The sequence below is a fragment of the Crinia signifera genome, chromosome 6 (genome assembly GCF_055691185.1).
Source record: "Crinia signifera chromosome 6, ASM5569118v1, whole genome shotgun sequence".
NCBI lineage: Eukaryota > Metazoa > Chordata > Amphibia > Anura > Myobatrachidae > Crinia > Crinia signifera.
Window position 1 is genome coordinate 66,063,215 of NC_139222.1, and position 144,179 is coordinate 66,207,393.

The following is a 144,179-nucleotide window of genomic DNA, read 5'->3' on the forward strand; positions in this document are numbered from 1 at the left end:
CGGCCAAGCTGATTTAATGGCAGCAAAATCATCTAAGATCAGGTGCCGCAGCTCTAATTGGGACATTTTCCCGAGGTCATTGCCACCCAGATGTATAGCCAAAACTTCAGGCAACCCGTAGCAGCGGACATTCACCATCAGGAATGCCCGCAGGTCCTTCCAAGACATACCCCGGACACCTAACCACCTAACCACCCGGGAGCAGGCACAGGCTGGACCTTCACCTGCAGAGACTGACCTAGCTGCCCAGTATACAAAGGAATGGCCGACTACCCAGACCCTTTGCCTATTGGTTCCCAGACCTGAGGAAGATATAAAAAAGAGGGGATTAGATTGAATTCTCGGTGAGGCCTTATTACATATTAGGAGGATCTGCCAAAAGAAAAAGAAAATTTTGTATATATATATATATATACATAATTGAGGCACAATAATTAAGGTGCCGTAAGACATGCTCCAATCACAATTGGAGCCATACTGGGATACAATGGGAAAGAGACAAACAAGGGAGGTAGGGGTATTGGAAGGTAAAGGAATGACGGGTGTACTCGGCCGGAGGAAAACGACTGGACCTGCTGAGGGACTATAATTAACTATAACCAAATTAGAGGGCCAGATTCAGTCCGTCAGGTCAGGCAAAAAGCGAAAAAACTCCGGACGCTGGCCTAATGGCAGAGCATAGATAGCCCCCGAGTAGGAAGGACACAGGGCAGGGGAACAGAATGAGCATTCAGGCACAGGCAGGCATAACATACAAGCATAGGCATGACATACAAGCACAAGCACCTTTCAGGGCAGGAGGTGAGGCCTAATATACTTCCTATAGCTCGCAGAGCGCCATCTGCTTAACGCCTTGATGTCATTAACTGGCCAGCCAGCAGCTGCGGCCGAGGTAGCAGCCCCAATCCGAAAGGAATGGGTACCAAACTCCCTCGGTGAAAGGCCCAATCGTTCGAGGCAGCGCCTCAGCATCCATCGAAACTGGTAAACCGTCAATGGAGACCCATTATAATGCAATAGCCAGGAGCCATCCAGGGCAGGCCTGACCTCCGCATACAGGGATGCTAAAGCCACCGGGCAAATGGAAACCGGGACAACCGGCGTCACTGAAGACCACCTGCCTCTAGCTGACTAGTCAGTTTTAGACCGCCTAATTCTGAACCACAACGCCCCCGCATCTAAACGAATATCTGATACTAAAAGCACTGCCTCGCGGGATTTACCTGGGGAAACTAACTCAGAAATCCTAAAAGCCCCATGGAAAAGGCTAACCTAAACAAAAGAGACTCAAAAGCGGAGTCCGCGCAATGACCTACTGCATTCAATAAAGACGGGAGCAGTGACGCATCGATGGGCCTACGACAATCAGGGCTAACCGGAGACAAGCGTGCCCAGCCCATCATAGCTTTAACCACCAGGAAACACTTCGTACAGTCGGGCAAACCTTTGAGCTTAGCAAAAAAGGCTATCCAAGCCAAATAGCGCGCAGCCACTGCCCTGGATCTACCCGTGCAATACAATGACCACAAAAAGGACAGCAAAAGACGCTGCCCATGCCTACCTGACTGAGCTGCCCCTCCCGCGAACGCTTCCCATTCTGTCCAGGCCGCCCGATAGTTCCTAAGGGTGGCAGGGGCCAATGAAGATTCTGCTAACCCCTCCAGTCCGACCCGATCACCTGCCAAACATAAGAGGGGCAGGGCACCCTGACATCATCAGCCTGAGGAACAAGCTCCCGAAAACGTTGCCATTGGAAACGGGAGAGGGAATCGGCGACTTCATTCTCAACACCAGGGACGTGGCGAGCCCTAAACAGGATATTATGCCGCAAGCACTGCAGTGAAAGCTGCGCCAACAGCCGTAAGACTAATAGGGACCTGGCCTTCTGATGGTTAATCGCATGCACAGCACTAAAATTGTCACACCAGAACACTAAACTCCTATTTGCCAAGCGTGAGCCCCAGATTTCCATTGAAACCATAATAGGAAAAAGCTCGAGCAACAACAGGTCCTTAGTGAGACCCCTTTCAAACCAGTCACCCGGCCACTTCTCAGCGCACCAGTGACCGGCCAGAAAGCAGCCAAAACCCACCAAACCTGAAGCATCCGTGAACAGCTGCAGCTCACTGTTGGCCACTGCGGGAGCCAGCCAGATGCGCACCCCATTGAACTCCTCTAAAAAGGAAGCCCACACGGCCAGGTCACGCCTAGTCTCGGCGGACAGGCGAATGAGGTGGTGAGGCTTGCTAACCCCGGCAGTGACCCTCTCAAACTTCCTGCAAAACAACCTCCCCATGGGGATAACCTTGCAAGCGAAGTTCAGCTGTCCCAAAACCGATTGGGTAATCTTATTCCTGGACCTACACAGCTCGACTGCCTCACGCAACTTAGCAACTTTGTCGGCCGGCAAGCTGCAAAGACCCTCTACCATATCAATCTGGATCCCCAGAAAAGACAAGCAGGTAACCGGGCCCTCAGTCTTGTCATCGGCAATAGGCACCCCGAATTGGTGGAAAAGGGACTGCAAGGAGGACAGCAGGCGGACACAACGGTCAGAGTTGGCCGGGCCGACACATAATAAGTCATCGAGGTAGTGAGCGAGCCCGCTCTCCCCCGAGGACTGCTCCACGCACCAATGCAAAAAGGTACTGAACTTCTCAAAAAATGCAAAGGATACTGAACACCCCATCGGCAAGCACTTGTCGATGAAATATTCATCACCTATGCGGAAGCCCATGTACCTAAAAGCATCGGGATGCAGCGGGAGCAAGCGGAAAGCCGACTCCACATCCACCTTAGCCATGAGAGCCCCCCGTCCAAACGACCGGACCATCGCCCAAGCATCATCAAACGACTGATAGGTCACTGAGCAATGCTCGGCAGGAATGGCGTCATTAACAGAGAGCCCCGTGGGGTAAGAGAGATGTTGGATGAGTCGGAATTTCCCAGGGACCTTCTTCGGCACCACCCCCACCGGCGATATGACCACGTTTGCCAAAGGGGGCGTGGCAAAGGGACCAACCATGCGTCCAAGCTGTACCTTCTTCATCACCTTCTCCCACAACATGGAGGACAGCGCTCTAGCAGATTGCAAATTTCTGAAAGCGCCCCCTTGCACCTCCCCCACTACAGGAAGGCGAAAACCTACGTTAAAACCATCCCGCAGGAAAGCAGCCGCTTCCCTGTCCGGGTACGAGCGGAGCCATTCGGCCATGGCCTCCGCCCGCACCGGCGTAGCCGCCCTATCGAGCGCCCCCACCTCCGGCAGGCTTGGGGGCAGTGCCAGCGCCCGCCCCTCTGGAGGGGCGGGACCCTCGAAAGCAGGTGGCAGCAGGGTGGTTCCCGAGCAATTGATGCACAGGTGTTTGTACTTGCACCGGGAACCCAGCTGACAGGTGGAATTATTGTAGGCAAAGCACTTGCCCTTAGCGGCCCCCAGGGGCGCCGGGTTGCCCGCTCCAGGGAAGCGACGTGGAGGGAGGAGCGGCCGCCGCAGCCTCTATGGGGTCTAGATGTATGCGAGCCACCTCCATCCAAACCTCAACGTCCTTACAGCCCAGGTCTAGGATATGCAGGCAATCCTGCTTACGCCTGAACTGCTCGTCGTACGTGCACCAAGCATAACCCCCGTACTTCAGCTGCATTTCATGTATCATGTGAATGTAGCGTATTACATTAATGTGTTCATCCGGCTGATCTTCCAGATAGCAGGCCGCGAAAACACAGAAACCTGCCAGCCAGTTGTTGTACGACCTATAGGAATTAGAGCCTATGCCGCCCTTATCCTTGGCTGCCTTAAAGGCCTTCTTGGTGTCCTCGGTCAGGCTGAACACATCCACGTAATCCCCTTTCTCGATCTTACGCCTACAACTCTCCCTCAGCCCCCTCAAAACTGCGGTATAGTCGCAGTGTACCACCCCGGGCTGATTCCGCCTCTTCCTTTCCCTCCGGGACAGGGAGGCCACCTTCCTGCGCTTAACGTGGCGAGCGCGCCTTCCAGCCTCCCTCTTAGCATATTTGGCCGCCCACTTGCGAGCCTTCGCCGCGCTACCTACATCAGACCCCCCAGCGGATGAGGAGGAGGAAGTGGAAGAGTGGCTATCTCGGGAGCCCCCCGAAGAGGAACTCCCCCTATCGGACCCTGAACCGTACTCCGAAGAGTCCTCACCTGCCGACTCCGGCTGAGCAGCCCAAGTGTCATCGTCCTCTTCCAGGACATCTGGATCATCCGAACCTGAGCCGGAACTGTACTGCTCCCCCGCGGGCAACCCGCCATCGTCATACTCTGGCGGTGGAGAAGCCGCAGCCCTGCGCCTCCCGCTATGAGGCCGTCTTCGCCCCGCGGCGGGATTCAGGGGTGTAGCAGACCTGCCAACAGCAGGCCCCCTATCCCTCCTTGCTCGCCGCCGCGGAGAGCAGCCAGGCCTGGGGTCCGTGAGGGCTCCGGAGGACCTGCGCCGTGCAGAACCGTGACCCCCAGTACGCGCCGGCTGGCCACCCGCCAGGGGTGCCAGGGCACCCGCCATTGAGGACAAGGCTGCCGAGAGTGCGGATAGATCAAAGGCCGGAGCAGGAGACCTTACCCTGGAACCCGCCCCGGACCCCGAAGAGGATCCGGTGCGGCCCCCATGGCGCCGGGCCCCATGCCTCCCACCATCGTCCCTAGCCGCCCCCAGGTAACCCCAGCCCCCGATGGACTCCGGCGCCCGGGCATAAGTGGGCACATAACCAGACCTGCGTCTGGGAGAAACTCCATCACTGCGCTGCCGTCCCCTATACACCTCCCGCGGTGACCCTGACCTATTGGCTGACTCTCCTGTATCCCCCCGCGCGTCGTCCGCATGCGCCCGACTACAGCCTGACTCTCTGTCAGAGCCGGAACTGACATGCTGGTGTGATGGGGACTGCGCTGCAGCCTGAGGCTGAGCGCCACCCCGCGCAGCTCTCCTGACACCCGCCGCCACCGTCCTGGACCCCCTCACACCTCTCCCAGACCTGCCGCCCCGAGCTGCGCCCGACGCGGCGCCCCTGGATGACGCACCCCTGCCACGCGTCACACCCGCGCCTCTCCCAGCAGCCGGCTGCGCGGCGGATCGATCTTACGCCTACAACTCTCCCTCAGCCCCCTCAAAACTGCGGTATAGTCGCAGTGTACCACCCTGGGCTGATTGCGCCTCTTCCTTTCCCTCCGGGACAGGGAGGCCACCTTCCTGCGCTTAACGTGGCGAGCGCGCCTTCCAGCCTCCCTCTTAGCATATTTGGCTGCCCTCTTGCGAGCCTTCGCCGCGCTACCTACATCAAACCCCCCAGCGGATGAGGAGGAGGAAGTGGAAGAGTGGCTATCTCGGGAGCCCCCCGAAGAGGAACTCCCCCTATCGGACCCTGAACCGTACTCCGAAGAGTCCTCACCTGCCGACTCCGACTGAGCAGCCCAAGTGTCATCGTCCTCTTCCAGGACATCTGGATCATCCGAACCTGAGCCGGAACCGTACTGCTCCCCCGCGGGCAACCAGCCATCGTCATACTCTGGCGGTGGAGAAGCCGCAGCCCTGCGCCTCCCGCTATGAGGCCGTCTTCGCCCCGCGGCGGGATTCAGGGGTGTAGCAGACCGGCCAACAGCAGGCCCCCTATCCCTCCTTGCTCGCCGCCGCGGAGAGCAGCCAGGCCTGGGGTCCATGAGGGCTCCGGAGGACCTGCGCCGTGCAGAACCATGACCCCCAGTACGCGCCGGCTGGCCACCCGCCAGGGGTGCCAGGGCACCCGCCATTGAGGACAAGGCTGCCGAGAGTGCGGATAGATCAAAGGCCGGAGCAGGAGACCTTACCCTGGAACCCGCCCCGGACCCCGAAGAGGATCCGGTGTGGCCCCCGTGGCGCCGGGCCCCATGCCTCCCACCATCGTCCCTAGCCGCCCCCAGGTAACCCCAGCCCCCGATGGACTCCGGCGCCCGGGCATAAGTGGGCACATAACCAGACCTGCGTCTGGGAGAAACTCCATCACTGCGCTGCCGTCCCCTATACACCTCCCGCAGTGACCCTGACCTATTGGCTGACTCTCCTCTATCCCCCCGCGCGTCGTCCGCATGCGCCCGACTACGGCCTGACTCTCTGTCAGAGCCGGAACTGACATGCTGGTGTGATGGGAACTGCGCTGCAGCCTGAGGCTGAGCGCCACCCCGCGCAGCTCTCCTGACACCCGCCGCCACCGTCCTGGACCCCCTCGCACCTCTCCCAGACCTGCCGCCCCGAGCTGCGCCCGACGCGGCGCCCCTGGATGACGCACCCCTGCCACGCGTCACACCCGCGCCTCTCCCAGCAGCCGGCTGCGCGGCGGATCGACCCGCCGACGCAGGCGGAGAACCTGCGCCAGCTCTAGAGGACCCCCGGGCACGTCGGCGTGGAGCAGCGGGTGAGTGCGTGCGGGCAGGGGGAGACATACCAGGGAGCGCGTCAGACGCATCCAGGCCACCGTCCTCCGCGAAGCGCGCGGGTGGACGGGCAGACCGTCTGGGCCGCGATGAGGGGGCACTAGCTGACATACCTGGCACAGTAGCGGGGTACAGGGCGCGCTGGGTGCAAAATTACTTCACAAAGCAAGAGCTCCAAACTGCGACTTTCTCCACTGAATTCTGCAGGAAGAAGAGGAAGTCTCCTCCCCTTCCTGCTATTATCAATCAGTCACCACTGCCAGACCCATGTCCTTATTGGCTCTCCGAGTCACATGCCTCTCAGTGTGACACGCAGATGTGGATGTTTAATTCACTCCATGTCAAGTGTTGGCATTTCGTTACTCTAATAGGCGGCCTGTGGTTATGACAGGAAGAAGAGATAGCTATTCTTGATATTTGTGAGCAATATGTGACATATGTTTATTTCTAATGCTGACAGTAATTTTCTGACTGAAACTCCACATAACACACTTCCATGTAGGGACAATATAATCCTGGTAATGAGATCTAATCCCCAATACACAGGAAACCACTTTAACATTACTTACTCAGAAATGTGCATCTGTTCTTAGGTGACAGAGATTTTAAGCAAATGTAATTGTCCTTAACAGAGCAAGGGACTCTTCTATATCTGATCAGCAATAATTGGAGTAAACTGATTGCTGATTGGTTATTTCCTAGTGGTCGTAGATCTTTCCTGCTACCATAAACATTTACAGCAAAGGTTGAAGCCAGTCCATGTTTTCAGTAATCTGTAAAGTCAACAAATATATATTCCTATGTTTTGGGCAATTTTCTGTCTTGGTTTTAATGATCTTGACTTAAGAAGGTTTAGTGAGTATCAGATAACAAGATGTAACCGAGAAGGACAAAACATGGGGGATCCATCTGCACTTTACATTATCTCTCTGCTGTGTTTATGCTGTCCTATGTGCTGACAGCATATAAACTGAATTAACCCAATCTGACCTCAGCATGAATAAGTGACTTTAGTAGTTTTGTTGTTTGTTTGTTTTTGAATCCACAACCTTGGGGTTAGTTTTTCCAGAGGTGTTTGCATACAATTCCTTTCCTCTTAAATCCTGCTTAGTTGTGGTACATACTATAAGCACAATAACATCCTCTTTGTGTAACTTGAGAACTAATGCAATTGCAAATATAATTGGGTACATTGCTTACGTGTGCAGTGTCACAAGTCTATGACGAAAGGGTCTCATTTATACGCAAATGCAGTTGCAATTGCGATTTCAGAGACAATGGAAGTGCTAATGTGAGCGAGTGAAGCTGCCACCCAGAAATGAAAAGAGATGCCCACTGATGGCATCCCAAACTATTCGGCAATTGTGTGCACATTTTCAGCCTATACGTAAAAGTGAGGAACATTGAGGTTAAGGGCCGGCCTATAGCTATGCATACCTCCCAACATTGAGGAGGTATGGGGAGGGACGCTGTCGCGCGCCAAAGGCGCGTTTGAAAAATGTGGGGGCGTGGCCTAGCAGGAAGTGGGCGTCCCCTTTTTCGCCGCTGTGGGGGCATGAATAGACGCTGTGCACATGCGCACAGTGTCTATTCATGGGTGACAGGGGGGGGACTCCCAACTGACCCCGCCGCTGGACACTGCCGGCATGGGCGGGACATCCCCAAAAACCAGGACATTCCCGCGGAAAGTGCGACAGTTGGGAAGTATCCAAAAAGGATGTGTTCTGTGTCATAGGTAGCGTGGTCACGCCCCCATTTTCCATCACTACGGGGGCATGGCCAGCACGGTGTAAGCTGCTTCTCTGAATAGATTCTGTGCGCATGGGCGTCTATTCCCCACACCTTAGCGCCGAGCAGGGGGGACTCCCAACTGCCCCCCCCCCCCCCACTCCGCTGGTCACTACCGGCCCTGGGCAGGACACGGGACCATCCCAAGAACCCAGTCAGTCCCACAACAGTATGCAAATGGACATGACAGTAGTGAACAAGCACCATGGTTTTGCAAGTATTTATTTGCTTGCGCTTGTCGACCTAGTTGCTGTAGACCTAATGACCGTATCCCATTTCAGATGGTAGACCAATTAATGAATACTATATTATTATATTGTTTATTATATTATTTTATTATTATTATTATCGTGTAAAGCCGTGTACACATGGCAGCGATATGGGCTGATATTGCTGGCAATATGGTCGCTGGCAACCATATTGCTGGTGATGGGAGTGTGCCCCGGCGATAAATCGCCGGATGCGCGCTCCTGTTTTCAGCCCCGTTATAATCGCTGGTCGCAGGAGCTTGCTCCTGTGACCAGCTGATTACCACTGCGGCTCCACTGGCAGAGGTTTCTTTTCATCAGCGACCATCTCTGGTCGCGAAGAAAAGGAGACATTGAGCGATATATCGCTTGGCGATATATCAATCAGCGATATATCGCTGAGCGATATATCGCCCTGTGTGTACGCACCTTAAAGTACAATGTTTTGTTTGTGCGTTAAACAGTTTTACTTTTCTGCACCTGAGTATCCGCACTCCTTGCAAGATGTCATTCTCCAAACATCACAATGAATAAAATGAGATTAACCTTTTTTCCTTTAAACAATTAACAATACAAACTACGCCAAATTGGGAGTAGGCTGCAAAGAGGACATCAATTATGTCCGCAACACTCTGCAGTAATTAAGAGCCCCTGGAGTGACCATGAAGGGGACATTACACAGGCTGTGCTCTGTTCACACTGATTGAATCAGCATGGCACAATATGGCCTCACGCAGGACAACTGAGATCAAAGCACTTGTGAGGCGAGTGTCAATTACAGATCTGTACTGGAGGGAGAGCCGGGAAGTCATCAGAAAAGTCCCTATCTTTGTCCCATCATTGGCCCTGTGTAGCCTCCAGGCTGTGGTTGGAGGAAATAAGGTAGAGAAGGTAAAAAACAGTTTCCCACATCCATCTGACACATGCTGAGCATGTGATATGCACCCTAGGCCTGTAGAGACTCATTGCACTCAAGCTAAGAAACAGAGCACTGGTATAGTGTATTTGCCGTAATACTTAGAATCAGATTATTCAATCAGGTCCGAAGAGACATATTCAACGTCACACTGCTAATGTGTTCTTTCAAGAAGATATAGCTGCACAAGGCCAGAGACAAGATGCTCTGTTCATTTGCAGCTGGCCTCCAGTCTCACAGAGACTAATGTAGTTAGTGTTTTTTTATATGAATTGTCTTCCTAATAAGACTTGGAGTCTGCTGAATAAGCAGCCCCCCTCCTCTCTCTCTTCCTCCAGGCTAGTGAGTCATGATAGCTTTCCTGAGCTCTAGATCTGCTCATATGTAGTACTTCTCTGTATGCATTTAGGGGGTTATTCTGGTTCACTCCTTCTGGCAAATTCCTTCTGATACCCCGTTCTCACTGCCGCAAAAACCCGTGTATTTGCCAGGGCGAGCAGTAATTTCCCATGTCCTGTTTCAGTGTGAAAGGGTCTTTGTGAAATTCCCGGGTGTTATGCCCTGGGAATTACACACAGGTTTTTTGCAGGGTTTTTCCTGGGTAATACACGGGTGTATGGCAGTGTGAACAGACTAGACCTGGGTTTTTCCTCACAAAATGAAAAAAAAAAAACAAGTTCATTGCATTGCTCAAAGCTGGTTTTTAAACAGCCAATCAAAGATACTTTTTAAACATCCAATCAAAGCTGCTCTTAGATGCCTCACATGGCAGGCAGGCATACTAGGGAAGCAGTGTGACCGGGGCAGACACAGGAATTTCCCGGGTCTAAGGTGCAGTATGAATGCGGTGTGTAGAGCTGAGATGCTCTTTGCTCCACCAAATACACAGGAACAAAAACCCGGGATTTTGCAGGGGAGGCAATGAGAACTCAGCATTAGATGGACAAAACCATGTGCACTGCAGGTGGGGCATATGTAAACTGTACAGAGTTAATTCGATTTGGGTGACTTATTTTGTTTCTCTGCAGGGAAAATATGAACTGCACAGGTTACATCTGCCCCACCTACAGTGCACATGGTTTTGGCCATCTAAGAATGGAATTTACCAGTAGGAGTGAACCAGAATAACCCCCTTAATTATTAACTAAATCCTATGCTATCATCATATGGGACCAGTTGAATTTAAAAAAATGTGAGAGGTTAAATTGATCAAAATATTTTGGTTTCTAATAATGCAAAGCATTGGGTAGTGTGCACCATCCTTTTGCATGATCAATGTGCTTGACATGACCTTGTCACTCAGTGAAGTCTCTGCTCTAATTCATCTGGCTTGGTTGCAACAAACACACTGTGGGCCTCAAGGGGTTATTCAGCCCTGATCAGATCGCTGTTGTGCATTTTTGCAAACTGATCGATTATCTAATGATGGCGCATGCAACTGGGATGCCAAACAGCGGCAATGATCAGCTATTTTTTATTCGCACCTATCTGTAGTTTGATTGACAGGAAGTAGCCATTTTTGGGTGATAACAGGATGTTTTTGGGGAGTGGTCAGAAAAAAACACAGGCGTTTTCAGGGGAGGTGTTTGTGGATTAGCCACATTAGAAAAAAGTGGATCTTTAGTTTCTGGTCAGAAACAAATATGAAAACGACGGTTACAATACAGGCAGCACATATATAGGGATCTTTAAAAAATATTTTCAACAGTTGTCTGTCCCCAAATTCTGAAACACACCATATTGAGTCATCCTGGTTATAGGACCACCCTGTGTATAGGAAAGGAGTTCAGACACTCTATTTCTGCTTTTACAATTCTAAACAATGGAGGTGATAACCACAAGCAGGAACACAGCACCTATTGTGTAGAATACATCCAGCAGTGCAGGAAGCCATTATCACAAGAGATAACTGGTGATTGTCACAATTATCTTCCATTACAAAACCTAACCCCATTGAATCAACCTATGTTAACTCGCTGTCTGACACTTTTTAGCGATGCCATTGTATCAGTGTGGAACATATACTTGTATATTGTAACATGATTTAGTGTAGTCGTCATTTCATCGTTTCAATTAACACTCCCTGCAGGCGAGAATAAATCATTTTTAATATCAGTTTTCAGTAAATGGGTGTATGTGCCCTATATAAAAAACAACAACTGTGTCAAACGTGATAAAATGGAGAGTGATAAACAGCCAGCCAATCAGCTCCTACCTGCCATGTCACAGACTGTGTTTGAAAAATGTCAGGTAGGAGCTGATTGGTTGGTTGTTTATCACTCTCCATTTTATCACTTTTGAAGCTTAGTGCATCTGGCCCAATGTTAAATAAGATGGGCTGATTCAGAGTTGGGAGAAAAGCGAAATAAAAGAAAGAAACATGTTGCACTGCAGGTGATGAAACGTTGCTGAGAGATATATGGGTATATTTAATAAAGTGCGGGATTTCAGCCTGCTGCAAATGGGGGGGGGGGGGGACACAAGTTGGGGGGGGAGGGGCGTAAAACATTCCCTTGCTCCAGGCATCGTGACACGTAGCTACACTGCTGCCCTCAACTACTACTTTGCTCACCTACATCTCCGCTGTATTATGTAGTGAGAATTGTGCTGCTAATAGTTATATGACGTAGCACCGCATCTCCTGGCATGACTCGCTGTACTCACCTTGCTTCCTGCACAGTGCATCGCTGGATGGTAGGGCATGAACTACTAGCTGTCGGCATGTCGGCTTTTAAAAAAAGGGAAAAATCCCATGTTGACCTAATGCTTGTGTCGACCTAATGATCCTATAGACCTAACCCCATGTCGACATTCAGGCATGTCGACCTTCATGCATGTCAACCTTCAGTGGTTGACCTGGTTGACTAAGTGACAGTATTCCATTTGTATTACCCTTTCCACACCACATCTCGGACACGGGTAATTGGCGGGTTGCTGATGTGTCAACCCGGGTCGAAATGCAGTGTGAAAGCACCAAAGCTTAAAACCCGGGTCAGTATACCCAGCAATTCGACCTGGGTTATAAGAAGGGTTATACCTCTGTATAAGAAACGTTATACCTCCGTATAAGAAACGTTATACCTCCGTATAAGAAGGGTTATATCTCTGAATAAGAAGGGTTATATCTCCGTATAAGAAGGGTTATACCTCCGTATAAGAAACGTTATACCTCCGTATAAGAAACATTATACCTCCGTATAAGAAGGGTTATGCCTCCGTATAAGAAGGGTTATACCTCCTTATAAGAAACGTTATACCTCCGTATAAGAAGGGTTATATCTCTGTATAAGAAGGGTTATACCTCTGTATAAGAAATGTTATATCTCTGTATAAGAAGGGTTATATCTCTGTATAAGAAGGGTTAAACCTCTGCAGGTCGTCCTCTGTATAATGGGTACAAAGTACCAAATTATGCTGGGTACATACTGGACAATTCCAGTGGAAGGTCCTGCAGGAGAACAATATTGTGCATTCACACTGTCTGATATCATTCATGATATCGATCAGAGGCATCACCACCCCACCCCACGCACCCGCACGTCACGTATATGCAGTCGCTGACGATATTGGCAGAATAAGCTGCATACGCAGATGTCAAAGGGCTCGTTAACGACCTGTGGCCACGGGCATCGTTACTTTCAGATACTTTCTGTGCATCTCACAATGGGGCAGATGTACCCTTTTACACCAAAAACCCTGGTCCGACCCTGGTCTTTGAACGCTGGAGTTTCCAGGGTCTGACCCTGCTTTATACTGCATTTACACAGCACTTCGACCTGGGTCGGACCTGGGTCTGCACCATTTACACTGAACCTGGGTCAGCCCTGCCTTTCCTTGTTGATATATATATATATATATATATATCTATAGATATATATCTATAGATATCTATAGATATCTATAGATATATATCTATTTATATATATATATATATATATATAGATAGATAGATAGATATATATATCTATATAAATATATATATATATATATATATATATATATAGATCTAGATATATATAGATATATATATATCTATATAGATCTATATAGATCTATATAGATCTATCTATATAGCTTGGAGGGGGTAGAGGGGGGAAGCTGTCCCCGGGTGCTGTGAGGGTACAGGGGGGAAGCTGTCCCCGGGTGCTGTGGGGGTAGAGGGTGGAAGCTGTCCCCGAGTGCTGTGAGGGTAGAGGGGGGAAGCTATCCCCGGGTGCTGTGAGGGTAGAAGCTGTCCCCGGGTGCTGTGAGGAGGAGGGGGGTCCCTGCGGCTGCTGAGGGGAGAAGGGGTACCTGTCAGCCTGACACTATGATTGCCGCCGCTGCCGCTGCTGTATCTCCCCCCGGCGGCCGGTCCTTGCGGCGGATGGACAGTCAGTGTCGGCGGTCCCTCTGGCGCAGGGGAAATAGTACTATTTCCCCTGCGCCAGAGGGACTGCCGACACTGACTGTCCATCCGCCGCAAGGACCGGCGGCCGGGGGGAGATACAGCAGTGGCAGCGCCGTGTCAGGCTGGCCGCTGACAGGTACCCCATCTCCCCTCAGTAGCCGCAGGGACCCCCCTCCTCCCGCAGCACCTGGGGACAGCTTCCCCAGCGCTGCACACTGTGGACCCGCTGTGGGTGCCTGGACCCGCAGCGGGACCATTTACACCACCATTTACACGGGTCCCATCCGGGTTCTACCCAGGTCAGGACCTGGGTAGTGGACCCGTGTAAATGGACACGGATACCCCCCATTTAAACCGCCGAGGATCCGGGTCTGACCCGCCGATGACCCGGATTTTTCGGCGGTGTAAAAGGGTAGTAGTAAGCCTTAACAAGAGATAAATGGAAGGGTGCTAAGGAGAGATAAACGTCTAGCCAATCAGCTCCTTACTGACTTTTTTCAAACACAGCCTGTAACATGGCAGTTAGTAGGTGATTGGCTGGACGTTTATCTCTCCTTATCACCCTTAGATTTATCTCTTGTTAAGGCTTAATACATTTGCCCCAATATTTGCTCTCACCACTCACTAATAATGTAACATATAGTATCAATACCAGCAATGCCTAGCCAATAGGGTATGCAGTGTCTTGGTTGACAGACTAAAGGTCGACCACTATTGGTCGACAGTCAGAAGGTTTACATGTTAAAAAGTCCAACATGAATTAAGTTGACATGGTCAAAAACCGACTTGTTCATACTTTACCATCTCAGTGGGCATAGAGGGAGTGTGTGTGCTGAGCGCAGCAAGGCACCATGTCCAAAGTATGGTGAGTTCTGCGAGCCATGCGAGGTGACGCGGTACACTAATCTGTGTCTATGTCGACATAGACAGCCAAAAAATTAAAAACTCATGTTGACCCTTTTCCATATTGATCATTTGCTTGTGTAGACCTATGGACTATGTCGACGTGTATGTTAAGCTTTTTCATATGTCAACCTGTCAACCAATAGTGGTCAACTTTTTTCCTGGCAACTTAGACACTGTGTTGACCTAATGATCCACACCCTGTACCAGACCGTAATGCCCCTGCCTGTACCAGTAATGTATGACTAGCAGAGAGTGGACCCAGCTAACGTGCAAGGATGAATCTCTGTCCCAGTCCCTGATTTCCTCATCATTTCCTCCAAAAGATGATTAAAGAGCCTGATGACTCAGAGGGGAGGGGCTGAGATGAGTGGCTATCCAATAGCAGCAAGCTGTGATTAACATATGCATTTTTGCAAATAAGCCTATGATATACTGTAGTCCGTGGTCCATGTGCTGGGCGTGCGTGGGAACCATCAGAGGATACAGAGCAGGGCAGAGCAGCGGCTCACAGCATGGATTACATCCTCTCCGCACTGCTGCTGGCTCAATGGGCTGCGCTGCCGGGTAAGTCATGCCTGGGACACAGTATTGCCGGAAACGGGCGGATCGCGGTCTGGGGAGAACAGAATAACTTTTTATTTTGTACAAAAAGAAAAGCTGAAATAATCAGGGTGGATTTCTGATCCCCTGAGACCGCTCTTGTATAGGAACAGCGTAACCCCTGTATTATGCAAATCCATTTACTGAGTGTCTCATTTTACTCTCTGATACGGGATATAATGCATGTGATATGGATCACAGCAATTGGTGCCTGGAGACAACAGATTTCTTTCTGTATACTTTCCTAAAGTTGTGTTTGCCTCCTCTACATGTATGTTATGATTGCTTGTAAGCATAGCGCACACAGTAGTAGTCAGTAGGTACAGGGAGTTCTGATGGGCTCTGTAGGATCTGCTTATACAGAATGTCTCTTTCTCTCTCTATTGGTGCCTCTCTCCAAAACAGTTGCTACAACCCCTGATCCACAGTCATTTTTATTCTTTGGAGCTCTATATTTTCCACAGACCTTTCGTTGTCTCATTGCACTGTATGACAGTATGTGTGCATATTTAATAGGGAGGGAGAGACAGCGAAAGAGTCTTGATTGGTTTCCCACTCTCATTGTGATAATGTATAGGAAATACATAATAATATCCCTGTGTTAAGATGCGTCCTTTGGGATTCCATGTTTTTATGATTAGGTTTTGGTAAGACTGGAGCCATTGCAGATACAGTACACCTTTGAAAGGGATAGTACATTATAAAGTACCATATGGCAATAGACATTTTTGAAATATTGGATAGAAAAAGTATTGTGAAATATTATAATTAGACTAAAATGAATATGAATTGACATTTGTTTAGATAGTGCCATATTCCGTTGCACTCTATAGTTGTTCATGTATTATATGTGTGTGATTAAGTAAAACATAGAGAGGGAAGGTTTTCTGTCAATATATCTGTCCTCGGACCTTCTGATAGATAGATAGATAGATAGATATGTTTTTATTTTGTTGCTGATGAATGTTTAGATCATAATTTATTTATACGTACAATATGGTCACTTCCTGTTAGTTGATATGTGTGGATTACATGAAATATAAAATAGTGTAGATTATACTAATCTGCCCTATGGGCATTTCCCGGTGTGGAACGGTATCCAGAGAAAAGTTGGTCTCCCACAGAGGATGCCTAGGAGCAGTAGCTGCAGGACTTAATTATGGGAATTTCTCAGCACAGTGTTGATATATACATTTGTTTATTGTTCTTTGCAAAGTACCATTAACCAATCATCACTACCGCTGTGCTATCTCTAGATCCTCTCCACTCATCATATACCTTCTGTTCTTTTACAGGCTACACAGAGAAAATACAACTCCCACATGTTCAGACCTATGAAAGTGTCTTCCCCACAAAGTTGCATCAAGTCTTTTCCAAGAGGGACTTACATGAGACACACGTAAGTGCTCGGTGGTTTCCTGTTTTTATTTTGTGTCTCAGTTGTACGCTCTATTATATCTATTTTCAGTCAACACTCGTCATTTCATAAAAAATGTATTCATGTGCACTTGGCAGTGGAAAGGTTAATCTAATATATCATGTCTGGGAGCATTCTGTCTAGGCAATAGCAGGACAAATGAAATGGGCGACCCTGTAACAAAACCCATAAACCATTCTGAGAAGGCAAAGTTCAACCTATGATCTGTGGCAGCCCTCCATGCTCTTCTTACTCCCTTTATGAAGCTATTTTTCATGTCAGCAAGAAAACTTGTGTTCCCTGGGATTTTCACTCAGATCATGTAAACAGTCTGGGCACATACCCACTTATTCACTCCCAAGTATGACATTTCTTATGGGTGCAGTTCAGTGATGAGCATCGGGGTGCTATAACGGTGACATATCGTATGTCACGGTCAGAGAGAATGACTAGGCTGGCAAACACTTCCTGCTGGATTTACAGTGGGTCACAAGCAAACAGAGAAAATGTATAAGCACAGTCCTAAAGGCTTTGTGAACCAATACATTGTTTCTTGTGCATCATTTTAAAGCGCTTGTGCCTGTTTTATTGGAGATGCATAAGGATTAAACCAAAATAAGTTAATACATTTTGAGTACATTTTTGGGCACAAATGACAAGATAGCCATATGGTGTTGGCGGTTATTGGACCCATGCCATTACTTTCTGTGGGAAACCTTTTTCCTCCAAAATAGATGTTTTTTTTCACGATATGAAACATGTTAGATTTCTTTCTTGGCAGTAAATTATGCCTAGCATAGAGATTATTTGTGTTCCCTGAGGTATGTATGTACAGTATGTATGTATGTATGTATGTGTGTCTTCGCATGAAGGATTAATATAACTGTACATGTCGGTCACTTTGTAATTTTTTACTTACTATGAGACATTAGAGTTTATTGTTGCATCTCAAAGTATTTGTCATATGAATGAGTTATGTAGTCAGCTGTGCACTTCTTACCACTCCCGTGGTCCAACAATGTCTGACCTGTATTCTTATACCACTGATGGATGTCAGGCCTCGACTAGGCCCAAATGTGGAATACAGTGATCACTTCTTTCCTCAGCTATGCTTACCTTTATGCTATTATTTATTATTATTATCCTTTATTTATATGGCACCACAAGGGTTCCACAGCGCCTAACAAAGTACATAAACAAATGTGCAAAACAAGAAAATAGTGACTTACCGTACAAGACAATTTAGGACATGGTATAGAAATGGTATCCGGACTGTGGATCAACGGTCTGTAAGCTTGCAGCAGGGCTCTCCTACCTCCAAGTCTGTCTGTTGTTACCCAGTTTGTTTTATCACTGTCTACTATTGTAAAGCGCAACGGAATCTGCTGCGCTATATAAGAAACTGTAAATAGATAAATAACGGTCTAGTGGTCGACTACATCATGATCGACCACTAGAGCCTATACTTGGTCGTCTGCATTTCGATAGACAGGGACAGGAGATCGATGGAAGGTAAGCATCGACGGGAACCTGGTCTACACAGGTTTTTCGTCTTTTTTTGGTGGAGGTCCACTTGATTCCTACTCTACTATGTGAGAGGACATAGAGTAGGAATAAACTTGCTGCACTCACCATGCTTCGGGCACACTGTGCGTATACACAGTGTCCACAGGCATTTCACTGACAGGTTCAACCAGGTTCCTGTCTATGCTTATTTTCAATTGATCTCCCAATCCCTGTCTATCTAAATGCGGACGATAAAGTATAGGCTTGTATTGTCATCCACTAGACCGTCGATCCCATAACCATTACCATAGAAACATGGCTGCATAAACGGACATGACACTGAAACAATTATTAGGGCTGCAGAAGCCAAGGGTTAGCTGCCATTGTGGAGTAGCATTGTGTCTAGCTTAAGGGAAGGATGTAATGGATCCAATGGATTTTGGACATACTTTTTAAAGGAGCAAAAATGTACAATGGAGAATCATGCCTTGTAAATGTTCGCCTCTTCAAAAAAAAAACACCGGACATCATCTGGGATCCATCATGTAATCTTGGCACCGTGCCCAGAATCCCTTAAGCATTTATGGGTGAAGCAGTTAGCCTTCTGTAAAATATTTAGTTTGTTAGTAAATTTTGATTTAATGTCAGTTGCCATTACTCAAATATCAATATCAACTTGGTTGACTAAGCAACAACAAAACCAACAAGTAAAAAAATGTAAAGAGGAAAACTGAATATAAAGTTGTGGTTTTTTTTTTTAAAGTTTTTTTTTATACAAATTATAAATGCACATATTTCTGTTAAAGAATCAAAGTGAAGACACATTTGTGATGTATTATTCGATATAAAATTACAACTAACTGATGCTTGCATCATTCCTTGCATTGCAAAAGAGCATGCAGCTTTTAACAGTCACCATACACTCATGCACATATGGGTACTACAACCAGCCTCTATGGATATAACATCCTGCACGCGGGCAGGGCTGCCAAGAAAAATCCTGGGCCCCGGTACAACAGCGTCACGGGGCCCCCCTGGAGTGGCGAGCAACAGAAAAGAGGTGTGTCCATTAAAGGATATAGGGGTGTGTACCACACCATATACCCTTTATGCAACACAATAGTAGACCCCTTATACTTGCCCCTTACACATTATGCTACACAAAATTCAAATCGATTACTTGCCGCCCCGTTCGTATGCAGCAGTGTGGAAAGAAGCGTGGGGTGGTGGATATGGGTTGCGCCCATGGGAGTAAGGGGTCGTGGCCACGGATGGGCAGATAGCGGCAGGGTCCCTGTGGAGGATGGGAACTAGGTAATAGCTCCCATCCTCTGCAAGGACCCCACTGCTGTCTGCCCATCTGTCACAGGGACCCTCTGCCCCCCTGCGCTGCCCAGACCCCTATGCCATACAGCAGGGGTGGCCAGCCCACGGCTCCTCTCTCCAAGATCTGTGGCTGGCACGATCATCCCCATTTGAAGCGCCGCCTCTGGAGTATAAGGATCCCAAGCTCACACACGCAGCAGGGAAAGCGGCAACAGTTCTTTCAACCTGCTGGCAAGAAGCAGCAGATGCCACTACTTGCCGTATCGCCGAGCTGAGCTGCCGGTATCTGCTGTGTCCCCCAAAGCTACAGATCCGGCGCCAAGAGCAGATGCATTGTGATGGCCAGCGGTATGTGCGGCTGGAGGGAGAGGGGGGATTGTGTCCATTAAACCTCTTTAATCTCATGTGATCCTGGGCACTATGGTCCTACCCAGATCGCATTCCATATATGATCCGTCATAAATGGGCCCCATGTAGCCTGTTCCCTTCACACACATTGGAGGTCATTCTGATTGACCACAAAGCTGCAAAATTTGCAGCTTTGCGGGTCATCTAAATACCTCAGATTTCACACATGCGAACGGATGTTTTACATCATCATCGATTTGCAGCTTGTGTGCAGGGCAGTGCGGTCTCCGACCATCAAATGATTTCTCAAGCGCTCGCAGATCTAAGTCAGTCTCTGCTGTCTTAGATCTGTGGCGCTACTGTACGAGAAGAGGGTGGGCAGCTGACATCCGGTGACATCAGCTGCCCTCCCCGGCACCCACGTCATGGGAGTTCCCATGGGCGCAACCCATATCCACCACCCCACGCTTCCGTCCACACTGCTGCATGCGATCGGGGCGGCAAATAATCAGTTTACTCACACAAAGTGGCTGCACATGCACAACATCGCTCCCCTGTGTGAACGTGCGGGGGAGCGAACCAACCTGAATGAGGGCCATAGCCTGTTACACACACACATAGCCTGTTCCTTCACACATACAGTACATAGCCTGTCACACACACACACACACATATACATACATAGCCTGTTACACACACACATATACATACATAGCCTGTTACACACATACACACATATATACATACATACAAAGCCTGTTACACACACACACATAGCCTGTTACACACACACACACACATATACAAAGCCTGTTACACACCCACATATACATACATAGCCTGTTACACAAACACATATACATACATAGCCTGTTACACACACACACACACACACACACACACACAAACACACACATAGCCTGTTACACACACACACACACACACACACACACACATAGCCTGTCACACACACACACACATATATACATACACAGCCTGTTCCTTCACACATACAGAACATAGCCTGTAACACACACACACATAGCCTGTTACACACACACATATATACAAAGCCTGTTACACACACACACACACACACACACACACACATAGCCTGTTACACACACACACATATAGACATGCATACATAGCCTGTTACACACACACACACACACACACACACACACACACACACACATAGCCTGTTACACACACACACATATAGACATGCATACATAGCCTGTTACACACACACACACACACACACACACACACACACATAGCCTGTTACACACACATATATATACACACATACACAGCCTGTTACACACACACACACACACACACACACACACACACATATACATACATACAAAGCCTGTTACACACACACACACACACATAGCCTTTTACACACACACACACACATATATACATACATACAAAGCCTGTTACACACACACACACACACACATAGCCTGTTACACACACACATATAGACATACATACATAGCCTGTTACACACACACACACACACACACACACACACACACAGCCTGTCACACACACATATATACATACATACACAGCCTGTTACACACACACACACACACACACACACACATATACAAAGCCTGTTACACACACACACACACATACCCTGTTACACACACACACACACACATATATATACATATATACAACGCCTGTTACACACACACACACACAGCCTGTTACTTACACACACACACACACACACAGCCTGTTACACACACATATATCCATACATACACAGCCTGTTACACACACACACACACACACGCTTTTTGTCTGTTCCCCCTGTCCATAGCCATGCATTGCGGGCGGCATTACCTTTTGAACCAGGAACTTGGAGCAGGAGCAGGACAGCCATCGCTGACCGGGCTTAGGCAAATTTGGGGGCGTGGCCTAATCGCGGACCCGTGGCCACGCCCCCTTTTTCAATTTTTTTAATTTATTTTTTTTGTGTGTGTCGGGACCCGGGCCCCCCTGGCAGGCCCGAGCCCAGGTAAAATGTACCCGCCCCCCCTGCCTCTCGGCGGCCCTGCACGCGGGGCCTGAGTACCCTAGTTTTTCCCTCCCCCTAGTTACGGTCCTGCCCTGACATTTACAGGTCGTAGAGGTGTCTCCCATGGGTGAAGAATAAGTGTGGGATTTGTAGTACACTTACATTATATGAGATTACAAATACAATTGTGGCTGATATTTTTTTGTTTACAGGACCTGTACCCAGACCGTGCTGACTACGAACTGACTATGGGAGGCAAAAATGTCATACTGAAGCTGCTAAAGAACAGGTATTGGGAGTAACGTGGTGGGCGGGTACTGTTTCCTTGTACAAAAACACACACACACAAACAAATATAGGACTGCTTCATTTGCCTCAGTTGTGTGGCCTAAAAAAAAAAAATCACAAATGCAATTGCATTAGCATGCAACTGTGAATTAGGCCTAGTGTATTAACCCCTTCCCGACATTTGACGTATATATACGTCATGGCCGGGATGTACTTCCCGACACATGACGTATATATACGTCATGGCTTTAAACTGTCCCCGCGTCTATAGACGCGCTGACAGTTTGGAAATGTCTGCTGTCCCTGACAGCAGACATCCCCCCTCGCTGCCCAGGGGGGGCAGGGATGCCCCCCCCCGGTCGGCGATCGCTGTGATTGGCTGTTCAAATGTGAACAGTCAATCACAGCGTTTCCTGTGTTACCGGCGGCTAAGCCGCTCGGTAACACAGTGATCGGTGGTGATCGGTGCTGTTAAGTACAGCACCGATCACCACCGATCGCCAGCCCCCCCTCCCACCCACCCGGCAGCTCACCCGGCAGCTCACCCGGCAGTCCCTGCAGTCCCTCCTTCCGGCAGCCGCAGCGCACGCAGCGCTCCCCCCCTCCCACCCCCCCGCCAGCCGCAGCACAAATAAAATAAATAAAATAACATGTAATGTACTGAATTATATATATATATATATATATGTGTGTGTATATATATATGTGTGTATATATATATATACACATATATATATGTGTGTATATATATATATATATATATATATATACACACACACACATATATATATACATATATACACATATATATATATATATGTGTATATATATATATACACATATATATATATATATATATATATATATATATATATACATATATATATATATATATAGACAGATAGATAGAAAGATATTCCCGACATATGGCTTATATATACGTCATGGTCGGGAGGTACTTCCCGACCGAAGACGTATATATACGTCATGGTTTTAAACTTTCACCGCGTCTATAGACGCGGTGACAGTTTGGAGATGTCTGCTGTCCCTGACAGCAGACATCCCCCCTCGCGGCGATCGCTGCGATTGGCTGTTCAAATGTGAACAGCCAATTGCAGCGTTTTCTGTGTTACCGACGGCTAAGCCGCTCGGTAATACAGTGATCGGTGGTGATCGGTGCTGTTAAGTACAGCACCGATCACCACCGATCGCCAGCCCCCCCCTCCCACCCGGCAGCCCCCCCTCCCTCCCACCCACCCGGCTGCCGCAGCGTCAGCACCCCTCCCACCCCCCCACCAGCCGCAGCGCCAGCCCCCCTCCCAAAGCTGGTGAGCAAAATGGGGTCACATGTGGGGGGTTCCACTGTATTGGTGCTTCGGGGGTCTTGCTAATGCGACATAGCACCCACCATTCATTCCACCACCAAATATCACTCCTTCCCTTCTGAGTCCTGCCATGCACCCAAATGGTATTTTTTGGTCACATATGAGGCATTGCCGTACTCGGGAGAAATTGGGGCACAGATTTTGGGGTGCTTTGTCTCCTTCATTCCTTGTGAAAATGAAAAATTTTGAGCCAGAACTGCATTTTTGTGTAAAAAATTACATTTTTTTACACAAAAATGCAGATCTGGCTCAAAATTTTTCATTTTCACAAGGAATGAAGGAGACAAAGCACCCCAAAATCTGTGCCCCAATTTCTCCCGAGTATGGCAATGCCTCACATGTGACCAAAAAATACCAGTTGGGTGCATGGCAGGACTCAGAAGGGAAGGAGTGATATTTGGATTTTGCAGCACAGATTCTGGTTGAATGACCCCTGAAGCACCCATACAGTGGAACCCCCCCACAAGTGACCCCATTTTGCAAACTACACCCTTTAGGGAATTCATCTAGGGGTATAGTGTACATTTCAAACCACCAGGGGTTTCACCAATTTTGATACAACTGAGCTGTGAAAATGAAAAATTAAATTTTTTCATTTTCACAGCCCAGTTGTATCAAAATTGGTGAAACCCCTGGGGGTTTGAAATGTACACTATACCCCTAGATGAATTCCCTGAAGGGTGTAGTTTGCAAAATGGGGTCACTTGTGGGGGAGGTTCCTAACTTTTAGCATCTTATGGTGCCTAGAAACCTACATGGTGCCTAAAAAATAATCTCATAAAAAGGAGGCTCCAAAATCAAGTAGGTGCTCCTTCTATTATGAAGCCTGTGGTTTGGTCAACGTGCACACTAGGGCCACATATAGGATATTTATGAAAACAAAAGAATTGGGGGAATCAATTTTTAGTCACATTTCTCTAGTAAAATCTACTGTGTTCCTTAGAAAAATGTATTAAAATTGAAAATCTGCAAAAAAAATGAAGTTTTGAAATTTCACCTACACTTTGTTTTAATTCCTGTGAAACACCTAAAGGGTTAACAAACTTCCAAAATGCTGTTTTGAATACTGTGAGGGGTGCAGTTTTTGAAATGGCATCATTTATGGGGGTGTCTCACATACAAGTCCCTCAAAGTCACATCAGAACTGAACTGGTCCCTAAAAAAATCAGTGTTTGAAATTTTCTTGAAAATTTGAGAATTTGCTATTCATATTTTAAGCCTCCTAGTGTCCATAAAAATGAAAATGAGGTTGAAATAATGATGGCAACATAAAGTATACATATGGTCTATGTTAGTTATTAACTATTTTGAGTGGTAAGATTATTTGTCTCACAAGCAGAAAATTTAACTTTTTGCAAATTGCTAAATTTTCCATTTTTTTACGACATTTTGGTATTTTTCACAAAAAACCACAGACTGTATCGACGAAAATTTACCACTAACTTGAAGTACAATGTGTCACGAGAAAACAATCTCAAAATCACTGGGATAAGTAAAAGCAAAAAAAAGTTATCCCCACTTAAGTGATACATGTCAGATTTGAAAAAAAGGGCTCTGTCAGGAAGGCAAAAACTGGCTGTGTCAGGAAGGGGTTAAATAGTGGTAATGTTAGTGTGGGCACTACTGCGACGGAAGCCAGAAGAAGGTTAAACTCATCACTAAAACTTATTTGGGATGTATTTTTAAGATAACATATTTCACACATCTTACAGTACGACCAGTTAACCAGATGATCCTGTAAAGGTAAAAGTTTTAAACTGGTGTGTGTTGCGCAATTAAAGGCAGCTGACAACGGGTTTTGTCACAAACCCAAACAGTACAATATAAAAAAGAAATTGGTTTGTGTCAGCGCCTGCTGTCTTAATAATTCTTTACACGGTTCTCTAAAAATAATTTTTTAATTATGAAAAAAATATATAAAACACATGTATAAAAAGTAAAATAACATTAATAAAAATATCTCATAAGGTGTTGTTGTCGGTTGAAAGTAATAACTCAAGCGACCAGGTTCTAGGATACAATGTGTTAAATATGGAGACTGACACAGGACATTTCAAAACAAAGATAAACATTTATTTAAGCTACAATAATAAAAACATGCAAATAAGTAACAAGTTAATACTCAGCTTTTATCTCAGATGTTTTAAGATCTGTCCTGGATGGTTGTCATCAGTAGTTTAAAGAAATAAAAGTCCAGTCGTCCTCAGGGTCCCTCTTTAAGTAACTCTACTGAGTTCTTACACTGAGGTGATTTAGAAATCTATGTCCGCTGCAGACAGACCTAGCTTCAGGAACTTCTGCCATGTATAAGTCTCTAGCCTTTATACCCATCCTGCAGCAAATATCCTAGTATTGTAAGATATTGCTTACTGGATGTAGCAGTCTGTTCACATGATATAAATTATCCCAAAAATGACACGATTCCCGTTCACATAGTTATTGGACACAATAGCCCATACAGCTTACTAGACAGTTTCCATCAGACATACTGATAGCAGGAACATATATTACTTACTGTCAGCTTGCCTAAACACTGGCTACACTTCCCACTCCCTATATCTTCCACACCAGGTCAAGGTGTAAAAGACAGCTGGCACTTAGAATGGAACTATATTTCTAACTGGTGCCTATATGTCTGTAAAAGCACTAATCCTAATAAAAAGTACATATATATAGCAATGAAGTTATACAGATACAAAATGGAGGTTATACATAACAAAATGGCGTCCAAAAAGTTGTTAAAAATATCACCCTATACAATCCACCCTTACTTTTTATGAGATGGTGGTTTACAGTTCACTAACAGGGGCTTGCTACTTGGTAACAAACCATTTATATACATTTTTTTCTCAAATTCAGTCATAGTCAATGGTACCTCTACCCAGTTTATGGTATTGTTAGCAACCGAGGCATGAGTACCATAGTCCTTAATCTGCAATTGTTCTGCAGCTCTATAATGTCATTGTACAAAGGAGTTAGACCATGACTCCAATAGACCTTTTCTTGACTCAATATCATTCTTGTAGAGGTCTGTAGGATGGAAAATCCACATCAGGAGAATTGTCTTGACTGTCAGGATAATGATACCCATGATGCTTGCCCACAAAGCCTTGTTTGAGCTGTGCCCAAATAATCTGTTGTACGCCATCATGTTGATCTGGGGTACAGCCTGTGAGAAGATAAATAGACAGGAATCGGTATCATTTTCAAACAACATATTACACATCTGTCCTAATGCAGCTTTGATAATTTCTCCTGTCAATTTCTGTGCTACATACACAATGTTTAACATAATCAACTTAGAGCCTATAGCCTCACTTTGTGTCAGTTCATGTGGGATGTTCCCCTCTACTGCCCTCTCATTCAAACAACACACAGCTTCCTGAAGGACTTCATCCCCACCCTTTCTCTTATGCGTGGACATTCTTTCCTGGTCCTTCAGGAGCTCATTCATATATTCACTCAACATGGCAGCTTGCTGATAATGGGGAATGTGGCATAACCAGGACACCCCCAACACAGCCACCCAGTCTTTGACTGTCTTGTCTATGAAGTGTGTGTCATCATCAGACTGGATGTCTTTGGGTGTCTCATATAGCGACTGTAAGTCTCTTGACATTTTGATTGGAACTTGTTTGTCCACACTTGCGAAGAGACATGCTTCAGCACCACTCATATCATAAGTCTGCTCCTTGTGGTTATTCTGCAGTTGATGAGTTTCACAATTCACTTTTTCTCTGGCCATACGTTGTGACATTGGGACACTTTTTCTTTCTTCTCCCAAATGGTATAGTTTTCTTTTCTCTTGTGGGGTAACCTTTACTGTTCCAACTTGCACCAGGGCATCTTCAATTTCATTGCCTTCTAGTCCATTGTGGGTAGTAATGTGTTCCATGGACACAGACCATTGATGACACTGGTTCTTCCAACTTTCATTCCACAGCTTGGTTTCTCCCCAGATGTCCTTGTCATGCACCTTCCAATCGTGCTGGTGCCAGGTGTAAATGGTGATGGGAGGTCCTTTAATTTCTTCCAGCAGCATGACTACAGCATGTAGTTCTGCATACTGACTTGTTCCTTCTTCACCACTCCCATGTATCAGTTCTTGGATGCTTCTTGTGGAGACCACTGTTGCTGACCTGTTTGAGAAACTTGCATACTTCTTTTCTTCTTTGGTCCATTGGGTATATAGTTCTGTGATCTGAAATTGACCTCCGTTGTTTTGTAGTGGAGGCAACTCGGTCTCTGTACTTTCACAGGTCATCATTCTAGTAATGCAGCAGGTCACTGGAACAGGCTCTTGGCTGGACACTCCACCTCTTTCTGACCGATACCACTGCCACTTCTGCAGCGTCTGCTTCTGGACCAAGGCTGTGTATGCACCTAGGCCCTCTTGTCTCACCCATCCTTTCACAGGTGTTTTTCCAGCGACATATTGTTGCTTGGTGACATTTGTCACATGTTGAAATGCAGTATATGCTGCTAGCAAAGTCTTTGCCAAAAGTAAGTTTACTGTCTGTGAGCATGGTAACTGCTGAGCCCAAAGTCCAATAAAAACATGCTCAGTTACTGTCATGTCCATAAAGAAATGCTGATCTCCCTGGATGGAGCCCAGAGCATTATGCTCCTGGATATCTTGCTTTGCAGCTTGAACTGTATCTTTCTGTTCAGCTGTCCACACAAATGTATCTTTCTTTCTGGTAACACTTTTGTAGATAGGCCAAAGAATCAATCCCAGATGCAGTACAAATGATCTCCAATATCCAAGAGTGCCTAACACTTGCTGTGCTTCTTTGGCTGTTGTTAGAGTCTTTAGCTTGGATACTGCTTCCAACGCAGGCTGCGGTATTGTCCTTTTAGGCCCAGTCCAAATCATTACCAGAAACTTCACACTTTGAGCAGGGCCTTTCACCTTGTCTTTGTTTATAGCCCACCCTCGGTTCTCCATATGTTGTACCAAGGTGTGTAAATCTTCTCCAACTTGTTCAGCAGTAGGCCCAGATGGCATGATGTCATCGATGTAGTGATAAAGAGTGCATGGTAACTGGGGAATAATTGTGTCCAGATCCCTGGACACCAATCCATGACAGTTACACGGACTGTGCTTGTAACCCTGAGGCAGAATGGTGGGAGCCAGCTGACGACCATCCCAGGTAAAAGCAAATTGATCCTGACACTCTGGGATAACCACTTCTGTGGTTTGTAGTATTTCTTCATGACCACTATGGGTGCAATACTGCTTCAGGCATACAGGTTGGGCTGCTGGGGGTATGTACACAGGTTGCCATTTAGCATTCCCCCTAACTGTCAGATTTACTGCAGAGGTTGTGAAGGCTTTTACAGAGCTACCAGACATATAAGTGCTGGACAGGCTGTCTATGGACTGCCCCTTCAGTATGTCCATTCCAATTATTTTGTCTAGTAACTCAAAGACCAACAGTTGGGACTCTGGGCATTGCCCAGTCCACATTCTGCAGTAACTCTGGGCCGTCCACGGCTTGGTATAACCTTCTACTGCTACCCAGCTGGTTGTGTCATGATGTGACTGTAACAATGATGATTCTACATTATCATTCACCAAAGTTGTGGATGATATATCTGTGCTTTTCTCTTCATCTTGTCCTGTGTCTCTAGTAACACAGATCTCATACTTAATTACTTCCCTGGGAGAGTGGGCTATCAGTGACCCCCCTCCCTGTGAGAGAATAAAGTTTGTCTTCTTCCAGGGGGTGGTGAGTGCTTGTGTATTCCCACCCTTGGCTGACTCCCCTTCTCCCCATCCTGTGTCCCAGTGGGCTACCTTTGCTTTCTCATAGGGTGAGGGGCATGGAGCAGGGGGGGCATACTGCCTGGCTGATTCACCCACTTCCTGATCATTGTCATTTCTATCTATGTGCTCACACGGATCTGTCTGTGATAATACAATCATCTCCTTTCTTGCTAAATCCACACTTACTGAATCAAAATGCATTTGTTTCCCAGGTGTTTCATAATGGACAGGGTCTCTGCCTGGTTTTTGTGTAACCTGTCCCTGATATGTACCATTACCACCCTCCTCCTGTTCACCTAAAGCTGCCAGTTCCACACATTTACACACATGTAACAATCTATTTGATTCTGCTTGAGTGAACAGTGGTATCTTGTATACAGGTTCCCCAGGTAGTACATTTCCCACTAAATAACTGGTCATGCATGTTGCTATTTGTGTCATATCAGTATCTCTCTGCACCAATTTCAACTGTGGATCAATATTTTGTTCACAAAACTTTACACAATCACACTCAACCTCTTCTATAGTCTGCATCTTACTCTCAGGTATGTCATTACCAGCGTGAAAAGAATTATCATGACTACATTCCTCTGACTTGTAATCGTCACAGCAACTCTCTGCCTGTGAGATTTCAAATCCAACTTCAAACACTTCCTCCTGTCTACTGCATGCAGATAAACCATGACACATCTCCCCGGTCTCCTCAATGTACTGAGACCCATTGTTTAATGTATTCTCATAATGCAATCCTGCATGCGGTATAACTGAAACATGCGCTTCAACAGGTTGAAATTCAATTTCTCTTAGTGTATTTACACTCTCAATTTGCTTCTGTGAAGTCTCAGGACTAAACTTATTTCCCACACAAAAAACATCTTCTATTGTGTGTGTATCAAGTTCTTTCTCTTTCAGTGGATGTAGCCACATCCCACTGTCTGTGTTTCCTAAATCAACTTGCTCATTACAAATACCTCTATTGGATATGTAAACAATCACATTTCTCTGCTTCAATGTTAACTGTTCACAATCCTCTGTGTCAGCATTTTGCTGGCATGTAGTTACATTGTCTGATCGATATGATGCATCAACACAAGTCTGATCATTTGCAATACATTCACATACAAATTCAACATAATTTTCAAATATCTCATAAGTTTGTGTCTCACAGTCACAGCTGCAGCTCGGGAAGGGGGAACCAGCCCCACCTTCCTGTCTGCAGCATGTTACAACTCCACAAGACTTATCAGAATCTGACTTTTCCTCAAAACTTCCTAAAGTGAGACTATCTGACAGAACTACTTGGTGTTCATTTTTCCCAACAGTACACATTTCATCAAAAAGCATTTCCTCTGATGATACATTATTTTGTTTCTCACTCTGTTCATTTACATAAAACTTTAAACTTTCATTTTGCTCTCTAAGCATGTCACATTCAATTTTCACATCCTCAAACTGGTTAACAGATTGAATGGTAAAATTCTGAATTTCACTGACAATTTTCCCAGAATCACAACTAACATCAATTCTTTGCATAGCATCAATTGGATTCTCAACTTGTAAAGGCTGAATGTCTTTACAACACCCATCCATCAATGGTTGCCACCGGCCGGGTCTCCCAAACCATGATGGATGCTTGGAGCTCTTCTCAGAAGCTGCTCCCCTGAACCATTTTTTAAACAAACTCATTTTAATTTACAGTCTTAGTTTAACCCTTTGTATCCTGCCGACTACGCCAAATGTTGTCGGTTGAAAGTAATAACTCAAGCGACCAGGTTCTAGGATACAATGTGTTAAATATGGAGACTGACACAGGACATTTCAAAACAAAGATAAACATTTATTTAAGCTACAATAATAAAAACATGCAAATAAGTAACAAGTTAATACTCAGCTTTTATCTCAGATGTTTTAAGATCTGTCCCGGATGGTTGTCATCAGTAGTTTAAAGAAATAAAAGTCCAGTCGTCCTCAGGGTCCCTCTTTAAGTAACTCTACTGAGTTCTTACACTGAGGTGATTTAGAAATCTATGTCCGCTGCAGACAGACCTAGCTTCAGGAACTTCTGCCATGTATAAGTCTCTAGCCTTTATACCCATCCTGCAGCAAATATCCTAGTATTGTAAGATATTGCTTACTGGATGTAGCAGTCTGTTCACATGATATAAATTATCCCAAAAATGACACGATTCCCGTTCACATAGTTATTGGACACAATAGCCCATACAGCTTACTAGACAGTTTCCATCAGACATACTGATAGCAGGAACATATATTACTTACTGTCAGCTTGCCTAAACACTGGCTACACTTCCCACTCCCTATATCTTCCACACCAGGTCAAGGTGTAAAAGACAGCTGGCACTTAGAATGGAACTATATTTCTAACTGGTGCCTATATGTCTGTAAAAGCACTAATACTAATAAAAAGTACATATATATAGCAATGAAGTTATACAGATACAAAATGGAGGTTATACATAACAAAATGGCGTCCAAAAAGTTGTTAAAAATATCACCCTATACAGGTGTGAATCAATTAGCTACAAATGTAACTCTTGTTCTTTTGAGGTATAGATAGCAGCAGTCCCGTATGGGGGTGAAATTTAAACTGACGAATATATTACCATCCCATGGCTCAGGTTGTTGTGATGGCCAAATCGATATGCTGTGACGGTTTTAGGTTCGGTTTGCCTTATGATTTCAAAGGCTCAAGGGTCCCAAATCGACAGTCCTCCTTTCCTTCTCCTTGGATAATTAGGGATAAGCTTTGAAACCCAAATTGTGGAATGTCCAAGATTTTTTGGAGGTGGACGTCTTGGGATAAAAATGAACCAGGTCACTTGTTTTCTTGTTGGATGGAGTCAGCAATTATGAATAGCTCAACGCGTTTCTCCGGAACCTCCGGCTTCCTCAGGAGCAAGTGTGATTGTGGGACAGTTTGTCCTGGGTTTATATACCTACATAGCTGATTGATTTCACTGATTCACATGTGTACTGACTAAAAACAATAAACTAATATACTAAGAGAACCGTGTATATTTTGACAATTGAGTATAGCTAATATTGACAGGAGACAGACTCTATCCTTATACATTTGTAATTTGCAGAAGTCATGGATTTATACCATTATTTGGTACTCTTTACCTAGAACGGCGCCCATCAGTACATAAACGGCCGCGACGCGATGCCCGCGATCACCGCGATTTTCCCATAGGGAACAATGTTAAAAAGCCAGATTGACCGCGATTTTGCATTCAATGCCTCAATGCCCGCGATTTTACCATAGGAATCAATGTTAAATGGGCTACAGAGCCCAAATAGGCTCAATTAACCCTTAAATGTCACCCCAATTTTTTGACGCCACCCCACGATCCACGCCAACCCGAAGCGTGGCGAGCGCAGCGAGCCCGCGAGGGGCGGCGGTACGCGTCCTCCGACCTTTTCATGCCCTACTATCCACGTCGGCGTGGAGTTGAGAATAGAATAGTGTGGCGAGCGCAGCGAGCCACCGAGCCCGAAGCGTGGCGAGCGCAGCGAGCCCCGCGAGGGGACGCGGATACCTTCACAGTTATACGCGTCCCCTCGCGGACTTCACAGGTGTCCGTGGCGACGCCGACACCTGTGAAGCCCGCGAAGGGACGCGTTTACCTGTGAAGGTATCCGCGTCCCCTCGCGGGGCTCGCCACGCTTCGGGCTCGGTGGCTCGCTGCGCTCGCCACACTATTCTATTCTCAACTCCACGCCGACGTGGATAGTAGGGCATGAAAAGGTCGGAGGACGCGTACCGCCGCCCCTCGCGGGCTCGCTGCGCTCGCCACGCTTCGGGTTGGCGTGGATCGTGGGGTGGCGTAAAAAAATTGGGGTGACATTTAAGGGTTAATTGGGTCTATTTGGGCTCTGTAGCCCATTTAACATTGATTCCTATGGGAAAATCGCGGGCATTGAGGCATTTTACATTAAAATCGCGATCAATTAGGCTTTTTAACATTGTTCCCTATGGGAAAATCGCGGTCATCGCGGGTACACGATTTTGATGTACCCGCGATTTACCCGCGATGCCCGCGATGACCGCGATTTTTTACCCCCGACGCCCGCGATTCTGATCGCGGGCGCCGTTCTAGGTAAAGAGTACCCATTATTTTTATGTCACATATCGGTAATCCGATCACGTGACCCGGAAGTAAGTTCATTGACAAGTTAGACATTAAAAATAGCACCAAAGCACACTCATGAAAAACACATACCTGACAAGGGACAAAAGTGGGGGGGACCAAGCTGGCGGGGTGAGGAGGTCTGACGTCTCTGCCTCTCGCCGATTGCCGGTATCGGCGATCTTGGCTAGAGACGTGTCCATCTTCTCCCCCCTGCGTCTCTAGTGTTGCTAGGCAACGCCCAGTCACGTGATGATACGTGACACGGACGTGCCGTGCAGTTCAGAGTGCATCCTGGAAAAACACTGTCTTACCCGGATGTCCGTCAGGCGCCGCGCGCCTGTGCGACGCGGCCTGGACCTGACGTCACCGCGCTGACGTCAGGTCCAGGCCACGTCGCACAGGCGGTGGTTTTTCCAGGATGCACTCTGAACTGCACGGCACGTCCGTGTCACGTATCATCACGTGACCGGCCGTTGCCTAGCAACACTAGAGACGCAGGAGGGAGAAGATGGACACGTCTCTAGCCAAGATCGCCGATACCGGCAATCGGCGATAGGCAGAGACGTCAGACCTCCTAACCCCGCCAGCTTGGTCCCCCCACTTTTGTCCCTTGTCAGGTATGTGTTTTTCATGAGTGTGCTTTGGTGCTATTTTTAACGTCTAACTTGTCAATGAACTTACTTCCGGGTCACGTGATCGGATTACCGATATGTGACATAAAAATAATGGTATAAATCCATGACTTCTGCAAATTACAAATGTATAAGGATAGAGTCTGTCTCCTGTCAATATTAGCTATACTCAATTGTCAAAATATACACGGTTCTCTTAGTATATTAGTTTATTGTTTTTAATCAGTACACATGTGAATCAGTGAAATCAATCAGCTATGTAGGTATATAAACCCAGGACAAACTGTCCCACAATCACACTTGCTCCTGAGGAAGCCGGAGGTTCCGGAGAAACGCGTTGAGCTATTCATAATTGCTGACTCCATCCAACAAGAAAACAAGTGACCTGGTTCATCTTTATCCAAGACGTCCACCTCCAAAAACATCTTGGACATTCCACAATTTGGGTTTCAAAGCTTATCCCTAATTATCCAAGGAGAAGGAAAGGAGGACTGTCGATTTGGGACCCTTGAGCCTTTGAAATCATAAGGCAAATTGAACCTAAAACCGTCACAGCATAGCGATTTGGTCATCACAACAACCTGAGCCATGGGATGGTAATATATTCGTCAGTTTAAATTTCACCCCCATACGGGACTGCTGCTATCTATACCTCAAAAGAACAAGAGTTACATTTGTAGCTAATTGATTCACACCTTATGAGATATTTTTTATTAATGTTATTTTACTTTTTATATATGTGTATTTGTATGTATTTTATATATTTTTTTCATAATTAAAAAATTATTTTTAGAGAACCGTGTAAAGAATTATTAAGACAGCAGGCGCTGACACAAACCAATTTCTTGATCCTGTAAAGGTGTCATATCGAATAAATCGGTTAATGAACATTTTTGTGAAGATTGTATTAAATAATGATCTCACATTACACATCGGGCGCTGTGTATGGGCACAGGATTCAGAACAGGATGCTAATAACCTGCTCATTTATGTAGGGAATTCCTTGGGAAATCGTTTACAGTGACTTACTATTTGGAAGATGAGACGGAAGTGACAGAAACTCCGGATGATGAGGTGGGTATCTTACTTATGTACAGTAGGACAGCTACATTACTTTTTATCTTTTAATAACATGCTTTTTTACAGCTGTAGCATCACTTTGTAGAATAAAGATTTCATGCTGAAGAGAGGAAATTGCATGTAGGAAGTTACTTTGCTTCTCCTGAGCCAATCTTATGTTATCTTTCTCATCAAAGAATCTTTACAGCTGTAACGAGGCAAAGTGCTCACTTGCAATCTATCACTTCATTATTATGTTACTTGTCTAGCTAAACCTATTTTTATTGAAAGCATAAAAGAGCCAGCTTTGTGGGTGCTCGAGCACCCCAAATATTTGTGCTACTGCAGACATTTGTTTGTAGTATGTCTGTATATTAGGGCACAGCCAATCATTTAAAAAAGTTATGGTGCCCATACACTGGTCAGGGTGGCTTGGGGGGTTTCGGGTGGCCGTACACTGCTGCAAGACATCGCAATAGTGTATGGGCACCTTTAGATTCTATCATTGTACCTATCGAGCCAGCTCTGTAGATTCTGGTGCAGGTGTGTATCCATATCTTCGCCTCTCCAGTCATATATGTGGGTGTTTGAGCATATCTGTGGGTATTATGAGATTTTCCAGTTGGGAAAGGGGGGTGGAGGAGGTGTTTGAGCATCCCTAATTATTTTAGGCATTTAACTTTCATGTCCCTAATAATTTTGAAAAATGACCACCTACAGATAGAGCCTTCTTCAACTAGCCTTCTCTGGATAGCCATGGCTCACCAAGGCCTATTGTTCTCAGATGCAATACAATACATAGAACAATACAGTAGGGGATTAGTATAGGATTAAGTCAAACAGCTCTGGCTCGCTTAATTCTATTAAAGGGCTAGATGAGGATGGCTCTATATGTATGTTTGTGTCGAGAGGCAGGTACAGAAATATACAAAAATCTATCCACGTTTACTATGATAACCACTATAGGTTGGTTCTATCCTTACACCCAGGGCATAAAGTGGTCAGGCAGAGGTGGGGGAACTAATTTCTCTATGCCACCTAATTACACCCCCTCCCCCCCATTAGGCAGACACAGGGCCAGTGGTAGGGTTTTTAGCATCCCCATGCAAATTAGAATGCTTTTCTGTAAGAATTATACCCCTTTCACACCAGCCTAAATTCCCGGGTTGAGTCCGGGAACAACCCGGTACTAACGCTGGTGTTAAAGGTTCCCAGGACAAAATCCCGGGCAAATTTCAACCCGGCTAGGTACCAGGGTTGTTCCCGGGTTCAACCCGGGGACCTGGCTGGTGTGAAAGGTACAGGGTATACTTACCCGGGTTGCCGTGTCCTGTCCGACGGGAATTAATGCAGGCGGTGGGCGCAAATGACGGGACAGCCGGTGGATGATGATGACGCAGCTCTCCGGCGGCAGTGAGGACGCCGGAGAGCTGCGTCATGTTCATCCGCAGCCTGTCCCGTCATTTGCGCCACCGCATGTGTGGATCCCTGGCCTGCACGGAGGACCAGCAACCGGGGTGAGTATTCTCCCCACCTCCGCTGCCATTCCGCCGAATGCCCGCCTCCTCCCCACCTCCTGCCTGCCTCCTTTCCACCCCCTTCTCACACCGGAAAATTCAGGGACATTTCTGGTGTGAATGGGTCCAAACCCAGGAATGTCCCTGCTTGTCCCGGGAACTGAATTCCCGGGTTTGTCCCTGCATTAGAGGTGGTGGAACTCAGTTCCACCCCGTTCCCCCTCACTTTAACCCCTGCTTACACCATATATGTAGATTTTAGAGCTAATCATTTAGTACAGTTCAATTATTTCCCCCACAATCACTTTTGGGGCATGTCCTTATGACATTGGAAATATTTTACCTCATTTTACATGTGATCGTATTTTGCACAGTCAAAAAATATGGGGCTGACCGACTTCTAAAGTTTGCTCTTGGCCTAAGCAGAAAGACATTGTAAAGCCATCTCTAGTATATCGGACACACCTGATATTCTGTAGCTGCTACTGAGCAAAGCGGCTCTAGCTAACTGCGCCCCCAAAGGTTTCCCTTCACATACCATATAGGTAGAAGGGACACCCTATATTTCCATTTGTCTACAGACCTCTAGAATATATACATTATAACTTATGGGAATAATTGATCACAGAACATGTCTGAGGTTAGTATCTCTTTAAGGAAGCACTAAACCCCCCACTCACTCTGTTGAGCAGAGCAGGAGGAATAGAGAGGAGGTTGTTTGTGAAGAACCTTCTGCTGTTTTCTCTTACATGTTACTCTGCAATCTGTCTCCTGAAGACTGGGAGAGGCCTGCATGGCTCTGCACTGCTAGCAATGGCTCACAATAAGTTTTTTTTTCCTTCTCAAGAACATACTGTACTTAAAAATATTATGTTCTTCACTCAGCTCCTTTCACTAATATTCCATCTCTATAATATAGGAGATCAGTGCTGAGTCAATTAATAGTTTTATTTCTTAATTTATATAAAAGGTCCGAAGATATTATAATTTAATATGTCAATCACATTCAATAAAACATCTTGATAATAATACTAAGCCAGCAGAATTAACAGCTAGGATGGATATTACCCAATGAATAGTGGCTATCCTTTAGTTTCTAACCTTGTATGTGCCCCCGTAGAAGGTGAGGAAATTGAAGTCCTGGATCTTTTTTTACCCCCTTACATCATACAGGTCGAGTCTCCTGTATCCGTAGATCTATTATCCGAAATATTCCCCAAAAAAATTTTTTTTTTTAGAATATTTTTGTTTGTTTTTTTGTCGTCCCCCCGCCGCCCCTCTTTTCATACTTACCAAGTCCCCCAATGTCCACGGCGGCCTTCAGGGTCTTCTACAGCGGTCCCAGGAGTGCATTGCATGAGTGCGTGGGCGCGTCCACGGTGCGACCGCGAACTTGCGCAATGCACTTCTGGGACCGCTGAAGAGGATCCTGAATACCTCCGTGGACGCCGGGGGACACTGTGGACGTAGTGGGAGCATCGGAGCATCACCAGGGCACCGGATAAGTATTAAAAAAGCAAAAGTATTCCAAAAACCGTAAATATCCCTTATCCAAAAGTCTCGTTGTCCCGAGCATTTTGGATAAGGGATACTCGACCTGTGTTTCATATATTTTAAGGACATACCATGAAGTTGTGAAGTCCTGCAGCAGAGCTGTGCAGTGATCACCTCACACAGTCCTCCCAAATAATAAGGCCTCCTATGTTTTATTACTCAGACTGTACCAATGCTTCCATATTTGTGATGGGAGAAACAAAGCAGCATTGAGTTCTTACAGGGGCCCCAGAGCCACTGATGCAGGTTCTATTGCTCATTCTCACTCCATGGACCTCTACCAAAAATATGGTCTTTATTATTTCTTATAAATGTGTTAACATTCTAAAAAACTGTTTATAAAGTGTTCATCCATGTTAAATGGGGATTTCATATCATTTTTAATGTACAGTAATCTTGTTCATAAACTGCGCAGGTAAAGATCAGTCCTCCGTGACTTTTGTACTTAGTTTGGGTTTTGTTAACCTGTCTTTTTTGTCTGCCAGGATCACTGCTTTTACCATGGAGACGTGGATGGAGAAAGTGATTCTTCCGCCAGCATCAGCATCTGTAATGGAATAAAGTAAGATTCACGTAAATGTAAAAGACAGACACTTGGGGTGAAATGTAATAGGATGAGAGATTCAGAAAGTGAGAGATTTGGTAGGAAATTTCCAGTTAGTTTTTTTAAGCGGCAATCATTTACACTGCAAAATTGTAACAGTGTAAATGATCGCAACTTTAAAAAAACTGGAGATTTCTTACCAGATCTCTCACTTTATATATATATAAAACAGCAATCCCACTTAAAAATATGTTTTTTTCTTTTTCTATCATCCTGCAAATCATTATGCTATTTTCAAAATCTCTCTGGTGCAAAAAAAGAACTATGCCATGTAATCGCAGAAGCGTTTAGAAATAAAGAAGACAGTGAAAACAGCGTAATTTGGGGGTTCCAAAGTTTCTATGCTCACTACATCATGTGCAATGTGACTGTGGTTGTCATGGAAGTTACATAGCAAATTGTCTATCATTAATAGCAGTCGAAAGAAATAAACCAGAGAATAATGTTAAGTATATAGATTGCAATATTATGTACCATAACATTGCTTACACTTGTACACAAAAACTACTGTCCACAATTAGGAAAGACAAAAAGCAAAAAATACAGTGTCATTGTTAATTGAATGATTGATAGGTTTATCAATTTATTTATTTGAGCACAAGTGAAGGTAGGTTTTTGATGAAGAAAGACTATATGAATATATCTTTACAATATTGTATGAATTGGCAGTTGGGTAGAATTTGTTTTTTTTTCATGACCCGAAAGCTGCGTTGATTATTTAGTATTTCGATAAAAGAATGTACTTTCTTTCTTGCCCTAAATAAACTTCAGAGGAAATGTAATACTAAGCAAAAAGAGCTTCCGTTTTCTGATTATTAACTGTGGAAACTCATAACATCCAGGAAATGAGGCGTACGGAGGTAATTTCTCATATTGTCTATTCCCTGGCCTCAGGCATACAAACATCCCCCCCCCCCCCCCCGCTGTGCAACCCTTCAGTCTTCAGAAAGTAGCAGAAATAAATATATATAGCAAGAGAGGGATGTGCAGAGATATATAGATAGATAGTTACGGTATATCTATATATATTATGCACGTCTCTACAAATTGTAGGAAGGAAATGTGCATTCTCTCTAGCAATGTAACTGTTTTATTTCAGGAAACTAAGATGTAGATAACGTGAAACGGTTTTCTTGACTTACAATAAAGACATTTGAAATTGTTAATATATATGCGATTCTGTTTAGTTTAATTCAACCGAGATTTGAAGAGAATTAAATAAACAGTTCTTTAACCTAAAAGGAACATTACATTGAAAAACTAGAGTAAAATAGTAAGATCCCAAATGTGGTTATTGTGTGATCTGCATAGAAGATCTGAATCTATTAACTTCTATTCCCAGCAGACACCTTATATTTGCTAAAGGGCTGCAGGTGTCAATATAGAAAAAGAAGATTTCAATGACAGTGAAACCACACCGGATGCCCAATGAAAACTGTTATCTGAATAAGTTGGTTTCAAATTTGCTGACAATCAGAGTTTTTAGAAAATGCCTATCAATATCTATTCTTCCATCCAACCCATATTTTTTGTATAGTTTCCATTAAAAAATCCCACATTTGTCATTTAAATTGTTTTACAGCATTAACTATTTGTGCTGGTACCTATCAGGCTGTGATTTCATGGGCTTGTTTATCTTCAGTGGGTTCTTTCAGGTAGATGACCAGATGTACCTAATAGAGCCTCTCTCGGGGGCCGACGACCAAGGTGAGCATGCCGTCTACAAACATGAACACTTGAGGATTAAGAGAGGAACCTGCCAAGACAGCAACAGTAATACTGTGTATGACTATGGGCCTAAAGTGGCAGCCATGCTGAAGCCCCAGAGCTGGGTAAGTAGAAGAGGTTTGCTTTGTGGACAGCGGCTGCTGTGTACAGTAGCTGTGGTATGGCAGTAGATTAAGCTAATGTCAGGACTCTTGGCAAAGGATTATGCTGTGCACGTGTGTATGCCAGAGATAGATTAAAGCCCCATGTGTACATATAACATTCAAATCGGTAATGTAATTATGGGACTGCTTCCAGTGGTGTTATCTAACCTTGTAGGATGTATCTGTGTTGTGTTTATGAGACAGCCTGATGAGAGGTGGAAGAATGCAGCAGATTGGATCAGTGATATGATTAGTGCTTCCGTACTGTATAAACAGAAATGTAGGAAATGCTACGTTAACTCATCATACGTCTGAGTGTGATCCAATCCTATAAACCAGTTTTATGTCATTCATTAGTAAATTCAAGCACATTAGTCAAATAATGATTACAATGTTGTAATTGCTACCTGCATACTACCATTATGGTCCTATGCAATTCTGTGATAATGAATATCTCTCTTTTGGGGGAATATTTAAAAAGCACATTCAACGGGCATGCTAATCTGTAATCTTTTTGATTTGAAGGATGATTTTATCAAAGTTTAGAGAGAGAGATGAAGCACTAACCAATCAGCTTCTGTCATTATTTAAACACAGCACATAAAAATGACAGAAGCGGATTGGTTAAACAGAGTATAGCAAAGATTACCTTTAAACTTAACAAAATAGTCCTCTGGTTTTAATTACACTTAATAAAAGTGCCAACACTGAATTATCAGATAATTTTAACAATCATGATTTAAGTGACTGTTTTACAGTGCATGCTAAGAATCTTCAAGGGTATGGATCATTGGGTCGACAAGCACTAGGTCGACAAAAGCAATAGGTCGACATGCATTAAGGTCGACAAAAGCATTAGGTCAACATGGGGAAGGTCGACAGTCAAAAGGTCCACACAGGGTTTTTCACTTAGCACCGTGTCCCCTCGCATGAATCGCCATACTTCGGGCACACTATTTTATTCTCCCACCACGCCCTAGTGGATGGTAGGGCATGAAATACTGCCTGTCGGCACATGCCGGCTCAAAAGTTTAAAACCCCATGTCAACCTTTTGACTGTCGACCTTCCCCATGTCGACGTAATGCTTGTGTTGAACTAATGACCCTGCCAACCTAACCCATGTCGACCTTCAGTCATGTCAACCTTACTGCATGTCGACTTTGAGTAATGTCGACCTTAATGCATGTCGACCTAGTGGTGTCAACATAATTTTGTCGACCTACTTGCTGTAGACCTAGTGACTGTATCACTTTTCAAGTACATACGTTTTAGATGGTTTGGTAACATTTTGTTCTCTAGTATATTTTATTCATACAATTGTTTATCGTCTGATGAGTAGCATTACAATGGCCAAGTGCTTCTCCTTTACAGAAGGGGTAGCACTAACCCCTTGGTTTCTGGTCAGGACTGTCACACAACAGTCACTGGAAAGGGAAGCTGCCCCAGTACTTCCAATGAGCACGATTTGTTTTCACCATTCCTGGGCGTGTTGCTTTAAGCCTATAGTGCACATGTCTTCAACCTGTGGCCCTCCAGATGTTGTAGAACTACATGTCCCAGCATGCCCTGACAGTTTTGGCATGCTCTCATAGGAAAAATTGTGGCAATGCATGCTGGAACATGTAGTTTCACAACATCTGGAGGGCCACAGGTTGAAGACCCATGCTTATAGTGAAAGAAGTGATTACTGATCATAGAAAGAGAACAGAATCTCATGTGTTGCATCAGTCTAAAGTTGGAAGCTGTACTAAGTTATAATTTAAATATATTTTAGAGATTTACCCCCCAGCACACTGGCTTCAGATATGTTGAACTGTTCCTGGTGGTTGACAACACTGAGGTACGTTAAGGATCTTGGAAATAACTAGACTACAGCTATTTATTTATGTGCTGCACATTGTCTTACATCTGCTCCCATACCTTTGCAGTACCTCAAATACAAAGACATCCCCACTCTCCAGCATCGCATGAAGGAGATTGTCAACCATGTAGATAAGGTGAGGGCTTTATCCTGAAATGCACTGTATGGGAAAGTGTTATAATTTAGTGAATAACTTGTTTAGTGGTAGATAAACTACATTTTCTAAGTAGCATATGTATTAAGATTTTTTTCTATGAAATGATGTAAAAACATATGTTTCTGCATTATTTTATATATTTTATAGATTGTGGCTATGTTCTAATATCATGATACAGGAAAGCTCTGTGAAATTTACAAAATTATCAGATTGCAGTTCCCATAATTCAGTTTGGTCACGTTAGTTTACACAATCTTAAGATGAGGTAAACTTATGTAAGCCTATTGAGTCATGGTAGTTAAATCCCTCTCCTGGAGCCTCTGTGCCAGATGTACTAAGCTTGAAAAGTGATAAATTGGAGAGTGATAACACACCAGCCAATCAACTCCTACCTGTCATTTGTCAAACCCAACCTGTGACATGGTAGGTAGGAGCTGATTGGTGGTTTATCACTCTCCATTTTATCACTTTTCAAGCTTAGTACATCTGGCCCTCTGTCCGTCGCTGTCTCCGATTGTGCAAACAGCCACTCTGTCCAGGCGCAATGTCAGATGTGAAAAACTTCTCCACAATGCTGGATAAATACCTGTCCCGGCAGGTTTTTCCACATACAATTGGGCAGAATTTCATTAAAAAAAATCTGCCACAAAATGGAGTGTTAATAATCGGGGCAGTTTGTGATTTTTCAATACATTTGCCCCTTAAAAATGAAAGTGGAGGTTATGCCCTTAAGCAACCAGTCAGATTTAATCTATTATTTCTAATTTCTCTGTTGCCTTCTAGAAAATGTATTTTTTTTGCTATGTGCAGCCCCACCAAATTCTCTGTTATTAGAAGGTTTTAGTAACTCATTAGTGCAGATGTGGTGATATTACAAGCCCCAGCATTTCCGGTCACAATTTTGCTATTAGGGGATGCTAAAACCGAGACAAGGAATGCTGGGATGTGTAGTTTAACAATATCTGGAGAGTCATAATGTAATGTGTTTAGACTTTAGCATTCATCATTTATTAAGTAGGTGAATTCATTACAAAATGTGTTTTGTGATCTCTAACAGCTGTACCGTTCCTTGAACTTCCGAGTTGCTCTAATTGGGATGGAGGTTTGGACCAAACGCGACAAAATAGTAGTGAGCCCCAATGCGGGTGTAACTTTAGAGAATTTCCTGAACTGGCGCAAGAAGGACCTTCTACGTACGAAAATGCATGATAACGCCCAGCTCATCACGTAAGATTAATGAGCTGATGTGTAATAAATTTAGATAAAAAATAATAATAATAATTCACAGATTTTTAAACATCCTGACTCAATGACAATTATTACTGGTGCAGATTTATTTCTTTGATGGAATTTTAATTATCTCTGACCTCTTTATGTTTACAAATAGCGGAGTAGACTTCGAAGGGAACACTGTCGGCCTGGCCACTAAACTTGCAATGTGCACTGGTGACTCTGGAGCTGTAAACCAAGTGAGTGGGATGTAGATTTGTTTTCTATGGAATTTGTCATTTACACTGAACCCTTTGTTTTACATAGAATAATTACATGACAATGGGCAGTGGGTGTGCTTTGCAATTTTATGTAATACTGCTATAAGCCCTTCCCTTATGTATATCTGTGGGTCTGAATGTGCAAGGGCTGAGATGCCCACTTCAGGTGTCTCCAATAATGGCATTTTTGATTGGTGCCTCTATCAGTCACACCATCACCACTTGCACTAGCCATATGCTAGCTGCAGATGTTGTGTCTGCGTATGGCCTCCAATGTTAATGATTAAGCAAATGTGTACGCAAACACTTCAGCGACACACCCATAACACAACCATAAAATGGTCCTCCGTGCGTCTCAATAGTCACCTCCATGTGACTGCACAGAAACGCCAAGTTAATTTTCAATACACTTCTGGGTTCGTATGTCTGAAACGACAACTGCATCTCTCTTTACGAGCAATTGGCCAAAAATGACATGTGATCTGATCATGTGACTCAGAATCATGTGATTCTTAATGAAGCAATATTTTTTTTTTATAACCTAGGACCACAGTCCAAATCCTATCGGAGCTGCGTCGACCCTGGCACACGAAATGGGGCACAACCTTGGCATGTCCCATGACGAGGATGTGGTAGGATGTAGCTGTTCTGTCAATCGAGAAAAAGGAGGTTGTGTCATGTCAAAGATTGTTGGGTGAGCGCAGAATTATATACAAGGTCTATTAATATGTGTCCATATGTTCCTAATACATAACAAGTGTGCATGTACTGAGATGCCATGTGTGCCTGCTGTTATGACTGCAGCTAAAATGATGTGTGTGTTCTTTGACTTACAGGATAGTGTATCCCAATATCTTCAGCAGCTGCAGCCGGAAAGACCTACAGACTTTCCTAAATAATATAAGCCCCAGCTGTCTTTCTAACGTCCCAGAGAGTGATCAGCTGTTTGGGGGTCCCGTCTGTGGAAATTACTTTGTGGAAAGTGGAGAGGAGTGTGACTGCGGGACACCTGAGGTAAACATTCCAAATACTACCTGCAACTACGCTCAAACATGTATCCACATATGAAATAAGCACAGTGAACACCTCATATACAGCATATTGAAATTTACCGTTGTTCTTTTCTATTTACAGGAATGCACTAACCCATGTTGCAATGCTACCACATGCAGGCTGAAAGAAGGAGCAGAGTGTGCACAAGGAGAGTGCTGCAGGCAGTGCAAGGTACAAATATCATGCCAACGTGTTCAGCCTTGTGGTGGTCAAAAAAACATGGGCATCTTTGTGAATGCAAACAATGACATCTATAATGTTTTGTTTTAATCCATGAAGTTAGTTGGTTAAAAAACCCACAATATCCTTTTTATTACTAGATCCGTCCAGTTGGAGAAATGTGTCGTAAGAGGAAGGGAGAGTGTGATCTGCCTGAATACTGTACTGGAAACTCTGCCCTGTGCCCGGAGGATGTCTTTCAGCAGAACGGAGCTTCCTGTGCCTCTGGGAGCAGCTACTGTTACAATGGAGACTGCCCATCTCTTGGTCAGCAATGCAAGGCCCTTTGGGGATCAGGTATATGTTCAAACCTTGTAAGGGGATACAAGCTCTCTTGGGATTGGCTGTTCAATGTAGGTAAACGCAATGAATTGCATCCTACTTTCACCTCATTGTGTATATTGGGCCCGATTCACATTATGAAATCCCGCCTTTCGAATTAATATGCTCGTTGTGCGAATAGATGTGTATGGGTGCACATTCATTTGCAGCCGTGCGATTATGTCCAAAACCCAGGCTCACCCCTGAATGATTTTTACACTGGGAACATCTCATCTTAGGCGCTACGTAGCCCTGGACTTATGGGCCCCATACATCAGCAATTAATTGTGACAATCCTCAGATCTGGAGATGATTGCCACAATTAATTTTAGATGTGTGGGCTCCCCCTTTTGGCAATCCCAATCAAAAATTAATAGGGATCGCCAATCGATTGCTTAATCAGATTTTTAAACATGTTTAATAATCTGGTATTATCTGCAGATCTTTTTTATATGTGTGGGCATTCCCAATTCGTCTTCTTCATCTATTTACATTATGAACAGCTGAAATGACAATCGATTGGGCAATTTCCAGATATGAAGATGCAATCTTATGGAAACATCTGCCAATCACGGAAATAAATCTGTAATGTGTGGGAAAGTCAAATAGATTGTAGAATCCATTTATCTGGCCAAAAAATCCCAGGATCTGGAAATCCATTAATTGTGATTGCTGATGTATGGGGCCCATTACTTGGCATATACAGCCTGACATCACACGCCCTCCCCTATCTTCATATCTGGAAATTGCCCAATCGATTGTCATTTCAGCTGTTCATAATGTAAATAGATGAAGAAGACGAATTGGGAATGCCCACACATATAAAAAAGATCCACAGATAATACCAGATTATTAAGTATGTTTAAAAATCTGATTAAGCAATCGATTGGCGATCCCTATTAATTTTTGATTGGGATTGCCAAAAGGGGAGCCCACACATCTAAAACTAATTGTGACAATCATCTCCAGATCTAAAAATTGGCACAATTAATTGCTGATGTATGGGGCCCTTAAAGACTCTCATGCACACCTTGTGTTTCCCCAGGTACTCCCATCAGATTTTCTGGCATGCCTGCATATTTCTTAGCACTCCCACTAAATGGCCAGTTTCCACCTCCAGACACTTACTTCTTGTGAATGCGAATAGAAATAGTAGCAGGATTTGGTTGCAGGATGGCCTTGCGTATGCGTACTGCAAACTATACGCATGTGCAGTGTATTGATAATCAGCTGCCGTGCGGACATGTCTGGTTTGGGCCCATAGATATGGCACAATAAATGGAGTACGGATATGGTTGCACTGCACTTGTTAATGTGTAGTTTTAAACTTACCACATGTTATTGTTTCATTGTGTAGATGCACAGGTTGCCCCAGATATATGCTTCAGGAGTAACATTCATGGGAACAAGCATCTGCACTGCAAGAAGATGGAGAATGGATTTCAAGGCTGCAGATCTAAGTATGTGCCATGAGTACCATATAAAGGACAATGGGGCAGATGTACTAAGCCTTAACAAGAGATAAATGCAAGTGTGATAAGGAAAGATAAACGTCCAGCCAATCACCTGCTAACTGACTTTTTTCAAACACAGCCTGTAACATGGCAGGTAGGATATGATTGGCTGGATGTTTAACTCTCTTTATCACCCATACATTTATCTCTTTTTAAGGCTTAATACATCTGCCCCAGTGTTAGATGCCACTACTGCTTAGGGCAGTGAACATGGCTAATATGATCTTTACTTCAATTTCCCTTATAATATATAACCCTACATCTGTCCTATGTATCATTTTGCACTGAGTGTACCAAAATATATCCAGTCATAAGACTGTGAGTCTGTCAGCCACTTAACAGTGAAATTGACTAAGATGGGAGTTCTATTGAAGATGGGATGTTGCTATGGGCAATCAATCAGATTATTATTATTATTATTATTTTTTAGAGAGTGCTAAATAAGTAGATTTTGATTGGTTGCTCGGGTCAACATCCCATCTTCAATAGAACTCACATCTTAATAAATAATCACCTTAAATGTTTACATTTAATGTTTTCTTGTGTTTGTCTTGATAGGGATGTGAAATGTGGCAGGATACACTGCATAAAGGGCTCAGAATTCCCTATTACCAACAACAAGTATATGATCAAACTGCATGGGGGTCAGGAATGTAAAGTGGCGGAGGTTTCCGATGAGGAGAGAGGGGTCACGGCTGACCTGGGCATGGTGTCGACAGGGACAAAGTGTGGCTTGGGAATGGTAAGAAATATTACAGCTTCTCGTAGCTGGTTTTATCTCACCTGATTGCATTTTGGGGGTGATTCATCTTTGAACGGATGGTGGGGGGGTCTCTGAAAATGCTGGCATTCCCCTGGGAACGTAGGCACACCGATGCCTGCTCGGGGCAGGCGGCTGACATCGCATGACGTCCGTGCCGGCCCCTTTTCTCCGTTTATTTCCAAAGGAGAGAAATCATTTGATGTTCAGCCACCATCGAATGTGAGGGGATGTGTTCTCAGACACAGCGGCGGGCGTTCATCGTGGCGGTGCTTACTCACTCGCTAGGCAGTGAGTGTAGGCTGCCTAGTGAGTGCACCTGAATCAGGCCCTTTGTGAGATGTGTCACTGATTCTTTAGAAGCCTGGCAGGGCCTGTTACATACAATCCATTTATGTTCTAGGTCTGTTTTGATGGTGAATGCCAGGATTTATCGGTGTACGGAGAACAGAACTGTTCTGCAAAATGTAACAAGAGAGGGGTATGTATACATGTCGTCATAATAAACGAATGACTTAGCATGTAGCAAAAGTGCCGGCAGTTTATGCGATTCGAGAAATTAGTGAAATTTGAGGAAGTTTTTTGTAAAGTGTCAGCAAGATCCAAACTGACTATTTAAGTGATGTTACCAAACAACTCCCCGCTCCCAGTATAACTGTAACCGGGGGCCCAAATGTTACTGATCCCAATGCAATTCCCAATGCAGATCTGATGTCTCAGGGATAGTACATTCTCTAGAAGTGGCAGTCAGGAGAGTTTGAGTTTGGCTGCTTGAGGGACACATTGCGGAACGTATTACCTGCTTATATCCATGATTGTAAGCTTGCGAGCAGGGCCCTCCTACCTTTTGACTGTCTGTAAATGCCCAGTTTGTTGTATCGCTGTCTCCTTTTGTAAAGCGCAACGGAATATGCTGCGCTATATAAGAAACTGTAAATAAATAAATGTGCTAATTGTAGTTGGTGGTCAGCACTGGTATCTATCCTGTCAGTTATAAATGATTGTTAGCATCAGTTGTTAGCAATATTGGGAAATAGAATTGTCCTGATTGCATTAGGTGTAAATCGTCCATTTATGAAGATCCACTGGTTATCATCCCTCAAGCGCTAATAGTTGGGGAACTGTTTATAAAACCACTGGTTTGTATGTATAGCTCCTAGTGTTAGAAATGAGTAAAATTGCAAATCTAATTTATCTTACTATAGATTTGTAACCACAAGCGACAGTGCCACTGTGATCCTGGCTGGGCACCACCATATTGCGACCACAAATTCACAGAGAATTATGCAGGTATGAAACTTCCTGTTACTAATCACTGTTACCAGGGTACTAAGCTCCCTACTTAATAGCGCCTCAATCATTAGGGCATAGTATTTAAATCAATTTAAACTCCCAAGTTGTTTTTTCTTGGCCAGTGTTCTTGGGATCAGTTTGCTTTACACGGTCAGAGTCATAATACATTAAAATAGGTGTGAAAAATTGGCAAGCAAACATTTTTATTCATCATAATGACCTGTAATAATTACCTTATATAGAAAATATAATCTTTTTTTTTTACACAATTACATTTTTTATTTGAATTTATATAACAAATGTCAGGCAAACGCTGGCATTATTAGTGAATATATTGAACATCTATCACAGAGATGTTGGCACTTAAAGGATTAATATGTGAACCAGCTATGTGCAGTCATGGCAGAGTAAGCTACTGTACTTACTTGATTGCAAAAAAAGCCCACACATAGTATAATTTCTAATGTGCAGAAGTAAAAAAAAATTAAAAAAAATCACAAATGGGTATTGGCCTTTGAGTTACAAAGTTTAATAAAAACACACCACATCGTTTTACAAAAACAAAATTTGGCACACTGGTTCGACAGAGCCATTAGGGTACTGGGATCTGAGGGTCTGTCTATCACAAAATTAAAGATGTTTACGAGAAAGACATCCTTGTTGCACTTAATGCAAATGGTGACTGTGGAACTCCTAAGATGCCACCTCCACACTTTCACTTGAGGGGCTGGAAAGTGGGTACTAGTGGCAATGTGTGGGGGGCAGTAGGTTGAGGTTTTGCCTAGGCTGACGAGAAGCCTTAACCCCTTCCCGACATTTGACGTACATTTACGTCATGGTCGGGAAGCACTTCCCGACACATGGCGTAAATGTACGTCATGGATTTAAACTGTCACCGCGTCTATAGACGCGGTGACAGTTTCAACATGTCTGCTGTCCCTGACAGCAGACATGTCCGTGCATGCCCAGGGGGGGCTGCGATGCCGCCCCCCCGTCGGCGATCGCTGTGATTGGCTGTTCAGTGTGAACAGCCAATTACAGCGTTTTCCTGTGTCACCGGCGAATAACGTTCGCCGGTGACACGGGATCGGAGGTGATTGGTGCTGTAAAGTACAGCACCAATCACCGCGGGGTGTAAGGGTGACACTGGTGTCACCGCACCCCGCCCGCCCCCAAAGGCCGTGATTGGTTCGTCGGACCGACGGACCAATCACAGCCATGGAGGGGGGTTTAAACTAACGGTGACTGCACTGCAGACGCCATTCCGGTCTGGAATAGCGTGCAGTGCGGTCACCGTGCCACCTGCCGCCATATACTGACCTGATCCTTGCTCCATACTTACCTGATCACTGCTTCATCGCTGCTTGATCACTGCTTGATCTGCCTAGTAGTGTGCTGGATGCTTCCTGGATCCTGTTGCTACTTGTGCCTTCCTGTGCTGTGAAATTGTGCTGCTGCAGTGTAATAGCTAGATAGAGAGATAGAGAGAGAGAGATAGAGAGAGATAGAGAGAGATAGAGAGAGATAGAGAGAGATAGAGAGAGAGATAGTGTCAGAGAGTGCTATATTTTGTGCTGCTGCAGTGTGATATAGTTATAGATAGAGAGAGAGATAGAGAGAGATAGAGAGAGATAGAGAGAGAGAGATAGATAGAGAGGCCTAGTGACAGAGTGCTATATTTTGTGCTGCTGCAGTGTGATAGTTATAGAGAGATAGAGAGAGAGAGATAGAGAGAGATAGTGACAGATTGTGCTATATATTTTTGATATAACTGACTGCTGCCCCCTCCTTTTGTGCTGATCAGTATAAATTAACTGATCAGCAACTTTTTGGGGGCGCAGGTTTTTTTTTATATATAGATATACCTGTCAGTGCTGCTGCTGTAGTGTCATAGAGTGATAGATAGTGATAGATAGTGATAGATAGTGAGAGATAGAGAGAGATAGAGAGAGATAGTGACAGAGAGTGATAGAGAGTGTATATTTTGTGTCTGCTACCCCCCCTTTTTGGGGGTGCAGGTTTTTTAGTGTCCTAGAGTGATAGATAGTGAGAGATAGTGAGAGATAGTGAGAGATAGTGACAGAGAGTGACAGAGAGTGACAGAGAGTGCTAAATTTTGTGTCTGCTGCCCCCGCCTTTTGTGCTGATCACTATATCTGAGGTGATCAGCAACTTTTTGGGGGTGCAGAGGTTTTTTTTTTTTTATATATATATACCTGTCAGTTGCACCAAAGGTTGTGCACCTGCTGCACCTCACTGGTAATCAGTGTCGCATCACTGATCACCTTTTTTTTTTTTTTGTGAGTGCTGTGGGGTCTTTTTTTAATTTTTTTTTTACACACACTGTGATTTTGTGGGTGTCCTGTGGCCACTGTGCGCTGATCAGTGACGTACATCACTGATCAGCTTTTTCGGCACAGGGTTGATCTATTTTTTTTTTTTTTTTGATCAAATTCCTGTTGCCTTTGAGCGCTGTTCAGTGACAGACGTTACTGACCAACATCTGTGCTCAATTTTTGACGCAGGACCTTTTTTTTTTTTTTTTTTTTTTAACCCCTTCAATTTTTTATTTTTAACCCCTTCATTTTTTTTTTTTTTTTATTGGTATAAAGTATTTTTTTTTTTCTGCACTACATACACACTACATATCCCCCGGGTTGAAATAAAGTTTGTACCCCCCCCCTACACTATACACGTGTTGAAACATTTCACTACCAGTAACACAAAAATAAAAATGGCATCCCAAATGTCCTCCCAAATGTCATCACAGTCATCCAGAAGAATGTATTCAGCGGAGGAGGCATATGCCCTGCTTGCTTCTGACTCTGACACAGCCAGTGATGCAAGCGGGGAATTTGAAGGATTCGCCTTAAGCTCCTCTTCCTCCTCTGATGATGAGGGACCCCCTCAAAGACGCCCCCGTAGAGCAGCTGAGACCCCCCCCCCCAACAATTGATCTCGTATGGACCCCACCACCAGACAATTTTGAGCCCCAGGTTCCTGAGTTTTTGGCCATGCCAGGAATCCAATTTGATTCCACAGGTCTCAGAGAAATTGACTTTTTCAAATTATTTTTCTCTGATGATTTTGTAAATTTAATGGTGGACCAAACTAATTTATATGCCCAGCAGTTTATTGCTCAAAACCCCACGTCATCATTTGCTAGGTGGACCCCTGTAGATGCAGTAGAGATGATGACGTTTTGGGGTCTGGTGTTTCATATGGGCATAGTAAAAAAGCCAGAAATTAGGCAATATTGGAGTACAGATGTTCTGTACAGTACTCCATTTTACCGTATGGCCATGACCCGGACTCGATTTGAGACAATTCTTAAATTTATACATTACACCGATAATGCACAGTGCCCACCCAGAGATGATCCCACCTTTGACCGGCTATTCAAAGTCAGGCCGGTCATTGATCATTTCAGTGCCAAATTTGAAGAGGTGTACATCCCTGAAAAATTTATTTGTATCGACGAGTCCCTTATACATTTTAAAGGAAGGGTTAAATTCCGCCAGTACCTTCCCAGTAAGAGGGCAAGGTATGGCATAAAAATGTATAAACTGTGTGAAAGCACCTCAGGGTACACCCACAGGTTTAGGGTTTATGAAGGGAAGGATTCAAGAATTGAACCGCCAGAATGCCCCCCCTCCCTCGTAGGTGTTAGTGGGAAAATTGTCTGGGATTTAGTGCACCCCTTCCTGGATAAAGGTTATCACCTCTATGTGGATAACTTTTACACTAGCATCCCCCTGTTTAAGGCCCTTGGTTCAAGAGGTACAGCAGCTTGCGGTACTGTGCGCAAGAACCAAAGAGGCCTCCCAAAAACGCACATTGCCCAAGTAATGAGAAGGGGTGAAAGCAGGGGAATATGCAACGAAAATATGTTGTTGGTCAAATATAAGGACAAGAGGGATGTCCTTATACTGACAACAATTCACGGAGACAGTACCACCTCCGTCCCTGTACGAGGTACCAGTACCCACACCTCAAAACCTAATTGTATCCTGGATTACAATAGGTACATGGGCGGAGTGGATCTTTCAGATCAGGTACTGAAGCCGTACAGTGCCCTGCGGAAAACAAAAATCTGGTACAAGAAGGTGGCCGTGTATATCATCCAGATGGCACTGTATAACGCTTACGTGCTATTCCGTTCTACCGGCCAGAGGGGGACATTTATGCACTTTCAAGAGGAAGTCATAAAGGGCCTAATATTTGGGAACCAGCAGGCAGAGGGCCCCAGTACTTCTAGTACTGGCCCCCGTATTGTACCAGGGCAGCATTTTCCTGATGAAATCCCCTCCACTGGAAAAAAGGGCAGGACACAAAAAAGGTGCAAAGTTTGCTATAAAAAGGGAATAAGAAAGCAAACTATTTTCCAGTGTGACACTTGCCCCGACAAACCCGGCCTATGTATAAAGGAGTGTTTTAAAATATACCACACATCTATGGAATATTAGGTTCATAATTTCACCGTGCTTCGGGGGTCTTGCTAATGCCACATAGCACCCACCATTCATTCCACCAGAATCTGAGCCGCAAAATCCAAAAATCACTCCTTCCCTTCTGAGTCCTGCCATGCACCCAACTGGTATTTTTTGGTCACATGTGAGGCATTGCCGTACTCGGGAGAAATTGGGGCACAGATTTTGGGGTGCTTTGTCTCCTTCATTCCTTGTGAAAATGAAAAATTTTGAGCCAGAACTGCATTTTTGTGTAAAAAAATGTAATTTTTCATGTTCACTGCCCAGTTTTATCAAAATTGGTGAAACCCCTGGGGGTTTGAAATGTACACTATACCCCTAGATGAATTCCCTGAGGGGTGTAGTTTGCAAAATGGGGTCACTTGTGGGGGGGTTCCACTGTATTGGTGCTTTGGGGGTCTTGCTAATGCGACATAGCACCCACCATCATTCCACCAGAATTTGTGCTGCAAAATCCAAATATCACTCCTTCCCTTCTGAGTCCTGCCACTTTTTGGTCACACATGAGGCATTGCCGTACTCGGGAGAAATTGGGGCACAGATTTTGGGGTGCTTTGTCTCCTTCATTCCTTCTGAAAATGAAAAATTTTGAGCCAGAACTGCATTTTTGTGTAAAAAAATGTAATTTTTCATTTTCACTGCCCACTTGTATCAAAATTGGTGAAACCCCTGGGGGTTTGAAATGTACACTATACCCCTAGATGAATTCCCTGAGGGGTGTAGTTTGCAAAATGGGGTGACTTGTGGGGGGGTTCCACTGTATTGGTGCTTGGGGGGTCTTGCTAATGCGACATAGCACCCACCAAAATTCCACCAGAATCTGAGCTGCAAAATCCAAAAATCACTCCTTCCGTTCTGAGTCCTGCCATGCACCCAACTGGTATTTTTTGGTCACATGTGAGGCATTGCCGTACTCGGGAGAAATTGGGGCACAGATTTTGGGGTGCTTTTTCTCCTTCATACCTTCTGAAAATGAAAAATTTTGAGCCAGAACTGCATTTTTGTGTAAAAAAATGTAATTTTTCATTTTCACTGCCCACTTGTATCAAAATTGGTGAAACCCCTGGGGGTTTGAAATGTACACTATACCCCTAGATGAATTCCCTGAGGGGTGTAGTTTTCAAAATGGGGTGACTTGTGGGGGGGTTCCACTGTATTGGTGCTTGGGGGGTCTTGCTAATGCGACATAGCACCCACCAAAATTCCACCAGAATCTGAGCTGCAAAATCCAAAAATCACTCCTTCCGTTCTGAGTCCTGCCATGCACCCAACTGGTATTTTTTGGTCACATGTGAGGCATTGCCGTACTCGGGAGAAATTGGGGCACAGATTTTGGGGTGCTTTTTCTCCTTCATACCTTCTGAAAATGAAAAATTTCGAGCCAGAACTGCATTTTTGTGTAAAAAATGTAATTTTTCATTTTCACTGCCCACTTGTATCAAAATTGGTGAAACCCCTGGGGGTTTGAAATGTACACTATACCCCTAGATGAATTCCCTGAGGGGTGTAGTTTGCAAAATGGGGTCACTTGTGGGGGGGTTCCACTGTATTGGTGCTTGGGGGGTCTTGCTAATGCAACATAGCACCCACCAAAATTCCACCAGAATCTGAGCTGCAAAATCCAAAAATCACTCCTTCCCTTCTGAGTCCTGCCATGCACCCAAATGGTATTTTTTGGTCACATGTGAGGCATTGCCGTACTCGGGAGAAATTGGGGCACAGATTTTGGGGTGCTTTTTCTCCTTCATACCTTCTGAAAATGAAAAATTTTGAGCCAGAACTGCATTTTTGTGTAAAAAAATGTAATTTTTCATTTTCACTGCCCACTTGTATCAAAATTGGTGAAACCCCTGGGGGTTTGAAATGTACACTATACCCCTAGATGAATTCCCTGAGGGGTGTAGTTTTCAAAATGGGGTGACTTGTGGGGGGGTTCCACTGTATTGGTGCTTGGGGGGTCTTGCTAATGCGACATAGCACCCACCAAAATTCCACCAGAATCTGAGCCGCAAAATCCAAAAATCACTCCTTCCGTTCTGAGTCCTGCCATGCACCCAACTGGTATTTTTTGGTCACATGTGAGGCATTTCCGTACTCGGGAGAAATTGGGGCACATATTTTGGGGTGCTTTTTCTCCTTCATACCTTCTGAAAATGAAAAATTTTGAGCCAGAACTGCATTTTTGTGTAAAAAAATGTAATTTTTCATTTTCACTGCCCACTTGTATCAAAATTGGTGAAACCCCTGGGGGTTTGAAATGTACACTATACCCCTAGATGAATTCCCTGAGGGGTGTACTTTGCAAAATGGGGTGACTTGTGGGGGGGTTCCACTGTATTGGTGCAACATAGCACCCACCATTCATTCCACCAGAATCTGTGCTGCAAAATCCAAAAATCACTCCTTCCCTTCTGAGTCCTGCCATGCACCCAACTGGTATTTTTTGGTCACATGTGAGGCATTGCCGTACTCGGGAGAAATTGGGGCACAGATTTTGGGGTGCTTTGTCTCCTTCATACCTTCTGAAAATGACAAATTTTGAGCCAGAACTGCATTTTTGTGTAAAAAAAATAATTTTTCATTTTCACTGCCCAGTTGTACCACAATTGGTGAAACCCCTGGGGGTTTGAAATGTACACTATACCCCTAGATGAATTCCCTGAGGGGTGTAGTTTGCAAAATGGGGTCACTTGTGGGGGGGTTCCTAACTTTTAGCATCTTATGGTGCCTAGAAACCTACATGGTGCCTAAAAAATAATCTCATAAAAAGGAGGCTCCAAAATCAAGTAGGTGCTCCTTCTATTATGAAGCCTGTGGTTTGGTCACCGTGCACACTAGGGCCACATATAGGATATTTATGAAAACAAAAGAATTGGGGGAATCAATTTTTAGTCACATTTCTCTAGTAAAATGTACTGTGTTCCTTAGAAAAATGTATTAAAATTGCAAATCTGCAAAAAAAATGAAATTTTTAAATTTCACCTACACTTTGTTTTAATTCCTGTGAAACACCTAAAGGGTTAACAAACTTCCAAAATGCTGTTTTGAATACTGTGAGGGGTGCAGTTTTTGAAATGGCATCATTTATGGGGGTGTCTCACATACAAGTCCCTCAAAGTCACATCAGAACTGAACTGGTCCCTAAAAAAATCAGTGTTTGAAATTTTCTTGAAAATTTGAGAATTTGCTATTCATATTGTAAGCCTCCTAGTGTCCCAAAAAATTAAAAGGAAGTTGAAATAATGATGTCAACATAAAGTAGACATATGGTCTATGTTAGTTATTCACTATTTTGAGTGGTAAGATTATTTGTCTCACAAGCAGAAAATTTAACATTTTGCAAATCGCTAAATTTTCCATTTTTTCACGATATTTTGGTATTTTTCACAAAAAAACACAGACTGTATCGACCCAAATTTACCACTAATTTGAAGTACAATGTGTCACGAAAAAACAATCTCAAAATCACTGGGATAAGTAAAAGCAAAAAAAAGTTATCCCCACTTAAGTGAGACATGTCAGATTTGAAAAAAAGGGCTCTGTCAGGAACGCAAAAACTGGCTCTGTCAGGAAGGGGTTAAGTAGCACCGTATTTCTCAGCTGATTGTTTCCCATACAGATGTGTCCTCATACACTATTGCACACAGATGTGCAAATGTCACATGTCACCCCAGGCCCTCGCACCACTTGGGGCATTCTTTTCTTTATGTTAATAACTACAACTTTTGAAATAAACTGTTATTTTTCTACAGAGAATGACAAAGGGCATCTAGCTGTTGGAATTCTGGTCGCTGTCTCTCTCTTTGCCGCCATTGTTGCCCTAAGCATTTTCTACTACAAGAAAAGACAAAGGAAATTTCCAGAAAAAAGGTGAGCGGGGCTCAAAGTAACTAATCAGCAAGCTGGCAATGTGTTACAAGTTGAGCAAAATCCCATTTAAGTCCATAAGAGCAGACAGACTGTTTCCTAAAAAAATCATTAGGGGTCTGTCCGATGAACACATATCAAAGAACAAGCTGTATTCTTTTATGTTTTCGCTGAAATATGTTACAGCTATACTCATCCTGTATTGAATCATTCTGGGATGAGGTTTCATGTTACAAACTAATTGCCATCAGCATTCCTGAGCCTTATGACCAATTATTGATTAGATTTTCTGTCAGAATAAATCAGCCTTTTTTTGGTGTCCATCAGCAATATGCTAATACGGCAGTATGAGTCATTGTTTTACCTTGGCAGCTCTCCGCTTCTTTCTGAATCATACAATGATATATTCTGGAAGTTGATCCAATTTGTCTGATGCTATGCTACAGTCTATTTGATGTGGTTACTAGTTGGATAGTGCTACGTAGGATATATATCCTACGTAGCACTATATATATATACCCCCACTGGTGTTTGACTTCTTTCTGTCTTTTACATTTGTGTTTAATATAAATAGAATGTAGATAACAATTTAAAGGGCCAAGACCATAAAGAAGGAAAGAAGAAGGTGATAGCTGTCACAGTAATAATAGAGTTCAGCAGATCACTCCAAAGCCTCTCTGCTCACTACATCATGCCACATGTGACTATTATTGCCAAAGAAAGTTATCAGTCATTAACTGTAACTATAAAGTTACTATCCGATTAGACTTTACTGCATGAAAGATTACCCATTTTCATTCAGAAACGCATAGGTACGAGGATAAGCTGTTTTTTTTATCCACAAAACAGGTCACTTATTAGAAAAAATCCCCTGAAAAGTGTTGGTTTCAAGGCTAATTGACTAGCAATTAGTCGTGGTAAATTACCGCACTTCCTCACTTCATAAGATGTCATTGTTGTTGTGTTGGAAAAAGCTGATTCATGATCATATGTTCTGTTTAGTAAAAGCACTATTGCTATCTTGTTACTTGTAAGTTAACCAGAGTTTTGGAGCCCAAACATGACCTGAAAATGTGTTAATATTTATGATCTACAGCAGTGACTGCCATTCCTCAAGGCACACTAGCAGTCCAGGTTTTAGAAATATACATGCTCAGAATAGGTGCTTAAATCAAAATAACTGAGGTACTAATTAAGGACCTTATTCTAGTCCACATGCAGCACTATGAATTTCGCAGCGCTGTGTTTGTGGATTTAACGCTGCTCGCACAGCTGCCCACTCACCCCCCCTCCCCCTTGCTCGGCAAGTTCCCCGCAGGCCCGCAAAATGGATTTGCATAAACATCCATTCGCAGCCTTGGGTGTGGGGGACAAACGATGGTCACTGACTATTGAATGACTCGGAAGGAGCACGCAAAACTAAGACACTCTCTGATGTCCTTTGCGTGCTCCCAGTACAGGAAGAGGGCGGGCAGTTGACGTTAGGTGATGTCAACTGCCCGCCCCCGGCAGCCGCATCACTGCTGAATTTCCATGGGAACGCCCAGCATTTTCATGGGAACGCCCATGAAATGCTGGGTGTTCCCATGGGTGCAGCCCATCGTCGCCCACCGCCCGCACTTGTAGGTGGGAACGGAACAGCCAACTAGCAGTTCACCGTGCCTGCTCGCACCAAACGTATGCACATGCGCAGAGGGGACTGAGTGAACCAGAATGTGGCAAAAATGTGGCTGTTCTTAAAACCTTGGCTGTTAATGTGCCTTGAGGAACTTGGATTTTAAATACTGACCTATGGTCTTCCAAATATACTGGACCTCATTTACAAAGAATACAAGATATGCAGTGAAAAATGACCTGCATTTTCATCATTGTGCATCAGTTATGCCCCATTTACCGTTTAACCTAATGGAGAGAAAGAGAGAGAGAACATTCTGCCTTTATTACATCTGGCTTTATCTGAGTTTAAAGATTTATTTTGTACTTCCTAATTTGAGCCCCGCTGTGTGTCATCATTACCTCTTTTATACCACAACCGGTCAGTGGCTTTTGCCACTTCCTACAGCTGCGCGGGGTCCTTCCTGTTCAGTGCTTCAGGACTTTTGTGGTTTTGATACAGCTGTGTGCTATGTGCTATTTGTTTATTCTTGGTGGAAGAGGAACTGATGATATGGACTGGTCAGCAACAGAGGAATGACTCAATAACTTTGCACACATACTATTTCTTCAGTTTATGTGATTAACACTTCACACCCAGTGATTATTTGGGTTCATGATAAATCTTCCATATACGATGCAATTTTGTCTGTTTCTTATTTTCCAATGTTATCAATGAATAAATCATTATTGCTGATGTCATTACATAAAACATGTTTAAAAATATGTATGGGAGGCAGAATGGATGAATTTCCTGTAATAAACTTAGGTGAAGGAGAGACAGTATATAGATAGTCAATAGGGCGACATCAGATGGTTGACACACAAGAATCAACAGATTTAAATGGTTGACATGCAAATTGTCGACTCAACACAGGAAAAAACATTCCCATCCCCCTTTATGACTCTCCCCCTGGTCCCTAAACTTAACCTTTCCTCTAGTGCCTAACCTTAACTGTCCCCTTCTGCAGCCTAAACATAACCCTTCCCCAAGTGTCTAACCCTAATCCTAAAAATCATGAAAAACCCTTTTCTGTGCCGGCCTTTTGACCCTGTCGACCAATTGTCTGTTGACCATTTGGATACCTGAACAGGTTTTCAATGCATCTTACTTTTTTTATCCAGTTCCTGCTCTAAGCTACTGCAGTTCATGCCAGTGACAGTGTTGTTTGTTTTTAGGACGGCCACTCCTGTCTCAGGGTCTGGATTGTCCAATCCTTTATTCCAAGACAGTGGTAGCAGCAAGCCTTTCATAAAGAGGGATGCCCCCAGTCACCTGATTGGACGTCCCCAACTGATTGCCAGCACTTCTAATCTGCAAGACTCCAGAGCTGCCTTCATCACTATAGTACCCAGTGATGACACAGTAAAGGTGAGAGTTGGGAATTCCAATATATCAAAAAAGGCCATTTTAAGGTCACATGTTCTAAAGTAATCATTCATTTTTACTAATGAATCCATCATAGGAGTTAGGGTTTTCAGTGGTATTATTGACACCTTTTGGAGGTTGATTGCATACACACGGTGCAGTTTTGGGTACGCAACTGGGACTCCCCAGAGCCAAGAACCACTGGTATCGACTATACACACAGAGCGATTTTGACCATGGAGCGTATTGGCATTGCAAGCTGTATACACATGGTGTAATGTACTGGGTTATACCGATATGGACTATGGTTAATATTGGTAGTTCATCTTGCACTGTGTGTATACTACTTTAGGTACTTGTGTACTTTCAATGCGGCAGGTTACGATACATTTTCAGCGTAGCCCAACGGCTGCCTAGCGTAGTCAGCATAGTGTCCCCTTCAGGCAGCTTAGTCACTGTACTGTCCCCGGGAGCTGCAGCTCTGTACCCGGCAAGCCTAGTGAGCGCTTCTCACACAGCGCCCCCTGGGAAAGTACCACTAATTGCTACTTTCCGCTTTAGTACTTTACATGGCTTAATTTAGTTTGAATTAAATAATATATTTGTGCAGACTGTGTAGGTTAGAAAACATTCACTATAATTATGTGTTCGCTAAATGGCACAAAGAAAGTAGAGACTTAGAGGTAGATGTATAAAGCAGTGATAAGGGAGAAGTGTGCCAGAGGAGAAGTGGCCAATCGCAACCAATCTGCTGCTCTGTGTAATATATTATGCAAATTACAGATGTTACTTCAGTGCTGATTGGTTGCCATGGGCCACTTCTCCTCTGGCCCACTTCTCTACCCTTATCACTGCTTCATGCATCTACCCCTTAATCTGCTTCCTACAGTTGTATCCTTATACACTGTTGCAGTGGTTTGTGGGTGCTTACTCATGCTGGCACCTGTGGTCCAATCACACTGCCTGGTAAAATATCAAGTGTAAGCATATGAAGCATAGCATTGCCACAAAGTGTGCGTACATATAACGGCAACCACAAATGGGGACTTAGTTTAGGTCTCACGTAAACATTAAAGCTATATTGTTATTTGCTAAGCATTGAATCTAGCAGTGTATGTGCTGTTTTCATCTACAGATATAGCCGCGCTCATTGTTGCTGTGCCACGGCCACACGAGGCGCGGAGTCACTACACTGCGCCATCGCAGCTCAGTGCATTTCTATTAGCCACTATGAGCGAAATAGACGCACAAACGTGCGACAGACATGGAAATTGAGCATGGCTACCTCTGTATTTCTCTGCTTCATGCTTTGATGGGCTTTGTTTTTGTCTTACAGGGTCCCTCATTCATCTCCAGTCCCCAGCCAGTAACGCCTGTATCTGTCCCTAAATCCTCTCAGGTATTTTTCTTTTGTTTTAAGTTCTAAGAATTTGTCTTTAATAAATCTGTGTCGTAAACATTTCAGTGCTATGTACAGATCACTACTGCCTACAGGTATAACCATGTGGTCTATTTATGAAGCAGTGGGAATGGTGGAGATGTTGCCCACTCAGCTGCTATGTCTAAAGGCCCCCATACATTAGGCCGACTTGTCCTTAGGACAAGTCGGACCCAATTCTCCTGTGAGCCGCCCGGCAGCTCCCCGGGAGGCTCACATAAAATTTGGCACTTGATGAGCCAGATTTTACATGTGATAAATCGCTTGCGATTTATCACATGTAAAACAAATGGGGAGCTGCAGGGCGGTGAGGAGCAGTGGGGCGGGCAGCGGCAGTAGTGGGGGCGGGCGGCGGCAGTAGTGGGGGCGGGCGGCGCAGTAGTGGGGGCGGGCGGCGGCAGTAGTGCCTGGCCGGCATGCTGTGGTCACAAATAGTAGCGCTGCCGCTGCGGGACGGGACGCACAGTGGCGGCTATTCGATTATCAAAATACCTGTCAAATGACCGGCCGTTCTGTGATTGGCTGAGAGAGCTCTCAGCCAATCACAGAACGGCCGGTCATTTGACAGCTATTTTAAAAATCTAATAGCCGCCACTGTGCGTCCCGTCCCGCAGCGACAGAGCTACTATTTGTGACCACAGCATGCCGGCCAGGTCAGCATCACTCGCCGCACCCGGCACCCGCCGGGAACTTATTTGTGAGCTGCCGCCCGCCCCCACTACTGCCGCCACCCGCCCCCACTACTGCCGCTGCTATTTGTTATCACAGCCGGCCAGGTCAGTGTGTCTGCCCGCCATGCTCCCCCGCCCCCCGGTGTCTGCATGCATATGCCTGACAGGTGGGCAGGCATATGCATAGCATACAGGGAGGTCGGATGATCTTATGTGCTGACCGTCCGACCTCCCTGATCCGGTCTGATGCGCACGGGACCGCGCATCGGATCGGATCATATATCACACACCTGCGATTTTGGGGCGATTTCATCCGGTTATCGGCCCAAAGTGCCGAAATCGGATGAAATCGTCCCAAAATCGTATAGTGTATGGGGGCCTTAACTTTATAGAATCCACTTGACAAATGTTACCTCAAAACTGATTGACTGCCACGGGCAGCTTCTCCACTTTTTTCACTGCTTCTTGAATAGACCACCATGTCATTGCCATTTCTGTGCAAGCTTCCTCTCATTAATAGGGTTTTTTCTAATATGTCGGCAGTGTTTAGTGCCAAACTTACAATAAATGGCAAAAGACCTTCCTTTTCTTTTATGACGGGAAACATGATAGCATGTTTATTTTGAACAAAAAGGAATTTATTAATGCTTTAACCCTCATGAGAAGTTACCAGCTATGGGGTATATGCACTAAGCTTTTTTAAAGTGGCAATCATTTACAGTGAAAAAAACAGGTTGATTTTGTCGGACGGCTCCCTGACAGTCGGGATTCCGACAGTCATTCCTCCGACGTCGGAATCCCGACTGCTCCCTCGTGGGGGTCCATGACCCCCACAGAGGGAGAATAAAATAGGTGGCGAGCACAGCGAGCCCGCAAGGGGCTTCATTGCGCTCCCCACACTGTGCAGTCGGGATTCCGACGTCTGACTAATGACTGTCGGAATCTGTACCACACCCGATTTTGTCATGTAAATGATTGCTGCTTTTAAAAAAAAGCTCCTAAAGTCTCTCACTTTCTTATTCTCACACCCTGTTACATATGGCCTTTGGAGAGAGATGAAGTCTATGCAGATAAAGGGGCCAATTCATGAAGCAATGAAATGAATAAGGAATTGAGGCAGTGGAGAAGTTGCCCATGACAACCAATATAATGCTACGTATAATTTTATAGAATGCACTTCGTCAGTGTTACTTCAAAGCTGATAGGTTACTATAGGCAAATCCCCTAGTGGCTCTCTTTTCCCATCTTTTCACTACTTCATGAAAAGACCCCAATGTACCAACCAATCAGCTCCTAAGTGCCAATTTTGCAAACGCAGTCTGTAACATGGTATTTAGGAGCTGGTGTGCTGGCATTTTATCTCTCTCCACTTTCTTTCTCTAAAAGGCTTAGTAAAGTAACCCCATTATTTTATACTAATGAATTACAACATCCTGTTGCATAAAAAGGTGCGCATGCACGGGGTTCCCCTGTGAACAAAGCCAGCGATGGCTTGTCATCACTTGCCGTTCTCAAGTGGATTGACAGGCGGGCGACATTTGTGGGCGGTACCTTGGCGTTTTCTGGAAGTGCCCCAGAAAACACAGGAGGCACTCGTCCGTTGGGAGAATGTGCCACTGATGCCACCAGCGGCCTCGATCTCCCCACAGTCATCGCATCGCCAAGTAAGTCTGAACTTACTTGGTGACTGCACGAGGAGGGGAGGGAATCCATTAGATCTTGAGTGTTTCCGAACAGATTTCCCCATTTGCAGGGTTGGGAACGCATTCGCAGCTGTGCACAGGGTCCGGGGTGGCGTTTACCTAATCGATGGGTTCCAAAGATTCTCAGCTCAGCGATCAGGTCTAATCGGGCCCCTGATCCTGCCGAGATTTCTGTTTGCTGTCTGCAATTGGAAGTCGAGTGCTATTATCTGCTTTTGCACAAATCTCTACAACTGTACTGCCAACAGCCCGCTGCCTACTGGCACAGCAGTCTTCGCTGGTATTTGGTACCTACCCCAAAATAGATGCAAAAGATACAAATGTAAATGCATATTTAGGACTTTATCAACTCTAGCTACATAGCTACGACACTCCCTTAGATTGTTCTCTTACGTGCGTACACCCAGTTTGTGCCCAGTTCATAGCCGGAAATGCGAGAGAAACATCTAATGCTGCTTTCCCACTGCAGACCAGTTTAAAGTACTGGTAATCTTAAATGGTATTTAAAACGGTATTAGCATTCCCACTGCAGCAGATTACCGTTTTAAATACCATTTAAGTACCATTCCCATTGCAGTGAACCGTGTAAAATGTAGAGTGCCTAACCCCCCCTCCCCCAAGTGTAAAGAGTGCCTAATCCCCCCCCCCCCCACCCCTAGTGTAAAGAGTGCCTAACCCCCCATACCTGCCCTGTGCCCCACCTCCCCTCCCCTTGTACTTACCTGCGCGGGGATGCAGGGGGTCCATGCAGGGTCAGGCAGTCCCAGTGCCTGATGAGAACTAATAGTTCTCACTTTGCGCATATGTAATGAATGCACGTGCATACTAATGATCTGCTCATTTCATATGCGCATATGTAATGAGCGGCTCTTTATTATGCACATGCACTCATTACACATGCACAAAGTGAGAACTACTAGGTCTCATCAGGCACTGGGACTGCCTGGAGGCTAAATAACGTTTAAGAGGCATTCCCACTGCCTCTTAAGCGTTATTTTAACGTGTAGGCTTTAAAAACGGGTTGAAATACCATTTAGCTTTAAACGGTATTTCAACTCTGGCACTTTCCCACTGCAGCCTTAAAACGGTAAATTGCACTGAAAATCGGCAATTTACAGTTTTTTTGCTGCAGTGGGAAAGGGGCATTAGATGCGTGTTTGTTGCAGCACATGCTCAGATGTCCACGTTCCAGCTTGTGTGCGATTCGGAATCACGCTCTAAATATTTTTTAGAATTTTATCAAGACAAATGTTTTGTACATGTGCAATAATAGATTATTTTCTTTTTTTTTTATTCATCCATTTCTTAAGGTGTCAAAACCTCTTGTAGCACCACCTAGACTTCCCAGCACAGCTGTGCCTGCACAAGGTGGAGCAGTATACCCGCAGGTTTGTGACTTCTGACATTAGTAATACACATAAGCAGCCACCTTACACGATATTGCTCATGTTTAAATCTGTGTTTTACTGAGATTGGTCTTTCCTTCTTTATTTTAGAAACCGACACCTCCAAACAAACCATTGCCAGTCCTGAAACCAAAACCGGTAATTAATGGCTTAAGCTGAATTTGATTTCCCAATACAGACATTTATGCGGGGTACACACCAGGACGACCCGCTCACGATGCACATCGTGAGCGGGTCGTCAGTGTCTCGTCCGACCCGCTCACGATGACGCGGGAGGGCACGACCCGCTCACGATGTGCACCGTGAGCGGGTCCGATCCGATGGCGACCCGCACCCGGTTCTATGGTCGTCATTGAGATCCTACCTGCAGCAGGTAGGATCTCAATAACGACCGACCGACCCGCGGGACCGCGCATCGGATCGGAATCGCTCCACACCAGGTCAGAAAAGGGCCCAATCAGCACACAATCTACATCCGATTGATCGGAATTGGATCTAGATTGTGCTGATCGGGCCCTAGTCGTCCTGGTGTGTACCTAGCATAACCCTCATATTATTCGATTGTAGGTGTTTTTGCCCTTTTTTGATTACTTTTTTACTTATACTTTTTCATGTAACGGGGCGGGGGAGAGACACAAAATAGGACAGAAAATCCGTAAAAAATACACACAACTGCGACCAAAAGTGGCGGATTCGTCGTTCCACGTGGTTTTTGCCTATGTTGAAATTTTTTACTATTTGAAAAATCGGCACCGGCATTGAATAGGGCAAATCCAATTGCTACTGAATGGACCGAAATTGCGCTCCATTTGAATCTTGTGGTCACAGTCTTTTTCAGTCTGTTCTCCATACAGTCGTGTCTTGGAAGTTTTGAAATAGAGCAGGGCTCTTTCAGTTGCCAAAAGCTGCTGCATTTCCATACTCATATTAAATGACTACATGGTATCTTGCATGGAGCTATCCTATAGTCTGCAACTTCATGCAAATCCAAATTCTAAAAACTTTTTAATGTCACCCACTGCCATTTTTTTTTTTTTTTTAGGAATTAAAACAGAAACCATCACCTGTGGCTCCTTTACCACCTTTAAAACCATCGGCAATGAAAACTACCCCTCACCCGTTGCACGTGAGTATAAGTGATACCGGTGAAATTTCAGTTCCAAGAGACATTGGGGGGGGGGGGGGTGATTCAGGTTTTTTTTGCAAAAGCAAACTCCTTCTTTAATGGACAAAACCATGTGCACTGCAGATGGAGCAGATGTAGCATGTGCAGAGAGAGAATTACCTTTAGGTGGGGTGTGTTCAAACTGGACTCTATATTGCAGTGTAAGAAAAAAAGCAGCCCGTATTTACTCTGCACAGAAACAAAATAACTCACCCAAATGTAACTCTCTCTGCATGTTACATCTGCCCCCCTCCCCCCGCACTACACATGGGCCCTTATTCTGATCGGTGCGGACGGAGCCGATTATGCGGCCAGGACCGTGCGTGCGAAACCCCGCCTTCCATACGGATCGCCAACTCCGTCCGTATGCGGTAAGAAGCTGGCCGAACGGACCGCACGTGTATTTTTCACGGAATACGCCTCCTCCATCTAAGGGAACCTCCCCCATCATTCGTGCTCCACCAGCAACCTCAGACCACGCGGACATTTTTCCGTGCAAAAGCAGGGATCTGGGCGGGCAGCTGACATCCGGCGATGTCATATGTCCGCCCCCTCCACGTGCGTCACGGCCGCATTACCATACGTACGGCCATCGTTTTCATGGGAACTCCCATGAAATGCGGGGCAGATGCATATGGCAATGAGCCCAAATAGCCCTTCACGCCCCTCTCCACCCCCTGTTCGGAGTGTTCACATATCATGCGGGATTTGGCCGTACGCCCCGCTCGCACATGCGCAGAGACGCCTCTGCACATGCGCAGACACAAAACATCGGCGGGCCGAACGCAAGCGGATATATATCCGCACCGATCAGAATAAGGGCCATGGTTTTGTCCATTAAAAAGGCAGGTTTTTTTTTTTATAACAGTGGTATTCACTATGAGCAGCTGCCATATTTGGTTGTGCGCATATTAGGAGAATGCGGTCCCTTAACATCACCTCTTTTAAGGTGATATTTAGTAAGCCATGAAAAGTAATAGAGAGTGATAAACCTCCAACCAATCAGCTCCTACCTGTCATTTTTCAAACCCAGCCTTTGACATAGCAGGTACGATGAGCTGATTGGCTGGTGCTTTATCACTTTCCATTTTATCAATTTTTAAGCTTAGTACATCTGGCCCTTAAAGTGTATTTCTATACAGCGCAAGGGACATTCTGACTATCCCAACAACACTATTTATTTAGCTAGACATGTATTCACTCTAGCCACCATTCCTTCATTTTAAAAATGGCTTTATACTCCGTTATGTAGGACTATTCTAAGTTTTGCATATTGCAATTACAATTGCTCAGCAAAGGAAAATTCCTTTAGTCTAAACAGCTTAGGGTTGTCAAACAAAGCAGTTAAACTGACAGATGATTATTTAGTTTAATCATATGATACAGTGGAACAGCCTGCAACTATTCCTCCCCACAAGACTCTCCTGGCTGGATTCCATTCTGTTCAAAAGTGTGTATTGGGGGTGTTTGTAAGGCTAATCTATTAACTCTGGAATTAAGCCATTAAAGTGCAAATCCTTTGCTCAGAGTGAATATGTCATTGCTAACGTCAATAGCTTTTAAAGTTATTGATTAGGCTCCAAAGAAAAAAACAGAACACTTATTTGTACTTTACTGACCTTGAAACTGTTTTTTATTTTGCTTTCAGAAAATTGCCTTGAGACCTCCTGTATCACAGAGATGACCCTTTCTATGATCTACGGGGCTAGCCAAAGATTGAAGAGTCAAGACATATCAGTGTCAAGGTGCCTACAGATAGTCATGGTAACCACTCGATAAAACACAAGATGTGCCTTAAGGATTCTTTTTTATGAGAGGCTTGTGACATCAGTTCCCATTAACGAAGCCTTGAGCAGAATGTTTATGCTTTCTGATTCTGTTTAGCACATTGTAAAAGGACTCCGGGCAGTTTGTGTTTGATGCAAATACGTAAGAGCCCAACTGGAATGAAGACTAAAGACAATTCGGTGGAACTACATTTGCTGGCATCAGGATATTTTTGCCAGGATTAACACTTTGGTAGTTTCCAACAGCACAGAATCACTCCGACCAATCAAGGAAGAATTCCAGGCTAACACTCTACTTCCAGTGCAATATGGGATTTGTGGTTTAACAGACCAGACAATTTGCACTAAACCACACGGACATCCAGTAGGAAAAAATGTTTTTAAGCAAAAATCTCAAGTGTGTTCTAAGAAATCTATTTTTACATTCATTAATTTGCACTGCCTCATGCACACTTTTGGCTGTAGGGTTAAAGGGATTTCAATTCACTTTATTCATCTTTGTTTTGATAATAATAATAATAATCTTTGTCATGGACGCAGATTGTTTACAAATATGGTTTCCTTGCTGCTCTGCCCTCTACATTTACCTAGAATCTCAATTAGCTTTATTTATAAATTTACATTTACATCTGAACAATAGTTGCATGCTTTATACTTCTTTTACACTAGGATTTCGTAAACTTTAATATGTGTATTATTATTTTTTATTATTGTATTACTATTTATAAAGTATGCTTATCTCCATGTTGGAGGAAGCATCAGTTTACATGTTAGGTACACACAAATGCGTGATAGGAATGAATTCTTGGTCACTGACATCCTATGCAGAACCATAGTACATACATTCTCCTATATCCTCTTAGACACACATTCTTCTATTTTGAACATTATAACAATGAAGAGACTTATTCTGCAGCGCTACAAACATCTCATAGACTGTAACTGGCCTTTTTTTAATCTTCTGGAAAAAAATGGTTCATTTAGAAATTACAGAGTAAAAGACATATTGTGTTTCATCTCAAAACCACACCGTATCTTCAGTTTCCACTGTGATATGTAATTGGAAACACTTAAGTACTATGAAAACTGGAGTCACAGGACTAGTCATCACCGAACATTGCAACCTTATGACTGCCAGGATAGTCTGAGACACATAGCTGAGCAGTGTGGTCAGAGGTTATGCTGAAAGACTGGATTGCTGCCTAGCCAAAATCCACTGGTGCTTTCTTCACAGAACCATACGTGACTTTTCTTTTTACTATTGTTTGTCATGTGAACCAGCACAGAAAAGGTTAATTTATTCCCATGCACATATACCTTTTCAAACTGGTAGGATTTTTTTTAATTATTATTATTTCTCCTGTGAATTGTTATATGCTGCATTCCTGTATGTTTTTTATTACATCTTTTTGAACAAAGAGTCCTGCAATGCACAGTGGAAGTGTAGTGCAAAGATTCCTTGGGCAGACAAAAGGCTTAAATTATTGTATAAACTATTTGTTGAAAGAATAGTTGAAGATGGAATTCCTGGGTATGGTTTTCAGGCCACTACAGTGTGAACGTATTTTTAATATACTGTTATACTGTTTTTTTTTATTAATAAAAAAGTGTAATATTGGAGATTCTCTGTAGTTAATGAAATATTACTGCAAATTTGGCCTCTGTAGTGTGTGGATTGTACGTCAACATGGTGTTATTATATAGTAAATTGAAATGCATTACTGTTCACTACTGCTGCAAAAGTTAAGTATATGTACAAGTATAGTCTTGACTTGAACAGGATTATGTCCCCTCTGCCCACAATCACACACCATCTTTCACACAGTATAGCCACAACAGGAGCATGTGGCAACAGGCTTTTTCTATTATATAGGAAGTCCATGGATTGTGTGGAATATTATTCAAGAAGTAACCAAGCTTAAATTAAGCAGAGTTTTCGTAAAGCAAAAAATCCAGTTACACTTTCATCCCCTCTTCCCTCTCAGCACCTGCACTTCTCATTGGGCCAGATGCACTAAGCTTCAAAAGTGATAAAATTGAGAGTGATACACAACCAACCAATCAGCTCCTGCCTGACATTTTTCAAACACAGTCTGTGACATGGCAGGTAGCAGCTGATTGGCTGGTGGTTTATCACTCTCCATTTTATCACTTTTGAAGCTTAGTGCATCTGGCCCAATGTCTGCTTCCCTCCCCCACTCCTCAGCTACTTCCCTTGCTCAACCCCTGCCCCTTTTACTAATTGGTTCTTCTGTAACACCTAGCCCCTTACCCCAATTCCCTTTCTAAGATAGCTCCACTTCCTAGGCTGGGACACAGACATTTCTGCACAGATGTCAGTGGAAGCTTAAACCTGGTGCAGTCCTTGAGTCAGTCGTGGATTAGAAGCAGCTGTGGCGTGCTTGTCCGTGGCTAATTATGTGTACAGCTGTGGCTGCTGGTCACTAATTCATGATTGGCTCGCAGTTTAAAATGCTCTGCACCTGCCCTGGCACCAGAACCTGATCAGAAATGTGTCACATACCCACTTATGTTTGTGTTCTGCTGGAACTAAGACTTATGAAGATATGTGTATAATTTAGGAAGATAGTTTATAGCTATAGGCCTTATACAGAAGTGGGTGCAGTGTCAATCCAGCACTGTGCATAGTGATTAACAGTCAGGGATCGTTTCTGGGTGGCAACGGGAGTAACGACTCAAACGCAGGATCCAGGTAAGGTAGCCATTTTAGATGTGCTATATGGGATTACACTGAGAAGAATACACAATGCCTTAAATCAATAAAGCATAATTGGGAAGATTCAAAAAAATGAGGTGAGATCCTTGCAAACTCTTCAGAACCATGTATTGTTTATTTTACACAATAGAGTATCAGACCAAGCAGCTATGCTGAGTGCATTGCATTGGTTACTATGTGCAAAAAGCAATACCTGCTTAAATAGTTTAATGGGATGTTCATCTTGCCCTTTAAAGTAGCAGCAGAGGCAGCCATCTTGGGCACACTGCATAGCTCACAGGAAAATATGTGCCTAAATTAGGAACCATAGTACAGTAGCCTTAACATTTGATATTTTTTACTTTGCATTCATGAAAAATCGGTACAAAGGGCTATATAGATACTGCAGATCACAGCCTCCATTTGATGACTGTGAAACGATCTTTTATCTTAGTGCACTTGGTTGGTTTCAGAAGCTATGGCCGATTTTTACCTATGGGCTGCAGACCCCCAGTAATATCCCCTACCTAGCTCAGTGAAAGTGAAGCCAGATGCAGTCCATGAGAGTGCACTGGCGTTACTGCGACTGTCAGTGACTTCCAATTGGTAGATCTTCCTGCCAGTCACAGACACTACAGACCAGGATGTGTTTCCTTCTACTGGGCAGGGGTGAAACTGCCAGTCAGTTGCTGCCGGGCTCCAGTCCTAAAATCCAGTGCCCTCTTTTGTTGTTCCTACCTGCTAATACTATGCCAATTAGTGTCTCCTGCTGTGCTGATCTGAGTACCCATGATGCGCTGGCATCAAGCATGTAATCCCCAGCTGGCAACGAGCATGCAACTCCCAGCAATGAGCATGTAACCCCACCCCTCCTGTCCTTGGGAACAAGCATGTAATCTACATCCCCTGGCAACAAGTATGTAACAAATTAGGGTGTTGCCAGGGTGCAGTTGCAAGCATATAACCCCCCTGGCAATGAGCATGTAGGCAAAAAGCCCTTCAGGGGGAGTTATGTGTGCAATGCAAGTGGAACTAGCCTGGCAGCAAGCATATAAACCCCCCCCCCCCTGGCAATGAGCATGCAGGTAAAAAGCACTTCAAGGGGGGAGTTATGTGTGCAAGTGTAACTAGTGGGGGCATGATGCATATGGGAGCATTATATTTTAAAGTAGCACTACAGGGGGCAATATGTGTAAGCCGCACTACAGGGGACATTATGTTTGTAAGCATCACAGGGGTCATTTTGTGTAATTGACACTAAAATGCCATAGGGCACACAAAACTAATAATTATGCCATTGCAGTTACCCAGTTCATGAAACGCTGGCGCCGCCAGGAGAGGATGCAGAAACCTGAATCTTTTGCCATGAAACACCTGGCAACAGAAGTAAAAAAGGGGAGACACATACCCTTGCTCCGGGCACTATGTCACCTAGCTACACCTCTAACTGAAGGTGCCCATACACGGTGTGACAGGGTGGTGCTCTGCGCTGCGTGCTCCCGTGCACATCCCATTGCACAGCTCAAAAAGTATATGCATGCAAATTGCGTGCGATGCAATGCGATCAGGACCAAAACGCATCCAATGATCGCAGCGTGTATGGGCACCTGTAAGGTGCAAATACGCGCTGCAATAATTGGATGTGTTTTGGTCCTGATCACATCACACACAAATCGCATGCGATTTGCTTGCAATGCGATCAGAACTTAGTGCAGCACATACTTTTGGAGTTGTCGTCTGGGATGTGCACGGTTGCGCGCACCACACCCTCAAATCGCAGTGTGTATCTGCACCTTGAGGTATATATGTATTTATTTTAAATCTGTTTATTGTTATAAATTTTGCACATAGAATTACAACAGGTAAATATAAAAGAAACAAGTATGACAAGCATGGGCATTAAACATGGAGGGATATACACTCTACAGGAAAGACAGGGAAAATAGAAGGGGCGGGGGGGTGTGCCTATATGTAAATAATAACTTAACATCATGTGAGAAAAATATGAGCACAGACCTGGAAGAAGACAACTCGGAGACAGTGTGGGCAGAGATAACCGACAATAATAAAAAATCAAAATTATAATAGGGGTATGCTATAGACCACCAAATATAAACGAAAGGGAAGAGTCTCTTCTTTTAAACCAAATCAAACAAGCATCAAATCAGGGTCAGGTATTAATTATGGGGGATTTTAATTTACCCAACATTGATTGGGAAAATGAAACGGGTAAATCAGCAAGAAGCAATGGGTTCTTAAGCTTACTTAAAGATCAGTTTATTACACAAATGGTAGAAACTCCAACTCGTGATGAGGCGATCTTGGACTTCGTATTAACAAATAACACAGACTTAGTTTCAAACACAAAAGTAATTGAACAATTAGGGAACAGTGATCACAATATGGTTTCACTGGAAATCAACTTCAGTAAATTACATCAAAAAGGATCTGCAAAAATACTAAACTTCCGAAAAGCGAACTTTGAATTATTCAGGGAAGCCCTAACAGGAATTGGGTGGGAAACGGTTATGGAGGGAGAAAATGCAGAGGAAATGTGGGATACTCTAAAAAAGGAGCTTGATTCACTAACTATTGAATACATTCCTAAAGTAACTAAGGGTAAATTCAACAAAAAAAAGCCACCATGGTTGCACAAAAAAGTAAGGTCAGCTATCAACAATAAAACCAGAGCCTTTAAATTCTATAAAAATAACTTGAATGAGGAGGCGTTCGCAAAATACAAAGAATCAAACAAAACTTGTAAAGGGGTAATCAAAGCAGCTAAAATATTATATGAAGAGTGCATAGCCACTAAAAGCAAAACCAACCCAAATAAGTTTTTTAAATACATAAATAGTAAACGTTTCATTAAGGAAAAAATAGGCCCACTAACTGATACTAGTGGAAAAAGTATTACTGAGGACAAGGGAAAAGCAAAACTGTTAAATGAGTTCTTTTTATCAGTATTTACTAAGGGAGAGCAGACTGTGGAATGAACATTTACCAAAAACGGGACAAATAAGCCAGATCTCATTGTGGATTTCACGCCAAAGGAAATAATACTGAGGCTAAGCAAACTCAAAACAAATAAATCACTAGGGCCAGATGGGATTCATCCGAGGGTATTAATGGAATTAAGGGATGAACTAGCTACCCCCCTACAATATATCTTTAGCAAGTCACTATCGTCAGGTATAGTACCAAAAGATTGGAGAATAGCAGAGGTAGTGCCAATATTCAAAAAAGGAAAAAAGGAAGATCCCGCTAATTACAGACCCGTTAGTTTAACATCAATTGTTTGAAGGATTTTTAAGGGATGGTATCCAGGAATATTTAGACCATCACCGTCTACTCAGTACTAACCAACATGGGTTCGTGAAAAATCGTTCATGCCAAACTAATCTACTAGAGTTCTATGAAGAGGTTAGCAAAAACCTCGATAATGGAAATGCTGTAGATGTGATTTTCCTAGATTTCGCTAAAGCATTTGATACTGTCCCACACAAGAGATAGATTAATAAAATGGAGAACCTAGGATTGGGTGAAAATATCTGCAGATGGGTAGGGAATTGGCTATGTAATAGAGAACAAAGAGTGGTTGTGAATGGTGCCGTATCAGATACGATACCAGTACTAAGTGGAGTGCCCCAGGGTTCGGTTTTGGGGCCCATTTTGTTTAACATTTATTAACGATATTGGGATAGGGTTACTCAGCAATGTATCCATCTTTGCGGACGATACAAAACTTATCAAAGTCATCAAATCATCAAAAGACATCACCATTCTTCAAAATGATCTTGCAATTCTAGATGAGTGGGCAAAAAAATAGAAGATGGAAGATGAGGTTCAATGTAGATAAATGTAAGGTTATGCACCTTGGGAGACACAACCAGTGTACAAGTTACAACCTTAGCGGAGAGGAACTGGGTAATTCCGTACTTGAAAAGGACCTAGGAGTCCAAATAGACAGCAAACTGGGATGTAGTGCCCATTGTAATGTAGCTACAAAAAAAGGCCAACAAAATTCTGGCATGTATTAAGAGGGGAATGGAAACTAGGGACTCAAGGGTAATTATGCCACTGTATAAAGCATTGGTGAGACCTCTCGTTCTGGGCCCCACACTATAAAAAGGACATCATAGAATTAGAAAAAGTCCAAAGGTGAGCAACAAAGTTTATTAGGGGAATGGAGAATTTAAGGTACGGAGAGAGATTAAGCAATTTGGGACTATTTACATTGGAAAAGAGACGTTTAAGGGCGGACATGCTCAACATGTACAAGTATATCAAGGGCCAATATAAGGAACTGTCACACACCCTCTTTTCTACTAGAAAGGAATCTAGAACACAAAGGCATGAGTATAGATTAGATGAAAAAAAATTTCATTCAGCTAGTAGAAAGAATTTATTTACGGTCAGAACAGTCAAACTCTGGAACTCTCTTCCCAGAGAGGTGGTAACGGCTGGCTCATTAAATGCGTTCAAGGCAAAGTTGGACAAACATTTACTGGAGAAAAACATCCATGGGTACAAATAAGAAATATAATCTGTCTGTAAAATATCAGAACCTACCAAATCAGCAATGGATACCAGGTTGAACTAGATGGACGCAAGTCTTTTTTCAGCCTTACCTACTATGTAACTATGTAACTATGGGGGTTATTCTGATCGGTGCGGCCAAACGTGCGTACGTCCCATATTAGCGCACGCTCTCCGTACGCGGCCGTTGAGGTTAAGTCCACCAACAAATCAGCCGCATACGTACGGCCAGAAAAAACGTCGAAGTGGAGTGGCGTACAATTGAGCGTATGCCAACGTACACGGACGGATCAGCCCTTAGACTCCGACAACTGGCGTACAACAGAGCGTACGCCACCGTTTACGGGCGTCTCTCGTCCGTCTTCCCGCCGACTTCTTGCGGCAATCTGAGCGTACGCCAGCTTGCACGGACGGGTCGCTATTGTTTTCAATGGGAAACTCAGCTTATGTCACCGCTCGTGAAAGTGAGCGTACGTCCGTGCACGCTAGCATACCCTTCACATATATGGACCTGCAAATCTTGCCTTTCAACTATAATTAAGGGAATTAATTAATTAATCAAATTGTTATTCAATTATTGTTTTTTATTAACTCAATTGTCTATCTTAATAATGACCCTAATAACTCAACATTTTAACCCTCATTACATGTATATTTGTTATGTTCTAATGTTGCATTTTAATCACTATCTATGTGTCCCCACATTGCTTTTACTTTTAAATAAATTTATGTTGGTGTTTGAGTGCTGTGTGTGGCTTGCAGGTAGTGAAATCATGGTTTGGACTTAATAGACTGCAGCATTGCTTATTACATTCAGGTGTATGTGTTTGAGTAGTAATCAGCGTCAATTAGCAAACCCAGGTGCACGCTGTCATGCGGTATCTGTAGGGGTGGTCTGAGGTGGCGGTTGGCAGCCGCCTGTTTTGTGTCCGAAATGAACGGTGCTTTAGCCGATCGAGCGGTAGTAGCACCGTTCATTTTTGGTGCACACCCCCGTGTACGCCCATGTTTACGCCCATTTTCCCTCATTATTTCGGCCGCTCCCCTCAACACGCCCCTATGCCGCCCCCAATGCCCGTACTCTCGCGTACAGGTTTTTTCGCACGGAGAGACCCGTCCGTAAGCGTTGTGGAGTGTTCGCGCCTGCGCATTGGAGATGGTACGCATGCGCAGATCGTTAAAACCCCCGGAACGTGCGCGTACGGCCCGCCCGCACCAACCAGAATAAGGCCCTATGTAAGCATACGGTTATAAAACAGACATATAGATGTACTTTTGTTATGCTTTTGAGCAGTGCGTGGAAATGACAGTTGAAGACTGGAGAATCTTTGTTCGGACTACTCTGATGGTAGGTGGACTGACTGCCCATGTGCAGAACGAGCGCTGACTTGACGCAGTTTCCCAGCATGATTGACATGTATTGAGAAATATTTACGTGTATTGTTGCAAGAAATTGTGCCAGTATTTAACCACTTGAGTGGTATGCCCGAAAAATGTCTGGCCTGTACCGGAAATTTTCCGGCCATTTCACTTTGCAGTAGGTGTGCGCCAGTGGTGTCTCCAGCAGAGCACCACTGGCACACTTCCATTAGGGGTCCCCACCCCCTCTGCTCCAGTCAGGCTCGGGATGGTTGGTGCGGCTCGGGGAGGGACTCGGGAGCGCTGAGGAGTTCAGACGCCCGAGTCCTCCCGAGCTGCTGCGAATATCGCTGAGCCTGCCACCATATGTCACTGCTGTCTGTGACTGGCGGCTGGGGCAGCGTGGCGGTTAAGCTCCGGCGTACAAACGCCGGAGCGGAGGTGAGGGGGGACCTTTCTGCATCCTGTGGTGGGTTTTGCTGGGGCAGGACAAACCTGCCCTGGTAGGTTTGTCCTGCCACAGCAAAACCCACCACTCAAGGGGTTAAAGAAAATGTAAAAGATTACACATTCCAGAACCAGTGTATATTGTAGAGAAATTATGAAAACTTATGGGCGACAGTTCTTGACGGCCTTATTTCGTGAACACAACAGTAACCATTTTAATTAATGTATGTGGGGTGAAAAAGAATAAATAGTATTGTATGTTCTAGAGCAGTGGTTCTCAAATTCGGTCCTCAGGACCCTGCACAGTGCATGTTTTGCAGGTCTCCTCACAGAATCGCAAGTGCAATAATTAACTCCTCCTGTGGATCTTTTAAAATCTGTCAATAAGTAATGAGTGCACCTATGCACCTGCCGGGTGACCTGGAAAAAGTGAACTGTGTGGGGTCCTGAGGACCGTGTTTGAAAACCCCTGTTCTAGAGGATTCTGAACTTGTATGACCGCTTCATACCTCCCAACATGACACTCTCCAGGAGGGACACATTGCTCTGTTTGTGGACTTCTCTGTTAATTTATATTAGTATCACCTGTGTTAAAGCACCTTTCTTATGAATTAACCTGTATAAAATAGGTGATGGCAATCATGGAATGGAAACTAGGGACTCGAGGGTAATTATGCCACTATATAAAGCATTGGTGAGACCTCACCTAGAGTACGGAGTACAGTTCTGGGCCCCACACTATAAAAAGGACATCATAGAATTAGAAAAAGTCCAAAGGCGAGCAACAAAGCTTATTAGGGGAATGGAGAATTTAAGCTACGGGGAGAGATTCAGCAATTTGGGACTATTTACATTAGAAAAGAGACGTTTAAGGGGGGACATGCTCAACATGTACAAGTATATCAAGGGCCAATCACGCACCCTCTTTTCTACTAGAAAGGAATCTAGGACGCGAGGGCATGAGTATAGATTAGAAGAAAAAAGATTTCATTCAGCTAGTAGAAAGAATTTCTTTACGGTCAGAACAGTCAAACTCTGGAACTCTCTTCCCAGAGAGGTGGTAACGGCTGGCTCATTAAATGCGTTCAAGGCAAAGTTGGACAAACATTTACTGGAGAAAAACATCCATGGGTACAAATAAGAAATATAATTTGTCTGTAAAATACCAGAACCTACCAAATCAGCAATGGATATCTATACCAGGTTGAACTAGATGGACGCAAGTCTTTTTTCAGCCTTACCTACTATGTAACTATGGAATGGGATCATACGGTCGACGCGAATAACATCGACGGTATTTAGGTCGAAGCCGTTGGTCCGACTGAACGGTGTTATCGAAAGTTTAATGACAGACAGTATCATTAGGTCGAACACAGTTAGGTCGAAATATGCAAGGTCGAACGGAGTAAAGGTAGACCGCAATTCGGTCGGCCTGTATATAGGTCGAACAGTATTAAGTCGAACTATCCATAGGTCGAACCCTATTTGATCGACCAGTACAAGGTCGATACAAAATAGGTCGGCCGCTATTAGGTCGAACAAATAATAGGTCGACCGGTTCAAGGTCGAAGAATACAAGATCGAACCTTTATTGGTCGTCCGCTTTTGCATCTCCAATCACAAGGTCGAAAATGAATAGGACGACAGCTATTAGGTCGAACTGTTAATAGGTCGAAAAGTAAAGATCGAACTTAATTTGGTCGACCGCTTTTACATCGATAATCACAAGGTCGAAAATTAATAGGTCGACTGCTAGTAGGTCGGCAAACGCAAGGTCGACTGTTTATAATCAGAGCGCATTTCGGTCGCCTTACTCAAGGTCCACCGTTAATAGTTTGATATCTTTCTACGCTGCACCACCCCTAAGTCCCCCTATATCTGTCAAAATCTAGACGCCGCTATATCCCCCTAGTCACCCATCAGTCAGTCAACATGTAGACCACGTTGAGCAGCAGTATTCTGACCGTGGCACCACTAGTGCCAGAATGACTTGGCACTGTTCAGCGCCCAACACCCCCATTAAACCCTCACCCATGAAGGTCTCCAACCCTGGGATCCCTCCTTCTCCCTTGCTGCATCCATAAAATACGGCACCCCCCATTCCCGGCTAAATGCAGACTCCACAAGCCTCACCATACAGTCACACAGCCTCCCGCCTACATTCAGTCGCCTACCTCCACTCTAGCTCATTGCCGGCGCCTATCATCACTGTGGCACCACAAGTGCCAGAATGACCTGCCACTCTTCAGCGCCGCACACGCCCATTAAACCCTCACCCAGGAAGGGCTCCTCCCCTGGGATCCCTCCATCTCCCTAGCTGCACCCATAAAATACGGCACCCCCATTGCCGGCTAAATGCAGACTCTCCAAGCCTCCCCATACAGTCACCCAGCCTCCCGCCTACATTCAGTCGCCTACCTCCACTCTAGCTCATTGCCGGCGCCTATCATCACTGTGGCACCACAAGTGCCAGAATGACCTGCCACTATTCAGCGCCGCACACGCCCATTAACCCCTTCCTGACACAGCCAGTTTTTGCCTTCCTGACAGAGCCCTTTTTTTCAAATCTGACATGTATCACTTAAGTGGGGATAACTTTTTTTTGCTTTTACTTATCCCAGTGATTTTGAGATTGTTTTCTCGTGACACATTGTACTTCAAGTTAGTGGTAAATTTTCGTCGATACAGTCTGTGTTTTTTTGTGAAAAATACCAAAATGTCGTAAAAAAATGGAAAATTTAGCAATTTGCAAAAAGTTAAATTTTCTGCTTGTGAGACAAATAATCTTACCACTCAAAATAGTTAATAACTAACATAAACCATATGTATACTTTATGTTGCCATCATTATTTCAACCTCATTTTCATTTTTTTGGACACTAGGAGGCTTAAAATATGAATAGCAAATTCTTAAATTTTCAAGAAAATTTCAAACACTGATTTTTTTAGGGACCAGTTCAGTTCTGATGTGACTTTGAGGGACTTGTATGTGAGACACCCCCATAAATGATGCCATTTCAAAAACTGCACCCCTCACAGTATTCAAAACAGCATTTTGGAAGTTTGTTAACCCTTTAGGTGTTTCACGGGAATTAAAACAAAGTGTAGGTGAAATTTCAAAACTTCATTTTTTTTGCAGATTTTCAATTTTAATACATTTTTCTAAGGAACACAGTAGATTTTACTAGAGAAATGTGACTAAAAATTGATTCCCCCAATTCTTTTGTTTTCATAAATATCCTATATGTGGCCCTAGTGTGCACGTTGACCAAACCACAGACTTCATAATAGAAGGAGCACCTACTTGATTTTGGAGCCTCCTTTTTATGAGATTATTTTTTAGGCACCATGTAGGTTTCACCATAAGATGCTAAAAGTTAGGAACCTCCCCCACAAGTGACCCCATTTTGCAAACTACACCCTTCAGGGAATTCATCTAGGGGTATAGTGTACATTTCAAACCCCCAGGGGTTTCACCAATTTTGATACAACTGGGCTGTGAAAATGAAAAAATTTAATTTTTCATTTTCACAGCTCAGTTGTATCAAAATTGGTGAAACCCCTGGGGGTTTGAAATGTACACTATACCCCTAGATGAATTCCCTAAAGGGTGTAGTTTGCAAAATGGGGTCACTTGTGGGGGGGTTCCACTGTATGGGTGCTTCAGGGGTCATTCAACCAGAATCTGTGCTGCAAAATCCAAATATCACTCCTTCCCTTCTGAGTCCTGCCATGCACCCAACTGGTATTTTTTGGTCACATGTGAGGCATTGCCATACTCGGGAGAAATTGGGGCACAGATTTTGGGGTGCTTTGTCTCCTTCATTCCTTGTGAAAATGAAAAATTTTGAGCCAGATCTGCATTTTTGTGTAAAAAAATGTAATTTTTTACACAAAGGGAAGGAGTGATATTTGGTGGTGGAATGAATGGTGGGTGCTATGTCGCATTAGCAAGACCCCCGAAGCACCAATACAGTGGAACCCCCCCACATGTGACCCCATTTTGCTCACCAGCTTTGGGAGGGGGGCTGGCGCTGCGGCTGGTGGGGGGGTGGGAGGGGCGCTGACGCTGCGGCAGCCGGGTGGGTGGGAGGGAGGGGGGCTGCCGGGTGGGAGGGGGGGGTCTGGCGATCGGTGGTGATCGGTGCTGTACTTAACAGCACCGATCACTGTGTTACCGAGCGGCTTAGCCGTCGGTAACACAGAAAACGCTGCAATTGGCTGTTCAAATTTGAACAGCCAATCGCAGCGATCGCCGCGAGGGGGGATGTCTGCTGTCAGGGACAGCAGACATCTACAAACTGTCACCGCGTCTATAGACGCGGTGACAGTTTAAAACCATGACGTATATATACGTCTTCGGTCGGGAAGTACCTCCCGACCATGACGTATATATACGTCATATGTCGGGAATATCTTTCCATCTATCTGTCTATATATATATATATATATATATATATATATATATATATATATATATATATATATATATATATATATATATGTGTATATATATATATATATATATATACACATATATATATGTGTATATATGTATATATATATATGTGTATATATATATATATATATACACATATATATATATATGTGTATATATATATACACATATATATATATATATACATACACATATATATATATATATATATAACTCAGTACATTACATGTTATTTTATTTATTTTATTTGTGCTGCGGCTGGCGGGGGGGTGGGAGGGGGGGAGCGCTGCGTGCGCTGCGGCTGCCGGAAGGAGGGACTGCAGGGACTGCCGGGTGAGCTGCCGGGTGGGAGGGGGGGCTGGCGATCGGTGGTGATCGGTGCTGTACTTAACAGCACCGATCACCACCGATCACTGTGTTACCGAGCGGCTTAGCCGCCGGTAACACAGGAAACGCTGTGATTGACTGTTCACATTTGAACAGCCAATCACAGCGATCGCCGACCGGGGGGGGCATCCCTGCCCCCCCTGGGCAGCGAGGGGGGATGTCTGCTGTCAGGGACAGCAGACATTTCCAAACTGTCACCGCGTCTATAGACGCGGGGACAGTTTAAAGCCATGACGTATATATACGTCATGTGTCGGGAAGTACATCCCGGCCATGACGTATATATACGTCAAATGTCGGGAAGGGGTTAAACCCTCACCCAGGAAGGGCTCCTCCCCTGGGATCCCTCCATCTCCCTAGCTGCACCTATAAAATACGGCACCCCCATTGCCGGCTAAATGCACACTTTCCAAGCCTCCCCATACAGTCACACAGCCTCCCGCTGTTACGGACTTGGGTGTTACCCACCGTGGAAATCCGGAGACAGTACGTGAGGATGCAGGAGGCAGGGAGCTGGAGATCAGGCGTGAGCCCGTAGCCGGGACCGCTGGTTAGAACGGCCACAGCGAAACCCTACACTGACTCTGTTGAGTCCCCCGGGCAGATTGAATACCCCTGCGGTAGTGCTAGGCTTCGCCTGTAGCCGCCGCGTTCGAAGGAGCCGGTTAAGCCTGCTCCGACCCCGATGCAGCCAGGTGTTATGTGGTGACAAGGGGTGAGCGATCGCCAGGGGGTATCTCAAAAGGCAGATCTAACTAACGGGCCTACCTGAAAAAACCCCTGACTAACCGGCACCAGGCCAAGGACGGGACAGCGCGACCGAGTCGCAAACACCAGAACAAAGCAACAATAGGGTGCCACCAAACCAAACACACGCCAACATAAAAATAGTACTCTTAAAGTGACGGTACCCCAAAACAGACGTAAACCCACAGTTGTGGGCCTCTCCGAACCACGGAGAGCAGAACCAGGATAATACTGATTATAACTAAGGAGGAAGGGCCGCTTGCCCGTAGGAATAAAGAATATGGAACCAGGCTCCACTGGAGCACTTACGTGACCGGCCCAAGACTGGACACTGACCGCAGCAATCGGGCGGCTGGATAACGGCTGGACTACGGCTGCACAGTGACCGCAGTGAGACGGCAGCTGGACAATGGCTGCACCACGGCTGGAGGTCCCTGGACTAGGACAGCAAGGGGACAATGATATTTGATCCAGACTGCAGCAGGATAGGACACTTGACTGGACCCAGACGACACAGGACAAGACTGTAAACAGGACCCAGACTGAAGTGAGAAGGACTCCGACAGAATCCAGACTGAATGGAACAGGAGCAGGACCTAGGACCAGAGAGCAGTATATCTGCAGCTACCAGCACAGAGAAACAACAAGCTATCACTGGCAGAGATCCCCAGGAGAGCATGGCTTATAAAGGCCTCAGGTGATTGAAACAGCTGGTGAATCTCCAGGCTGCTCCTGATTAACGAGCTAATAACTCACAGCCTGTGAATGATAGCTCAAAGAACACAGGGCTGTAATGGCAACAGACCTACCACTGGAGGTCACCAGTGAGTCAAAAGCCAAACAGAAACAAAACAGATTGAACCATAAAACCTGGCTCCTGACAGTACCCCCCCCTTGAGGAGGGGTCAACAGACCCCAAAATCCAGACCTCCAAAAAATAATGAGCATCTGGACCCTGGAAAACGGGGCAAAGGCAACAGAAAGGTGAACACAAGCTAAAACCACGGCTTGTCTCAGTGCCCCCCCTAGAGGGTGACCACAGGGCACAACCAAAAAGACAAACAAGATGATCCAGGAATGCGGAAAAAGATTAATGCTTCTTTTTCTTTTTCCTAGATTTTGATGGAATCAGCAGTTTAAGGCCCCACACATTATCAGATCTGATGGTACCTTCTATCAAATCACAGCTATGGGTTACCAAATCAGAAACAGAGTTGAAGTCTCGATCTGAGGAGATCATGAGAGTCTTTTTAACAGATGGAATCTCAGAAAGGGAAGAATGTCTTAATTGGCCATAGGCAGAACTCTTATTGGATTCCCTAGACCCAGAATTACAGGTACGAGATGTGTCCAAAAAATTTTTGGCAGGAGTCAGTGAGACAAAACCAATAGCTAAACTCCTGGATTCCGGACCAAGCGATGAGGCAGAAGAATGAACAAACAGAGACTGTGAGTCTCCAGAAGCCAGGTCCTTAAGCCCCTGGCTTATGCTGGGCACCACATTTCCAGGAGCTGGTGGAACCCCATCCTGCTTTTTGGGACTGAACTTCTTAATAACAGCATCACAAAAAGAGGAGAGATCCTGAAGGCAAGGGTCACAACACCTGATCAGCTTGTAAGCCCATGTCTGAGGTCTACCCCTAAAGGCAGAAATGAGGAGGTATATAATATTAGTCCAAGTGACCCCTGAAGCTGGTCCTGATTCAAAAAGGGAAGTATAGTGTTTAACCAGGGCAATAAAATGGGCAAGATCTCCATCAAAAATGATGGACGTAGGGACATCCACCTCTGGGACCTCAGAACTGGAATTCTCTATGGGAACAACAACCTTTGGGTTTAAGATTTCTGAAGCCTCCCGAGAAGCTGGCAAGACAAATGCTCACTGGGTTTGCGGCCCTCAAGAGCCTCGCTGAGGCTGTGGTCTCTGGGACCTCAGACAAGGATATGGCCACCCCTTCCAGGGACACAGCTTCTATGATACCACTTGAGGCTAGATGGACTGAGCCCCCCTCAGGGCCCGGACTGACAGAGTCCCCTTCCGGGACCGGACTGGCAGAGTCCCCCTCAGGGACCGGACTGGCAGAGTCCCCCTCAGGGACCGGACTGGCAGAGTCCCCCTCAGGGACCGGACTGGCAGAGTCCCCCTCAGGGACCGGACTGGCAGAGTCCCCCTCAGGGACCGGACTGGCAGAGTCCCCCTCAGGGACCGGACTGGCAGAGTCCCCCTCAGGGACCGGACTGGCAGAGTCCCCCTCAGGGACCGGACTGACTTGCCCCCCTTCTGGGGCGAAACAGACTTGCCCCCCTTCTGGGGCGAAACAGACTTGCCCCCCTTCTGGGGCGAAACAGACTTGCCCCCCTTCTGGGGCGAAACAGACTTGCCCCCCTTCTGGGGCGAAACAGACTTGCCCCCCTTCCGGGGCGAAACAGACTTGCCCACCTTCCGGGGCGAAACAGACTTGCCCACCTTCCGGGGCGAAACAGACTTGCCCACCTTCCGGGGCGAAACAGACTTGCCCACCTTCCGGGGCGAAACAGACTTGCCCACCTTCCGGGGCGAAACAGACTTTTGGGCCCCCACTCGGGGCTACGGCCTTTGGGCCCCCGCTCGGGGCTACGGCCTTTGGGCCCCCGCTCGGGGCTACGGCCTTTGGGCCCCCGCTCGGGGCTACGGCCTTTGGGCCCCCGCTCGGGGCTACGGCCTTTGGGCCCCCACTCGGGGCTACGGCCTTTGGGCTGAACACTTTCCGCACGGTTTTTAGGAAACCCGGAAGATCCCTTAGGATGGGATCGTCAGCCTCTATGAGAGGTTTAACCCACTCCAAAGCTCTTCCTCTAAAGCATGATAAGAGATAACGGACAGCAGAAGAAGGAGTTATCTTCATATTATGTGAGAAGTCCATTTTAGCGAGGAATTGCTGAGCAATTGGTCGGAGCTGGGCCAAATCTCCATCGAAGTATGGAGTGTTAGGAGTATCATCAGACACGCCCGGCGGGCCTTGGGCATCAAATTGGCTCGACTGACCTCGAGCACCACAAACGTTCAATGAGCCCCAAGCGCCCTTGCCACTAGATGAGCCCCCGGCATCGGACTCGCCTAAGGAGACCGGGACTCCTGGATCCACAACCTCAGAGGCAACACCGAGAACCCCAAGATCGTGGAAGATGTCACTAGAAATCCCGGCTGAGACTGATGTCAGGGATTCTTTTTTCGGAGTTATGCCTCCCAAGGCCTCATCAGGAGCAATGACCTCCATAACTCCATGTGGGGTTAAGTTCCCCAAGACCCTCTTAGGGGCGACTGTTTCAAGGACCCCCTCTGGGATTATGCCACTTGAAGCCCCTTTTGAGGGAAAAACCTGAGACTCCTCTACAGGACTTAGCAACTCCAACATTGAAAGAACGTTGAGCTCCCTGACTGGAAGACTAGCATCCAACGTCTTTCTGTCTGGAATCTTTGTGGATGAATTCCACATTCCTGTCTGATTCCGTACCACAACATGGGGCGCTCTAGTCCTAGGACCCCAGTTGTAAGTCGGAGCGCTACGTATGTGGGGGGTGTGGTCAGGTTCCTCCTGCTTAGAGGAGACAGGTATAGATGTAACCTCCTGATACCACTTGGATTGGGGAAAATCCTTCCCGGTACCACCACCAGGTCTGCGTAATTCGCAATACTGGAGAAAGTGGCCTGATTCCCCACAATACAGACATAGGTTAAAGTTTTTACGCCGTCGCCGCTCTTCTGGTGTGAGCCTTGGCCTTAAAAAACTTCTATGTCCCTTCTGAATCTCCTGATCTGAAGTTTGACTGACTACCCCCTTAGCCAGGGTCTCCCTAGGAGCTGGTTGAGCCCCAAAAACCTCAGACAGATCCAGGAAAATTTGGGTTAACAGATCTTGCAATTGCAGAAATGACTGCTGCAGACCCTTAACCCGCTCAGGTTTTAATTCTGTAAAGGCCGTATTTAAGGCCATCAAGGAAGCTTGCAAGGCCTGCATGATAAGTACAGCAATGAAACAAACAGACAAGACCAACTGGGCAAGCTAAATAAAGCAAAACCCTGTAACGGGCAAAATGCGGGAAGAAAAAAAAATCTTAATATGGACTAATCTATAAGTCCTGCAACCAATCAAAAACACCCAAATCACCTTGAAACAAAATTTTATATATGCATGTATACCTATGACTACTGTGAACACATGCATATATCGGTATGGCCAGTGATAATGTTACGGACTTGGGTGTTACCCACCGTGGAAATCCGGAGACAGTACGTGAGGATGCAGGAGGCAGGGAGCTGGAGATCAGGCGTGAGCCCGTAGCCGGGACCGCTGGTTAGAACGGCCACAGCGAAACCCTACACTGACTCTGTTGAGTCCCCCGGGCAGATTGAATACCCCTGCGGTAGTGCTAGGCTTCGCCTGTAGCCGCCGCGTTCGAAGGAGCCGGTTAAGCCTGCTCCGACCCCGATGCAGCCAGGTGTTATGTGGTGACAAGGGGTGAGCGATCGCCAGGGGGTATCTCAAAAGGCAGATCTAACTAACGGGCCTACCTGAAAAAACCCCTGACTAACCGGCACCAGGCCAAGGACGGGACAGCGCGACCGAGTCGCAAACACCAGAACAAAGCAACAATAGGGTGCCACCAAACCAAACACACGCCAACATAAAAATAGTACTCTTAAAGTGACGGTACCCCAAAACAGAAGTAAACCCACAGTTGTGGGCCTCTCCGAACCACGGAGAGCAGAACCAGGATAATACTGATTATAACTAAGGAGGAAGGGCCGCTTGCCCGTAGGAATAAAGAATATGGAACCAGGCTCCACTGGAGCACTTACGTGACCGGCCCAAGACTGGACACTGACCGCAGCAATCGGGCGGCTGGATAACGGCTGGACTACGGCTGCACAGTGACCGCAGTGAGACGGCAGCTGGACAATGGCTGCACCACGGCTGGAGGTCCCTGGACTAGGACAGCAAGGGGACAATGATATTTGATCCAGACTGCAGCAGGATAGGACACTTGACTGGACCCAGACGACACAGGACAAGACTGTAAACAGGACCCAGACTGAAGTGAGAAGGACTCTGACAGAATCCAGACTGAATGGAACAGGAGCAGGACCTAGGACCAGAGAGCAGTATATCTGCAGCTACCAGCACAGAGAAACAACAAGCTATCACTGGCAGAGATCCCCAGGAGAGCATGGCTTATAAAGGCCTCAGGTGATTGAAACAGCTGGTGAATCTCCAGGCTGCTCCTGATTAACGAGCTAATAACTCACAGCCTGTGAATGATAGCTCAAAGAACACAGGGCTGTAATGGCAACAGACCTACCACTGGAGGTCACCAGTGAGTCAAAAGCCAAACAGAAACAAAACAGATTGAACCATAAAACCTGGCTCCTGACACCCGCCTACATTCAGTCGCCTACCTCCACTCTAGCTCATTGCCGGCGCCTATCATCACTGTGGCACCACAAGTGCCAGAATGACCTGCCACTCTTCAGCGCCGCACACGCCCATTAAACCCTCACCCAGGAAGGGCTCCTCCCCTGGGATCCCTCCATCTCCCTAGCTGCACCCATAAAAAACGGCACCCCCATTCCCGGCTAAATGCAGACTCCCCAAGCCTCCCCAAGCCTCCCCATACAGTCACACAGCCTCCCGCCTACATTCAGTCGCCTAGCTCCACTCTAGCGGTTTGCCGGGGCCTATCATGACTGTGGCACTACAAGTGCCAGAATGACCTGTCACTGTGCAGCGCTGCAAACACACCCAATACACACTCACCCATCACAGTCTGCGCCCCTGGGATCCCTCCATCTCACTAGCTTTACCCCTAAAATACGGCACCCCAAAGCACCCCTATACCCGACTAAATCCACACTCCCCAAAGTCACACAGCATCTCTTGTACATGTAGACGCCCAGCTCTACGCTAGCGCATTGCCGGGGTCTATCATGACTGTGGCACTACAAGTGCCAGAATGACCTGTCACTGTGCACCGCTGCAAACACACCAAATACACACTCACCCATCACAGTCTGCGCCCCTGGGATCCCTCCATCTCACTAGCTGTACCCCTAAAATACGGCACCCCAAAGCACCCCTATACCCGACTAAATCCACACTCCCCTAAACCTCCAACTAGTCAACCCGCAGTTTATGTTTATAACCCCAACAAAACATTGTTAATAGAGGTTTTATGGACACTGTTTTTAATTGTGGTACTACAGGTCCCATAATGGCCTGGCAGTGTGCTGCGCTATGCTAGCGCTGGCGCTCCGCCTCCCATCATTTACTGTGTCATATGTGTTTTATTTGGCAGTTGGCAGGTGTGTGTAACCTTTTTAACTTTAAATGGTAATGGTTCTGGCAGCACTTCATAAACAAACTAACAAACATCACAGTTTCTTCGAATATTCCACCATTCAGATATGCGCTCCAAAGGTATCATTTAAATGAACAAATCAGGATGCCCTCTATGTATTGTGGTGCCACTAAGCTGTCCAATGAAACCATAGCAATGTTATTTTGAAGGAGGAGCTATGTTTTGCCGCTCTTTTACACAATAAAAACTCCCTTGCTTAGGCGCCATTTGCTTGAGATTGCTGCGTAAGTTTGGCTGGCTTCTCGTTATTGGCTTTTGGATTACAATCACCGGCAGAAGAGCTTTGCTGAGCGGAGTAGTGTTCTGACGACGCCTGGAAGGTGTGACCGTAAGGCGCAGAGAGGAGACCCACCGGCAGAGCAGGAGACCCATTGGACCCGAACCTGTGGAATTTCTCTTCTTCATTGTAAGCGCAAAACTCCCTCCTCCTCTCCACCCATAGACAATGTGCTGTATCTAGTTCCCCCCCCACTCCGCTTCACCTTTTACAATTATCTCCATTACACCAACCGCTGTTCCCCCGGCCCCCCACACCACCAGAGGGTATTCTCCCGGTCCCACCTCCCTACCACCGGCCCCCCCTCACAACACCACAGGGTATTCTCCCGGACCCGCCTTACACCCGCACCCCCCATACTTAATCAAACTGCTCCCCTACACCACAGGCTTAATCTCCGGGTCTGCCCTCATTACACTCTCACACACTAACCCCAGCATCCTCTACACACTTAGTATGAATTTTTATATGCAGACTATATAGTACCGTTAGGTAAATGTCTTGCTTTATGTCTTTCAATTTAGTCCTAACTTTTTATATGTACTGTTTAATGTGTCCTGCTTTAAAACAGGTGTTGTCAGTGAGCATGACTGTGAAATAATGCAGGTGTCACTATGGCTGACTTTGCATCCATGGCGACCCCTGTCTTATTCCTCAGTCATCCCCACTCACCAGTCGCTCATGCTGATTGGTGTGGATTGGCCCTTGCTTTTGATTGATGGATTTTTTTGACACAGGTGTTGTCAGTGAGCATCACTGTGAAATAATGCAGGTGTCACTATGGCTGACTTTGCATCCATGGTGACCCCTGTCTTATTCCTCAGTCATCCCCACTCACCAGTCGCTCATGCTGATTGGTGTGGATTAGGCCTTGCTTTTGATTGATGTTTTTTTTTGACACAGGTGTTGTCAGTGAGCATCACTGTGAAATAATGCAGGTGTCACTATGGCTGACTTGCATCCATGGCGACGCCTGTTTTATTCTTCAGTCATCCCCACTCACCAGTCGCTCATGCTGATTGGTGTGGATTAGGCCTTGCTTTTGATTGATGGATTTTTTTGACACAGGTGTTGTCAGTGAGCATCACTGTGAAATAATGCAGGTGTCACTATGGCTGACTTTGCATCCATGGCGACCCCTGTCTTATTCCTCAGTCATCCCCACTCACCAGTCGCTCATGCTGATTGGTGTGGATTAGGCCTTGCTTTTGATTGATGTTTTTTTTTTGACACAGGTGTTGTCAGTGAGCATGACTGGAAAATAATGCAGGTGTCACTATGGCTGACTTTGCATCCATGGCGACGCCTGTCTTATTCCTCAGTCATCCCCACTCACCAGTCGCTCATGCTGATTGGTGTGGATTGTCCCTTGCTTTTGATTGATGGATTTTTTTGACACAGGTGTTGTCAGTGAGCATCACTGTGAAATAATGCAGGTGTCACTATGGCTGACTTTGCATCCATGGCGACCCCTGTCTTATTCCTCAGTCATCCCCACTCACCAGTCGCTCATGCTGATTGGTGTGGATTAGGCCTTGCTTTTGATTGATGTTTTTTTTTTGACACAGGTGTTGTCAGTGAGCATGACTGGAAAATAATGCAGGTGTCACTATGGCTGACTTTGCATCCATGGCGACGCCTGTCTTATTCCTCAGTCATCCCCACTCACCAGTCGCTCATGTTGATTGGTGTGGATTAGGCCTTGCTTTTGATTGATGGATTTTTTTGACACAGGTGTTGTCAGTGAGCATCACTGTGAAATAATGCAGGTGTCACTATGGCTGACTTGCATCCATGGCGACGCCTGTTTTATTCTTCAGTCATCCCCACTCACCAGTCGCTCATGCTGATTGGTGTGGATTAGGCCTTGCTTTTGATTGATGGATTTTTTTGACACAGGTGTTGTCAGTGAGCATCACTGTGAAATAATGCAGGTGTCACTATGGCTGACTTTGCATCCATGGCGACCCCTGTCTTATTCCTCAGTCATCCCCACTCACCAGTCGCTCATGCTGATTGGTGTGGATTAGGCCTTGCTTTTGATTGATGTTTTTTTTTTGACACAGGTGTTGTCAGTGAGCATGACTGGAAAATAATGCAGGTGTCACTATGGCTGACTTTGCATCCATGGCGACGCCTGTCTTATTCCTCAGTCATCCCCACTCACCAGTCGCTCATGTTGATTGGTGTGGATTAGGCCTTGCTTTTGATTGATGGATTTTTTTGACACAGGTGTTGTCAGTGAGCATCACTGTGAAATAATGCAGGTGTCACTATGGCTGACTTTGCATCCATGGCGACGCCTGTCTTATTCCTCAGTCATCCCCACTCACCAGTCGCTCATGCTGATTGGTGTGGATTAGGCCTTGCTTTTGATTGATGTTTTATTTTTGACACAGGTGTTGTCAGTGAGCATGACTGGAAATCCATTCAGATGGGTGACATGGCAAAGTGCAGTTATGTTAATTCTATAATAGAGAATTGATTTATTTTTCCTGTACTTGTGTACTAGCACAGCGCCCCGATAATGGGTCTCACGATGTCTTTATCGCATCGCATGCCATACACGCAACGCGATATCGGGCGATATTTGCCATGCAATAGGATGGCATGTGATTATACATTGTATAAGCACCCTAATGGGTGCTTAAAATGCTTAAATGCACCCCCATGCCACCCCACCCCCCACCCCCCAGTATAAATGTGAACCCGAAGCGTGGCGAGCGCAGCGAGCCGGCGAGGGGATGCGGATACCTGTGAAGGTATCCGCGTCCCCTCGCGGGTCTCGCTGCGCTCGCCACGCTTCGGGCTCGGTGGCTCGTTGCGCTCGCCACACTTTCTATTCTAAACTCCAGTGGGGGTATGAAAAGGTCGTAGGACGTGTACCGCCGTTTAGACTGGGGTTGTGGCATGGGGGTGCATTTAAGCATTTTAAGCACCCATGAGGGTGCTTATACAATTTATAATCGCATGGCATTGTATGCCATATACAATGGCATACAATTTTAAAATTGTATGCCATCGTACACTATAGCACGAAATAACGTTGCATCGCATACCATCGCATGTGAAATGGTATGCAATGCTATGGGCGCCGTGTTAGTACACAAGTACCATTTTTCCTAAACAATATGTATGTGTGTGTATAAATATATACATGGATGTTTATCTATAGATAAAATATCTATATATAATCTAAAACATTGTTTTTGTCCCTTAAGTTTATTTTTTTAGAAATGTCCCAGGAAGAAAGAAGCAGGCTTTCTCTCTCCTCAGAGGAAGAGCAGGCATCGCAACAGAGAGAAGAATTGGATTTACCAATGGCTCAACAAGAAAGAGGTAGACTTTCTCTCTCTTCACAGGAAGAAGCAGAGCAGAGACAACCATCACAGAGTGCCAAAGAAGATGACGCTGGAGAAGCAATCGGCAGAGGACCCAATTTCACAGATGAAGAAACTGAGACCCTCATCACTCAGGTAATTCATCACTTTGTTAAGCTGTTTGATCCACAGGAAAGGACTTCACAAGCCAGATTGCCAAGCACGGCATGGGATGAAGTTTCACATGCAGTCAGCGGAGAGGGGATTTTCCACCGAACACAGGAAAGCTGCAAGAAGAGGTGGCGTGACTGCAGAAGAGCAACCAGTGTGAAGATGCAGAGTGGCCACAAGCTGAAGAAGGATTGGGAGAAGAAGCTAGAAGAGTTCTTGAAGGTTGTCCCAGAAGAAAGGCCTGGAACCAGTGCACAAGGTATAATTTCTTTGGGTGTTTGTTTTTATGCATATGTAAGTGTGTCTATATGTTTGACTCTTAAAGCTTGCAGCTTAAGGAGTCAGAGGGCCTGCAACATAAATTATATAGACATGCACTTGCATTTTGCTGTTAAAAATCATTCAATATGCTTTGACATGATTTCTCAAGGGCATGAAAGTAAAACTTAGTCTACACTAAATTTAATTAAATAAGTCTGTATAAAGATTACCTTGTAATGCAATTACAAATATATTAACTCTAACATAATTTTTTTAAGGTGCTACAAAGGATGCAGCAAAAAAGAAGACGGCAAAGGAAACCACGCCGCAGAAGCAGGCAAAAAAATCACAAACAGGTGAGGAATGCCATTGCTAATTTAGGATGTACCATTTGAAAGAGCTGAAATATTATTATCTCTTATATATTTGGCTACATGTGTCAATCATCCTCTGAGTGTGTCTATAACGCTGGGTGGGGTCACACATGAAACGCCACCCCCCACCTAGCCTTATACACACATAAACATACACAAGTAGCCAAATATATAATACACACATTGGCCTCTGCCTGCACCACTCTCCCCCCCTCCCTGCAGCTGTAAACCTGAGGAACCACAAGTCAGGTCAGTAAAAAAAGCAGCGCATACCCCCTAAGTGGTGCATCCCCAGTTGCCCCCCACCCCTGCGCATCTCCCGCAGGTGGCACCAGACTGAACACCACACCACAATCTCTCGCCCGTGTACATCCGCAGCAATGCCACCAGCACAGCAAACCACCTCATCTATGGACAGTGTCCCCGCACCACACAAAATCTTCCAACAGTGCCCACAGCCCTCAGTCTCCCAGCACCATCGCCAGCCGCACTGCCCCCAATCAGCCCCCCCACATCTCAAGCACAGTGTCCCCACCCATCAGACCCCTGCATGCCCCCCCAACTGCAATCTCACACCAGTGTCCACACACCTTGTCCCACTCTAGAATCACCAGCCCACCATGCTCTCCAGACAGCGTCCCCAGCTATCAGTCCCCCACCAGCCTCACCCCACAAACTCTCTCACCAGTGTCCACAGCCATCCCACACCCAGCACAATCACAAGACGCCCCGCACTCAATCTCCACCCCCTCTAATCTCCAGCCCAGTGTACCAACCCATCACACCCCCAATAGCGTCAACATCCACAATAACAGGCCACCGCAATCTCCCGCCCTCATTCCCCTGCCAACATCGCCATCAGCACTGCAACCCCACCACCCCCAGACAGTCTCACCATCCCTCAGTCTCCAATCAGCATCACCAGCTGCCCCCCCTAAAATGTTTCCACAGCCTATCGCCCAACCACAAGACCCGGTGCACCGCACTCCCTAGTTATCCTGCCACTATCCCCAGTCATCAGTCCCCCGGCAGCATAACCAACCAAAACAAACAGCCCTCCTCATCCCCCCACCATCCCAGCCGATCTCTGGACAGTGCCCTCAGTCCCTCTACACCCGCACCCTCTCCCACTAATCTCCCGCCACTGTCCCCACAGCTTAATCCCCCCGCAAGCATCAACAGCCCCTACACCACCCACATGCGGCCATGCACCTAACCAAACCACAACACCGTCAAGGCTCAACCCACAGCCTGCAACTACACAACCCACATCCACAAACCTGCCACTTCCATTCCCACACCAACCCCAAAGCAGCTACCCCCACCCATAGAACCCCTGCAATAAATACCTTCACAGGTTAAGGGGGCGCAGCCCCTTACGACGGTGTGAAGGGCGCGATGAATCACCTAATAAGCAATAATAACAATTGTATAATGTTTACCTTTTTTTTTACATAATGATCACCTACAGATTCCACATTTGAGGATCCAAAGGCGGAAAAGAAGATCACGCCGCTGAAGAAGACGAAAACTTCGCACACAAGTGAGGAATGCAATTGTTCATTTATGTAGTACTAACATTTCCATTTAGGAAGTAATATTTGAAAGACCTGAAATATTAGTGCTTATTATAGAATAGTTGTTTAAGTAATGTTTACCTTTTTTTCCCAAAAAGGATCACCAGCTGATTCAACACCTGAAGATCGCCAGACGGAAAAGGAGATGACGCCGCTGAAGAAGACTAAAACTTCGCACACAAGTGAGGAATGCAATTGTTCATTTATGTAGTACTAACATTTTCATTTAGGAAGTAATATTTGAAAGACCTGAAATATTAGTGCTTATTATAGAATAGTTGTTTAAGTAATGTTTACCTTTTTTTCCCAAAAAGGATCACCAGCTGATTCAACACCTGAAGATCGCCAGACGGAAAAGGAGATGACGCCGCTGAAGAAGACTAAAACTTCGCACACAAGTGAGGAATGCAATTGTTCATTTATGTAGTACTAACATTTTCATTTAGGAAGTAATATTTGAAAGACCTGAAATATTAGTGCTTATTATAGAATAGTTGTTTAAGTAATGTTTACCTTTTTTCCCCAAAAAGGATCACCAGCTGATTCAACACCTGAAGATCGCCAGACGGAAAAGGAGATGACGCCGCTGAAGAAGACTAAAACTTCGCACACAAGTGAGGAATGCAATTGTTCATTTATGTAGTACTAACATTTTCATTTAGGAAGTAATATTTGAAAGAACTGAAATGTTAGTGCTTATTATAGAATAGTTGTTGTTTAAGTAATGTTTACCTTTTTTTATAAAAAGGATCACCAGCTGATTCAACACCTAAAGATCGCCAGACGGAAAAGGAGATGACGCCGCTGAAGAAGACTAAAACTTCGCACACAAGTGAGGAATGCAATTGTTCATTTATGTAGTACTAACATTTTCATTTAGGAAGTAATATTTGAAAGAACTGAAATGTTAGTGCTTATTATAGAATAGTTGTTGTTTAAGTAATGTTTACCTTTTTTTTATAAAAAGGATCACCAGCTGATTCAACACCTAAAGATCGCCAGACGGAAAAGGAGATGACGCCGCTGAAGAAGACGAAAACTTCACACACAAGTGAGGAATGCAATTGTTCATTTATGTAGTACTAACATTTTCATTTAGGAAGTAATATTTGAAAGAACTGAAATGTTAGTGCTTATTATAGAATAGTTGTTGTTTAAGTAATGTTTACCTTTTTTTCCAAAAAGGATCACCAGCCGATTCAACACCTAAAGATCACCAGACGGAAAAGGAGATCACGCCGCGGAAGAAGTCGAAAACTTCACACACAAGTGAGGAATGCAATTGTTCATTTATGTAGTTCTAACATTTAGGAAGTACCATTTGAAAGCCAAAATATTAGTGGTAATTGCTTAAATATTAACAAATAGTCTGAAATGATGATTTTTTTTTTTTTATAAGCATCACCAATGGATTCAAAGACAGCAAAGGAAATCACATCGCAGAACACGTCAAAAACAGCACACACAGGTGAGGATTGTGATTTTTAATAAATGTTGTACTTTAAAAATGACAAACGTACCATTAGTTTATGTTTGAATATTACAGCTGCTGTTGAAAAGGTCAAGAGAAGGGTTTCTTTTGGAGCATTTCAGAAAGAAACCACAGCACCAACCGGTGAGCTGCCTGGTAAGCCATGGTCAAAAATAAATTAACCTTTTCAGTACAAATATTACAAACATTATCAAATTATTTTGGTATTTTTCAATTATAGCAACACTAATGGAGGAAATCGAAAGTGTCCCTCTGCTTCAAACATCGTTGCAAGACGTTACAATGCAACAAGAAGCTGAAACACAGAGCCATCCTCTTGAGGACCAGCATGTTTCACATAAAATACCGGAATCTGCACAACAAGGTTAGAATTCAAATTTGTGAATATGTTTGATGGAAAAATGAATATTACATAAAACTAAACTGATTTTTGTATTATAGATTCACATCAAACTGCCATTCTGGAGGCTTTGAGGCAATTGGAGGAAAGAAGAGCTGAAGATGCTGAAAGGAATGCGAGTCGTTTTGACAAGATGGAACAGAGCATCAATCAGATGAATGCAACCATCAGTAACCAAACAGAGGCAATGATATCGATTGGTCGATACTTCTATGAACTTGTGGCATCAAATGTATCTCTGGCTGGACATGTACAGACAATGCAGCAGAAAATTGATGACATGACCACAACACAGAACCAAGAGAGGGAAGGACAGGTGACTCAACAAATGAGTATACAACTGACTGACTTCCAGGCCAACCATTCAGTGCAATGTCAACACATGCAACAGATTCTACAGTGCATGCTTATGTGGCAGCAGCAGTGCAATGCCAATAGCAGCATGATCTGTACAAGCCTTCAGCTGATGACAGAAGAAAGATCTTCAGCCGCACAAATTCGTGGACTCCGACAAACTTCACCATCAACATCACTGATTAATCCTGGTTGGTATGCTCGACAAGAGGAAACTGAAAGGGCATACCAAAGCCAGGATCAAATGGAGCAGGCTAGACCACAAGGACAGTTGATGCAGTCCCTAACACATGACCGCCGTGTTTGGGATAGAGCACTTGATCTGGTACGGGAAGATTTAGCGGAGGAGGAGCGGCTCAAAAGAGAACAACAAGAGGCTGAGCGTGCCAGAGCCGAAGAGGCTGAGCGTGCCAGAGCCAAGGAGGCGGAGCGGGTCAGAGCCAAGGAGACTGAGTGTACCATAGCAGAGAAGGAGAACTTTGATCGATTAACACAAGAAATGTGGAACAGAGCAGCGAAGGAAAATGAGGAGAGAGTACAAAGCGAGAGAGAGGCAGCCATAGCCCAGCAGAAGAAGCAGGCGGACATGGGCCAACAGGAAACGCAGGCGAGCTTGTGCCTGATGGAGATGATGTTTACAGCACAGCAAAAACGGGAAAAAGAACAGCAGCATGTTGCCACAGGAAGTAAGGAGAAGCAGGTGTTCAGAGGACCAAAGGACAAGGTTCTCAGATCCACAAAGGAGGTCATGGCTGCAAGAATGGCAAAGGAGAAGGCTGACGGAGCCAAGGAGGAGCATTCTTGGGGAGTGGTTAAAGGAAACCAGAACAAAGGCCAGCAGAAGGAGCAGAAAGACACGGCACAACAGGAGACACAGGTTAGCAAGCGCAAGACAGAGATGTTGACAGCACAACAAAACCAGGCAAGTTTAAAGAAGCAGCATATGGCCACAGGAAGTAAGGAGCACACGGTTGTCAGAGGATCAAAGGAAAAGGTGGTTAGAGCCAAAAAGGAGGGCAAGGCAGGAAGACAAAAAAGCACAAAGGCTGGCACAGCACAGGAGGAGCTTCATTGGAGAGTGGTGTATGACAAGAAAGAGACAGAACAGATGAAGGAGCAGGCGCTCACAGCTCCAAAGGTCAAGGTGGTCAGAGCACCAAAGGAGGTGAAGCAGGCCAGAGCACCAAAGGCGGTAAAGCCGGCCAGAGAACCAAAGGAGGTGAAGCCGAGCAGAGCCCCAAAGGTGGACCAGGAGGGCAGAGCCCCAAAGGTGGACCAGGAGGGCAGAGCCCCAAAGGTGGACTAGGAGGGCAGAGCCCCAAAGATGGACCAGGAGGGCAGAGCCCCAAAGGTGGACCAGGAGGGCAGAGCCCCAAAGGTGGACCAGGAGGGCAGAGCCCCAAAGGTGGACCAGGAGGGCAGAGCCCCAAATGGTGGACCAGGAGGGCAGAGCCCCAAAGATGACCGAGCCTAACCTAAAGGTAATTTTCATTATATTTTATTTACTTTTGTATGTTAAATAAATCTGTTGAATAATGTTTATGCATGATCATTTTATTTCCATTTGAAAATAACTTTGTTTTCCATCAAGGCTCTACAACAGAAGGCTGCCACACTGTCAAGCATCAAGGGGTCCAGTCTGCAAAGAGACGACGGGCTGTCATAAGGCTTTCCAGTGCTGCGGCAGAGGGTAAGTTGCCTCATGCTTTCTTCCCAGGGCAAGAGTGATGTAGGGTAAGGGACAGATAGCAGAGGGTTGAAATCTTTTGTCAATAACTCACACTTTCTTTCAGGAATAACGTTCAAGAAGGCTCTGCACCTCTGCCACACTGAAGATTCGTCAAGCATCAAGGGGTCCAGTCTGCAAAGAGACGACGGGCTGTCATAAGGCTTTCCAGTGCTGCGGCAGAGGGTAAGTTGCCTCATGCTTTCTTCCCAGGACAAGAGTGATGTAGGGTAAGGGACAGATAGCAGAGGGTTGAAATCTTTTGTCAATAACTCACACTTTCTTTCAGGAATAACGTTCAAGAAGGCTCTGCACCTCTGCCACACTGAAGATTCGTCAAGCATCAAGGGGTCCAGTCTGCAAAGAGACGACGGGCTGTAATAAGGCTTTCCAGTGCTGTGGCAGAGGGTAAGTTGCCTCATGCTTTCTTCCCAGGGCAAGAGTGATGTAGGGTAAGGGACAGATAGCAGAGGGTTAAAATCTTTGTCAATAACTCACACTTTCTTTCAGGAATAAAGTTCAAGAAGGCTCTGCACCTCTGCCACACTGAAGATTCGTCAAGCATCAACACACAAGCAAAGAGGGTACACTTTTTGTAGGAAAGGGGGCTTGGCAAGTATAGAGGGTCAGAGGTAGAAGAGAACCTGGCAGGAGTAGATATGAACTTACTTTTGTTTTTTTTTCCTTTTGCTTCACGTCCATCACGACAAATCCAGAGGGAACAGGAGAAGACGTCGGCACAGAAGCGTGCAAGGGTCCAGCCTGGGAAGAGAAGACAATGATGAGGCTGGCATAGGGCTATCAAGGGAGCTGAATCAGGTAAGTTTATTGCATCAACACAAAAGCAAAGAGGGTACACTTTTTGTAGGAAAGGGGGAGTTAGGGAAAGGTAAAAGGAGATGGTAACAGGGACAAATTTTTAAACAAGATACTATAGTGCCCATAAATAACTTATATTTTGTTGGGGGGGTTGCATCCTTCAAGCCAAGACCATCCAGACGGAACAGGAGAAGACGTCGGCACAGAAGCGTGCAAGGGTCCAGCCTGGGAAGAGAAGACAATGAGGAGGCTGGCATAGGGCTATCAAGGGATCTGAATCGGGTAAGTTTGTTGCATCAACACACAAGCAAAGAGGGTACACTTTTTTGTAGGAAAAGGGGCTTGGCAAGTATAGAGGGTCAGAGGTAGAAGAGAACCTGGCAGGAGTAGATATGAACTTACTTTTGTTTTTTTTTCCTTTTGCTTCACGTCCATCACGACAAATCCAGAGGGAACAGGAGAAGACGTCGGCACAGAAGCGTGCAAGGGTCCAGCCTGGGAAGAGAAGACAATGAGGAGGCTGGCATAGGGCTATCAAGGGAGCTGAATCAGGTAAGTTTATTGCATCAACACAAAAGCAAAGAGGGTACACTTTTTGTAGGAAAGGGGGAGTTAGGGAAAGGTAAAAGGAGATGGTAACAGGGACAAATTTTTAAACAAGATACTATAGTGCCCATAAATAACTTATATTTTGTTGGGGGGGTTGCATCCTTCAAGCCAAGACCATCCAGACGGAACAGGAGAAGACGTCGGCACAGAAGCGTGCAAGGGTCCAGCCTGGGAAGAGAAGACAATGAGGAGGCTGGCATAGGACTATCAAGGGATCTGAATCGGGTAAGTTTGTTGCATCAACACACAAGCAAAGAGGGTACACTTTTTGTAGGAAAGGGGGCTTGGCAAGTATAGAGGGTCAGAGGTAGAAGAGAACCTGGCAGGAGTAGATATGAACTTACTTTTGTTTTTTTTTCCTTTTGCTTCACGTCCATCACGACAAATCCAGAGGGAACAGGAGAAGACGTCGGCACAGAAGCGTGCAAGGGTCCAGCCTGGGAAGAGAAGACAATGATGAGGCTGGCATAGGGCTATCAAGGGAGCTGAATCAGGTAAGTTTATTGCATCAACACAAAAGCAAAGAGGGTACACTTTTTGTAGGAAAGGGGGAGTTAGGGAAAGGTAAAAGGAGATGGTAACAGGGACAAATTTTTAAACAAGATACTATAGGGCCCATAAATAACTTATATTTTGTTGGGGGGGTTACATCCTTCAAGCCAAGACCATCCAGACGGAACAGGAGAAGACGTCGGCACAGAAGTGTGCAAGGGTCCAGCCTGGGAAGAGAAGACAATGAGGAGGCTGGCATAGGGCTATCAAGGGATCTGAATCGGGTAAGTTTGTTGCATCAACACACAAGCAAAGAGGGTACACTTTTTGTAGGAAAGGGGGAGTTAGGGAAAGGTAAAAGGAGATGGTAACAGGGACAAATTTTTAAACAAGATACTATAGTGCCCATAAATAACTTATATTTTGTTGGGGGGTTGCATCCTTCAAGCCAAGACCATCCAGACAGAACAGGAGAAGACGTCGGCACAGAAGCGTGCAAGGGTCCAGCCTGGGAAGAGAAGACAATGATGAGGCTGGCATAGGGCTATCAAGGGAGCTGAATCAGGTAAGTTTATTGCATCAACACACAAGCAAAGAGGGTACACTTTTTGTAGGAAAGGGGGCTTGGCAAGTATAGAGGGTCAGAGGTAGAAGAGAACCTGGCAGGAGTAGATATGAACTTACTTTTGTTTTTTTTTCCTTTTGCTTCACGTCCATCACGACAAATCCAGAGGGAACAGGAGAAGACGTCGGCACAGAAGCGTGCAAGGGTCCAGCCTGGGAAGAGAAGACAATGAGGAGGCTGGCATAGGGCTATCAAGGGAGCTGAATCAGGTAAGTTTATTGCATCAACACAAAAGCAAAGAGGGTACACTTTTTGTTGGAAAGGGGGAGTTAGGGAAAGGTAAAAGGAGATGGTAACAGGGACAAATTTTTAAACAAGATACTATAGTGCCCATAAATAACTTATATTTTGTTGGGGGGGGTTGCATCCTTCAAGCCAAGACCATCCAGACGGAACAGGAGAAGACGTCGGCACAGAAGCGTGCAAGGGTCCAGCCTGGGAAGAGAAGACAATGAGGAGGCTGGCATAGGGCTATCAAAGGATGACACATTGGGTAAGTTTGATTTACTTCCTATAAATTTTTTTTCTTTGTTGTATTTAAAAAAAACACACACATATATATATATATATATATATATATATATATATTTAGCAATGTCAATGTGAGCACATTTAGGGCCTTATTCAGATCTGATCAAAGTACAATATTTTTCCAAAAATGGGTAAAAGCATGTGCATTGCTGTTGGGGCATATGTAACATGTATAGATTTATATTGGTGTTTTGTTTCTGTGCAGGGTAAATGCTGACTGCATTATTTTTAATCCAAAATTTAGATGGCATTTCCAAAACACTCAAATCAGATCTGAATAAGGGAATTAATGTTAATTTTTAAAACCAGTGATAAAATTAAAATACAGTCGTGTGTGTCTAGTGCCAGACAGGATAATGGGCCTTCAGATCAATATGGTACTGCGTGCATTCACACGCATTACCAATGATGGTCGTCTGTGGGTATCTGCGCATGTGCAGGCGTATGATGCGTGCACGCACCCTTGGGGGGGGGGGTAGGAGATGGGCGGGGGCATGGGCGTTCTCATGGTAATGAGGCAGTGATGCGGGTGTGGGGGGCGGGTAGCTGACATCACTGTATGTCAGCTGCCCGCCTATATCCACGCCAGTGTGCACACAAATGTAAGTAACTGAAGTCACTTATATATGCGTGCACGCTAAACATCATTCGATAGTCGGTGACCATCGAAAGATGTAGGTGGTTACCCGAGCCATGCGAATTGATGTCTATGCAAAACGTAAATTCGCAGCTGATCGGATGAAGACTCAGTTTAAGGGGGGTGGGGGGGGGCTTTCGCCGGGCGGGGTTTGGTGGACTCGCAAGGCTGCGAATTTGCAGTCTTGCGAATAAACATGAGTAAACCACCCATCTGTAAGGGACTATCACAAAGAAGAAAACTGCCTGAAAGATTGGTCAGCTGACGTACCATTTATATATGCGTGTAGAAATTTGGGACAAGAACCATCAAGTATTAATGCACAAGTTAAGCAGGCCTATGCAATATTTTTGTGTAATTTACTTTCTCTTTTGTTTTGCAGCTCATACATTACAGAAGAAATGAAGTATATGAAATACATGATGCCAAAAAATGATTGAATATAGTTTTGAAAGCAAATGCAGAACCAGAATTATTATTATTATTATTATTATTATTATTATTAACACTTTGTTATATAGCGAGTACTTATTCTGCATGTCTCACATTAATGAGAATGAAACAATGTTTATAAATATGTATGTCTTAAGCGGTTTATGGTTAAAGGTTACACAACAAAGATGCCATAATTGATTTCAAATGACTTGAATATAATAAAATTGCACATATTTGATATAAATGTAATATAATAAAAAGCAATTCTATCAATTTACATGTGTCCGGGTATATTTTTGATTATTGTAAGTGCTTGATATGAGATATATAATGTAAAAAAGTGGGTTATTAAGTTAAAATTAACTATATAAAATTTTTTGGGATTATGATTATTGTACACTGTGTGATTTACTTTCTCTATATAGTAAGGTGTACTGTCATTACATAGATCAGGGGTAGCCAAGTATATGAATCGAAAGCTAACAATAGTTTTGTTTCCAGACCAGATGGTTGCTGCACAGGTGTAGTCATTACTCAATGATATATAGATGACAGTTTCCTGCATCTATATATCATTATTAGACAACACTTAGGTGGACAATCATTAGGGAGACCACTGAAGGTCGACCGGGTTAAAGGTGGACATGGTTTTAGGCCGCCAGTCATTAGGTCGACATAGGTTTTTTCAATGTTTTTTGTGCCTACAGGCGGTATTTCATGCCCTACCATCCACTATGGCATGGCGGGAGAATCAAAGTGTGCCGAGTGTAACGATGCACCGTGTCCGAAGCATAGAAAGCAATTGCAGGGGCTGCGGTGCAACTCCAACTGTGTACATGTCGACATTTGGCTTTAAAAAACACATGTCGACATACAATCATGTCGACCTTGGCCCATGTCGACCTTTTCCCATGTTGACCTAATGACTGTCTACCTAAGTGTGGTTTAACAGTTGTACGGTAACCCACTGACTGATGATAGAATTTGGAAAATCTAGATTGGTAGAGAACATAAAAACTACAAACAGATTCTAACTAATTTAAATACAGTTTTCCAAATTAAAAAAAATATATACATTTAAGGGTAAATAGATAACACTAAGATTATGTTATCTTAAAAGGTTATTTAAATACATCATACTGACCAATTGCAAATCAAATATTTAAGTTTGGATCAATACCATCATAGTAGAATTTGGTAGAATACTTGGGGATTTTACAATAGTAAAAGTTAATGCAGATTTTTTTCTTTGTGGGGGGGGGGGGTTTAAAACATTCATATTTTACTATTGTTAAAGGTGAGAAATGTAATGTATAAGTATATGAATTAGAACGTTTACTTACCATAAATTTGAATTCACTGTAATGGCTTGGCTTCCTTTTTAACATCAGAATTTTAAAATTAGAACTTGAACTTAAGAACTTGAAAAATAATTATCCAAACATATAAACTTGTAGAAAAAAATTGAAAAACAATGTGTTTAAGGGAATGCTAAGTGATGTCCAATGGCACCAAGATATTCCAGTACAGGGACATGTCCATACTGTGAAACACAACGCTGAATTGCCTCCTCACGTTCTTTCAAGTCTCTCCTTGGGGGTGTTCTTGCAACATTCAGAACTACCTTCTGGATAAAACTAGCTGTGACTTTCTGTTCTTTATGTAAAAACGTGATGAGCTTGTATACACCGAACTTTTTTTCGCTAAGAATTATGTTCCATCTGCGATGCCAACCCTCCAACCTATTTTGGGTTCGGGGTATTCCAGCTAACATTGAGTCATAGATGGACCATATTTGTGGTGGAAAAAGAGGTGCTGACCGGGTAAGGCTTCGTGTGCGATCTCTTAGACGTCCCAATACATAATTCTCCTCAAAATAAGTTAACACGGGGGAAGCAATTGCAGGCATTTCCCCTTTCAAAACTTCAAAAGCAGCTGGAATGTCATCTTCCGGTAGAAAAGCAAGTGCTTGTATGCTCTTTAATTTCAATGCAAGTGCATAATCCTTTGCATAATCACCTGCAAGTCCATGTGCTTGAATCTTTCTCCAAATGTTTTGGAAAAGATGAAAGAGGCAACACTTGTGTGTGCTGCTTGGAAAAACATTCTTTGAAGCTCTGATTGCTGAAAGTTCGAAATCCGTTATTATATACATTGGGGAAAATGGCATTCCCAAATCAGTTCCAATGTCTTGAAGTTCTTCAAAAAATCGTAAATAGCATTCCTCATTCTTGCTGCTTAACAGTCCATAAACAAGCGGTAAAAAGCGCTGTGATGTTTCATGTGTGCCAACCATAGCATGTATGGAATAGATCTGGCGAAATAATGTCGGGCAAGTCTTGAAAGTTCCGTCCATTACCCAATACTGTGCTTCATGGAGCTTCCTCAAGTTCTCTTCTGTACTAAATAAAAGTACCCTTTCATCACCAACTGAACTGTCCCTTAACAAAAATTTGGTATCCTCGATGTATTCCAAATTATGAGGAACATTAATGTCCTCCAGGATGGTGGGTTCGGCAGGGCAATCTTCCCTCCTTACCCTTTTTACTAATTGACGAAGGGATTCCCGGTTGGGCAAACACATTGGCCCTTATTCTGATTGACGCGGACTTTACCGCGTACTTACGGATCGCGTCTTTATGGCGTCTGCGCATGCGTGGAGAACGCTACGCGCATGTGCCACGCCTTGACTCGGTACCAGTTCGGGCAAATCCCGTCCAAAACTGTTCACCGCTATCAGTCGGGAAATAGGGGCGTATTATGGGCGTCATGCGGAATGACACATGGGCGTAGTTTCAAAGTGGGCAAAACGGGGCGGAAACATGGGCGGACACGGGGGAGTACACTTATGTTGGGGGGCGTACATTCGGAAACCACTCCGAATGCACGCGATCAAAAAGGGCAGAAATGTGCGGTGTCCACAAGTGTACTATTGCTTTGCGGACACCACTCGTTCATGCGGTAGGCGAACGTACGCCTAATGACTACAAGCATTAACACCTGAACCCAATAGAATCGACTCCTTTACTCATTACTCACTAATAGGACGCTTGTCAGTGCTTTAATTGAAACCATTGCACTTCAATTGCTGTAAGGGTTAATGTGTGCAATGCATGTGTTAGGCATGCTTGTAAGGATATATTGGAATCTAATTGATTCCAATTCCAAATAAGCATTTTTTTATCAGGATAGGTAATTGAATAAGTGGGTCATGTGATGTATAGCAGAAGATACTTCATAGTGGGTTGTTTGGCGTAAATACTCCGCTTACGTGCGGTAGCACCGCTTGGCTCCCGTTCGGATGCGGTATTCCCGAGCATACTCTGTAATACTCTGTAATACCGTGCCGAATCGGAGTGTTTCTCCCGCACACGCATGCTTTGTATGTCGTCCGTAAACACGCCCTGTTCTTAAAGAGTGAGTCCGTCCGAATGCGGAGGACCCGTGGGCGTTTCTACGGACGATGGCCGCACGCGGCAAAACACCGTGGCGTGCGGACCGCACCGTAAGAATGCGGGAATATCCGCACCGATCAGAATAAGGGCCATAGCACTTGTAGAGGGCATATCCGCTGTTACATTTTGGATAATTTGTGATGGTTCCTCGGTGGTATCCCTGGCACGTTGCTTTATCGCTGCCTTAGCAACGGCCACAATTGTCTTCTCCGGTCTGGGAGCATGAGTATGCTCACCGTGCCTATTAAGTTGGTGAACTCCGGCCACAATCGTGGTTTTGGCGTAGGCTGAACAAGGGCCTGTTGTTCTTTCTGTGCAGTGCCAATAGACGACGTCTTCCTTCTGCTTATTCTTGGCAAGTAGATAGCCGTTTACGTTGAGTAACATTCCTCTCCGGGACGGAACAAATGTAAATTCGGGCGCTGGTGCTGGTGATATTGTTGCTGCTGCTGCTGCTGGTGCTGGTCTAGATTCATCTGCCATCTTAGAAAAAATAGCTGTAGCTGTACCACAGAATACTTGATCCAAAATTTCAAATATGAATCCGGGACATTGAATGTAGGTATTTTTATAGTGTTTGAAATGGGCGTTAGTCTTTCGAAGTTAGAAAAAAACCTAACCCAATGAAAAGGCTTCATTTCAAAAAGTGGGCTGGTTTAAAAAGTGGGCTGGTTTAAAATTAGCCGTTACGACTTGAACAGGTGCTGTAAATTGGTTTGAAAATAAAATACGAAAATGCTGAAAATGTTTGATTTTAGTTTAGAGGGCAACTTTAGGGTGCTACAGGGGTGAAGGAGGATGCCAGGTGCTAACCCTAATGAAGGGGTGATAACTTGTGCTACTAAATTACAAGGGACAGTCGGTGGAACACTGGACATCTGTAGGTATCGGGCGCATGTAATATATACAGAAAAAGGGATGTCAGGGTAGAAATTTGTGGTGTCTACATGTACACAGCTATGGGTACACTTAGGGGTGCAGCATTCAAAGTGTTGAACTGTGGTGAATGCGGATGCCATGGACCCTATTGCCGGATAAATCCAGCCTCCCCAACGTCTCACAGCCTCCCGTCTACATTCAGTCGCATAGCTCCACTCTAGCACTTTGCCTGGCTCTATCATGACTGCGGCACTACAAGTGCCAGAATGACATGGCACTGCGGAGCACTGCAAACACCAATTACACCGTAAAGCATGATGGATTGCACCCATGGGATCCTTCCATCTGCCTAGCTGACTCCCCAAGCCTAACACTAATGAATGGGTGTGCGGGTATCACTGCTAGCATAGCGGTGAGCAGTGCAAGGGCATTATGTTACTTGTAGTACTATATTAAATAGTAGAATAGTTTCTGAGGTGTAGATAAGTCTATATATATAAAATGGGGTGTACAGGGCAAGATTTGCGGCGTCTAAATGATTCTCCGAAACAAAGAAATCAAGGTGTATTGTAGGTACAGTAATAATGAATACAATTCGATTATAAAAATTCAATTAGCAAATGAGAAAATAATGTGAGCCCAGTAGATATGCAAAAGACTGAGGCGCCAGAAGTATGACACATGCTTTGGTTCAAGCTAACTGTGAATACACTTTAATTACAATAATGACATTAGAAAACTCAAAAGATATAACAGATATCTGTCAAGATATACAAAAGACTGAGGCGCCAGGAGTATGACACATGCTTTTGTTTAAGCTAACTGTGAATACACTGATTACACTAATGATATTACCAAACTCAAAAGATATCTGACCAAGATATAAAATATTTCTTTAAAGATATCAAAAGACTAAGGCGCCAGGGTTATGACACATGCTTTGTTTAAAGTAACCGTGAATACACAGATTAAAATAATTATATTAGCAAAATCAAAAGACATCTGACCCCAGTGTCAAGATATAGAACCGATTTAGGCGCCAGGAGAATGACCCATGCTTTTAGGAGACATGATTTTATAGATAAATTGGTGTAGGCTGGCACAAAACATTTTTATTTATTTTTAAATTTCTTTATTAAAGCGCGCACATATTCCGCAGCGCTTTACAGAAAATATATGAACATTCAAATCAGTCCCTGCCCCAGTAGTGCTTACACTCTATATTCCCTTCCACATGTGCACAAACATGACATCAAATCAGTCCCTGTCCCACTGTATTCCCTAACACATGTAGGCAAACACATTTGGATCAAAATAGGAGTAGCGGCCATATAAATGTAGACGGGAGGCTGTGTGACTGTATGGGGAGGCTTGGGAAGTCTGCATTTAGCAGGGAATGGGGGTGCCGTATTTTAGGGGTGCAGCTAGGGAGTTTGGAGGGATCCCAGGGGAGGAGCCCTTCCTGGGTGAGGGTTTAATGGGCGTGTGCGGCGCTGAAGAGTGGCAGGTCATTCTGGCACTTGTGGTGCCACAGTGATGATAGGCGCCGGCAATGTGCTAGAGTGGAGCTAGGCGACTGAATGTAGGCGGGAGGCTGCGTGACTGTATGGGGAGGCTTGGAAAGTGTGCATTTAGCCGGCAATGGGGGTGCCGTATTTTATGGGTGCAGCTAGGGAGATGGAGGGATCCCAGGGGTGGAGGCCTTCCTTGGTGAGGCTTTAATGGGCGTGTGCGGCGCTGAAGAGTGGCAGGTCATTCTGGCACTTGTGGTGCCACAGTGATGATAGGCGCCGGCAATGCGCTAGAGTGGAGCTAGGCGACTGAATGTAGGCGGGAGGCTGCGTGACTGTATGGGGAGGCTTGGAAAGTGTGCATTTAGCCGGCAATGGGGGTGCCGTATTTTAGGGGTGCAGCAAGGGAGTTTGGAGGGATCCCAGGGGTGGAGGCCTTCCTGGGTGAGGGTTTAATGGGCGTGTGCGGTGCTGAAGAGTGGCAGGTTATTCTGGCACTTGTGGTGCCACAGTGATGATAGGCGCCGGCAATGCGCTAGAGTGGAGCTAGGCGACTGAATGTAGGCGGGAGGCTGCGTGACTGTATGGGGAGGCTTGGAAAGTGTGCATTTAGCCGGCAATGGGGGTGCCGTATTTTATGGGTGCAGCTAGGGAGTTTGGAGGGATCCCAGGGGTGGAGGCCTTCCTGGGTGAGGGTTTAATGGGCGTGTGCGGCGCTGAAGAGTGGCAGGTCATTCTGGCACTTGTGGTGCCACAGTGATGATAGGCGCCGGCAATGCGCTAGAGTGGAGCTAGGCGACTGAATGTAGGCGGGAGGCTGCGTGACTGTATGGGGAGGCTTGGAAAGTCTGCATTTAGCCGGCAATGGGGGTGCCATATTTTAGGGGTGCAGCTAGGGAGATGGAGGGATCCCAAAGGTGGAGCCCTTCCTGGGTGAGGGTTTAATGGGCGTGTGCGGCGCTGAAGAGTGGCAGGTCATTCTGGCACTTGTGGTGCCACAGTGATGATAGGCGCCGGCAATGCGCTAGAGTGGAGCTAGGCGACTAAATGTAGGCGGGAGGCTGCGTGACTGTATGGGGAGGCTTTGAAAGTGTGCATTTAGCCGGCAATGGGGGTGCCGTATTTTAGGGGTGCAGCTAGGGAGTTTGGAGGGATCCCAGGGGTGGAGGCCTTCCTGGGTGAGGGTTTAATGGGCGTGTGCGGCGCTGAAGAGTGGCAGGTCATTCTGGCACTTGTGGTGCCACAGTGATGATAGGCGCCGGCAATGCGCTAGAGTGGAGCTAGGCGACTGAATGTAGGCGGGAGGCTGCGTGACTGTATGGGGAGGCTTGGAAAGTGTGCATTTAGCCGGCAATGGGGGTGCCGTATTTTAGGGGTGCAGCTAGGGAGTTTGGAGGGATCCCAGGGGTGGAGGCCTTCCTGGGTGAGGGTTTAATGGGCGTGTGCGGCGCTGAAGAGTGGCAAGTCATTCTGGCACTTGTGGTGCCACAGTGATGATAGGCGCCGGCAATGAGCTAGAGTGGAGGTAGGCGACTGAATGTAGGCGGGAGGCTGTGTGACTGTATGGGGAGGCTTGGAAAGTGTGCATTTAGCCGGCAATGGGGGTGCCGTATTTTATGGGTGCAGCGAGGGAGATGGAGGGATCCCAGGGGTGGAGCCCTTCATGGATGAGGGTGTAATGGGGGTGTGCGGCGCTGAGCAGTGCCAGGTCGTTGTGGCACTTGTGGTGCCACCAGGGCCGGTATGAGTCATGTTAGGCACCAAAGTAGGTAAGTATGCCTCTAGGGAAAGTGTGGGGGAGGTCTCAGAGGTTCCACAGCACCCAGCTGCATTAAGTACAACAGGGATGCTCACGGACATGCTAGTACTCAAAACTCAAAACAAATAAGTCACCAGGGCCAGATGGGATTCATCCGAGGGTATTAATGGAATTAAGGGATGAACTAGCTACCCCCCTACATTATATCTTTAGCAAGTCACTATCGTCAGGTATAGTACCAAAAGATTGGAGAATAGCAGAGGTAGTGCCAATATTCAAAAAAGGAAAAAAGGAAGATCCCGCTAATTACAGACCCGTTAGTTTAACATCAATTGTGGGTAAACTATTTGAAGGATTTTTAAGGGATGGTATTCAGGAATATTTAGATCATCACCGTCTACTCAGTACTAACCAACATGGGTTCGTGAAAAATCGTTCATGCCAAACTAATCTACTAGGGTTCTATGAAGAGGTTAGCAAAAACCTCGATAATGGAAATGCTGTAGATGCTAAAGCATTTGATACTGTCCCACACAAGAGATTGATTAATAAAATGGAGAACCTAGGATTGGGTGAAAATATCTGCAGATGGGTAGGGAATTGGCTATGTAATAGAGAACAAAGAGTGGTTGTGAATGGTGCCGTATCAGATATGATACCGGTACTAAGTGGAGTGCCCCAGGGTTCGGTTTTGGGGCCCATTTTGTTTAACATTTTTATTAACGATATTGGGATAGGGTTACTCAGCAATGTATCCATCTTTGCGGACGATACAAAACTTAGCAAAGTCATCAAATCACCAGAAGATGTCACCATGCTTCAAAATGATCTTGCAATTCTAGATGAGTGGGCAAAAAAATGGAAGATGAGGTTCAATGTAGATAAATGTAAGGTTATGCACCTTGGGAGACACAACCAGTGTGCAAGTTACAACCTTAGCGGAGAGGAACTGGGTAATTCCATACTTGAAAAGGATCTAGGAGTCCAAATAGACAGCAATCTAGGATGTAGTGCCCATTGTAATGTAGCTACAAAAAAGGCCAACAAAATTCTGGCATGTATTAAGAGGGGAATGGAAACTAGGGACTCAAGGGTAATTATGCCACTATATAAAGCATTGGTGAGACCTCACCTAGAGTACGGAGTACAGTTCTGGGCCCCACACTATAAAAAGGACATCATAGAATTAGAAAAAGTCCAAAGGCGAGCAACAAAGCTTATTAGGGGAATGGAGAATTTAAGCTACGGGGAGAGATTAAGCAATTTGGGACTATTTACATTAGAAAAGAGACGTTTAAGGGGGGACATGCTCAACATGTACAAGTATATCAAGGGCCAATATAAGGAACTGTCACACACCCTATTTTCTACTAGAAAGGAATCTAGGACGCGAGGGCATGAGTATAGATTAGAAGAAAAAAGATTTCATTCAGCTAGTAGAAAGAATTTCTTTACGGTCAGAACAGTCAAACTCTGGAACTCTCTTCCCAGAGAGGTGGTAACGGCTGGCTCATTAAATGCGTTCAAGGCAAAGTTGGACAAACATTTACTGGAGAAAAACATCCATGGGTACAAATAAGAAATATAATTTGTCTGTAAAATACCAGAACCTACCATATCAGCAATGGATATCTATACCAGGTTGAACTAGATGGACGCAAGTCTTTTTTCAGCCTTACCTACTATGTAACTATGTAACTATATTGAAAAGGCCGACTTTAGCGCCCCCCGAGATCGCGGCACCCTAGGCAGCTGCCTACTGGGCGCGGCAGTCATGATAGGCGCCGGCAATGCGCTAGAGTGGAGCTAGGCGACTGAATGTAGGCGGGAGGCTGTGTGACTGTATGGGGAGGCTTGGGGAGTCTACATTTATCCGGGAATGGGGGTGCCGTATTTTAAGGGTGCAGCAAGGGGGAAGGAGGGATCCCAGGGGTGGAGCCCTTACTGGGTGAGGGTGTAATTTGGGTATGCAGCGCTGAGCAGTGACAAGTCATTGTGGCACTTGTAGTGCCACGTTAGAATAGTGCTGTACAACGGGAGTATAGCGGCGTGGAGATTTAGACAGATATGGGTGGATTTAGGAGTGGTGCAGCGTTGACAGAGTGGTGATGTAGGGTATTGAGCAGGGTGTCATCATGAATGATCATCATGCCATCATGAATGGGTGCAACTACAGTACAGTAAGATGTTAAGCTATAAACGGTCGACCTTGTGTACGTCGACCTAAATAAGTTCGACTTATAAACGGCCGACCTTTCACTCGTCGATGAAATAGCGTTCGATGTAATGCGGGTCGATGTTATGTTTATCGACCTAGTTGTTGTCGATCAAAGAACTGTCGATACTTTGTTTTTCGATGTTCTGAGTTTCGACCTTAACGTTATCGATGTAAGTACGTTCGACGTATTGTGGTTCGAACTTTGTTGTATCGACCAAGTACTTGTCGATATAAGGACAGTCTAAGTATTGTGAGTTCGTTGTTCAGTGTTTCGACCTAGATGGATTCGATGTAAGTCTATTCGATGTAATGCATTTCGATCGTACGTTAGTCGACCTAGACAAAGTCGATGTAAGCTTAGTCGATGTAAGGTATGGTCGGCGTTCTAAGTTTGGCGATCATGTCAATATCGATCTTATATGACATTCGACCTAAAATGTTTCGATGTAAAGTCACTGTCGAGCAATGGTGTGTCTGTGCAGTGGTGTCGATGTAAGTACGTTCTATCTTCCCGTGTTCGACCAAAAGACCGTATACCGTAACTATGTACTATGTAACTATATATACATTAAGAGGGAAGTCCAGAAACAGAGCTTTGTGTCCCTCCTGGCATGGGTCATGTTGGGAGGTATGCAGCTTTGTGCCTAGCCAAAGGTTATAGCACATACCTCCCAACATAACCCTCTCTAGGAGGGACACAATGCTCTGCTTCTGGACTTCCCACTTAATTCACAATTGCCATCACCTGTTTTAAACCGGTTCATTGATAAGAAAGGTGCTTCAGCACATGTGATGGTAATCATGCATTAAGAGGAAAGTCCAGGAATAGAGCATTGTGTCCCCACCTGCAGTGCCGCCTGGTTTTGTTCATCTGCAAAAAGTGCAGCCTTGCATTGGTTGGTTCTTTCACCATAGAAGCCACCCCTCCCCATTTATCCGGGCTTGAGACCGGCTATGATAGTCACATAGGCTGGGTTAGTGGCCTCCAGAGAGGTGTTATGTCCTCTGGAGGTTTTGTTTGTTGTTGTTATAGATGTTAAGGTGCCCATACACGGTTCAATTATTATATACAATATTGTATACAATATCGCATCTCATCACATCTCGGTTTTGCCATGAGATGAGATCTAGTACAAAAAGTATGTGCTGGCATCTGGTGATGCCTTGTGGCTGGGCAATGTGGCAGCAGTCTCTGCAGTTAGTATGGACACATGAAGTTATAGCAGCAACACCTGACACAGTAAATGAGACAAATGAACATGCCTAAAGCTTAAGCAGATGGTCTTCATGGTAGCAATAGCCTCTGGATCAGTAAACCGAGTTTTTAAGCCACCTTATAGCACAGTCATCCTGAATCCAGCCTTCATCTTCTGTTGGAGCCAGCAGTAGTACAATCCTGTGTCACTGATTTCTACAGAACGGATGTTCAGATGCTCTCCGTAGTCTGTTGTTACTCTGCCATTGTCAGAAGGCCCAAGTAGGTACTGTGATCGATATAGTCTATGGGTGACTTTTTCCTCCTCCTTATCCCAAGCCACAATTTGCCCTGGTTTGGCTCCTGGGCACTGAAGGGTGAGGCTTTGGCCTTCTGGAATATGTACCATTTGAGTTGGTGCCTTTAGTAAGTTTGGTATGTTTGGAAGGAAAGGCATATAATTCCACATTTTCCTCATACGTTTCAAGGCACCAGTTATCCATTTGCCGATCTTATGTAGGAGGTTGGATGGTGTTTTCCTGCAGGGTGATGTGCAGCGTCTGATCTGGATCTCTGGCTTGCGATTAGTAAGATATTGCTTGAATCTTGCTAGGACAGCGCCTGAGCCACATGGAGCCTCTTTTTTCTTCATGAGCAGATACCTTGGGAACAGGTGGTCACTCCTCACATGGCAGTAGCCCACTCTCATTTGTTCTCCTTGCACATCACAGCGATCACATACGGACCAGTCTGAAAAAGACGTGAAGGCTGTAAAGCCGTCCATTACCAGGTCTTCTTGTGGATGATCGTTCTTTTCTGAGAATTCCACATCTGCTGTTAGGGCATCTTGGATGTCGATGTTATAGCTATAGAAAAACTGCTTATCCCATGTGCCACATATGTAGTGCCCGGAATCTTTTGTTTGTGCCCGAAATAGTATAAGGTCATACACTTGGATGGCAAACCTCTTCAGGGCATCGGTGTTACTCTGCATGTTGTTGCTGTCCACTTGAGTTCCACCGTTGACATTGGTGAACACCCGGCTGAGCTCACCACCCAAATTCTTCTGATAGTACCACACTACAGAAGTGATCTCTTCTGGCTTGCAGTGGCATTTTAGCGTGATGGTCATGTCCGTCAGGTAAGCCGCTGTGTCAAATACTATGAATGCTGGGCAGTGCACGGTTCTGAATACATCCTTCTCCTCCAGCAGCTCCAATCCAGAAGCCGGTCTGATGTTTATTAGGAAAGCCGCAGCAATAAGTAATAAAAGGTGATGACTCCTCAGAGCCATCACCATGAAAGTCATTGTAAAACAATATATAGCTCAAGAAGCAACTATCAAGTATGCAACTTGTCTCGTCTAGTCACAAGTGACAAATGAGCAAGCACAGGAGTCACCACTGGGATAGTCTCTTCTGTTCTTGTGATGTCACCATGGCAACCACTCAGACAGACTTATGGGGCCCATACACCAGTGAGGGGGGATACTACAGCTGATTTATATACAGTTTCTTATATAGCGCAGCATATTCCATTGCACTTTACAATTGATTTTCTCTTCTTCATCTCTCCCCTCATCTGTCCATTTATCTCATTATCATCTGATTTTGTTATATAGCTTATGCTTAGTGTCAACAATGTTTTGCATCTTTACAATTGCATTTTTTGGGACATCGATGTCGTTTCTTCTCTACACGCCTTACAATAATCTTACAATAGACATTGGAAAACACAGCAGGAAACTGTATTACAGAATAAGAAGTCAATAGTGTATGAAAAATCTATCTCTCATTCCTTTTTTCCCCCCTTTTTTCACAAAAAATGTAACAGTGTAATGTGGGCTAGCTGAAATGAGGGAGATTGCTAGGCTAACGAGGGCGAGAGGGAGACTGCAGCTATTTCAGGGAGTCTCCTGCAGAATGCAGGAGGGTAGGCAGCTATGCCTCATACCCTCCAGCATGACCCATTCCATTAGGTACAAAATGCTCTGTTCCTGGACTTCCCTGCTCTGTTCCTGGACTTCCAACCTCTGTAACTGGCAGTGGCAGTTACAGAGGTTGAACTCCAGCACAGTCCAAAATTCAAAAGACGGGGTCACATCAACTGTCAGTGAGTCCAGGACAGTGATGTTTGGAGTGGCATTAGGTGTGGCTCCCCTTTTTGAATATTGGACTGTGCTGGAGCCCCAACTCTGCAACTGCCACTGGCAGGGAAGTCCAGGAGCAGAGCATTTTGTACCTAATGGAATATGTCATGTTGGAGCAGGGCCGGATTAAAGTTTGTGGGGGCCCTGGACAAAAAGGTCTGTGCCCCCCTCCGCCGGACGGAGGCATCATCCCCCCTCCGCCAGACGGAGGTGTCATCTCCCCCACCCCCCCTTCCCCGTACCTGGGCAGCGAAAGGGTGGGTGACAGGGTGACAACTGTCCCTGCCTCCTGCTTGTCTCCGTCTTCTCCTCTGAACAGCCGCATCTGCAGGCTGTTATATAGAGCGAGAGGCACAGGCAACTAGATATACTGGGGGGGATGAGAGGCTCCGGGACTGGGACAGTGGAAGGTGAAACTGAAAATCCAGAGAGCTCTGCGTGCGGGCATGGCGTGGCGTTGGGAGATGGGGTCAGTACATGCAGTGCACTGCTAATGCCAAGCAGTGTGACTCCGCCCCTCTAATAAAGTCGCGCATACTGTATATGACACGTCACACCCACGACCTGCTGCCTGTCACTAGAGCCCCAATAGTCCGGGTCACGGAGCGGGACTCGGAGCCACACTGAAAGGTGATGAAGCTCCGCTCTGACCCACAAAATACTTGCCTACTTTTGAAAACTAGTTTCAGGGAGATTCCAGGTGCTAGTAAAATGCGCTGTGCCGCCTCAAACTGCGACCTGTCACGCCGAAGGCGTGGTCGGCCCAAAAATGGGCGGAGCTACACACCAGGTGGGTGTGGCCTTAGGGAGAGGGCATGGACAAGCACCGCGACCCCCATTTTCATCATTCCTAGCAGCTGGGAAGCTCAATGCCTGCACTCCCTCCGTCCCTGCGCTGAAGAGATGCCATGTGCATCACTTCAGCGATCACCAGCTGCTCTGCAGAGCAAAGCAGCGGTGAACTTCGGCTCCCCATAATTACCCACATGGCAAGGACAGCGGGTCAGTCTCCAAATAGCGGGACTGTCCTGCTGTAATTAGGACAATTGTGAGGTATGCTATAGTACTAAAAGCAGCAAATAAAGAAAAAAAAAAAAGGGATTTTTGTAAGAACTTACCGTTCGAATCCCTTTCTCTGATATGGTCCTGGTGACACAGCTTCACATTGGGATGTAGGAGGGTCCGCAGGAGCCAGGCACCTATCCTAAAGCTTTTGGAGGGTAGGCTCCTCCCCTACTGCATCCTACGTTCCAGAGCCGGTCCTTTTGGGTGGGTACGCTCAGGTCTGCAGTTCTCATCACTGCTCGCCCGAATGATGCGTCCACCGACGCGAACTCATGGAACCTATTGAATTTGGCAAAAGTATGAACAGATGACCAAATGGCAGCCCTGCAAACCTGCTCAGCTGTTGCCCCAAGTCGAACCGCCCAAGAGGTGGTAACCGACCTGGTGGTATGCGCATTAATCCTGGCCGGTACAGGCCTACCAACTTTAGCATATGCGAACGCAATAACAGAGCGCAACCACCTAGCAATGGTCTGCTTAGAAGCAGCCCAACCAATTTTGTGTATGTCATACAAAACCAGTAAAGTATCAGTCTTTCTGACACTCTTAACTCTGTCCACCTAAACGCGCAAGACGCGCACAACATCCAAATTCCTCAATTTGTCCCTTTTCCTAGAACCCTCTGGGGGTTGAAACACAGGCAGAACCATCTCCTGATTTAGATGAAAAGCAGAGACTACTTTTGGTAAAAATCTTGGGGTACTGTCCGAAAGACAGCCCTATCCTCATGACATATAAGGGAGAGAGACTTGTAGAACAAAGCTCCCAACTACAATACTCTTTTTGCTGACGCCACCGCCAACAAAAAACCAGCTTCCCTGTAAGGAAACTAAGGTCAGCCAACCTTAACGGCTCAAAAGGCGCCTTTTTAAGGTACTCCAGAACCAGAGATAATTCCCCTGGCGCTACTGGTTGCTTTTAGGGAGGGTTCAATAGAGAAAACCCCCTGCAGGAAGGTCTGACTTCCAGTATTAATGCAACCCTTCTTCGGAAAGAAATTGACAAGGCCGAGATATGTACTTTGAGTTACTGAAGGCTTAACCCAGAGGAAAGTCCATTCTGTAAAAAACTCCAACAATTTTAGCCACTTTAAATCGGGATGTGTGTGATTTCTATCTTTCACACCATCGAATATAGGTCTTCCAGACCCTATAATAATTTTCAGAAGACTCTCTGGCTTTAATCATCGTGTTAACCACCACCTCTGAGAATCCTATATTCCTCAAAATGGCGGTTTCAACTGCCAGGCCATCAAAATTAATCAAGCTGAATCCAGATAGTTAAACGGTCCTTGTCTTAGACGGTCTGACCTCAGAGGTAGACGCCCTGAGTCCACAGAGAATTTCTGAAGCCTCGAGTACTAGGACCTCCTTGGCCAATCTGGGGCCACTAAAATTACTGGAATTGTCAGGGCCTGTATCTTTTTCAACACTCTTGCCAGCATTGGAACTGGTGGAAAAACATAAAGAGAATTCCCCTCCCAGGGGATAGACATGGCATCCACCGCTTCTGCCAGTGGATCCCTCATCCTGGCATAAAACCTGGGTACCTGATGGATGAATCTGGATGCCATCAGGTCCCCCTCCAAGGTTCCCCACCTCCATGTAATCTGGTGGAATACTTGTGGGTTCAGGCTCCATTTTCCTTCCATCAGCTCCTTCCTGCTCAGGAAGTCGGCCTCTATATTCTCCATTCCTGGTATAAATATTGCTGATAATGTTGGAACATTCTGTTCCGCCCACAAGAAGATTCGGGACACCTCCCACATAGCCAGCTTGCTGCGTGTGCCTCCCTGGTGGTTCAGATAAGCCACAGCTGTGGCGTTGCCGGTCTGAATCCTTAAAGGGAGCCTCTGCAACCTGTCTCCCGCTAGAGAAAACACTTTCCACACAGCTCTCAGTTTCAAGATACTGATCGGTAAGGCAGATTCCTATGGAGTCCACAAACTCTGCAGACGCAGGTCCAAGACTACTGCCCCCCCAGCCCCTGAGACTGGCGTCGGTAGTGACTACCAGCCAGCTCCAGGACTGCAGTGACCAACCCCACTGAAGGGAGTCCACGTCTGTCCACCATTTCAGGGAGGCTCGAGTTTCCGAAGACAGCACTATCTGTTCAGATTTCATGGTCTGTGTGATTCCTGACCAAGCCTTCAAAATATTCCACTGGAACACCCGAGAGTGGAACCTGGCAAACTGCCGCGTCTCGAAAGACGCCACCATCTTCCCCAGCAGCTTGAGGCACCTCCATACTGATGTGCTCCGAGAGCTGAGAATCTCCTGGACTAAGGCAACCAGATCCCTGGCCTTTGCCTCCAGTAAAAATACCCGATGTAGATGGGTAACCCGAATGACCCCCAAGAATTGGAGTCTCTGTGACGGCACCAACTGAGACTTTTGTAAGTTTAAAAACCAGCCGTGAGCCTGCCAAAAACCCAATGGCTTTTGCCAAGTGACTCTTCAACATGTCTGCTGACTCCGCTCTGAACAGCAGGTCGTCCAAATATGGGATCACGGTGTTTCCCCTCAGTCGAAACACAGCCGCCATTACAGACATTATCTTGGTGAATACCCTTGGCGCTGAGGCCAGGCCGAAGTGCAACGCCTGGAATTGCAAGTGTATGGTCTCCTATCTCAATAGGACCTGATGTCCTGGGTGAACAGGAACATGAAGGTACGCGTCCTGGACATCCATGAACGCCAAAAATTCTCCCTGGTCCAGGCTTCACAGCACTGACCATAGAGACTCCATTTTGAAATGGTCTACCCACAAATGGATAATTAACGACTTTAAATTGAGAATCGGTCTGAAAGACCCGTCTGGTTTGGACACCCGACACAGTGGAATAAAAGCCTTTTTTCCATTCCGCTCTGGGATCACCACACCCTTCTCTAAAAAAGAATGAGCCGCTCCCAAGGGAGCTGTACGGAGCCGAGCCCCTTTTGGTATTGGCGTGGGAATGAATCTTCTTGGAAGAAGACCCTTGAAGGGAATTCTGTAACCCTGGGTTATAATTTCTGACACCCAAGAATCCCGGTATAACAATGCCCATGCGTCTTTGAACAGTGTCAGATGTCCCCCCATCTAGACCACCGCCGGGCAAAACCCTTGGCAGTCATGCAGATGGTTTGTCCTCTCCTTTGTGTTTGGTTTCTTATTTTTGAAGGAACCAAATTTAGAATTTAGGACCTTTCCCCTGAAGGGCTGCCCTCAGACAGACGCACCTCCTCTAAGGGAGGGCCGCAAGGCTGGCCTGAAAGCAGAAAGCCTTGATGTCTGCTTGGCTGCAGGGACTGGCAGGACAGTACTTTTGCCACCTGTGGCCTGCTTAATAATCTCTTTCAGTTCAGAAGCAAGTAACAGCTTTCCTTTAAAAGCTATTGTCTCTAAGGCTTTCTTAGACACATTATCTGCCTCCCAAGCCTAAAGCCAGAGCACTCTCCTGGCATTTACAGACACTGTGGAAACTCTGGCAGCCATTTTGAGAGCTTCCTCTCAGACTCCAATACATGCTCTGCAGCCGTTTTTTTTAAGCTTCTCTGCAAGCAATAACACACAAGGGTCAGCGTGTAAAATAGTGCACAAATTTCTGTCCCACACGATCATGGCCTTAGAGACCCAGGCTGAAATCATCAGAGGGCGTAGGGTGTATCCCACCCCTTAAAATAATGCTTTGAGGCTACCCTCCAGCTTTTAGTCTGCGGGGTCCTTAAACGCTGCTACCCCTTGTACTGGTAGCACAGTGGCTCCACCTGAGGTCTTGATACACGTGCCACAGAAGCATCTACCACTGGGACTTTTTTCCCGAGGTCAGCATGCACCTCAGGCATGGGGTACAGGCTTAGAAATCTTTTAAGTATCTGAAGCCTTTTATCAGGGGGTTTTCAGGCCCCTTAGCAGGGAGATATCAGATTCTTTACGCTGTCTCATAAAAAACAACCTTTGCAGGAGTTTATCCTTCACAGACAAATTTAATGCCTGTTTAACAGCAGTAATAAAATCCTCTCCCCTGAGGCTGAGGACTCTTCAGAAATATCACCCTGGTTTGGTTCTGTGTACTCTCCTACCTCATCAGCAGCTAATAATGGCCCTGAATAAGACCTTTTAGGGGTCCCCACAGAATAACCATAAAACTTGTGCAACAAGTAATTTAAACCTGCTGATTCCCATAGCAGTATCCTGCATGACCAGTAATAAATCAGGATCTGTCTGGGTCCGAGGCACAGAGCTAGGGGACTGCTGAGAGAATGGCAATGGTCTAGGGAAGTTACCAGCCATCACTCTGCCTGTCCAGTAATGCTCCAAAGCATTTTTAGACCTGCCTAGGGCTTGGCCCATGCAAGTTCCGATGTACTACCCTCTGGAGTTCACTCCCCATGGGTTTCACAGCAGCGCATATAAATACATAAGCCCCCCTCAGGGACAATTCTCAGTGTACAACCACTGCAAGCGCTCAATGCATTTAAGGCTCCCTCCCCCAAGACCACAGGCTGTTGCTCAGACCTGATGTTCTCAATAACACGGTCACAGCATTAAATGTACATACATTATATACAGTGTACTCAGTCACTTAGCTTTCTGTAGTCTTCAGAATGGGGAAAGCGAAGCGCAGGAAATCCAATCACTCTGTCAGGATCTGTAAGCCAGCTCAGCTCCGCTGCAAGCGTTCTGAATGGCGCCAAAACAGAGTGAGGGAAGGGATCAAGTCCCTGCTGCTGCGGGGTCTGTGACTTTTGGCGCCAACTACCCCCAGACAGCCGCTCCCATTGTAGGATCTCCTTGTTCCAGTATCTCCCCCTCAGCTGGGGACCACTCGGAACATGCCTGTAACCACACTGCTGTCCTCTCATATCAGGAGCTCAGTGTGTAAGCTCCGCATAAAATGGCCGCCGCCATCACGGAGCGCCTGTCCCCCATGATCCCCACCTAGCGTGAAGCCGGTTTCAGAGCGCTCCGGAGCCCAGGCAGCTTCTTAAAAGAAGCTGTAAGCGCTGCACAGGGAGGCCAGACAGCGTCTCCCATGTGCACAGTGAGCTGACAGGACGCGCTTCTGTCAGCTCCTGCTGCGCTAGCAGTGTGAAGATTCACTAATGAGAATCCTCACACTGTGCCTACCTAGCTAGTGTAAAAGTTAATAAAATAATAAAAACCCTAACTAGCTCTACTCCTTCGGCTGCTCCGGCAGCCCTTTAGAATAGCACCCACTCCAGTGGGCACCTAACACGAACTGAGGAATCTGGGATGCAGTAGGGGAGGAGCCTACCCTCCAAAAGCTTTAGGATAGGTGCCTGGCTCCTGCGGACCCTCCTACATCCCAATGTGAAGCTGTGTCACCAGGACCATTGAAAGAGAAAAAAGATTATAAGTATTGTACCTTATCCACACACAGCACCTGGTGCATTACATTTTACGGTGAGCCAGAGCCGGCCTTAGGCATAGGCAAACTAGGCAATTGCAGTGGTAGCCAACCCTAGCCCTCGAGAGCTACCAACAGTGCACATTTTCCAGACAACCTAGCTGCTGCACAGCTGCAATCATTAATCACTGACACACTTTAAAAGATCCACAGATGGAGCTAATTAGCTCACTTGTGATTCTGTGAGGAGAGCTGCAAAACATGCACTGTTGGTAGCTCTCGAGGACTAGGGTTGGCTACCCCAGGCCTAGGGCATTTGGAATACCTATGAGCATCATCAGCTTCTGCTGATTAAAATGATATGCAGCATGCCTATATTCTTTGTGTGAGTGAGGCTATATCTGCATATGAAATAGTGTATTCATGGAAATCACTGTAACATAGCATTCTTTATTTAGGTATAGCCACAGTCGCACACAGAATATAGGCATGCTGCATATCAATTTAATCATCGGAAGCTCCTTGTGTGTCCTGGTCACATAACAATGCAAATAAGAGGAATTTTCAGCAAAAAAGGCACCCAATGTTAGCAGAACTGCCCAGGAGCTGCATGGCGTATTGAGGCAAGATGTATGAGGAAACATCTGTATCCAAGCAGAGGCAGAGGTCACAGGGTTAGCAGCTGTGCGAGTGCTGTCTGCGGGTGGGTTGGTTGTGCAATAGTGTTCGGCATATGTGTAAGGGGCATTATGTGTGTCATGTATAAATGCATTAATAATGTGCGACATGTGTAACAGGCATTATGTGTGTCATGTGTATAAGGGCATTAATAACATGCAACATATGTGTAAGGGGCATTATGTGTGTCATGTATAAATGCATTAATAATGTGCGACATGTGTAACATGCAGTATGTGTGTCATGTGTATAAGGGCATTAATAATGTGCAACATATGTGTAATGGGCATTATGTGTGTCATGTGTATAAAGGCATTAATAATGTGCAACATATATGTAATGGACATTATGTGTGTCATTATGTGTATGAAGGGCATTAATAAAGGTTGGCATAATGTGTAAGGGGCATTATGGTTATAAGGACATTAATAATGTGTGTCATGTGTAAGGGGCATTACTGTGTGGTATTATCAGGGGTGCAGAGAGAAAGGGGTAGGGGATACAAATTACCCAGGCCAAAGTCTGATGGAAGGGCCCAGTGGGGGCCCCGGGCCCCCTCCCCTTAAGTGACAGCAGCAGCTGCAGCTCTTCTCCTCTGCCCAGCACAGACTGCTTTGTGCTTGGTTGCAGTGTGGCCATGGAGGGGCTTAAAATACAATATTTTCTCAGTTTTTTTTTCTAAGGGTATAATGTGAATAATGTGAGGAGTAATGTATATAAGGTAAAGTGGTACTACTGTGTAATGTAACGTGAATAAGGGACACCATCGCATGATATGTGAATAAAGTTGCACTACTGTGTGGCATAATTTGAATTGGGGGTACTATTGTGTGGCCATGCCCCTTCCCAGCAAGAACACACCCCTGTTTGGGCTGCGCACCGAATGTGTGCACGGTTTCTATTTAAAATATTGCGGGTAGGGGCACCAAAATGAGAACTGCTATGATGAGGGTTGATGGTGCTGGGAAAAGGGAGCAGGGTCAGAGGCGTAACTAGTGGCGGTGCTAGGGGGCACCAGCCAAAATCTTGCCTAGGGCGTCATTTAAGCTAGGGCCAGCTCTGCGGTGAGCACACACATGGCAATATAATGAACAGTTTAGCTCATTTTGGTTCTTCTGAATGATATCATTCATAATATTGCCTTGTCTGTACGCAAAAAACGACAAGCGCTCATGATAGTAAACTTAACGATATTGCTCATGAAGCAAATAGTCAAGTCTGTATGGGTAACAGCATACCCCTTCCAAGTACTACACCCAGCTACATTACACCCACCCCATATTAGACTACGTACACAAAGCACCATATTACATTATACACAGTCCCCCCATGTTACATTATACACAGCCCCATATATGACATTATACACAGCCTCCCCCCATATGACATTATACACAGCCTCCCCCCCATATGACATTATACACAGCCTCCCCCCATATGACATTATACACAGCCTCCCCCCCATATGACATTATACACAGCCTCCCCCCATATGACATTATACACAGCCTCCCCCCCATATGACATTATACACAGCCTCCCCCCATATGACATTATACACAGCCTCCCCCCCATTTGACATTATACACAGCCTCCCCCCATATGACATTATACACAGCCCCCCCATATGACATTATACACAGCCTCCCCCCCATATGACATTATACACAGCCCCCCCCCCCCACACACACACACACATACACACACACACATTACACAGAGTACACACAGGCATTTGACAGCTCCATCTCCCCCAGACTAGTACACATAGCCCCAAAGTAAATCCTATGTAACGCTGTTTGGTTCCACGTGTTGGAATATATGATGGTGTACAGTGCCTCCACCCCAAGCAACTGAAGATGTAACTATTACAAATTAAATATATAGTTGATTATAACTATCGAGGTGAGCTTGGGGAATCACCCGTAAACATATGAAATAAACATATACACTTTAGCAATTTAGTTACACCTCTTTATATAATCAACATATTATAGGGTACAGTACAATTTCAAGGTAAATAATGGCATAAATCACCAACAACACACAAAATTTATTGTACCGTAACTGGGAACTTGTTGTTAGCGATGGACGCTACAACGGGAAATACTCCTAAAATAAAAAACTTATGCAAAACTACCTGAGATGGCTGCAACAAATAACGCACAGTTTAACTGGATGTAGCATTTAACTGCCAACATTTCATTACATAGCATACTACATTTCCATCACCACTTCAATTCTATACACAGACTTATTATTGCGCAATAATAGACCCTTTATGTGTGCACACAGTCCTATTAGTAGTAGGCAAAATATAAGAGCTTCGATAGGGTGTTTGTGTTTTCAGCTCCCAATGGGACAAAGTGTTTGCAGTTCCTGTACTGCCACCATTCCTACCAGAGTACTTTAACCCCTTCCCGACATTTGACGTACATTTACGTCATGGCCGGGATGTACTTCCCGACACATGGCGTAAATGTACGTCATGGCTTTAAACTGTCACCGCGTCTATAGACGCGGTGACAGTTTAAACATGTCTGCTGTCCCTGACAGCAGACATGTCCCTGCATGCCCAGGGGGGGCTGCGATGCCGCCCCCCCGTCGGCGATCGCTGTGATTGGCTGTTCAGTGTGAACAGCCAATTACAGCGTTTTCTGTGTCACCGGCGAATAACGTTCGCCGGTGACACAGGGATCGGTGGTGATTGGTGCTGTAAAGTACAGCACCAATCACCACGGGGTGTAAGGGTGACACTGGTGTCTCCCCACCTCACCCCACCCGCCCCCAAAGGCCGTGATTGGTTCGTCGGACCGACGAACCAATCACAGCCATGGAGGGTGATTTAAACTAACGGTGACTGCACTGCAGACGCCATTCCGGTCTGGAATTGCGTGCAGTGCGGTCACCGTGCCTATCTGCCGCGATATACTGACCTGATCCTTGCAAACACTTACCTGATCACTGCTTGTAGCGTTCCTGGATCTTGTTACTTCTTGTGACTTCCTGTGTTGTGCTGTGCTGTGTTGTGCTGCTGCAGTGTGTTCGAGTTATAGATAGAGAGATAGAGAGAGAGAGATAGAGAGGGATAGAGAGGGCTAGTGACAGAGAGTGCTATATTTTGTGCTGCTGCAGTGTGATAGAGTTATAGATAGAGAGATAGAGAGAGATAGAGAGAGATAGAGAGATAGTGACAGATTGTGCTATATATTTTTTATATATATATACAGCTGTACTGCGTGTGCAACTGACTGCTGCCCCCCCCCCCCCTTTTGTGCTGATCAGTATAAATTAACTGATCAGCAACTTTTTGGGGGCGCAGGGTTTTTTTTTATATATATATACCTGTCAGTGCTGCTGCTGCAGTGTCATAGAGTGATAGATAGTGAGAGATAGAGAGATAGAGAGAGATAGTGATAGAAAGTGCTATATTTTGTGTCTGCTGCCCCCCTTTTGTGCACCCCCAGCAACTTTTTGGGGGTGCAGGGGTTATTTTTTATATATATAACTGTCAGTGCTACTGCTGCAGTGTCATAGAGTGATAGATAGTGATAGATAGTGAGAGATAGAGAGAGATAGAGATAGAGAGAGATAGAGAGAGTGACAGAGAGTGATAGAGAGTGCTATATTTTGTGTCTGCTGCCCCCCCCTTTTGTGCTGATCACTATATCTGAGGTGATCAGCAACTTTTTGGGGGTGCAGAGGTTTTTTTTTTATATATACCTGCCAGTTGCACTGTCAGTTGCACCAAAGGTTTTGCACCTGCTGCCCCTCACTGGTAATCAGTGTCGCATCACTGATCACTTTTTTTTTTTTTTGAGGGTGCTGTGGGGTCTTTTTTTAATTTTTTTTGATCAAATTTTTTTGATCAAATTTTTTTGATCAAATTCCTGTTGCCTTTGAGCGCTGTTCAGTGACGGACGTTACTGACCAACATCTGTGCTCAATTTTTGGCGCAGGACCTTTTTTTTTTTTTTTCTGCACTACATACACACTACACACTACATACTACATTGAAATAAAGTTTGTACCCCCCCTACACTATACACGTGTTGAAACATTTCACTACCAGAAACACAAAAATAAAAATGGCATCCCAAATGTCATCCCAGTCATCCAGAAGAATGTATTAAGCGGAGGAGGCATATGCCATGCTTGCCTCTGACTCTGACACAGCCAGTGAGGCAAGCGGGGAATTTGAAGGATTCATCTTAAGCTCCTCTTCCTCCTCTAGTGATGAGGGACCCCCTCAAAGACGCCCCCGTAGAGCAGCTGAGACCCCCCCCCCAATAATTGATCTCGTATGGACCCCACCACCAGACAATTTTGAGCCCCAGGTTCCTGAGTTTTTGGCCATCCCAGGAATCCAATTTGATTCCACAGGTCTCAGAGAAATTGACTTTTTCAAATTATTTTTCTCTGATGATTTTATAAATTTAATGGTGGACCAAACTAATTTATATGCCCAGCAGTTTATTGCTCAAAACCCCACGTCATCATTTGCTAGGTGGACCCCTGTAGATGCAGTAGAGATGATGACGTTTTGGGGTCTGGTGTTTCATATGGGCATAGTAAAAAAGCCAGAAATTAGGCAATATTGGAGTACAGATGTTCTGTACAGCACCCCACTTTACCGTATGGCCATGACCCGGACTCGTTTTGAGTTAATCCTTAAATTTTTGCATTACAACGATAATGCACAGTGCCCACCCAGAGATGATCCCACCTTTGACCGGCTATTCAAAGTCAGGCCGGTCATTGATCACTTCAGTGCCAAATTTGAAGAGATGTACATCCCAGATAAATTCATTTGCATAGACGAGTCCCTTATACATTTTAAAGGAAGGGTTAAATTCCGCCAGTACCTTCCCAGTAAGAGGGCAAGGTATGGCATAAAAATGTATAAGCTGTGTGAAAGCACCTCAGGGTACACTCACAGGTTTAGGGTATATGAAGGGAAGGATTCAAGAATTGAACCGCCAGAATGCCCCCCCTCCCTCGTAGGTGTTAGTGGAAAAATTGTCTGGGATTTAGTGCACCCCTTCCTGGATAAAGGTTATCACCTCTATGTGGATAACTTTTACACCAGCATCCCCCTGTTTAAGGCCCTTGGTTCAAGAGGTGCAGCAGCTTGCGGTACTGTGCGCAAGAACCAAAGAGGCCTCCCAAAAACGCACATTGCCCAAGTAATGAGAAGGGGTGAAAGCAGGGGAATATGCACCGAAAATATGTTGTTGGTCAAATATAAGGACAAGAGGGATGTCCTTATACTGACAACAATTCACGGAGACAGTACCACCTCCGTCCCTGTACGAGGTACCAGTACCCACACCTCAAAACCTAATTGTATCCTGGATTACAATAGGTACATGGGCGGAGTGGATCTTTCAGATCAGGTACTGAAGCCGTACAGTGCCCTGCGGAAAACAAAAATCTGGTACAAGAAGCTGGCCGTGTATATCATCCAGATGGCACTGTATAACGCTTACGTGCTATTCCGTTCTACCAGCCAGAGGGGGACATTTATGCACTTTCAAGAGGAAGTCATAAAGGGCCTAATATTTGGGAACCAGCAGGCAGAGGGCCCCAGTACTTCTAGTACTGGCCCCCGTATTGTACCAGGGCAGCATTTTCCTGATGAAATCCCCTAAACTGGAAAAAAGGGCAGGACACAAAAAAGGTGCAAAGTTTGCTATAAAAAGGGAATGAGAAAGCAAACTATTTTCCAGTGTGACACTTGCCCCGACAAACCCGGCCTATGTATAAAGGAGTGTTTTAAAATATACCACACATCTATGGATTATTAGGTTCATAATTTCACCGTGCTTCGGGGGTCTTGCTAATGCCACATAGCACCCACCATTCATTCCACCAGAATCTGAGCCGCAAAATCCAAAAATCACTCCTTCCCTTCTGAGTCCTGCCATGCACCCAACTGGTATTTTTTGGTCACATGTGAGGCATTGCCGTACTCGGGAGAAATTGGGGCACAGATTTTGGGGTGCTTTTTCTCCTTCATACCTTCTGAAAATGAAAAATTTTGAGCCAGAACTGCATTTTTGTGTAAAAAAATTTAATTTTTCATTTTCACTGCCCAGTTGTATCAAAATTGGTGAAACCCCTGGGGGTTTGAAATGTACACTATAGCCCTAGATGAATTCCCTGAGGGGTGTAGTTTGCAAAATGGGGTCACTTGTGGGGGGGTTTCACTGTATTGGTGCTTTGGGGGTCTTGCTAATGCGACATAGCACCCACCAACATTCCACCAGAATCTGTGCTGCAAAATCCAAATATCACTCCTTCCCTTCTGAGTCCTGCCATTTTTTGGTCACACATGAGGCATTGCCGTACTCGGGAGAAATTGAGGCACAGATTTTGGGGTGCTTTGTCTCCTTCATTCCTTGTGAAAATGAAAAATTTTGAGCCAGAACTGCATTTTTGTGTAAAAAATTTAATTTTTCATTTTCACTGCCCAGTTGTACCACAATTGGTGAAACCCCTGGGGGTTTGAAATGTACATTATACCCCTAGATAAATTCCCAGAGGGGTGTAGTTTGCAAAATGGGGTCACTTGTGGGGGGCTTCCACTGTATTGGTGCTTCGGGGGTCTTGCTAATGCGACATAGCACCCACCAAAATTCCACCAGAATCTGAGCTGCAAAATCCAAAAATCACTCCTTCCCTTCTGAGTCCTGCCATGCACCCAACTGGTATTTTTTGGTCACATGTGAGGCATTGCCGTACTCGGGAGAAATTGGGGCACAGATTTTGGGGTGCTTTTTCTCCTTCATACCTTATGAAAATGAAAAATTTTGAGCCAGAACTGCATTTTTGTGTAAAAAAATGTAATTTTTCATTTGCACAGCCCAGTTGTATCAAAATTGGTGAAACCCCTGGGGGTTTGAAATGTACACTATACCCCTAGATGAATTCCCTGAGGGGTGTAGTTTGCAAAATGGGGTCACTTGTGGGGGGTTCCACTGTATTAGTGCTTTGGGGGTCTTGCTAATGCGACATAGCACCCACCAAAATTCCACCAGAATCTGTGCTGCAAAATCCAAATATCACTCCTTCCCTTCTGAGTCCTGCCATGCACCCAACTGGTATTTTTTGGTCACATGTGAGGCATTGCCGTACTCGGGAGAAATTGGGACACAGATTTTGGGGTGCTTTTTCTCCTTCATACCTTATGAAAATGAAAAATTTTGAGCCAGAACTGCATTTTTGTGTAAAAAATTTAATTTTTCATTTTCACTGCCCAGTTGTACCACAATTGGTGAAACCCCTGGGGGTTTGAAATGTACATTATACCCCTAGATGAATTCCCAGAGGGGTGTAGTTTGCAAAATGGGGTCACTTGTGGGGGGCTTCCACTGTATTGGTGCTTCGGAGGTCTTGCTAATGCGACATAGCACCCACCATTCATTCCACCAGAATCTGAGCCGCAAAATCCAAAAATCACTCCTTCCCTTCTGAGTCCTGCCATGCACCCAACTGGTATTTTTTGGTCACATGTGAGGCATTGCCGTACTCGGGAGAAATTGGGGCACAGATTTTGGGGTGCTTTTTCTCCTTCATACCTTCTGAAAATGAAAAATTTTGAGCCAGAACTGCATTTTTGTGTAAAAAAATTTAATTTTTCATTTTCACTGCCCAGTTGTATCAAAATTGGTGAAACCCCTGGGGGTTTGAAATGTACACTATAGCCCTAGATGAATTCCCTGAGGGGTGTAGTTTGCAAAATGGGGTCACTTGTGGGGGGGTTTCACTGTATTGGTGCTTTGGGGGTCTTGCTAATGCGACATAGCACCCACCAACATTCCACCAGAATCTGTGCTGCAAAATCCAAATATCACTCCTTCCCTTCTGAGTCCTGCCATTTTTTGGTCACACATGAGGCATTGCCGTACTCGGGAGAAATTGAGGCACAGATTTTGGGGTGCTTTGTCTCCTTCATTCCTTGTGAAAATGAAAAATTTTGAGCCAGAACTGCATTTTTGTGTAAAAAATTTAATTTTTCATTTTCACTGCCCAGTTGTACCACAATTGGTGAAACCCCTGGGGGTTTGAAATGTACATTATACCCCTAGATAAATTCCCAGAGGGGTGTAGTTTGCAAAATGGGGTCACTTGTGGGGGGCTTCCACTGTATTGGTGCTTCGGGGGTCTTGCTAATGCGACATAGCACCCACCAAAATTCCACCAGAATCTGAGCTGCAAAATCCAAAAATCACTCCTTCCCTTCTGAGTCCTGCCATGCACCCAACTGGTATTTTTTGGTCACATGTGAGGCATTGCCGTACTCGGGAGAAATTGGGGCACAGATTTTGGGGTGCTTTTTCTCCTTCATACCTTATGAAAATGAAAAATTTTGAGCCAGAACTGCATTTTTGTGTAAAAAAATGTAATTTTTCATTTGCACAGCCCAGTTGTATCAAAATTGGTGAAACCCCTGGGGGTTTGAAATGTACACTATACCCCTAGATGAATTCCCTGAGGGGTGTAGTTTGCAAAATGGGGTCACTTGTGGGGGGTTCCACTGTATTAGTGCTTTGGGGGTCTTGCTAATGCGACATAGCACCCACCAAAATTCCACCAGAATCTGTGCTGCAAAATCCAAATATCACTCCTTCCCTTCTGAGTCCTGCCATGCACCCAACTGGTATTTTTTGGTCACATGTGAGGCATTGCCGTACTCGGGAGAAATTGGGACACAGATTTTGGGGTGCTTTTTCTCCTTCATACCTTATGAAAATGAAAAATTTTGAGCCAGAACTGCATTTTTGTGTAAAAAATTTAATTTTTCATTTTCACTGCCCAGTTGTACCACAATTGGTGAAACCCCTGGGGGTTTGAAATGTACATTATACCCCTAGATGAATTCCCAGAGGGGTGTAGTTTGCAAAATGGGGTCACTTGTGGGGGGCTTCCACTGTATTGGTGCTTCGGAGGTCTTGCTAATGCGACATAGCACCCACCAAAATTCCACCAGAATCTGGGCTGCAAAATCCAAAAATCACTCCTTCCCTTCTGAGTCCTGCCATGCACCCAACTGGTATTTTTTGGTCACATGTGAGGCATTGCCGTACTCGGGAGAAATTTGGGCACAGATTTTGGGGTGCTTTTTCTCCTTCATACCTTATGAAAATGAAAAATTTTGAGCCAGAACTGCATTTTTGTGTAAAAAAATTTAATTTTTCATTTGCACAGTCCAGTTGTATCAAAATTGGTGAAACCCCTGGGGGTTTGAAATGTACACTATACCCCTAGATGAATTCCCTGAGGGGTGTAGTTTGCAAAATGGGGTCACTTGTGGGGGGGTTCCACTGTATTGGTGCTTTGAGGATCTTGCTAATGCGACATAGCACCCACCAAAATTCCACCAGAATCTGTGCTGCAAAATCCAAATATCACTCCTTCCCTTCTGAGTCCTGCCATGCACCCAAATGGTATTTTTTGGTCACATGTGAGGCATTGCCATACTCGGGAGAAATTGGGGCACAGATTTTGGGGTGCTTTTTTTCCTTCATACCTTATGAAAATGAAAAATTTTGAGCCAGAACTGCATTTTTGTGTAAAAAATTTAATTTTTCATTTTCACTGCCCAGTTGTACCACAATTGGTGAAACCCCTGGGGGTTTGAAATGTACATTATACCCCTAGATGAATTCCCAGAGGGGTGTAGTTTGCAAAATGGGGTCACTTGTGGGGGGCTTCCACTGTATTGGTGCTTCGGGGGTCTTGCTAATGCGACATAGCACCCACCAAAATTCCACCAGAATCTGAGCTGCAAAATCCAAAAATCACTCCTTCCCTTCTGAGTCCTGCCATGCACCCAACTGGTATTTTTTGGTCACATGTGAGGCATTGCCGTACTCGGGAGAAATTGGGGCACAGATTTTGGGGTGCTTTTTCTCCTTCATACCTTATGAAAATGAAAAATTTTGAGCCAGAACTGCATTTTTGTGTAAAAAAATGTAATTTTTCATTTGCACAGTCCAGTTGTATCAAAATTGGTGAAACCCCTGGGGGTTTGAAATGTACACTATACCCCTAGATGAATTCCCTGAGGGGTGTAGTTTGCAAAACGGGGTCACTTGTGGGGGGGTTCCACTGTATTGGTGCTTTGGGGGTCTTGCTAATGCGACATAGCACCCACCAAAATTCCACCAGAATCTGAGCTGCAAAATCCAAAAATCACTCCTTCCCTTCTGAGTCCTGCCATGCACCCAACTGGTATTTTTTGGTCACATGTGAGGCATTGCCATACTCGGGAGAAATTGGGGCACAGATTTTGGGGTGCTTTGTCTCCTTCATTCCTTGTGAAAATGAAAAAATTTGAGCCAGAACTGCATTTTTGTGTAAAAAAATTAATTTTTCATTTTCACTGCCCAGTTGTACCACAATTGGTGAAACCCCTGGGGGTTTGAAATGTACACTATACCCCTAAATGAATTCCCTGAGGGGTGTAGTTTGCAAAATGGGGTCACTTGTGGGGGGGTTCCTAACTTTTAGCATCTTATGGTGCCTAGAAACCTACATGGTGCCTAAAAAATAATCTCATAAAAAGGAGGCTCCAAAATCAAGTAGGTGCTCCTTCTATTATGAAGCCTGTGGTTTGGTCAACGTACACACTAGGGCCACATATAGGATATTTATGAAAATAAAAGAATTGGGGGAATCAATTTTTAGTCACATTTCTCTAGTAAAATCTACTGTGTTCCTTAGAAAAATGTATTAAAATTGCAAATCTGCAAAAAAAATGAAATTTTGAAATTTCACCTACACTTTGTTTTAATTCCTGTGAAACACCTAAAGGGTTAACAAACTTCCAAAATGCTGTTTTGAATACTGTGAGGGGTGCAGTTTTTGAAATGGCATCATTTATGGGGGTGTCTCACATACAAGTCCCTCAAAGTCACATCAGAACTGAACTGGTCCCTAAAAAAATCAGTGTTTGAAATTTTCTTGAAAATTTGAGAATTTGCTATTCATATTTTAAGCCTCCTAGTGTCCAAAAAAATTAAAAGGAAGTTGAAATAATGATGGAAACATAAAGTAGACATATGGTCTATGTTAGTTATTAACTATTTTGAGTGGTATGATTATTTGTCTCACAAGCAGAAAATTTAACATTTTGCAAATTGCTAAATTTTCCATTTTTTTACGACATTTTGGTATTTTTCACAAAAAAACACAGACTGTATCGACCCAAATTTACCACTAATTTGAAGTACAATGTGTCACGAGAAAACAATCTCAAAATCACTGGGATAAGTAAAAGCAAAAAAAAGTTATCCCCACTTAAGTGATACATGTCAGATTTGAAAAAAAGGTCTCTGTCAGGAAGGCAAAAACATGCTGTGTCAGGAAGGGGTTAAGGTAAAGGGGCTGATGACCAACACAAAAAGGCATAAATGGTTGCTTTATGAAGTTATTTGTAATCCACACGACATATGATGACCGTGATATCCTGGGTGTCCTATTAGCAGCTCCAACCTGACCAGCTATTCTCTTTTCCCTACAGAGGCTGTACTTTCCTGAGTAGATGATGAGTGAGGGAACAATTCACCGTTGTATCCGGGGGCATACACTGGTCTATTATATGGTCATATCAGTGTCTGTTAACCCCTTCCCGACATTTGACGTACATTTACGTCATGGTCGGGAAGCACTTCCCGACACATGGCGTAAATGTACGTCATGGATTTAAACTGTCACCGCGTCTATAGACGCGGTGACAGTTTCAACATGTCTGCTGTCCCTGACAGCAGACATGTCCGTGCATGCCCAGGGGGGGCTGCAATGCCGCCCCCCCGTCGGCGATCGCTGTGATTGGCTGATCAGTGTGAACAGCCAATTACAGCGTTTTCCTGTGTCACCGGCGAATAACGTTCGCCGGTGACACGGGATCAGAGGTGATTGGTGCTGTAAAGTACAGCACCAATCACCGCGGGGTGTAAGGGTGACACTGGTGTCACCCCACCTCACCCCGCCCGCCCCCAAAGGCCGTGATTGGTCCGTCGGACCGACGGACCAATCACAGCCAAGGAGGGGGATTTAAACTAACGGTGACTGCACTGCAGACGCCATTCCGGTCTGGAATAGCGTGCAGTGCGGTCACCGTACCCCCCTGCCGCCATACTGACCAGAACCTTGCTCCATACTTGCTCCATACTTACCTGATCGCTGCTTCATCACTGCTTCCTGGATCCTGTTGCTACTTGTGCCTTCCTGTGAAATTGTGCTGCTGCAGTGTACTAGCTAGATAGAGAGATAGATAGAGAGATAGAGAGAGATAGAGAGATAGAGAGAGATAGAGAGAGATAGAGAGAGATAGAGAGAGATAGAGAGAGATAGAGAGAGAGATAGTGTCAGAGAGTGCTATATTTTGTGCTGCTGCAGTGTGATATAGTTATAGATAGAGAGAGAGAGATAGAGAGAGAGAGATAGATAGAGAGGCCTAGTGACAGAGTGCTATATTTTGTGCTGCTGCAGTGTGATAGTTATAGAGAGATAGAGAGAGATAGAGAGAGAGAGATAGAGAGAGAGATAGTGTCAGAGAGTGCTATATTTTGTGCTGCTGCAGTGTGATATAGTTATAGATAGAGAGAGAGAGATAGAGAGAGAGAGATAGATAGAGAGGCCTAGTGACAGAGTGCTATATTTTGTGCTGCTGCAGTGTGATAGTTATAGAGAGATAGAGAGAGATAGAGAGAGATAGTGACAGATTGTGCTATATATTTTTTATATAACTGACTGCTGCCCCCTCCTTTTGTGCTGATCAGTATAAATTAACTGATCAGCAACTTTTTGGGGGCGCAGGTTTTTTTTTATATATAGATATACCTGTCAGTGCTGCTGCTGCAGTGTCATAGAGTGATAGATAGTGAGAGATAGAGAGATAGAGAGAGATAGTGACAGAGAGTGATAGAGAGTGCTAAATTTTGTGTCTGCTGCCCCCGCCTTTTGTGCTGATCACTATATCTGAGGTGATCAGCAACTTTTTTGGGGGTACAGAGGTTTTTTTTTTTTTATATATACCTGTCAGTTGCACCAAAGGTTGTGCACCTGCTGCACCTCACTGGTAATCAGTGTCGCATCACTGATCACCTTTTTTTTTTGTGTGTGTGCTGTGGGGTCTTTTTTTAATTTTTTTTTTACACACACTGTGATTTTGTGGGTGTCCTGTGGCCGCTGTGCGCTGATCAGTGACGTACATCACTGATCATCTTTTTCGGCACAGGGTTGATCTATTTTTTTTTTTTTTTGATCAAATTCCTGTTGCCTTTGAGCGCTGTTCAGTGACAGACGTTACTGACCAACATCTGTGCTCAATTTTTGGCGCAGGACCTTTTTTTTTTTTTTAACCCCTTAAATTTTTTATTTTTAACCCCTTCATTTTTTTTTTTTTTTATTGGTATAAAGTATTTTTTTTTTTCTGCACCACATACACACTACACACTACATACCCCCCGGATTGAAATAAAGTTTGTACCCCCCCCTACACTATACACGTGTTGAAACATTTCACTACCAGTAACACAAAAATAAAAATGGCATCCCAAATGTCCTCCCAAATGTCCTCCCAAATGTCCTCCCAGTCATCCAGGAGAATGTATTCAGTGGAGGAGGCATATGCCATGCTTGCTTCTGACTCTGACACAGCCAGTGATGCAAGCGGGGAATTTGAAGGATTCGCCTTAAGCTCCTCTTCCTCCTCTGGTGATGAGGGACCCCCTCAAAGACGCCCCCGTAGAGCAGCTGAGACCCCCCCCCCCAATAATTGATCTCGTATGGACCCCACCACCAGACAATTTTGAGCCCCAGGTTCCTGAGTTTTTGGCCATGCCAGGAATCCAATTTGATTCCACAGGTCTCAGAGAAATTGACTTTTTCAAATTATTTTTCTCTGATGATTTTATAAATTTAATGGTGGACCAAACTAATTTATATGCCCAGCAGTTTATTGCTCAAAACCCCACGTCATCATTTGCTAGGTGGACCCCTGTAGATGCAGTAGAGATGATGACGTTTTGGGGTCTGGTGTTTCATATGGGCATAGTAAAAAAGCCAGAAATTAGGCAATATTGGAGTACAGATGTTCTGTACAGTACTCCATTTTACCGTATGGCCATGACCCGGACTCGATTTGAGACAATTCTTAAATTTATACATTACACCGATAATGCACAGTGCCCACCCAGAGATGATCCCACCTTTGACCGGCTATTCAAAGTCAGGCCGGTCATTGATCATTTCAGTGCCAAATTTGAAGAGGTGTACATCCCTGAAAAATTTATTTGTATCGACGAGTCCCTTATACATTTTAAAGGAAGGGTTAAATTCCGCCAGTACCTTCCCAGTAAGAGGGCAAGGTATGGCATAAAAATGTATAAACTGTGTGAAAGCACCTCAGGGTACACCCACAGGTTTAGGGTTTATGAAGGGAAGGATTCAAGAATTGAACCGCCAGAATGCCCCCCCTCCCTCGTAGGTGTTAGTGGGAAAATTGTCTGGGATTTAGTGCACCCCTTCCTGGATAAAGGTTATCACCTCTATGTGGATAACTTTTACACCAGCATCCCCCTGTTTAAGGCCCTTGGTTCAAGAGGTACAGCAGCTTGCGGTACTGTGCGCAAGAACCAAAGAGGCCTCCCAAAAACGCACATTGCCCAAGTAATGAGAAGGGGTGAAAGCAGGGGAATATGCAACGAAAATATGTTGTTGGTCAAATATAAGGACAAGAGGGATGTCCTTATACTGACAACAATTCACGGAGACAGTACCACCTCCGTCCCTGTACGAGGTACCAGTACCCACACCTCAAAACCTAATTGTATCCTGGATTACAATAGGTACATGGGCGGAGTGGATCTTTCAGATCAGGTACTGAAGCCGTACAGTGCCCTGCGGAAAACAAAAATCTGGTACAAGAAGGTGGCCGTGTATATCATCCAGATGGCACTGTATAACGCTTACGTGCTATTCCGTTCTACCGGCCAGAGGGGGACATTTATGCACTTTCAAGAGGAAGTCATAAAGGGCCTAATATTTGGGAACCAGCAGGCAGAGGGCCCCAGTACTTCTAGTACTGGCCCCCGTATTGTACCAGGGCAGCATTTTCCTGATGAAATCCCCTCCACTGGAAAAAAGGGCAGGACACAAAAAAGGTGCAAAGTTTGCTATAAAAAGGGAATAAGAAAGCAAACTATTTTCCAGTGTGACACTTGCCCCGACAAACCCGGCCTATGTATAAAGGAGTGTTTTAAAATATACCACACATCTATGGAATATTAGGTTCATAATTTCACCGTGCTTCGGGGGTCTTGCTAATGCCACATAGCACCCACCATTCATTCCACCAGAATCTGAGCCGCAAAATCCAAAAATCACTCCTTCCCTTCTGAGTCCTGCCATGCACCCAACTGGTATTTTTTGGTCACATGTGAGGCATTGCCGTACTCGGGAGAAATTGGGGCACAGATTTTGGGGTGCTTTGTCTCCTTCATTCCTTGTGAAAATGAAAAATTTTGAGCCAGAACTGCATTTTTGTGTAAAAAAATGTAATTTTTCATGTTCACTGCCCACTTGTATCAAAATTGGTGAAACCCCTGGGGGTTTGAAATGTACACTATACCCCTAGATGAATTCCCTGAGGGGTGTAGTTTGCAAAATGGGGTCACTTGTGGGGGGGTTCCACTGTATTGGTGCTTTGGGGGTCTTGCTAATGCGACATAGCACCCACCATCATTCCACCAGAATTTGTGCTGCAAAATCCAAATATCACTCCTTCCCTTCTGAGTCCTGCCACTTTTTGGTCACACATGAGGCATTGCCGTACTCGGGAGAAATTGGGGCACAGATTTTGGGGTGCTTTGTCTCCTTCATTCCTTCTGAAAATGAAAAATTTTGAGCCAGAACTGCATTTTTGTGTAAAAAAATGTAATTTTTCATTTTCACTGCCCACTTGTATCAAAATTGGTGAAACCCCTGGGGGTTTGAAATGTACACTATACCCCTAGATGAATTCCCTGAGGGGTGTAGTTTGCAAAATGGGGTGACTTGTGGGGGGGTTCCACTGTATTGGTGCAACATAGCACCCACCATTCATTCCACCAGAATCTGTGCTGCAAAATCCAAAAATCACTCCTTCCCTTCTGAGTCCTGCCATGCACCCAACTGGTATTTTTTGGTCACATGTGAGGCATTGCCGTACTCGGGAGAAATTGGGGCACAGATTTTGGGGTGCTTTTTCTCCTTCATACCTTCTGAAAATGAAAAATTTTGAGCCAGAACTGCATTTTTGTGTAAAAAATGTAATTTTTCTTTTTCACTGCCCACTTGTATCAAAATTGGTGAAACCCCTGGGGGTTTTAAATGTACACTATACCCCTAGATGAATTCCCTGAGGGGTGTAGTTTGCAAAATGGGGTCACTTGTGGGGGGGTTCCACTGTATTGGTGCTTGGGGGGTCTTGCTAATGCGACATAGCACCCACCAAAATTCCACCAGAATCTGAGCTGCAAAATCCAAAAATCACTCCTTCCCTTTTGAGTCCTGCCATGCACCCAACTGGTATTTTTTGGTCACATGTGAGGCATTGCCGTACTCGGGAGAAATTGGGGCACAGATTTTGGGGTGCTTTTTCTCCTTCATACCTTCTGAAAATGAAAAATTTTGAGCCAGAACTGCATTTTTGTGTAAAAAATGTAATTTTTCATGTTCACTGCCCACTTGTATCAAAATTGGTGAAACCCCTGGGGGTTTGAAATGTACACTATACCCCTAGATGAATTCCCTGTGGGGTGTAGTTTGCAAAATGGGGTCACTTGTGGGGGGGTTCCACTGTATTGGTGCTTGGGGGGTCTTGCTAATGCAACATAGCACCCACCAAAATTCCACCAGAATCTGAGCTGCAAAATCCAAAAATCACTCCTTCCCTTCTGAGTCCTGCCATGCACCCAACTGGTATTTTTTGGTCACATGTGAGGCATTGCCGTACTCGGGAGAAATTGGGGCACAGATTTTGGGGTGCTTTGTCTCCTTCATACCTTCTGAAAATGAAAAATTTTGAGCCAGAACTGCATTTTTGTGTAAAAAAATGTAATTTTTCATTTTCACTGCCCACTTGTATCAAAATTGGTGAAACCCCTGGGGGTTTGAAATGTACACTATACCCCTAGATGAATTCCCTGAGGGGTGTACTTTGCAAAATGGGGTGACTTGTGGGGGGGTTCCACTGTATTGGTGCAACATAGCACCCACCATTCATTCCACCAAAATCTGTGCTGCAAAATCCAAAAATCACTCCTTCCGTTCTGAGTCCTGCCATGCACCCAACTGGTATTTTTTGGTCACATGTGAGGCATTGCCGTACTCGGGAGAAATTGGGGCACAGATTTTGGGGTGCTTTTTCTCCTTCATACCTTCTGAAAATGAAAAATTTTGAGCCAGAACTGCATTTTTGTGTAAAAAAATTTAATTTTTCATTTTCACTGCCCACTTGTATCAAACTTGGTGAAACCCCTGGGGGTTTGAAATGTACACTATACCCCTAGATGAATTCCCTGAGGGGTGTAGTTTTCAAAATGGGGTGACTTGTGGGGGGGTTCCACTGTATTGGTGCTTGGGGGGTCTTGCTAATGCGACATAGCACCCACCAAAATTCCACCAGAATCTGAGCTGCAAAATCCAAAAATCACTCCTTCCGTTCTGAGTCCTGCCATGCACCCAACTGGTATTTTTTGGTCACATGTGAGGCATTGCCGTACTCGGGAGAAATTGGGGCACAGATTTTGGGGTGCTTTTTCTCCTTCATACCTTCTGAAAATGAAAAATTTCGAGCCAGAACTGCATTTTTGTGTAAAAAATGTAATTTTTCATTTTCACTGCCCACTTGTATCAAAATTGGTGAAACCCCTGGGGGTTTGAAATGTACACTATACCCCTAGATGAATTCCCTGAGGGGTGTAGTTTTCAAAATGGGGTGACTTGTGGGGGGGTTCCACTGTATTGGTGCTTGGGGGGTCTTGCTAATGCGACATAGCACCCACCAAAATTCCACCAGAATCTGAGCTGCAAAATCCAAAAATCACTCCTTCCGTTCTGAGTCCTGCCATGCACCCAACTGGTATTTTTTGGTCACATGTGAGGCATTGCCGTACTCGGGAGAAATTGGGGCACAGATTTTGGGGTGCTTTTTCTCCTTCATACCTTCTGAAAATGAAAAATTTCGAGCCAGAACTGCATTTTTGTGTAAAAAATGTAATTTTTCATTTTCACTGCCCACTTGTATCAAAATTGGTGAAACCCCTGGGGGTTTGAAATGTACACTATACCCCTAGATGAATTCCCTGAGGGGTGTAGTTTTCAAAATGGGGTGACTTGTGGGGGGGTTCCACTGTATTGGTGCTTGGGGGGTCTTGCTAATGCGACATAGCACCCACCAAAATTCCACCAGAATCTGAGCCGCAAAATCCAAAAATCACTCCTTCCGTTCTGAGTCCTGCCATGCACCCAACTGGTATTTTTTGGTCACATGTGAGGCATTTCCGTACTCGGGAGAAATTGGGGCACATATTTTGGGGTGCTTTTTCTCCTTCATACCTTCTGAAAATGAAAAATTTTGAGCCAGAACTGCATTTTTGTGTAAAAAAATGTAATTTTTCATTTTCACTGCCCACTTGTATCAAAATTGGTGAAACCCCTGGGGGTTTGAAATGTACACTATACCCCTAGATGAATTCCCTGAGGGGTGTACTTTGCAAAATGGGGTGACTTGTGGGGGGGTTCCACTGTATTGGTGCAACATAGCACCCACCATTCATTCCACCAGAATCTGTGCTGCAAAATCCAAAAATCACTCCTTCCCTTCTGAGTCCTGCCATGCACCCAACTGGTATTTTTTGGTCACATGTGAGGCATTGCCGTACTCGGGAGAAATTGGGGCACAGATTTTGGGGTGCTTTTTCTCCTTCATACCTTCTGAAAATGAAAAATTTTGAGCCAGAACTGCATTTTTGTGTAAAAAAATGTAATTTTTCATTTTCACTGCCCACTTGTATAAAAATTGGTGAAACCCCTGGGGGTTTGAAATGTACACTATACCCCTAGATGAATTCCCTGAGGGGTGTAGTTTGCAAAATGGGGTGACTTGTGGGGGGGTTCCACTGTATTGGTGCTTGGGGGGTCTTGCTAATGCGACATAGCACCCACCAAAATTCCACCAGAATCTGAGCTGCAAAATCCAAAAATCACTCCTTCCCTTCTGAGTCCTGCCATGCACCCAACTGGTATTTTTTGGTCACATGTGAGGCATTGCCGTACTCGGGAGAAATTGGGGCACAGATTTTGGGGTGCTTTGTCTCCTTCATACCTTCTGAAAATGACAAATTTGGAGCCAGAACTGCATTTTTGTGTAAAAAAAATAATTTTTCATTTTCACTGCCCAGTTGTACCACAATTGGTGAAACCCCTGGGGGTTTGAAATGTACACTATACCCCTAGATGAATTCCCTGAGGGGTGTAGTTTGCAAAATGGGGTCACTTGTGGGGGGGTTCCTAACTTTTAGCATCTTATGGTGCCTTGAAACCTACATGGTGCCTAAAAAATAATCTCATAAAAAGGAGGCTCCAAAATCAAGTAGGTGCTCCTTCTATTATGAAGCCTGTGGTTTGGTCACCGTGCACACTAGGGCCACATATAGGATATTTATGAAAACAAAAGAATTGGGGGAATCAATTTTTAGTCACATTTCTCTAGTAAAATGTACTGTGTTCCTTATAAAAATGTAT

General features: G+C 45.0%; 2 protein-coding genes and 2 long non-coding RNA genes across 4 annotated transcripts; 3 read left to right on the forward strand and 1 right to left on the reverse strand.

Moving 5' to 3' along the window:
* Positions 1 to 15,100: 15,100 nt before the first annotated feature.
* Positions 15,101 to 70,591, forward strand: ADAM8 (ADAM metallopeptidase domain 8). The gene is made up of 25 exons (XM_083146181.1): positions 15,101 to 15,239; positions 16,571 to 16,674; positions 22,132 to 22,208; positions 35,144 to 35,222; positions 38,764 to 38,840; positions 40,525 to 40,714; positions 42,529 to 42,594; positions 42,683 to 42,751; positions 43,830 to 43,999; positions 44,160 to 44,241; positions 44,808 to 44,956; positions 45,099 to 45,276; positions 45,397 to 45,486; positions 45,636 to 45,831; positions 47,213 to 47,315; positions 47,928 to 48,111; positions 48,533 to 48,610; positions 49,335 to 49,419; positions 57,665 to 57,782; positions 60,612 to 60,804; positions 62,138 to 62,200; positions 65,924 to 66,001; positions 66,110 to 66,157; positions 67,062 to 67,145; positions 68,833 to 70,591. The coding sequence occupies exons 1-25, from the start codon at positions 15,188 to 15,190 to the stop codon at positions 68,866 to 68,868; spliced, it is 2,649 nt and encodes an 882-aa protein (XP_083002307.1). The 5' UTR covers positions 15,101 to 15,187; the 3' UTR covers positions 68,869 to 70,591.
* Positions 70,592 to 99,834: 29,243 nt separating this feature from the next.
* LOC146006960 (uncharacterized) lies at positions 99,835 to 100,380 on the forward strand. Its single transcript, XR_014444147.1, has 3 exons — positions 99,835 to 99,936; positions 100,040 to 100,158; positions 100,262 to 100,380. It is a non-coding gene; the product is annotated as an uncharacterized LOC146006960 (long non-coding RNA).
* A 2,249-nt stretch (positions 100,381 to 102,629) lies between these two features.
* LOC146006961 (uncharacterized) lies at positions 102,630 to 104,178 on the forward strand. The gene is made up of 3 exons (XR_014444148.1): positions 102,630 to 102,726; positions 102,893 to 103,010; positions 104,068 to 104,178. It is a non-coding gene; the product is annotated as an uncharacterized LOC146006961 (long non-coding RNA).
* An 11,098-nt stretch (positions 104,179 to 115,276) lies between these two features.
* On the reverse strand, positions 115,277 to 116,446 carry LOC146009604 (Ig-like V-type domain-containing protein FAM187A). The gene has a single exon (XM_083150052.1). The coding sequence runs from the start codon at positions 116,444 to 116,446 to the stop codon at positions 115,277 to 115,279; it is 1,170 nt and encodes a 389-aa protein (XP_083006178.1).
* Positions 116,447 to 144,179: the final 27,733 nt, after the last annotated feature.

What these genes read in the sequence shown, in the direction of transcription:
- LOC146009604 (XM_083150052.1), bottom strand. Translation starts at nt 116,446, where the DNA reads ATGACTTTCATGGTGATGGCTCTGAGGAGTCATCACCTTTTATTACTT.
- ADAM8 (XM_083146181.1), top strand. Translation starts at nt 15,188, where the DNA reads ATGGATTACATCCTCTCCGCACTGCTGCTGGCTCAATGGGCTGCGCTG. An exon ending in GATAACGCCCAGCTCATCAC is followed by an intron (nt 44,000 to 44,159) that starts GTAAGATTAATG and finishes GTTTACAAATAG; the next exon opens with CGGAGTAGACTTCGAAGGGA. An exon ending in CAAAATGTAACAAGAGAGGG is followed by an intron (nt 48,611 to 49,334) that starts GTATGTATACAT and finishes ATCTTACTATAG; the next exon opens with ATTTGTAACCACAAGCGACA.